Source organism: Amblyomma mixtum, chromosome 7, assembly GCF_055824585.1.
Source record: "Amblyomma mixtum isolate Tamu chromosome 7, ASM5582458v1, whole genome shotgun sequence".
Lineage (NCBI taxonomy): Eukaryota > Metazoa > Arthropoda > Arachnida > Ixodida > Ixodidae > Amblyomma > Amblyomma mixtum.
In genome coordinates this window covers 94,338,848-94,483,026 of record NC_143018.1, presented here as the reverse complement: position 1 = coordinate 94,483,026, position 144,179 = coordinate 94,338,848, and the positions used below count along the sequence as shown (strand labels likewise).

Below are 144,179 nucleotides of genomic sequence, written 5' to 3'. Positions count from 1 at the left end.
ACATGGAAATCATAAAGTTTGTTCATTTCGGGAAAGTATTGTTTGTTGTTGTCCTTTTGCGTTTTAAATAACTACCACTTTATTTATTGTGTTTTCAAGAAGTGAAACCCATTCTTCTACGCTTTCTGCGCTTGTCCAGAACAATGCCTACCTACTTTCACATTGTTAGGTGCCGGAAAGCGCGAGGACGAAACGACTACGTGCCATATGGCGATGGAATGCTTTATTAGCGGCGGGCGCAGCGCGAGCCCTCCATGTGCAGTGTTTTAGAACACTGTACACGGAGAGCTCGCGCTGGGCCCGCAGTGTTCGAGAACACTGTACCTCTGTGCCACGCCACTGCTCACTTCATCTTCTAATACGTGGCACTACCCGGTGCTAAAGATCGATCATGCATCCCTACGAAGGCTACAAGAAGTTTCAGCTGTCCTCTAGCTCCAAAGACTCTACGATGCTAACGGTACGGTTCCCCAAGAAGCTGTGGAAGATCTTGAATGAATGCAAGTCCGGAGCTATTTCTTGGTCCGCCGACGGCAAGGATGTAGTGATAGAGTACGGCAAGTTCCAGACACAGTACCTGAACAGACGGCAAGACATATTCAAGACGAACAGTATCAAAAGCTTCATAAGGCAACTCAATCTGTACGGGTTCCGCAAGGTCAGCCCTCCGTGCAACATCATTTGTGCCAACCAGCATGACGGTGCCGACGTGCACGTGTTCCGGAACGAATCCTTCCTACGAGGCCGGCCTGACCTGCTGTCACGAGTGACTCGCAAGGGCGGAGTGGCCAGGCCGAGAGCCCTGCTGCACGCAGACGGCGGTTGCTCGGCAAAGCTGAGGCCGCACCACAACGGCCACCTGGTCCGCGGTCTCTGTGCTCAGGGTCGCAACCTGCCGCGTCACGGCCATAGTGATGGGTGCAACCGTGCAGTGAGGCTGCCAGTTGCTACGGTCAATCCCCGGACTGTTCTACCACCGGAGCTCATAGGCTGCCGGTACAACAATGTCCACTGCGATGGAGCGGCGTGCTGCTCAGTGGGGACAGAGAGCGAAGCAACCACCACCACCACCATCGAGGAAGAGGTTGCAGCTTTGCAGCGCATCATGCGTGGAGCTAGAAACGAAGTGTACGCACCTATTGGAGACATGAAGACACTGCTTGACCCTAATCAGGAACCCACGGTGGTGCTGCGCCATCAGTACGAGTGGGTCCTGACACCACCACTCGAGGAATCTTTAACACTAAGTTCGATGAATGCCTACCTGACTGATGGAAGCACACCCGACCAACTCAACGGCGTCCTAATGACTGATGACTGTCTCTCTGAACAGGCAGAAGTCATGCATTTAGCCGTGCAGCACCCAGCTGTCCAGAAGGTGGCCTTCCCGCGTGCAGGTGTCCAGGAGGCAGCCGACTGTCGCCCAGCTGTCCAGCAGGGGGAAAACTGAAACCCTTCACCTCCACCTAATGTTACGTCACGGCAATCCTGATGAAGAGAGAACTGTATGAGAATATGTTCGAATACAATTAAAATAGTTTTAAGGCAGATGCCTTTAATGCCTCATCGTTCTAAGCAGGAGTTGTCGACAGAAATATCACGCTTTTCAGTTGGTCGTAATGGTCGTGACGTCACAGTGCGCGAATTTGAAACTAAGGCAAATGTACTTTGCCTAGTATCCATGCAGCCAATCCAAGGGATGACATATTGATGCTCCAAGTAAGTGCGAATGAGTTTAATTAGTCAATTACCCTAATTAACCTTTATTTTCCGACCAGAGAAAGAAAACAAGTAAGAAATTGGTCAAGTTGGAGAACCGAACCAGGGTCTCCGGAGTGCGAGACGATCACGCTAATCACTCCGCCATGCCAGCTCGATGGTTTGGGAAGAACAAAGGCGCGTCTAGCTAATACGGCGTCTTCGTTTACTCCCATCTTCCTCCCTTCCCTTATGGCGAGGTTCGGGTGTCCACCGAGATATGCGAGCGAGATACATTTCCTTTCATCAAAAACCAATTTATCGTTCAGCAAGGTGTACGAAACGGGTGATGGCGTTCTGTGGATTCCCTGGCAGAGCTGCAAGACGCTGTCGCTTTCCACTCTTAGAAGCCAAGCTTAACATCTTAACCACACACCAGTGACACAAGCAGCAACACTGCGTTTAAGGCTTTCGCCTCACCGCACTTTACGTGAACAGAGTGCCACCCTGAATTTTTTAAATTGCACTTTACCGAAAAAGCAACCCAATATCTCTCCTAATTTTAACACGACAAATTGGCGGTAACTACCACTCCAGTCCTTAAAGCGGAAAACGTCGCGTGTTGTGCCATAATATAATGCGATCATAATTTTTCACCATAAGTTTCCAGCCCTCCAGGTGCAAATAAGGGTGTCAGTAGTTATAGCGGGCTTTTATGGGAAGCATATTAAAATAGCCCAACCCAGCTCCTCGAGCGCGGCGGTGTCGTAACCATTGACCTTTCGTGACCTCCATCTCATACCACGTGATGCGTGACGTCACAGCAGATGAAAAACGGGTGTCCAACTCGCGCCGTCACGCGAGGCGTCGTGACCAAGGATGACCACGTGGTGCGTGACGTCACCGCAGATGAGAAACGGGGGCCCAGCTCGCGCCGTCGCGCGAGGCGTCGCGACCAATGTGTTTCCTGCTTCTGCCGCTAGGTGCGCTGTAGTGAACACGTGATGCTGGACCGTCGCGCGAGGCGTCGCGACCGATGTGTTTCCTGCTTCTGCCGCTAGGTGCGCTGTAGTGAACACGTGATGCTGGAGCGGCGGTATACAAGGCGGTGCGCCTGCCTCTGCTAGGCGTACACGGGATACAGATGCCTCCCGGAGACAGGGCTGCTCGTTGGAATGAGAAGCAAAAGTTGCGGCGTGCTTCAGAGCCTGATGAAGAGCGTGAAGAATGTCTAGCCAAGCGGCGTGCTCGATATGCAACACGGCGACAATATGCTTCGCATCTGACTAGGCTTAACCTAAGCTAAGCTAAGCCTCAGCCATTTTTTCTGTCCTTTTTGTGCATGTTAGCTTTATATGCGAAGCATACTACTTTAGCTACCACTTCAGCCCTTCACCGTGTTTATGCGCCTCCAAATCACGTGATACATGACGTCACACCACGTGACACGATGACGTCACGACAGTGGAGAAACGGGGACGCACCTCGCGCCGTTGCTGTGGTTGTGCGCCTCCAAATTACGCGACACGATGATGCCACACCACGTGACACGATGACGTCACGACAGATCGCCGTCACGCGCTGGGAGAGGGAGAACGATGCCATTGCACAGACGCCGGAATGTCCTCGAGCGGCATTCCCGCGCATTTCGAACGCGCGTTCACACTCGGTGTAGGTGAAACGCTCGCTCCACCGGGCAGGCGGACGCGGCTTCCGTGGTACTCCAGGCGCTCACCCAACGCGCGTCTCTGGGTTACTCGGCGTTCCGCTGTAGCCATGCCGTTGTCTTCCCCCACGACGAAGGCTTCTAGTGGTTGTATTAAAATGACCAAGTATTCAACCAAGGAAAGCCATGTATTACCAAGCCTAGCCATCAATATGCTTCGCATCTGACTAGGCTTAACCTTAGCTAAGCCTCAGCCATTTTTTCCAGCCTGTTGCGCACGAACATTACGCAATGTGATCAAAATACCGCACGTGGAATTCGTGTATAACGTAAGACAGCTGGCGTTATCCTGGCTGTTGGGTCTTTGTCGTGACAGAACGCTTGGCTTGTCATGCTTCCTTTTCAGCTTGCTGGTAGTTTTTGCAGTTTTGCATCACGAGCATTCATTATGGCTGCTCGTAATGCAAAACCGCAAAAACTACCAGCAGGCTACTCGCCGCGGTGGCTCAGTGGTAAGGAGCTCGTCTACCGAGCCGGAGTACCCGGGTTGTAACCCGACCGCGGCGGCCGCGTTTCGATGGAGGCGAAACGCAAGAGGCCCGTGTGCTGTTCGGTGTCTGTGCACATTAATGATCCCCAGGTGGTCGACATTATTCTGGCGACCTCCACTACCGCACCTTTTTCACTCCTACCTTCCCCCCTTCCCTCAGGGCGTGGTTCAGGTGTCCGCCGAGATATGTGAGACAGATACTGCGCCATTTCCTTTCCTCAAAAACCAATTTACCAATTTTACCAGCAGGTTTGACAGCACAACTGTTTGTACTCGTGTACTGGATATCCGTGAGACAACTATCGGACTAAACATGTGTGAAAGTTAAAATTTTGGAACTTGCGCGCCATATACGGCGCGGACAGTGCAGTACTTTTTCTTTCAATATCGTCTATAATAGCATCAAATGCACAACGCCATTCTTTGCACTGGTTGCTGACTACGTTTCAGGTGCGGCATACGTACCGGGTTCGGCCTGTGTACCGGGTGCGATTATGTACCGGTGACGGTTAATCTACCGGGTGCGGCATATGCAAAGGGTGCGGTATGTAGTCGATGCGTACTATAAAGCGGATGCCGACAGTCTGGCTCAAAAGACATCAAAACTAATTGTCAGCCCCCCCCTCCCCCGGATTGCCAGCAGCTGGCATAAAAATCAGAGGTCGAGCTGATAATGAAGGGAAAATAGTATTCATGGAGGGAGGGCAGATATCACTCAAAGCACAGAACCTTGGCGTTTAAGCTTTCCAGCGTTCTGGATTATCTTTGACTAACTGGATCACCAGGTGGCAATTGAAGCAGGCACAAAAAAGGCCGTGTGAGGAAGGGGCAAACTAAGCCCGAACACAACCATGATAGAGAAGGGTACTGCCCTGATGTACAGGGGTGATGGAAAGAAACGCGAACAGAGCGGGGCCTAAGCGCTTACCTGTTCGCATTTCTTCTCACCCTGCTTTCACTTCGGGGGTAGCAAAAAGCCGCTAGAGTCGTCCGTCAAGCGTTCTAGGACGGCTGTAATGTCATTTCTTTACCGCCCTGGCAAAATCGCCGTGAAAAGAAATTCCAACAGCGGAGCGCGTAGCCGCCGAGTTGTTCGCGTTTCTTTCCATCGCGATAGTATCATATCCCTTAAAAGTGGGAGAATTGGACATAGCTTGTTGTTTATCATGATAAGCATGAGAGCCCTTAGCTTGAGCGACACTGGTAAACTACACGTCAGAGCACACTCATAGGTTGTACAGTGGTGAAGTCTGTGCAGAGTTTTCTGGTTCTCAAGAGCCGCGCATATGAGGTGCTGAGGAATCAGTATATATTCAACTTTCGTCGAATTTTTGTATTTTCTTACACCAAGCCTGCTTCAGCGTCGCTTAGAGGCTAATGGTATTTGCTAATAAATAAATAAACAATCAACAGATTAACAATCTGACCGAAATCAACGTCTGCTTATTCCTCGTCGAATTTGAAATAAAGCTGGAGTAGTAAATGCAAAAATATCACATTTGGCTTCGAATCCCTTCACTGGAAAAGGAAAAGTACATTTAGCAGATGCGGGATCTGTTTCCGTGCATTTTCTTTTTTCCGTATCACAAACGAAATAGCGTTGCTTTGATACGGTAATTTTATTGATTTATCTTTTCTTTTCAACCTTTTCCCCATTCGCAACGCTGATGAACTCCAAAGCGGGTGAGTTATTCTCTTGTTGCTTTTAGTTATTACAACGCAGCTCTTAGGCGTTTGTTCCTGGCTTCCGCGTCGTAGTCGTCGGCATAGTCGGCCTAACTGGTTGTCCAAGTAGCGACGCAAAGTGTCGCCTGGAAGGTGGCTGCCACGGGAAGCTCCCGGCTCGGGTGGCTAGCAGCGTAACATGCCACTTGCCTGCCGTGAAGAGCTACGCTCAAATTTCGCATTACCGGTTGTCAATTTTGAAGTCGGGTCTCTTGCTGTCTCCTAGGCAATCTGACGAAGTCTGTTTGAAGCTGCTCGGAATAAACTTGAAAAGTGAAGTCTAGGGTCGTGATAAGATGCTTCTACTTTAGTTGAGTCATCAGGAGCTCTTGAGAGAGCATTTGCGGCTGATAGTTTTTTTTATGTTATACTCAGATTTCATAGGCGTTTATTCGCCAGGATCATTTTATCTCACACTGCTAAGCCACGAGCGATGCTGCTTCTGTATTGGCGGATGTATTATGCTGACAGCAATTTACTCGTGTAAAATGAAAAAAGCAGGAAGCTGGCAACAGCGCGTAAAATCCCTTGTGTTACGTATTCTATCACGCTATCATGTCCGAATACTTCGCCAGAGTGTGGTATGATACTGCCGCGTCTACAACAATAGTAAGTAAATTGTCTTTTTTGAGGAAAGGAAATGGCGCAGTATCTCTCTCGCATATCTCGGCGGACACCTGAACCTCGTCGTAAGAGACGGGAGGAAGGTAGAGAGAGAGAGAGAGAGAGAGAGAGAGAGAGAGAGAGAGAGAAAACTTTATTGTCGGAAAAGAAGGGTTCCTGGACGCTTAGCAGAAGGGCCAGGTGGCCGTTAGCTGATAGCTGGTGGTGGTGGTGGTGGAAAACATTTATGTACAGGTATAATACAGGAGGGTATGGATGAGCTGACCCAGAGGGGGCCAGCCCTTACAAATACTAGGTGGAGGTCCCTAGTTCGGGACCCCAGTGGCATCGGCCGCCGCCCAGGCTCGCGCGACCAAGGCCCGTTGGGCCTGCAGGTCAGAGCAGCCGAGCAGGGTCGCCTCCCAGTCCTCCCGGGTTGGGTTGGGGTGAGGGGGGATAGCAGGGTTGGAGGGGCAGGCCCACACCATGTGGTAGATGTCCGAAGACTTCTCCGCACAGTGCGGACAGCTGCCCGAGAAAGAAGGGTCGAAGTGTTTCAGAGCTGCCGGGCACAGCAAAGTATTAGTATACAGGCGGAGCAGAAGCCGCGGCGACCTCTTCGGCGCGCTCGATGGCTCCTGCCTGGACGGCGGGGTCCGAGCTGCGCAGCACTTCTTCCCAGGCGTCAGGTGAGGGAGCTTCTATAAGAGCTTCCGGAGGAGGAACCTCCGGGCAGTCCTATAGCATATGATCGAGGGTGGCAGTGGGAGTGAAAGAAGAAAAGAAGTAAGAGGTGCCGTAGTGAAGGTCTCCAGGATAATTTCGACCACCTGGGGATCTTTAACGTGCACTGACATCGCACAGCACACTGTCGCCTCTTGCGTTTCGCCTCCATCGAGGGAAACGCCACTAGGCGCGACGAGAGCGGACGCGCCTTACTTCGGCTCCCGCGATCTTCACCGGGACCGCAGAAAATTTTGGCGGAACCTTGGATTATTCAGCTCCACCGTGTGCCGCAAGCCATCACGACCAAGTAGACACCAAGTTTGCTCAGGTGGGATCATGTTTCGGCATTTTATGCCGATTATTGATTTCCCCCCGAGCAGCTGTTGCACGTAGCCTAACGCGTCGCCGTTGCAACGGGAATCCCCGAGCCGCCGCCCAGCATGGCGACCTCCGCTTGTCGGGGATATGACCCGTTAACTGCGTCGTGGACTGAAATCATCCCTACAGAACCTCAAGAAAACGACCCGCCTGCAGAAAAAATTAGTGATGAGCATCTTGCAGCGTATATCACACCTCACAAAGGTGGCCACCGCTGCAAGCAAGACGCCGCCTCGAACGCTAACGTGACGGCAAGACAACAGCTGCAGACCGGCGGCGTCCGGTGATCACCTCCAGCCAAACTTTCCTGGCGACCCAGTCGAACACTCGAATTCGATAAAGAAGACATCATTATTGTGGTCAAGCCACGCACATCCGTCGACCTACAGGCAGCATTCCCACCGGGCGAACTTGGCCACGCCTTGACCGCCTATGTTGGCATCGACGCGGCTCAGCAGGCCTCGTTCGTGAACTGGCCCCTGTGGAACCAAAACCTCTTCATTTGCGCAACCCAAGACACCACCATCGCAAACAAATTGGCCAGGGAATTCATCCTTTCTTCCAGCAAAGGACAGGTTCCCGTGCAAGGACACGTAAAATTGAACGGTGAAGTGTGCCGTGGCATTATTACCGTCAACGAGCGGGAGACCACGGCAACGCTCAAAGGCAAGATGGTGTGGAGGGACGGGGACATTGCCTTCGTCCGAAAACTGGGCAAATCATCGATAGCGCTCATCACCTTCGTGGGTAGAAGAGTGCCGCGCTTCGTCCGCTATAACACGACTATCACACCGGTGCGAGAATACAAGCGCACTATTCCCGCCTGCTACCGGTGTGGTACCATTGGCCATCGTGCGAACATCTGCCCCAGGCCAGTTGAAGAAAGATGCGGCCATTGTGGACAGAATGTGGGGACAACGGTCGAGGGTATGAAACCTCATGAGTGCAAGCCATTGTGCCTCGTGTGCGGGGAAGCCCACCTTACGGGCTCCCAGGCATGCAAGGGCAAGTTCCGGCGTCTCCAGGCGGCGCAGCGACCCCCCGTAGTACGCCCGCCCAAGGACACTCTGGTGCAACGTCCAAAGTCATCGCCGGGCACAGTGCCAGGAGGTGCTTCCGGCAGCCCAGCTGCGGGATCGCGGCGAGAAGGCGGCGACGCCCGGCCCCCGCCAGCCAACCCGAAGACGCCACAGCAGCCGCCGAAGACGCCGCCGCAGCAAAACCGACAAACGTCAGATCAGGGCGCTCCGGCCTTCCAGACTGAGGACTTCCCGGATCTCGGATGCGCTACCCAGCAGAAGGCCTCCAAGAAATCACAGGGCAAGGTTGGTGGTCGACCTAGGGTCGTTTCTCAGTCCCCTCCTCCCACTCCTCATCCCTCTCCCGAACTCATCGAGATGCGCCGCGAAATGGCGGCGCTACGCGAGCAAGTTAAACAGCTCGCGGCTGAAAACGAAATTCTCCGCATGGGAAAATCCACATCGTCGCCACTGGCACGCGAAGGTGCGCCCGCGTCCGAGAACCCGGAGCCCATGAGCGAAGGGTCTGTTCCCCAATCCAATGCGAGTCGTCTAGACGCTCTAGAAAACAGCGTAGCTGAAATTTATATTCAGCTTAGCGGTCTCGGCCAGCTAATTTCCGAAATTATCAACAAAACTATTGCCGAAACCACCCAGAAGATGACCCTCGCGGTCACAAGTAACATTAAAACCTGGATGAACGATTCCAACCGCCTGGGGCGTCGCCCAAGCCACACTAAGGAGCGTCCATCAAAATTAAACCGCCACATTGACCTCAGCGAAATTAACGAGGACCCCATCGAACCTTCTTTGGCTCAGGGCGCCGGACAGGCTGCGATGGCGGCTGGCCCAGCTCCCCCCGAAATTCATCATGGCACAGGGCACTAAGCGACCCCGCCGCCCCCAAAACAGCAGGCTTTTTCAGTTATTCAATGGAATTGCAGAGGTCTCAAAGACCGAAAAAAACGAGCTCATCTTCGCCTCTATCTCGAGAGGTTTAATCACCCAACTGCGGTAGTCACCCTACAGGAATCTGGGGCGGCAGTGAAGCTGTCGGGATATAATACGTACCAGCGTGACCCCTCCACCTATCTGCTTGTCCACAAAAGCTACACAGCGCAAGAGGTCGATCTCGAATTAAATCTGCCCTACTAGTATGTAATGGTCTCCGTCCTCCCCCTGAAAAGGACTGACCCCCTCGTACACATTCTTAATATTTACTGTCGCCCTAAACGTAAGAAAATAATTTTTTCCGACATCTTCAGTAAGGCACTGAAGGTGGCAGGGCGCGACCCCCTTCTGATTGTGGGCGATTTCAACGCCCCCAGTCGGATGTGGGGTTATCGCAAGGAGGAAACGCGTGGCAGAAAGCTGATGGAGCTTATCTCCACGCTGGGCATCACCCTCCAAACCGACCCTGCAGTCCCAACCAGAGTGGGTAACTCCGTCAATCGGGACACGTGCCCTAATCTTACCCTCACTCGGAACATTCAACACGCAGAATGGATCAACACCGAGGACACCCTCGGCAGCGACCACTGCCTCATCAACATCATTCTCTACACCCGTCCCCTCAAGCGACCCCTAAACCAGGCACTACTCCCAGACTGGACGGCTTTCCGGCAGTCCTTGCCCCCGTACAGTCTGGTACAAAACGGCTATTCCTCTTGGGCCCACACCCTTATACAAAATATTCGGAAACACGACAAGCAAATTCAGCTTACAGGTAGGGTGACGGATGTGGATAACCATCTCCTTCATCTCTGGGAGGCGCGTCGCAGTATCACAAAGAGATGGCGTCGCCAGAAACAATCGGAAGCACAAACTTCGAATTCTCGATATCACCCAGCAGGCGGCGGACTACGCTGCCCAGCTTGCCGACTCCAACTGGGTGGATAGCAGCAATCTCGCCGCTAGGCAAATGTCTAGTCGCAACACATGGAGACTTTTCCGTAGTCTGACCGATCCCACCCGTCTGTTTGCAGATGACTGCGCATTGTATAGGGTCGTTGATAGTCCGAATGGCTGTGTGCAGTTACAGAATGATTTGAACAGGGTGTCTGATTGGTGTAAGAAATGGGGTATGTTTATTAACTTGCAAAAATCTGTGTATATGCGAGTCACAAAAAGAAAAAGCCCTATGAATTCTCTTATACAATTAATGGGACTCAACTTTCCTCAGTATCAGAATACAAATATCTCGGCGTATTCATAACCTCCAACCTAAGCTGGAGACGACATGTCGACTATGTAACAGGAAAGGCGTGTCACGTTCTTGGTTTTTAGGGCGTAACACCAAGCAATTCCCTTTAGAAACAAAAGAGTTACTTTTCATTACAAACGTTCGCTCGGTTCTCGAATATGCCTGCGCAGTATGGGACCCTTGGCATAAAACGGATATAGATAAACTTGAGAGGGTACAAAACTTGGGTATCCGATATGTCTTTAACAACTATACCAGGAGCTTTAGCGTTTCACGTGCAAAAAACTCGCTGGGATGGAAGACGCTTGAAAAACGTAGATATTGTTTGAGGTTAAGATTTTTTCATAGTATTTACTATTCCAATACTGGCATAAACCGTGACCTGTACATCCATTCACCAAACTATATTTCGCTACGTCGTGACCATCAATTAAATGTTAAGGAAATTAACTGTAAATCAGAGATGTACAAATATGCTTTTTTCCCTAGGTCTATAAGAGATTGGAACCGGCTCTCTGAAGAGGTGGTATTAATTACATCAGGTGATTTATTCCCTTCATCTTTGTGAATGCTGTTTTTAGGCTGAATTATTGTTGCATCATGGTTGCATTGTATGTGCTGCACTTTGTTACCTTTTTTTTCGTTTGTATGATGTGTTATTCCCCCCCACTGTAATGCCACTTGTGGCGCTGTGGGTATTACAATAAACAAATAAACAAATAAACACCGAAACCCAAAAACACCTTCAAAGAGCTATTCAGAACTTTAAGGGCAATACGGACCAGCTGGCACAGACATTGCGGGATCGATATCTGTGCTAGACACAAGACCCCCGGGGGTCGGAGTATCTCTATGCAGGCAGAGAAAATCCTGATCTCGATCGGCGATTTCAACTCCATGACCTACGGGCGGCTCTTGCCAAAATCAAACGAGGCACGGCTCCGGGTCGGGACAAGGTAACGGTCAAACATTTGGCCAATCTACCGGATCCGGCGTACGAAGCACTCTTGGAATACATAAATTCCGTCTGGGAAGGGTACCATCCTCTATCCATAGAGTGGAAAACTGCGCTAGTCACCTTCATCCCGAAGGCCGGCAAACCAATCAATACAGACAACCTCCGACCCATTTCCTTAACATCTTGTGTGGGCAAACTCATGGAAACTATGGTTAGAGATCGACTCTCAGAATACTTAGAAAATCGCAACACCTTCGCGGATACCATGTTCGGTTTTAGGCCGCATATGTCATCTCAAGACATACTCCTCCAACTAAAACATGAAGTGCTTACTCCTGTCGAGTGCCCCCATAACGACAAGACAGTTCTGGCCTTGGACCTTAAAGGAGCGTTTGACAATGTTAAGCACAGCGTCATTATCGCCCACCTGAGCGAGACTGACTGCGGCACTAACACCTTCAATTATATTAAACACTTTCTCACGGATCGGCAGGCCTTCGTCCGCATCCAGGACGAAGAGCACGGCCCGTACAGTATGGGCAGCAGGGGTACACCACAAGGCGCTGTACTGTCCCCTCTGCTCTTTAACTTAGCAATGCTTCACCTACCCTCTAAATTGGCCGATGTCGAAGGCATCCAGCATGCGCTGTATGCCGACGAAATCACTATTTGGGCCACCCAAGGTAACGTGGATCACATGGAGGAATGCCTGCAAGCAGCCGCTGACATAGTAGACAACTATGCGGCGTACTGCGGCCTCCAGTGCTCCCCACACAAATCAGAATTCGTGCATATTCGGCCATCGCCAAAGTGTGGAATCCCCATTTCCCTCTCCCTCGCCAGCGGCCCCATCCGTGAGGCATCGGAGACCAGAGTTCTCGGACTCTTTATTAGTAGAACACGTCGCGCAGATACAATACTAGCCAAGCTGCGTAAGGTTGGAGACCAGGTGGGCCGCATGGTCCGTCGGGTCTCCAACAAACGCGGAGGTCTACGAAGCACACATGCGTTGCGACTCGCACATGCTTTCGTTACGAGTCGAATACTATATTCGACCCCCTACCTTCACTTACGCAAGCAGGACGAAGATGTCTTGGAGGTTACCCTCCGTAAGATCATCAAAAGGGCGCTCGACCTTCCGATCTCCACCTACAACGCGAGGCTCCTCGCGCTGTGAGTGGTGAACACATATCGGGAGCTGCGAGAAGCGCACCTCACCAACCAATACAAGCGTCTTGCCCAGACCGTGTCCGGTCGTCGCCTTTTGGACCGACTACACGTTCAACACAACCATCACACCGAGGAAAGGGTACGAGTGCCCAAAATGTGGAGATGCGCCATCCAGGTTCGACCCCTTCATACGATAATGTACAAAGCAGACCGTAATGGCCGGCGGAAGGCGCGGGCGGATGCCCTCCACCGCCATTATGGCAATAAATACGGTGTATTTTATACGGACGTGGCCGGCCCGCACCGCTCTAGGGGGGGGGGGGGGGGGGGTGGTACAGGACCGCGGTCATACACCAACAAATACAGGTGGACGGGCTCACTTTCAAAGCTCCCAGCGCCACTCACGCTAAGGAGGTAGCCATCGCCTTGGCAGCCTCTCACCCTCAGGCGCAATATATCCTCTAAGAATCGCAAGGAGCTTGTCGAAATTACGAGCTGGGTTGGGTCTCCCTCACAGCTTATCGAATACTTCGGAACGCGGCACGGGACCGAGATCCTACGCTCCGCTACTTAGTCTGGACTCCGGGCCACCAAGGCCTACCAGGTAACGAGGCTGCAGACGCAGCCGCCCGCGCACTCACTTCCCGGGTCCCTGGCGATGACCTTACCGATTCGGCTCTGGACAACGAACCCCTTTTAAAATTTAAAGATATAGTCAATCACTATCAAGACTCTCACCGCAAGTACCCGACCCCCCTTAAGGGGCTGGGAAAAGCAGGTGAGCGTCTTCTGATAAGACTTTTTACGAATACATTGCCGTGCCCGGCAGTCATGAAACACTTCAACCCCTCCTTTTCTGGCCTCTGCCCATACTGTACGCAGGTGGCTGACACCTACCATATGATGTGGGCATGCCAGAAAAATCCTTCCCTCACCCCTCACCCCTCACCCCAACCCAACCCGAGAGGACTGGGAGGCGGCCCTGCTCGGCTGCCACGACCTTCCGGCCCAACAGGCCATGGTCCGGCGTACCCGAGCGGCGGTAGAGTCAAATGGGCTCGCGGAATAGGGACCCCACCTAGTATTGTGACACGTCGTGGGTGGCGCACTAGGGGCCACCTCCCAAACTACCTCTCTATGTGTAGTAACCTCTAATAAATGCTTTTCACCACCACCACCTCCATCGAAACGCGGCTGCCGCTCGGCGGCTGTTCGGCACGCAGCTCGTGCGCCACGCTGTTCGCTTCTGAAGAAGAAACTGCACGCTCCACCCTGGCCGTCTCCGTGTGCTGTCGCATCTTCTCAGTGTTGGCGTTCCTCTGCCGTCTAGACGCGGAGCTACAAGTACCAACTGATAGGTGAAAATATATTAAGCAATGATGAACTTGATAAGGCAAGATATGAAGAAGTTTAGGCATGATCAAATCATTTCAGTCCACAGAGTGGGCCAACGTGCGCAATACGTGGAAATAATAAATTTTGTTCATTTTGGGAAAGTATTGTTTGTTGCTTTCCTTTTGCTTCTAAAATAACAACCCATTTATTTATTGTGTTTTTAAGAAATGAAATTCATTCTTCCACGCTTTCTGTGCTTGTCGAGAACAATGCCTACCTACTGTCATAATTGCTACGTGACGGAAAACCCGACGACGAAAGGACTACGTGATATATGGGTTTGGAATGATTCATTAGCGGCGGGCCCAGCGCGAGCCCTCCGCGTGCAGTGTTCTAGAACAATGTACCTCCGTGCCACGCCACTGCTCACTTCGTCTTTTTACACGTGGCACTACCCGGTGCAAAAGATCGATTATGCATCCCTACGAAGGCTACAAGAAGTTTCAGCTGTCCTCTAGCTCCAAAGACTCTACGATGCTAACGGTACGGTTCCCCAAGAAGCTGTGGAAGATCTTGAATGAATGCAAGTCCGGAGCTATTTCTTGGTCCGCCGACGGCAAGGATGTAGTGATAGAGTACGGAAAGTTCCAGACACAGTACCTGAACAGACGGCAAGACATCTTCAAGACGAACAATATCAAAAGCTTCATAAGGCAACTCAATCTGTACGGGTTCCGCAAGGTCAGCCCTCAATGCAACGCCATTTGTGCCAACCAGCATGACGGTGCCGACGTGCATGTGTTCCGGCACGACTCCTTCCTACGAGGCCGGCCTGACCTGCTGTCGCGGGTGACTCGCAAGGGCGGAGTGACCAGGCCGAGAGCCCTGCTGCACGCAGACGGCTGTTGCTCGGAGAAGCACCACAACGGCCAACTGGTACGCGGTCTCTGTGCTCAGGGTCGCAACCTGCCACGTCACGGCCATAGTGATGGGTGCAACCGTGCAGTGAGGCCGCCAGTTGCTACGGTAAATCCCCTGACTGTTCTACCACCGGAGCTCATAGGCTGCCGGTACAACAATGTCCACTGGGATAGAGTGGTGTGCTGCTCAGCGGGGACCGACAGCGAGGGAACCAGCGCCACCAACGAGGAAGACGTTGCAGCTGTGCAGCGCATCATGCGTGCTGCTAGAAACGAAGTGTACGCACCTAATGGAGACATGAAGACACTGCTTGACCCTAATCAGGCACCGACGGTGGTGCTGCGCCACCAGGACGAACGTGCCCAGACACCACCACTCGAGGAATCTTTAACACTACGTTCGATTAAGGCCTACCTGACGGATGAGAGCACACCCGGCCAACTCAACGGCGTCCTAATGACTGACGATTGTCTCTCTGAAGAGGCAGAAGTCTTGCATCCAGCCGTGCAGCACCCAGCTGTCCAGAAAGTGGCCTTCCCGCGTGCAGGTGTCCAGGAGGCCGCCGTCTGTCGCCCAGCTGTCCAGCAGGCAACCAACTGGCACCCCTTTGTCCAGCATGCGGAGAACTGAAAGCCGTTACCTCCACCAAATATTACGTCATGGCAATCCCGATGAAGACAGGACATTATGAGAATATGTTCGAATGCAATTAAATATGGTTTTAAGGCGGAAGCCTTCAATGCCTCATCGTTGTAAGCTGGAGTTGTCGACAGAAATGTCACGCTTTTCAGTTGGTCGAAATGGTTGTGACGTCACAGTGCGCGAATTTGAAACTGAGCCAATTGTACTTTGCCTAGTATCCATGCAACCAATTCAAGGGATGGCATAGTGAAGCTCCAAGTCAGTGGGAATGAGTTTAGTTAATTTGTTAATTAACCGATTGCCCTAGTTAACCTTTCTAGTCCGACGAGACAAAGAAACCGAGTAGGCAATTGGTTGAGTTGGGAAATCGAACCAGGGTCTCCGACGTGCGAGGCAAGCCCGCTAACCACTCCGCCATGCGAGCTCGATGGTTTGGAATGAAGAAAGGCACGTCTGGTGAATGCGTTGTCTTCGTTCACTCCCATCTTTCTCCCTTCCCTTACGACGAGTTTCAGGTGTCCACCGAGATATGCGAGACAGATACATTTTCTTTCCTGAAAAACCAATTAACCGACGAGCAAGGCGTAGAGCCGAACGGGCGATGGCGTTCTGTGGACTCCCTGGCAGCGATGCACAACACTGTCGCGTTCCACTCATAGAGGCGAAGCTTAACATCTTAACCACACATCACTGACATAAGCAGCAACATCGCGCTTTAGGCTTTCGCTTCACCGGGGGGATGGTACACGGTCGCGGTACTCCACAACAGGAACACGGTTAACGGCCTCACCTTCAGAACCCGTAGTGCAACAAAAGCAGAAGAGGTCGCGATTGCTCTCGCGGCCTCACATTCCGGTTCAAAATACAGAATCACCGGCTCGCGAGGGGCCTGTCGGAACGTCGAACAAGGCTACACTCCCTTCCTAGCCTTTCGAATCTATCAAAATTGCATAAGGGATACGGACCCCGCACACCGTTACCTTATATGTGCCCCTGCTCATGAGGGGTTGGCAGGAAACGAGGCAGCAGACGCAGCCGCCCGCGCGCTCTCTCACCGGGCTGTTTTCTCCTCCCCCGACGATCAGGAACCCGATCCTAATCCGATCTATACCTTCAAAGATATTACAACATATTATCAAGACAGTCATCGCCTTTACCCTCGCCCATGCAAAGGCCTCAAGAAGGCGGATGAGCAGCTCGTTCTCCGCCTTCTCAGCAATACATTTCTGTGTCCGGCAGCACTAAAACTTTTTGACCGCTCCTTTAGCGGCAGCTGGCCGCACTGTAGTGCGGTGTCTTCTGACACCTATCACATAGTGTGGGCCTGCACCTCCAACCCGGCTATTTCCCCGTCCCCAACCCGACCCGGGAGGACTGGGAGGCGACCCTGCTCGGCTGCCACGACTTACAGGCCCAACAAGCCTTAGTCGGGCGCGCCCGGTCGGTGGCCATCGCCACTAGGGTCCCACACTGGGGACCTCCACCTATCATTTGTAAGAATTGGTACCTTACGGGCTGATCCAAACATACCCCCTGTCCCTTCTAAATAAATGTTTTCACCACCACCACCACCACCATGCTCGTGGCGTCTGTCCATGCTCGCGGGGTCCGCCCTTGCGCTATAATCGTGCCAAGTGTGGGCTCTCCTCCGCGCAGCGGCGCAACCTCCTCTGTAGTTTCCTTGCCTAATATTCATTTTCTTCACTACGGGCCCTCTTTCTGTTCCTTATTTCACTCCCACTTCCTCCCTTCCTCTGCATACGGATGACGGGTGTCCACCGAGAGATGCGAGACAGTTAGTGCATAATTTCCTTTCCTCAAATAGAATTTTCATTTTATTCACTACGGCCCGTCTTTCTCCCTCCCACTGCCTCCCTTCCTGTGCGGTGCGGTTCGGGTGTCCATCGCGACGGCTGCTAGGCAATGGCTCTTGCAGCGCAACAACAACACAAAAGTGCGATTCAGGCGTCCACTAACCATGAGCGCTTCCTCCCCTTAAAATGATCGGAGTGTGAAACGTCAACGCCAACGCCAATGAACACAATGAACGCCGAACTGGCAACGGCGACGGCGACACCGCGAAACGGGCGTCAAGGAGCTGCGCTCTGAAACACTGCAATCAAAACAGACACCGCAGTCACCAAAGCCAATAAAATCCGCACATGCGGGAAGCCCGCCACGAGCCAAGCGGTTCGGGGAAACAGCGGTGGGTTGACCACAAGGCTTTGGCCAAGCACACTTTATATTTTCCAAAGTGTCTTCGGTAATTTTTTTTCCGTATCACAAACGAAGTAGCGTTGTTTAATATGGTAATTTCATTGATTTACATTTTCTTTTCAACCTTTTTCTCATTGGCTACGCTAATGAAACCGAAAGCGGGTGATTTATTCTCTTGTTGTTTTTAGTTATTACAGCGCAGCTCTTAGGCGCCTGTTCCTGCCTTCCGCGTCGTAGTCGTCGGCGTAGTAGGTTGTCCACGTAGCGGCGGAAAGTGTCGCCTGGAAGGTGGCTGCCACGGGAAGCTCCCGGCGCGGGTGGCTAGCAGCGTAACATGCCACTCTTCTGCCGTGAAGAGGTACGCTCAAATTTCGCATTACCGGTTGTCAAATTCGAAGGCGGGTCTCTAACTGTCTGCCCGGCAATCTCACCAAGTCTGTTTGAAGCTGCTCGGAATAAACTTGAAACGTGAAGACTAGGGTCGTGATCAGATGTTTCTACTTTAGTTGAGTCACCGGGAGCTCTTGAGAGAGCATTTGCTGCTGATAGTTGTTTTTTTTTATCTGATACTCAGATTTCATAGCCGTTTATTCGCACCACGAGCGGTGGTGCTTCTGTATTCGCGGATGTATTACGCTGACCGCAATTTCCTCGTGTAACATGAAAAAAGCAGGAAGCTGGCAACAGCGCGCAAATTCCCTTGTGTTACGTATTCCATCACAATTTCATGTCCGAAACCTTCGCTAGAGTGTGGTATGATACTGCCGCGTCTACAACAATAGTAAGTAAAATAGTTTTTTGAGGAAAGGAAATGGCGCAGTATCTTTCTCGCATATCTCGGTGGACACCTGAACCACGCCGTAAGAGAAGGGAGGAAGGTACGAGTGAAAGAAGAAAGAGAGAAAGAAGTGCCGTAGTGGAGGTCTCCGGATTAATTTCGAACACCTGGGGATCCTTAACGTGCTAACATCGCACAACACACGGGCGCCTCTTGCGTTTCGCCTCCGTCGAACGCTCGGCGGCTGTTCAGCACGCAGATCGTGCGCCACGCTGTTCGCTTCTGAAGAAGAAACTGGTGGTGGTGGTGAAAACTTTATTTGAAACTGGGGAGTTTGGGACACGTATGTCCTTGGGCCCCCGCACGGCCCCACAGCACTCAAATGTTCATGTCCCGGAGGCTGATGACGCTGGCAGCCCGGCCGACGGCGATGGCTTGCTTGGCCGGGTCCTCGGAGCGCAGTAGGGTCTCCCATACCTCCCAAGTGGTAAGGTGCTCCAGGCCCCGCGGGGTAGGGTCCGCCGGGCAGAGGAAAAGGATACTTGACGTTCCACCCTGGCCGTCTCTGTGTGCTGTCGCATCTTCTCAGTGTTGGCGTTCCTTTGACATCTAGACTCGGCGCTACCAATACCTACTGGTTGGTTGGTTTGGTTTATGGGGTTTAACGTCCCAAAGCGACTAAGGCTATGAGAGACGCCGTAGTGGAGGGCTCCGAAAATTTCGACCACCTGGGGTTCTTTAACGTGCACTGACATCGCACAGTACATGTGCCTCTAGAATTTCTCCTCCAAAGAAATTCAACCGCTGCGGCCGGGATCGAACCCGCGTCTTTCGGGTCAGGAGCCGAGTACCAACTGCTACGTGACAATATATTGAGCAATGATGAACTTGATAAGGCAAGATATGAAGAAGATTAGGCATGATCAAATAATTTAGTTCATAGAGTTGGCCAACGTGCGCAATACGTGGAAATCATAAATTTTGTTCCTTTCAGGAAAGTATTGTTTGTTGGGGTACTGTTGCGTCTAAAATAACTACCCATTTAATTAGTGTGTTTTTAAGAAATGAAGCGCATTCTTCAACGCTTTCTGCGCTTGTCGGGAACAATTCCTGCCTACTGTCATATTGTTACGTAACGGAAAGCCCGACGACGAAAGTACTACGTGACATATGGCGATAGAATGATTTATTAGCGGCGGGCCCAGCGCGAGCCCCACGTGTAGTGTTCTAGAACACTGTACACGGAGAGCTCGCGCTGGGCATACAGTGTTCTAGAACACTGTACCTCTGTGCCACGCCACTGCTCACTTCTTCTTTTAATACGTGGCACTACCCGGTGCTAAACATCGATCATGCATCCCTACGAAGGCTACAAGAAGTTTCAGCTGTCCTCTAGCTCCAAAGACTCTACGATGCTAACGGTACGGTTCCCCAAGAAGCTGTGGAAGATCTTGAATGAATGCAAGTCCGGAGCTATTTCTTGGTCCGCCGACGGCAAGGATGTAGTGATAGAGTACGGCAAGTTCCAGACACAGTACCTGAACAGACGGCAAGACATATTTAAGACCAACAACATCAAGAGCTTCATAAGGCAACTCAATCTGTACGGTTTCCGCAAGGTCAGCCCTCCGTGCAACGTCATTTGTGCCAACCAGCATCACGGTGCCGACGTGCATGTGTTCCGGAACGACTCCTTCCTACGAGGTCGTCCTGACCTCCTGTCACGGGTGACTCGCAAGGGCGGAGTGACCAGGCCGAGAGCCCTGCTGCACGTACACGGCGGTTGCTCGGCAAAGCTGCTGCCGCACCACAACGGCCACCTGGTCCGCAGTCTCTGTGCTCAGGGTCGCAACCTGCCACGTCACGGCCATAGTGATGGGTGCAACCGTGCAGTGAGGCCGCCAGTTGCTACGGTCAATCCCCTGACTGTTCTACCACCGGAGCTCATAGGCTGCCGGTACAACAATGTCCCCTGCGATGGAGTGGCGTGCTGCTCAGCGGGGACAGACAGCGAGGCAACGAGCGGCGCAAACGAGGAAGAGGTAGCAGCTGTGCAGCGCATCATGCGTGGAGCTAGAAACGAAGTGTGCGCACCTATTGGAGACATGAAGACATTGCTTGACCCTAATCAGGCACCCACGGTGGTGCTGCGCCACCAGTACGAGTGGGTCCTGACACCACCACTCGAGGAATCTTTAACACTAAGTTCGATGAATGCGTACCTGACTGATGGAAGCACACCCGACCAACTCAACGGCGTCCTAATGACTGATGACTGTCTCTCTGAACCGGCAGAAGTCATGCATCTAGCCGTGCAGCACCCAGCTGTCCAGAAGGTGGCCCTCCCGCGTGCAGGTGTTCAGGAGGCAGCCGACTGTCGCCCAGCTGTCCTGCAGGGGGACAACTGAAAGCCTTCACCTCCACCTAATGTTACGTCACGCAATCCTGATGAAGACAGAACTGTATGAGAATATGCTCGAGTACAATTAAATATAGTTTTACGACGGAAGCCTTTAATGCCTCATCGTTGTAAGCAGGAGCTCTCGACAGAAATGTCACGCTTTCCTGTTGGTAGAAATGGTCGTGCCATCACAGTCCTCGAATTTGCAACTGAGCCAATTGTACTTTGCCGAGTATCCATGCAACCAATTCAAAGGGATTCCATAGTGATGCTCCAAGTAAGTGGGAATGACTTTAGTTCATTAGTTAATTAACCAATTACCCTAGTTAACCTTTCTAGTCTGACCAGAGAAAAAAAACTGAGTGGGGAATTGGTCGAGTTGGGGAATCGAACCAGGGTCTCCGGAGTGCGAGACAAGCCCGCTAACCTCTGCGCCATGCCAGCTCGATGGTTTGGAATGAACAAAGGCACGTCTGGTGAATGCGTTGTCTTCGTTCACTGCCATCTTCCTCCCTTCCCTTACGTCGAGTTTCAGGTGTCAACCGAGATATGCGAGACAGATATATTTTCTTTCCTCAAAAACCAATTTACCGACGAGCAAGGCGTAGAGCCGAACGGGCGATGGCGTTCTGTGGACTCCCTGGCAGCGTTGCTGAACACTGTCGCGTTAAACTCATAGAGGCGAAGCTTAACATCTTAACCGCACATCACTGACCTAAGCAGCAACATCGCGCTTTAGGCTTTCGCCTTACCGGGGGGATGGTACACGGTCACGGTAGTTCACAACAGCAACACAGTTAACGACCTCACCTTCAGAGCCCGTAGTGCAACATGAGCACGCGGCCTCACATTCCGATTCAAAATACATAACCACTGACTCGCGAGGGGCCTGTCGGAACGTCGAACAAGGCTGCTCTCCCTTCCTAGCCTTTCGAATCTATCAAAATTGCATACCGGATACGGACACCGCACGCCGTTACCTTATATGTGCCCCTGCTCATGAGGGGTTGGCAGGAAACGAGGCAGCAGACGCAGCCGCTCGCGCGCTCTCTCACCGGGCTGTTTTCTCCTCCCCACCCGATCAGGAACCCGATCCTAATCCGATCTATACCTTCAAAGATATTACAACATATTATCAAGACAGTCATGGCCTTTACCCTCGCACATGTAAAGGCCTGAAGAAGGCGGATGAGCGGCTCCTTCTGCGCCTTCTCACCAATACATTTCTGTGCCCGGCAGCACTAAAACATTTTGACCCCTCCTTTAACGGCAGCTGCCCGCACTGTAGGGTGGTGTCTTCTGTCACCTATCACATGGTGTGGGCCTGCACCTCCAACCCGGCTATTTCCCCCATCCCCAACCCAACCCGGGAGGACAGGGAGGCGACCCTGCTCGGCTGGCACGACTTACAGGCCCAACAAGCCTTAGTCGAGCGCGCCCGGGCGGCGGCCACCGCCACTGGGGTCCCATACTAGGGACCTCCACCTAGTGTTTGTAAGGATCAGTCCCTTAAGGGCTGATCCAAACATACCTCCTGTCTCTTTTCAATAAATGTTTTCACCACCACCACCACCGCACTTTAGGTCAACAAAGCGCGCCCCTGAATTTTCACATCTTACCCTGCACTTCCCTTGGTTTTGATCGTTGGAGCCCGTGTGCCTTGGTACTCACGAATGCGGAAGCACACATTCGCAAACAGACGCACGCGCACACATCGCACTAACTGCGGTGTGCTGCGATCGCTGGGCAGTAGCCCCGCTATGATAGGATAGCTCAGGAGGAACCGCAAAGCCACCGTATTTAGACCAAACAAAAGTTATGCGTGGCTGATAAATTACGATGTGCAGAACCCGCAGAGTACACCTGCTGCGGGATCAAGAGAAAAAACATTTAAAGCACATTTTTTTTTTTTGCGCCGCAAACGTCCTTCACTACTCTCTAGTCGCTAATTAGCAGTCATTGGTTAATTCCAACTCCCTCAACATTTCGGCTGCTTGGAATTATGACATGTGCAACAAATATATAGTGTGATAATTCGAGCTGCCTGGACGCTTTTAGCACATGTGTATGCGTGTTTATTGTCTTTCTTCTGAATGCCCTTTCGACTTTTTGTCCATCTGCCCATTTCCATTGGTCGGTTACCACCTCTCGAAGGCTACCAAGTTGCATTACCGACCGTTGCGAAGCCACAAGGCGGAGAGGTGGCGACAGCGTCTCGTGACGAACTTTATTATTCTCGGCGACTCGCGCAATGCCCTAAGGTCTCCTAGGGCTCTTTCGTGGCAAAATTTATGGACCATGAAACTGTGACACGGATGTTGAATTTAAAAATAGATTATAAGTTATATGGCTCACAACCCAGGCTTCGTGGAGTACGACCATTAAGGAAGAATTATTCCCCATTTGTTCGCTTGTGATTCTGCGGATCACATAGACGTCAACAATATGGAGTAGATGAGTTTACAGACCGTCTTCATCGGAGGCAGGGGTTAAGAAAGACGCCAGAAAAACACTTGTTACTAATTAGGCGAATGGACGAACTGCCACACCCAAGTATTATGGTGGGCTAGTTGGTACGCATTCATGGTTAATCAGCGCAAAAAGACGAAGAGAAGAAGACGACAACGCGACACAAGCGCTTGTGTCGTGTTGCCGTCTTCTTCTCTTCGTCTTTTTGAGCTCTTTAACCATGAATGTATTACGGTGGCCATAGCATCACTTTTTACCCTTTTTATATGGGAATAAACGAAGCCGGGATTTGCCGCCGTTACAGTGAAGCCTTCACTTCGGAGGTAATATTCTACGATAATAATGGCCTCTTAACTTGTGAATGCTTGTACTAGTAGCCGTTAAACCAATTAGAAATGTAGACTACATATACTCACATGCGGACTGTCTTCCCAGTTTGTTTCAAGACCACTGCAAGACAAGCCATTGCAAAGTTAATTGCTGCAATTGCTGGAATGTAAAACTTCCCAGAGGCACACTTCGCTATACACCTATTTCGGAAATTAAAGTGCGGACCCAACGTTCCCGTATCGGCCTACCAAAGACAAACAGCAAATTACTCGTACAAACAGAACATTTACATCCATGCCTACAGTCGACTCAGAAGGTCCGCATAGAGCAGAGTAGCCGGTCAGCAGGGCAGATCAAGTGCGGCCTTTATCGCCGTTGAGCTTTTCTGAAAAGGAGAGCGCAGCTGTCGACTGCCCGGACTCATTAATTTTCGAATCTCTGGGCGTCAGTCTATCGCCTAGCTGCCTATTTCGTTATCCTCCAGGGGCCTGAATCCGAAACCACGTGTGAGCTTAGCACACCCATCCACGCTCTCAAGGAAGCGTCACTCGACACGGCACATGTCACAGGACTTTTTACTACCTCCAGCTGCTGTCCACTCTTGCAGGCATAAAAACTTGGGCTGCTCTAATACACGGTTACGCCACTTTTTCTCTGCTGTTCGTCGTAAGGGGCCAACAGCCATTCCATTCTATCAATGCTTTCTTCTTTGCCACAATTTCTTTTTCTGTAACTTATAACCAGGCGCTCTTGGGTAAAATGGATAAGTTCACTACCAGCTTACGCTTCATATAGCAGCTGCTGCGCCGAAGGAGTCCCGTGACCTTTCTCTCCTCGTCTTAACGCGCCAAGGCTACTCCCGCTTCAGCTGCGCTGCCGCGTCACGTGTCCCTCTCCGTCTCAGCCAATCAGCGAGCGCGCACTCCTCTCCTCACCGCTCAGTACCTGTTTCTTAAGATGGTTCAATCCGAAGGGAGGCCTTTTTCGCTAGTGGCCATTTAGCGGTATCGCACCAAAAGAAACAACACGCCGTTGGTGGTATTCGAACCCACGGCTTTCGAATTTCGCATGTGGTGCTCTACCAACTCAGCTACGGTGGCAGCTGTCCAATTGGCTACTTTCTGGGGAATTTATGCTGCGTGTAAGCTAACCTTGAGACTGTTCAGTTGCGCCAACCTCGCCCGAAGCGGCGGACGTAGTACACCCTGCATTACCGCGACTACTACGCGCACCATGGCAGTCGGTGTAGTATAGTGAGTTGGCTTTAACTCAGTTATATTCGGAAGAGGTGTGTGCACTCTTAGTTTCTACATAATGTCGTTAATTTTCTCTTAAGTGTAAAATGGATATCACTGTTAGAATTTTATGTACTGCTTGTCTATTTGGTTGGTTGGTAACAACTTTATTTATAGTCCTGCAGAGCTTTCGCCGACGGGGCCTTAGGTCTGCCATGTGAGGACGTCGAGGCGCTGCCTCGCCGTCGCCTCGCGGGCCTGCTGGACGGCCCAGAGTTGGTTCCCGAGGCTGGGGCTGCGCAAGGCAGCGGCCAACCGCGGCGGGAGGGTTCCGGAATTAGCACCGTGCAGGTTTTTATTACAGTCCCAGAGCATGTGAGTTAAAGTGGCTGTATTGGCGTGGCAGACCTTGCATATATTCGTCGGGTATGTACCGGGGTAGAGCCTGTGGTATAGTTCCGGGTTGGGGTACGTGAGCGTCTGCAGTTGTCTGAGGGCCACCGCGTGCGCCCTGTCCAGCTTGTCGCTGAGCGGAGGGAAGGTTCGGCGGGCCAGGCAGAGGGCCTTGGTAATTTCGTTGTAGGTGGTCAAGCAGTCTTTGGTGCTATTCCATGGACGACGGTCGCCGGCGCGGCCCGCGAGCTCGCGCGCCTGGGCGTGTGCGGTATCGTTTCGGTTGCGATACGTCTTCGATACTTCTCCCATGTGCGCGGGGAACCACTGAATTCTGGTTTGGAATTCTACCTCCTGCTGGACTTGTCGGTTGCTCAGGACTCGGGCCGCTCTCTGTGAGATCCACCCTTTGGCGAAGTTTCTGACCGCCTGACGCGAGTCGCAGAGAACCGTGGTGCTTCTCATATTAATTAAACACGCAGCGTCTTAACTTTATGTACCCAAAACTCCAGCAGCAAGTCTCTAATATGAAGCAAAAAGGCATGCCAGTGCGATAATGAGCGAGGAATGAAGCCGATAATCGTGATTTTTTGGTCCTGTATTCACTGTAAAATACCTCTAGTACACAGAATCGTGCGGCATTCATCGCAAAATTACCTCGAATAATAGATTACCGTATTGCATGACCACATTTACTTGTCAGTTATCTTAAGCTGGACCATGAATTTTGTTGTGTTAGCGATTTCGCGGAGCCCCGAAGAGCCCAAACTGCGCATGCGCGAGGCGCGAGTGTGAGACAGTTATGGCATAATTTCCTTTCCTAAAATACAATTTTCATTTTCTTCATTACGGCCCCTCTTTCTTTCTATTCTTGCACTCCCACTTCCTCCCTGCTTCTACAAACGGATGACGGGTGTCCACCCAGATATGTGAGACAGTTACTGCGTAATTTCCTTTCCTCAAATACATTTTTTTGATTTTCTTCATTATGGCCCCTCTTTCTCTTTCTTCTTTCACTCCCACTTCCTCCCTTCCTGTACGGTGCGGTTCAGGTGTCCACCGAGATGACAGAGAATTACTGCGCCATTTATTTTCCTCTAAGGACAACACATCGCGCCGAACGATGGATTCCCTGGCAGCGCTACAACACGCTGTCGCGTTCCGCTCCTAAAGGCGAAGCTTAAGCTTAATTAATAAGCAGTTAATTAGTATTCAGCAGTGAATAAGTAATTAGCCATTAATTAGCATTCAGTCATCAATAGGTAATTATCCACTGATTAGTAATTTTTCATTGGTTAGTAATTACTACTTAATTATGTGTGACGCCATCCAGTGGTGACGTCACCAGTGCCACAGAGGCAGTCAAATGGATTGTAAAACATTTATTGCGTCGAGAGCAGGTTGCGAAGGCACGTACTAGATGGCCGCTAGCCCATGGCTAGCGGCGACCTCGTTGGCCCGCTCGATTGCCCGCTCTTGGATCTTGGGGTCCGAGCTGACCAGCACGGCCTCCGACCGCTCGGGAAAAGGGAGCTGTATCAACTCCGCCGGAGGCGGATCATCTGCGCAATTCCACAGAATGTGGTCGTAGGTGGCCCTTTCACCACATCGTACTGGCCAGGGTACATGAAGGCAAGCAGTGCCGGATTGAGAAGGGAGCGTGTTTGAAACGGCGCCAGGTGACTTCCTGCGCTTTTGATAACGATTTGTGGGGAGGGGGATATGCGCGCATCTCCAGCCTAAAGTGATGGGTGATGTCATGAAATTCGGGTCGGAGGGCGCGCTCACTGCCCGGTCGACAAAACCTCGGGCTTGCGCGTGAGCCACCTCGTTCCCCGGATTAGACGAGTGGGGCGGGACCCAGATCAATTGAACTTCTCTAATCGGAAGGCGGGCGTTTTGAAGGATGCGGAGTGAGGTAGATGTGATACGGCCCCTCGCGAAATTGCGAATGGCTGTTTTGGAGTCGCTGAATACAATATCAGCAGGCGTGTTCGCTATAGCTAAGGCTATTGCGCTTCCTCCGCCGTCTCGGAGGAGGTGGTTTCTATCGACGCGGCCGCCAACGGGGCGCCGTTCCCGTTCACCGCGACCACTGCAAACGCTTTTCTCGTGGTTTGTCGGTATTCCGCTGCGTCCACGCACGCTACGTTGTCGTGTCGGCTGTATTTGGTGTGTAGTGCGCGAGCCCTCGCTGTGCGTCGGCCTTCGTGGTGCGTGGGGTGCATGTTCTTGGGTAGGGGTTTGATCAAAAGAGCTTTCTTGATGTGCGTGGGTAACTGCGTTTTCGAGTCTCTCTGGGAGCTATTCGCACATCTTTAGTCTCTATAGGAGGGCCCTTCCCGCGCTCGTACGGGTGAGTCGTCCGAGCTGTGAGACGAGGTGCGCCTCGCACAGCTCCGAGAGAGTGTTGTGAACCCCAAGGGCCAGCAACCTCTCCGTGGACGTACTGTGAGGGAGCTCAAGGGCCGCCTTGTAGGCCTGCCGGATTGTAGCTTCGACCTTGTTTCTTTCCGCCACCTGCAGCTGCAGGTAGGGGAGGGAGTAGACGATCCTGCTCAGCACGAAAGCCTGCACAAGTCGACATAGATCTTTCCCTTTCATGCCTCGTTTTTTTGCTGGCGATCCGTCTGATTAGCCGCACAGTCGTGGCAGTGAGTCTGTTGATTGTTTCGGTGTTTTTGCGATTGTTCTGTATGTACATGCCGAGTATGCGTATAGTTTAGACCTCCTTGACCGGAAGTCCTTGCACATATACGTTCAGAGGGGTCGGTGGGGTCAGGTTTGCGTTTCTACCTCGTGGTTTGGTTCTAAGAACCAGCAGTTCGGATTTCGAGTGCGAGCATTCAAGGCCCGCTCCCGACTTGTAAGTTTCAATTATGTCAACTGCCTCCTGCAGGGTATCCTCTATTTGGCCGTAATTCCCAGTTGTTACCCACAGGGTGATGTCATCCGCGTATAGGGTGTGCTGCAGCCCCGGCAAGGCGGCAAGTTTGGGGGGTAGTGTAAGAAGTGCAAGGTTGACGAGGGAGGAAAGGCGAGAGCACCGAGCCTTGTGGCGTGCCTCGACTGCCAAGAGGAATGGGCTCCGATTTGAGGCCACCGAATGCAAGCTCTGCGGTCCGCTCGGATAGGAATGATCGGACGTAATTGAATGTCCGTTCTCCCGGGTCTGTTTTAGAGAGGTTCGTGAGGATGGCCTCATGCGAAACGTTATCGAAGGCCTTGTTCAGGTCTAGCCCGAGCACTGCCTTCGTCCCAGTTCCGCGTGGAGGGTCGAAAACCTCCTTCTTAAGCTGGAGCATCACATCCTGCGTGGATAATCTAGCCCTAAAGCCAATCATTGTGGGAGGAAGTAGGTCGCGGTCTTCCGCGTAATTTTGCAGCCGGTTAAGGATGACATGCTCCATAAGTTTTGCGATGCAAGACGTGAGGGAGGTGGGCCGCAGATTCTCGATCGAGAGTTTCTTTCCCGGTTTGGGGATGAAGGTCACCCTTGCATGCCTCCATTCCTGGGGGACCTCGCCTTCCCTCCAGTAGGTGTTCATTAGGTCTGTCAGAGCCGCGACAGACTTGGGGTCCAGGTTTCTGAGCGTCTTGTTCGACACTCCGTCCGGTCCCGCTGCGGAGGTGGTACGGAGCTGACCCATAGCAAACCAGACTTCGGCATCCACTATATCTGCGTCCAGGGTCTCATTGGGGAGGCCCTCGTATGCGGGTAGGGGATCCGTATGCGACGTGTTCAGGTGGCGTTTTTGCAGTTCGGCGAGTAGCTCTTTGTCTGTACCCTGTTACTGGTGAATAAGTTTCGTGAGTTGGTCTCGTTGTGTGGATTTTGTGTGTGTTGGGTCGAGCAGGTGGCTGAGCAAGAGCCATATCTTTTTTGCATACCATCTTCCCATTCATAATATCACAAATTTGGCCCCATTGTTGTTCTTGTAGTTCTAGTGTGTATTTTTCGATTTGTCGCTCGAGTTGCGGAATACGCTTGCGTAAGTTTCTGTTGTGTCTCTGTTTCTTCCAGCGATTCAGCAGGCTGGCGTGCGCTTCCCACATGTGAAGGAGTTTAGAGTCGGTCGTTTGATGCGGCTCCTCAACAGGCGTCTCGACCGTGGTGGTCTTGACGTTGTCGTTGAGTGCAGCGATTCACTCCCTTAGGTTATTGATCTGGCCGGGGGCAATCTGCTCCCGTAAGCGCCTGAACCTATCCCAGTCGGTAATGCGAGTGCGCATGAGGTGCAGTTTGTGCAGTTTCGTGTCAAATGTCGTGGCTATTATATAATGGTCGCTTCCCAGCGTGGGTTTTGTGTTCGACCAGCGGGCGTCGCGAATGTTTGTTGGACAGTGTGAGATCCGGTGCGGTATCTACGCTAACGCTATTTCCGACCCGCGTGTTTTCTTCGGGATCGTTAACAATTGTGAAGCCCAGGTTTTGGATCGTTTGCCACAGCTTGGTGCCCTTGGGGTTGTTTTTGCGATAGCCCCAAGCCGAATGTTGGGCGTTAAAGTCGCCTACCACAAGGAGTTGTGTCCTGGCGGCCAGGCGCGTGGCAGTCAAAGTGGTGCGGAAAACGCTTTCGCCTTGACGCACATCAGACAGTCAAAGTGCCCCCTGAGATGCCACCGCCGCGATTCTACTCGGGATGGCCTTTGGTCAAGCCACAGGCAATTTTTTTTTAAATACTTTTTGTTTGAGGTTTCTTCCAACCTATTAATTTGTCGCACTATGCGGAACAAAAATGGCTTCCAGGCAGTCGCCTTCCTCTTTGAGAAGGGAATAACACGGGAGACCTGTTCCTGTTTGCCAGGACCGTGGCGTCAAGGCGCTTGGTCTTCGAGGCCGATTAGAACTGGCACATGTCTCTTCCAATTTAACGCATACCTATTTTTTGTTATCTGTAGCCGCCACGGCAGCTCAGCGGTTATAGCCCTTACAAAAATGCTTCTTGAGACAGTGTTGAAGTTCTCATGAGCAGACTCAACACGCCATGTTGAATTTTTTTTGTGACCAGGATGGGCTAGTGTTGGTGAATTGTTGAGGCCGAGTTGAAACTCATTGGAAAAGTGGCCACTGTGCTAGAGTTGAGCATTCTCAATGAAATTTCTGCTTTGCGTTCATGTTGAATTCATGTTGTAATTACGGGAGTGAATCAACACGCCATTCTGAATCTTGGCTGGGGTAAAAAAGCAAAACAATCCTGGGAATACATTCGTATTGCGCCAGATGGACCGACTACCAATGCAATTTTCGGCGGTATATTGATATTTATTGCTGCAATTTCTCGTTAACGTGAAGCCGTCATCCCCTGTGACGTAGTGCTCCACACATACGCACAAACAGGTATGTATATCAATATATATATATACATACATACACCTTAGCCCTACACATCCATCAGATAAAGAGCATGGGACAGTACTGCACACGAGGCTATAGAAAGAACTGAGAGAGTTCATCTTACGATCTTAAGGGCAACCTCGGCTTCGCCCTTATATAGTCCTACTCAGGGGTGTCCGGACCTGCGCAAGTTGTAGACTGCCGATCAGCAAAGTTATGTCAGTTACTACTATTCATATTTATTTATTTTATGTGTAGTAGAAGTAATGAAGTTCATATGCAACGGTCTATTATTTGACAACCTTGATTCATTCATAAACAACTTAAATAAAGCATAAATAAGCGCCCTTTTTTATGAGAGCGCATACGAATCATCCAAAGTAGGTATGCCTGAATGAGCATACTGCACTTTTTTCTATGCAAGAAAATGACTTTGAGTGGTTTATAAGAGTTTTAACGGGTGCTGAGTGCGTTCTTAATATGTGTAATGTGATCAGGTTCTGTTTACACGATGCATGTCGAAATGATTTCATTTAGTTAGGCTTAGAAACGGCTGCCTTGAGATGATTCAACTTAAGTTCAACAGAAATTGCTCAACAGTAAATCTCTTGACTACGCTCAACAAAAATTCCGTGTAGCAGGTGTTGAGTAGGCTCAACATACATTGAGTTCATGTGGGCTTCCAGTTGATTCAACAGGAGCTCAACAAGGCGTCAACTGAAGCTCAAAAGTCATTTTTGTAAGGGAGTGCTCGGCTGCTGACCCGAAAGACGCGGGTTCGATCCCGGCCGCGGCGGTTGAATTTCTTTGGAGGAGAAATTCTAGAGGCCCGTGTACTGTGCGATGTCAGTGCACGTTAAAGAACCCCAGGTGGTAGGATAGGATAACTTTATTTGGCTCTAGCACAAGTGTTTTTTATGCGGTCAGATGAGTCCATCCGCAACGGTCGGTTGACCCTATTCCAGGGCTCCGCTGGATGCTGCCGTCAGCTGAGCTCGCCGCAGTCGCTGGAGAGCAGACCCTCCCATTGCTCCACACTTGGGTTTTGTATAACTGGGACGAAGTCGACTTTTTGACATGCCCATGTTATGTGATACAGTGTAGGTTTTTCATGGTACCACGGATAATTGTGTGCGTAAAGTGTGGGGTGAATTTAACTTAGTGTGTTTAGATTTGGATATGACCCCGTTTGAAGTTGTCTCCATGTGACAGCCTCTTCTTTGTTTAAAGATTTGTGCGGTGGTGGGTACCGCATCCTGCTGCCTTTGTAGTTGTTGATTATGGCTGAGTATTCCTGAGGTACTGGCAGGGATTCCTCAAGGTCGTTGACGTTGGATGCTCGGTAGTTAGTAAATCCTCGAGCTATCCTGTCCGCCTCTTGGTTTCCTGCCACCCCCGTGTGCCCCGCTACCCAGATGATCTTATGTTTGATCGGCTTGCGTGGTTTTGCGTGTGTTTGTTGCGTCTTGCAGTCTACAGAGCGGAGTATGTGGAGCGCTCTGTGACCGACTCTGCCATAAAGATAGTTGCGGCAGGCTGCTTGTGAATCAGTAAGAATTGGCAGTGATCGCCCAGTCCGATAGCCCTCCGCTGCCGCTGGAGCGACGGCCGCTTCTTCAGCCTCAGCTATCGTGCAGTCTTGCAGTGAGGCGCTGGTAATCTCGTGTAAATCCGAGTTGACTACAGTTGCCACTGCGTTGTTGGTGCCTTGTCCCCTTGTCATGGCGTATGTGGCAGCGTCCACATACATTGTTGTATCCTGGGATGCGTGTGTATTCTGTAAGCGCTCGGCCCTAGCCTCTCTGCGGTCTTTGTGGAGGTTAGGGTCCATGTTTCGTGGTATTGGTTCCACCCTGAGCGTGCTGTGGTACTCATCGAGGATCGTTTCCGTTCTCAATATTTCTCGAATTTGTTCGGTGTAGCCCAGTTTCTTTAAAAGAACTCTGCTTGTGGGGGTCTGCTGTAGTCTGCGCATTTGGGCAACATGCTGCGCTTCCCGTAATATCTCGAACGTGTTGTGCAGTCCCAAGGTTAAGAGCTCTTCAGTTGAGGTGTTATGGGGTAGTCGAAGTGCGGTTTTATACGCTTTGCGTAAAATCGCGTCCGCCTGTTGTATTTCACTTTTGATATGATTGTAGTACGGGAGACAGTATGTCGCCCGGCTGACCACTAGGCTCCTGACCAGCTTGAGTGTGTCTTCTCGCATGCCATGACGTCTGTGTGAGATGCGCGTAGTCATGCGGGCCACTTGGAGTGTAGATGCCTTTAATAGCACAAGGGTATGAGTACAGCGTTGATTTGACTGTATCCACATCCCTAGTACTCGTATGAGTGTCTTCTCTGGTAATGGTTCTCCTTCGAGGTAAACTTGTAGTCGAAGTTCTTTACTGGTAGGGACAGTTCGACTCTGTTTTTCTCTCCAAACCCGTAAGAGGTCAGATTTTTCGGTCGAGCATGCTAGCCCTCTTGCTTTGACGTAGTTTTCAACGCAGCTGGCCGCTTCTTGTAGCCTATCCTCTTTCTCGCCGAGTGAGCTAGTGTTAGTACATATTGTGATGTCGTCGGCATAGGTGGTCGAAATTTCCGGAGCCCTTCACTACGGCGTCTCTCATAGCCTGAGTTACTTTGGGACGTTAACCCCCAAAACCAAACAGAACATTGTTTTATTTCTACTTTACAACTTTTATTCTATGTAATTTGTGATTAAAAGAAAAATGGTTGATTGGTGTAGGGGGGTTTAATGTCCCAAATCAGCTCGGGCCATTGGAATGCACTAGTAGAGGACTCAGTATAATTTCGGCCAGCAAAAACTCTTCAACGCGCACTGACATCGCACAGCACACGGGCTTCTAGAATTTCGGCTCCAATGTCCGGCATCGAAACCACGTGTTTCAGGTTAGCAGCCGTGCACCAAACCGTCTGAGCCACCGCGGCGGCTTAGCAAAGAGACAAAAATGCGCCTCGATCAGGAAATTTTCACTTTCTAAGGTGATGCCTAAGATTTTATCCGCGTTCACCGGAGCGTGCGATGCGCCGCGCTGTTAGAACGAAATGCAAGCCGAAGCATTTGCTTCAGAGTAGACAGAGCAAGCGAGAGTACGTGAGTTGTCGCCGTAAGAAAATGACTGGGACAAACCAGCTATACAGCAACGGATGTGAATAAGGAGTGGTTACCTCTTCTAAGCAGACCGAGATGATTCAATGTCATTGCGATCAGCTTGCGGCACTCACGTTTCCGCTGCGTATTGTCACAACTAATAATTCTTGCCAGGGATGTCATTACCACTGCGGGCTCAAAAAAAGAAGTCACGAGTACGCATTCGTGACCACCACTCCTTTCAGCTTTGCAAGAGCCGCGTGAGCGTGCCCCTAAAAATATTAATCAGAAAGCACGCGTCAGCTTTTACCGAGAATAGCAAGTCCTGGTACTGGAAATCTACTCAGACAAGATCTTCTCGCAGATCTTCTCGCACAAGTGAATTCCTTTCACATCCGACGCTACCTCTCTGTCCACCAAATAAATGGATTTGGCCGGTGCGTAAGGGTAGATAAGCTTCGCACATCTTTTAGAGCGCAGCTCTTTGGCGCCCCTTTTTGCATTTCGCGGCGTCGCCGTCGCCGTTGTCCGTTGTAACCGGCAGTTGACACCTTAGTCGCGCTTTAAGCTGCGAAATCAATTGAACGGGAGCTTGGAAAGCAGAGGGAAGGCGCATAACTGGCCTCTTGGAACAGTGGACACCTCAATCGTGCTTTTAGATACGTGGTGGTAGTGACAGATGTGCGCTGCATGCATGCGTTGGCATTGCCAACGTTGTGCCATTTTAAGGAAAGGAAGTGCGCATAACTGGCTCCCTGGGTCAGTGGACGCCTGAATCGCGCTTATAGGTACGTGGGGTGATGAGAGAGATGTGGGCTTCATGCATTTGCGGTTACAACAGTGAGCGAACTGTTGCCGTGGTGATGAAAATATTTTATTGAAATAGTTTAGGAGGTTGTAGCGGATTTCGAGCTCTCAGTCCGGAACCCTATTGGCGTAGGCTGCTGTCCAGGCGCTTTCGATGAGTTGCTTTTGACTCGTTTCATCCGAGCTGGTCAGAGCTGCCTCCCACCCCTCCTGCGTTGGCTGATTATTAACAGTGATCGCCCGATTTCGTTGGCAGGCCATACCATATGGTACAGGTCCGCCTTCTCCCCGCAGAATTTGCATTGTGAGTCAAATGACTCCGGGTCTACTGCGTGTAGTCTTCGTGGGTTGTTGTAAGTGTTGGTCTGTAGCTTTAGGTGGTGCTGTTCCTCCCCTTTTTCTAGTGTCTTAGGTGGCAGAGGGTAGACCAGACGGGATAAACTTAAGTGCTAAAAGTATGTCGCTGTAAGTTAGTAGTGGGGTAGGAGGTTCCACGGCATCCGTACTGGGTGCCTGGGGGAAAAATGCTCGGGCTGAGGCATGTGTGCTCTCGTTCCCTGGGATGCCCTGATGACCTGGCACCCATATTCAGTGTTTTTGTGTGGGTTGGTAGCCACGGGTGTAGCTGTCTTGAAGGATTTTAGCTGCTAGTGGTGCGACCCTGCCCCTGAGGTAATTGCGATACGTTTTCTGTGAATCTGTGAGAAGGTATTCTTAGCTAGTGTGTGTTGAAACTAGAGCAATCGCCACTTCTTCCGCGGCCAGTACGTCCTGGCTAGCCAGTACTAGTCCATCCATTGTTTTATTTTGGTGCGCTACCGCGACGGCCGTCATTACCTGCTCGGGACCCGCAGCATCGACATAGAAAACGCCCTCGCGCCCGCCGTAGTGCCTTTTCATGGCTTCAGCTCGTGCTTGTCGTCTTGACTGATGAAAATCAGGGTGCATATTCCTGGGTAGTGGAGCTGCCTTGAGTTGTCCTCTCCATGAGGCTGGGATGTCAGTTTTGGTGTCTAGCTGTCAGGGGCTAATGATGTTTAAATCACTCAGGACTTGTCGGCCAATCCGATTAGTGGAGAGTCGTACCACCTGCGCCGTCAGGTGTGCCTCTATCAGCTCATCTATCGTGTTGAGCACTCCCAGTCGCAAGAGCCGCTCCGTCGATGTCGCAATAGGGAGTCCCAGGGCCTTCTTGTAGGCTGTTCTGATTATGATGTCTTGCGATCAAGCATTAACTGCCACGTGCCAGGGTGGCAGGGTGGGTGGGGGCTTTAATGTATAGTACATATAAAGATAAACAGGAATTTCTTACTACTTATGCGGGAGAACATCCCGTTCCTCTCACTCGTAACGCCTCGCAAGGCCTCCCACACTTGCACAGACCTCGTCTTTGAGAACCAGGCATTGGTGCTGAAAGTCAAGCTTATATTTATCTATTTCTCCGACCACAACGCTTCCTTCATGACAATCAAGAACTGTTAGTGGAGTGTTTCTTGAAGAAGGAAAATGTGTGAAAAATGACAAGTTGTATGTAATTGTACATACATGTCTTGATCGAATTCTTTGCCTCAATTTATCGAAAAGTTGGCAGAGGTGATGAGCTGCGGTCAAATTTCGCATTAGGAAGTAAGGTAATCGTCGGCAGTTTCTTGGTATAAAATTTCCGGTGCCCCCACCTATCTAATGCCAGCATACAAATATTTGGGTGTCGCGCTGTCTTCCAGTGAGACACCCCTTCCAGGTACATGTACAACATATCAGGTACAACAAATATTAAGTTTTATAAAGCGTCATTTGCGGAGTGCTTCGCACCATGTGAGACAACTCGCTTACACGGCATTGGTGCGTCCCAAATGAGAATATCTGCAATTCTGATTCTTCATCAATTATATCTTGCTAACGCCCTTGCGAGGGTTTAAAATAAAGCCATACTTCATGCCACCCACGCTACGTCATCCCTAAAAAAACAGCAGGATGTACAGGATTTTTCGCTTCGCCGCCGCATTGCCAGTCTCTGTCTTTATCACAAGTTTTACTATTCTGCACTTCATCCGGATATCTGCGCACACCCTTCAGGTTTCAAGACTACGTGCCCGGACTACCAACTTTTCAACATCTATCTTTCCAAGAACAGTAGCCGAATGGAACGACTTTCCCCACCACATCGCTGCTATTACGCGTCCCTCGATGTTCCGTGAAAGTGTTTCGGAGCATCATGTGGGAAGAGAACATTTATTTTATTTTCGCCCATCCCTTATGTAATACTACTAACGGGGTCTTTAAGGTAATGAAATGAAACGAAACGAAATGAAAATACCGAGTTTCTTAATGGGAACACGGAGGCATTCTCCTCATTGGTTTCTTCAAACGACTTCATGTGTATCTGCTTCGAAGAAAACAAGCCAATATTGATCGTCGATGTCTGCCTTTTGGAAGAGATCCAAGTGGCTTCCAGTTTCTTTGTATCCTTCTTCGGAGTTCGGAGGGGTTTCCAGATGCAACGACACCCCTGGGGGGGAACACGGTGAAGGCAGCTGATGGCTTGTCTGCGTTGAACTAAGGAACGGTTTCGACTGCCAACAGAAAACAGTGCGCAATGGAGGATGGTCTCGCAGCCGTAATGACCGTGGAGGCGTACACCAAGGTAAATGACTGCTCGCACGTGTATCAAATACACTATGATCAGTACGCCCTTGCAGTTACCGACAAACTCGTGTAAGGTGGTCTTGCACTCCGATGTTTAAATAGCGTAAAGGGAAGGGCGGAGCCGTGTGGAAGTGATCAGTTATGGAGGATTATTTACAAGGAAGGTGTGCCTGCCGTCGTTGTCATGACGAAAGTACGAATAATATGCAGGGTTAGGGGATGTTTTGAACAGGTGCGGATAGTTGCGATCGGTATTTAGACATCTTAACTATGTCTATCACATCTTAACACACATCTTAACAAGGTATGACCGCCGTAAAGACAACCAGAAGCTAAAAAAAAACACCGGCCTATATTTTGGACATGATATTAAACAGTATTGTTGGTTGTGAACATTGATGAAATGTTTAGGGAAAATCCCCAGGTTGAATAGATTTATAATAAGACAGCAATTACTCATATGCATTCACCCAAACACAGGCATAGGGCTACAAAGTAAAAAAGAAATATTTTAAGTTGGTTCTAACTCAGGTCATCTGGGATAAATATTTATCAACTGCAGGCCTGCTGTGTTAAGAGAAAAGCTTCACTAATAGTTTAATAGAGCACCGATGCAAACAAGACCTTAGATTCTAGCTTTTACTGCAAACAGTGTCTCCTTCCTTCCCGACAAAGTGCTCGGTGTTGTAAATATGCGGGGTACGACAGTTGAAAACACGTCGCGCATGACAGCGGTGCCAGATGCATAGTGAAATCTTATGCCCTTTCGCAAAGCGAACTCAACATCTCCAAGGCGTTGTTGCCATCAATGTGTGCAAGCGGCCACAATACTGTCTGTGATTTGAATACAGCTATTTGTAGTACTTCATTTCCGCGAGAAATCGTTATGTAGTTTGTTCACTTGACTTTGAGGAAATATATTATATACTCGAGTTTCCTTTAAGAGAATTTTGCTCAAAGCTTTCATATGTAGCACACATCACTGTGGTAATGGTTAAAATTTTTTTCACACTTTTATTTTTTCTTTAGCTCCTTGTATTTACTGCCGCGGGAGGTCCTGTGCAACGAGTTACCGAGAAAATTTCATGGGAATTTTCATTCTTCCAGCCAAATCAAAATGCAGGTAAATTAAAAATTGGCAGGAAATATATCGTTCTGTTGCTCGCGTTTCCGAATGCACTTCGGCTTTACCGCAAAGTCGTAATATTTAGGCAAAATAAAAATAAGCCCTGGTATTTGGGCAAGTACTCAGTATAGAAACGCAGAAATGCCTTCTGAAATCAAGTCAGCAAGTTTAATCCCTGTAACCTTTGTTTCCGCGTAGAAATAACCTGTTAAGTCGGACAGTATTTATGCTCTATAAGGCTCTATGTATCCACTGCACTTAATAGCAGGCAAGATGGGTAAGTATTGCTCACATGAAAGAATTCAGTGTCGCGACGGATCATGGCTCGTGCGCTATACGGATATAAAGCTACCTGTCTCGTTCTCAGCAACTAGCCGAACAGTCTTGAGAAGTTTAAATACGTGTTTTTACCAATTATTTTTACGCACATACATGCCCTGTAGCTTTGCGTAATTATTGCATTGGCTAGAAGAATTAATTCTTGTCAGCGCACCGGAAACATAAAAAATGTCTATTTGCTGTGTTTAGTTTTAAAATATGATTTAAGCTGTATACGGGGAATGCCTTGGACACACGATGTGTGTAACTTAGACAGAATAGAACTATTTAAACGATAAAACGCTGTTCTAAACTTGATGTACATCTACGTCTCATTTTCTTTTTGCTAGAAGCTTGTAATATGATATTGTTTTAGTTTTATAACAGCGTTCTCTGTTCATCGATGCCTTCTGAAACGATGTTGAAATTTAAGAAATAAGGTGATTTGCGCAAAAAATGACGAAACACGAATGTGTAATATTTTTTTCTATTACATTCAAGAAAACTGGCAAAATGAAACTAGGACGAGAACTGCCGAACATGCTTGAATGCCTGTATGTAAATATCATTATCAGACGAGCAAAATGCATTTCTTTAGGGAATGTGCCTGCAAGCAGATTATGGTAAAATGTGAACGATAGGTGGGCAGATTAGATCAAGAACGTACTTTATCGGGATCAACTGCATGCCATTTGAATCCCTAGCGGTAGTACTGCTTTTTTACAGCCTTCACTGCAGAAAACATTTCTGGGCAATTCGGCGGAGGAACGAAAACTGGCTGACGTGACTAACTTATGTAATAATCCGATAGATACCGGTCAAAACTACCCACACCATTAATAGTGAGATCTCTAAAAGATTTTTTTCTTCAATAAAAGTTACGTTAGAGGTGTCCACCAGTGTAGTAGCATGAAGCCGCAATGCTTCATGCTGCATATTTTCACGAATTTTTTCCAGAACATTGAGAGAGCAAAGACTTCAGTTTTCGCCAGGCGACGGGTTATTTGCAGAGTAGCGTCGATCCAGAAAATAATAGGGAAGTATGAATTTTTGTTATTGTTATGATCGATGTATTGCTATTTATATATTTCTTAAGAATAGATAATACTTAGGGCCTTTTGGTCTTTATAAAGCATTCGTATGTCAAACCACGTCAACGTAAGCCAAGACTTATGCGCCTTGGTTGGTCCTTTTAGACGGCAGAACGGAAAGTGTATTGCGAGTGGATTTGAAAACGCTGATGAAATTAGAGTACGCAACATTTCTAGTATTTGATTCATAAATGACATTTATGTTTTGTTGGCTAATCGCATGACGGAGACATTCAATGACGCAATTGGAGTGACCTCCTGATTAAAACTTTTGCCTTTTGTTATTTTTCTTATGAACGGGTGACTGTAGTCGGTTAAGGTAATTATTCCTAAATGGTCACTGATGCCAGCGCATACTGCGTTTTCGATTATTCTCTCAGCATTAATGTTCGCAATGGGCACATCTAGTAAACATGTGCTTTTGAAGGACGTGTTTGAGTTTAGCTATTACACTGCTCAAACACTGCGACTAGGTTAAAAGGTGAAGCTCTTTATTGAATTGTATTGAGGACTGTATTATTAAGATGAACGTCCCGAGATCGATCCTGACTGTTAATTAAAGTGCGCTACAGAAGATATTAGACGCAAGCTCTGGCGAATTGTTCGTGATGTCGGTTGTTAATGAAATCTCTATTGTTAGCGCCTCGTGAAGTCTAAATTGTATGCGCCAAACGACACACCTCAGAACAGTTTAGTTTTTTTTCGCAAAATAATTTCAAGCATAACCTCCCATTCTCCTTACCCGCGTTGTCAAACACGTGATTTTTGCGGCCAGTCCTCTGAATGATGACGTTACGCTTAGAAAAGTGTGAAACGGAGCAGACGGTCTGCGGACGGCTGCAGACCGCTATAGCATGTAACTATAGTGGTCGATTTCATCGCACATAAGTTCTGTAGCCGGGAGATTGAGACCGAATCAGCACCTAGCTCCCGCGTTGACGTAGATGATTAAGTGCTGTCCCTTTAGCTAGGGTGTTAAGGTGCGGATCTTCCTGAAAGTAGCATAGAAGATATGCGAAGAGTTGCGCTCACAGAAAACGCTTTCTGGGCTCACTGATGTCCAGATGTTGAAGAAGTTTCGGCGGGTAGTGGACGTGGGCACGTGGGTTTCCCGGCAATATGAAAAATCTGCCTGCGTCATAAAGAACCTTCATCGGGTGCCATGACCTCGGGTAGTGAGTGGGCCGGTAGGTCACAACAGCCACGTTTACAAGAAACTAGGGGCAGCGATGGTTCCTTAATTCCCCCGGCCGTTGTTGTCATCCAAAGCAGTCTATGATTATCATTGGGCCGGTGATTACCTCGCGCTTTATGGCTGCATTTCTCCTAGTCCCGCATTTAGAGAGAAGGTGAACCCCGTTTAAGGACGCCACTAGACATGCACTGAGAAAAACAGCGAATGCGTTACTGTCTGAGACATACCTTTAGTGTTTGCGGTACGAAAAGGATTGATTGGAAAACCTCCGTGCTTCGAAGAGAAGAATAAAAGCGTCCGTACTATTTACCCGACTTTTACTGAGCATTACGTGCGCACTGAATAGCGTTTGTGATGATAAGAAATTGGACGCACTTGCAGGTATTCAGCTTATAAACTGCCTACCGTGCACGTACTGTTTTTTCCATAGGCGGATATGGAGACTCGGAGCACTGATTATGGAAAAACGGTGGGTTCACTTGCCCTCCGAAGACAGTGCGTGACCAGGAAAGAAAGCGAAGGTCCAAGGTAAAGGAATGACAGACGGGCAGCCTCGAAGAGCGGATGTCACTCGGCTCGTCGTCGGCGACGCGACATTTCAGTTGCCTTAGGACAGCTCCTTTGCGACTCGCCGAGTACCGAATCCCGCAGCGTCTCCTTCCTCGTTGATTCAGTGCTTCATGTGCGGTTTGCGCGAGTGCGCATTTGAAAGTGTATCGACGGTAAATTTTTGCATAGCGGCAATGAATTCCTCGCTCCCTCATTGATTTCGGGGCAGTCGTGTGTAGCTGACAAAAACGTTATTTTGCTGGCTGTTTTTACTTTAGCCAGCTTGTCTTCTACCTCTGGTATAAAACCGCTTTTCGTAATGCGCTCACTACTCGCGAAAAGAAGATGTTTGTTCAGCTTCCATTCAAAAACGGAGTCCGTGCTCGTGGCGGTGTACCTGATGATTGTGGTCGTCTTCGGGCAGCAGTCTGCAGTGGACAATGCTACATTGACCGGCTTCGAATATGGGGACTCTCCGGAACTCGTGCGGGCTGCGAGGGCAGCGGACTCGGCGGATGATTGGGATACCGCTGGCTACGCGCAAGCCCTGCGGGATGTCGCGGCCTGCGGCATGGCCAGCATACCGACGTCGATACGGAAGAAGCTGCTCGGCGCGGAGATCCGCCTCGAGTGCAGCGTCGCGCTTCTCCAAACCATGCGCGCTGTCCAGAACTTCGAGTTGTGGCCGCTGAGGCGTGAGTGGAGAATTTGTTCTTTTTTCGTCCTTTTTTCTTGTCTTTCTATTGTCCAATGTGTAGGCGCCAACCAGGTGGTAGAGAAAAGTGGGGCGAAAGTGTCCTGAACAGATCATGCATTTTTATTGCGTTACAATTAGAGGGATCAGTACAAGCGGAAATGGCGACCGATACTATCTATGCGAACTTAATGTACTACCTCAGGTACAACGAACTTTAGCATGCTGACTCGAATATAACGAACCTAATTATGCCTCTTCAGAAGTAAGAACTTTCAAACAGTCCCAAAAAGTAGCGAACTCAGTGTATTGACCACGGAAATAACGAACCTAAGTATACCACGTTGGATATAAGAAAGTTTAGTGTGTCAACCTCGGATATAACGAATGTTCGGCTGCTAACGCATTTAAATGATGAATCAAGAGTGCCCTAACCGTTGATTGCGAAAGCACTCCTTCAGAAGTAATCCTGAAAAAGCCGACGTTTGTGTGTAGCCTCTCAGATACCTGCAGAAATGAATTAATATTGCCGCAACCACGTTTCGAACCCACGGCCGCGCGAACTGATAAGCTTCGCTGGCCCTGCACGAGGGCACTATGCTATTGTTGCTTTTTTTTCTTTATTGCCGGGCTTTGACCTTATAAAACCAAGAACAAAATATGTAGAAAAGAATACGCAGGTTGCCAAGTACTTGATGACAGGGCTTGGCCTCGTCAGATTAAAATTCTCTGAGCGTTACCAAGGATTTTTTTTTTTTAGATAGATAGAACTTTTATTCACGTCAATTGCCAGACAACATAAATCAGGCCTACCAAAGCCTCAAAGGGCTTGAGTGGCAGCGCCTGGCAGACAGCTAACATTGGCAAAACAAAGGAAAATAGAGACGTTGCAATGAACTTTGCAAAAAAAGAAAATGGTCACCAAACAGAATGAAACAAATATATAACTATTACAACATCAAGAAAGATTACAGTGATTTGAAATTAATACAGTAAATAACTGAAATAACTACGGGGCAGGAAGCAACACGGAGACATACCGCAAAGTTTTTTTCAGGGTGTATTTAGTTTTCATGCGGAGTACAGTAGGAGGCAAGCTATTGAAACAGGCAGGTACATAGTAATGACGTGTGCGCTTACCGTACCGGGTTGAGGAGCGAGGAATGCAGTAGCGGTATTTTGGTCTTAAATCCCGAGCAGGGACATATGGAACGGTGAACTGACTGTACCAGAAGTGTTTTAGCACAATAGTTTCTGTTAATAAAGAGTTAAAACTTGGAAGCTTTAGTCTTCTAAAAATATCAATGTCATTACCAATGGACAGGTTGTAAGCAATATTCTTTAGAAGCAAACGCAAAAGCGAATTCACCCTATGTTGCCAGCGAACCGTGCAGTGACCATAAACAGTAATTCCGTACCTAAGTACACTATAGGCTAGAGCATGTACAACACATTTACGGACAGAAAAAGGCATAAAATATCTAATGTTATACAGGACACACGATACAGCACGAAGCCTTTGGCAAACAAAAGAAAGGTGCGATTTCCAAGAGAGATCACTGTCGAAGGTCAGGCCAAGATATTTGACCGAATGCGCATATTCAACTGGTACACAGTTGCAATTAAGACAAGAGGAAGTATGCAAATAAACAAGGTCAGTTAATTCAACTTGTTTTAATGGGTTATGAAAACAGATCAGTTTTGTTTTAGAAGTATTAACATTAATAAGATTAAACTTAAACCAGTCCATGGCTTTAATAGCAGCTATCTGTAATGCTGTAACAGCATCAGTGTATTTCTTTGCACATGCAGCAATAACAGTGTCATCAGCATACTGAAACAGCAAAGATGGCACACTGTTAGCAAGGTCGTTAACGTATAGATTGAATAATAAAGGACTTAATATAGAACCTTGCGGGACTCCAGAGGCAATTGCAGTGAAATCGCTATGGAATCTTGAAATCGACACATATTGGCGCCTATCTTGTAAAAAGTTAGTAAGCAGTTCCAAAAACGAACCTCGAAATCCCAGCGCAGAAAGTTTATCAAGCAAAAGAACGTGGCAGATGCTATCAAAAGCCTTGCTAACGTCCAGAAAAAGAGAACATGCGACTTGATTCTTATCAAAAGCTGAATTTAGCACGTCAGAGAATTCTTCAAGAAGAACCGTTGTTCCTTTTCCTGCTATAAAGCCGTACTGACAAGGTGATAGAACACTGTGCGTATTCAAAAAATTCGTCATGGTGAGTAATAGATGCTTCTCAAAAATTTGGCCAATGCATGGTAGAATAGAGATAGGTCGGTAATTACTCATAATGTTTCTGGAGCCACCCTTGTACAAAGGTATAACTTTAGCAGTTTTCATTGAAGCAGGTATTATACCAGTAGAAATGATAGTGTTAAGGATAACTAGTAGAACACCTTTAATTACTTCAAAATTTCTGCACAATTCAGAAATCGTGAGGCCGTCATGACCAGGAGATTTGCTACGTTTAAGACTGAAAAGTATACACCTTAAATCACTTTCAGTAATATCAGGAAGGAAAGCAGATTCCATCACACTGAGAGGCATAGGACAGTCGGTAGGAGGGGTTCGAGATGCACCAGAGACCAGAGAAAAAAAATTGTTGAAGTCACTCGCAATGCTCTGTCCATCTTTATGAAAATGCGAGATGAAATATGTATCATTGTAGATAGCAGCGCTCCCTCCTTTCAGACTATTCACCAATGACCATGTTTTCTTGCTGTTAAAACGTGCGTCATTAAACTGAGACCTAAAGTGGTTGCGCTTGGCCAGACGGATCATGGCGTTGACACGGTTTCGTTCATGTTTAAACTGCAGTCGTAGCTGAGAACAGTTTGGGGCACGTCTTGATCGAGCCCAGAGCAGATCCTTCTCTTTAATGGCTGCCAATATTGCGGGAGACATCCACTTATTGTCTAAATTTCGTTGTTTAACATTCACCATGCGGGAAGATTCTGCTTTGTGTGAACGAAAAACATCGACGAACCGATCATATAGGTCCGCAGGGGACACACTGTGTATAAAAGAATCCCAATCATGCTTTGCTATTCTTTCGTCAAGACGCTTATAATCAAGTACTGAGACCTTTTGCTGGCTGTGCATAGATGCAGGATGGCTGGAACTATCTGTTAACGAGCAACAAATGAAATAGTGGTCTGCAAGCTTGACCTCAACCACAGCAGACCGCACCGACAGGTTTTGAGAACGCACAACCTTGAACTATGCTACTGCCGCAGCCGATCACGCCTCATGTTAAACTGCTACACACTCTCGCTTTGGGCATTGCACCTCGTCCTCTTCATGAACTTCAACCTGTGAGAAAAAATCACGAAAGGAAAGGAAACGCGCTCCCTGGGTTAGAGGACACCTCATTCGCGGTTTCAGGTATGTAGAGGTGGCGTCCATCTGCAAAAAAAAAAAAAAAACAGGTTTCGCACAATATTCCGTGCTTAGCGATGCTAAACCACCTGAAAATTTTTAATGCGATAGCGGTAAGGCTCCCGTTCTGCGATAAATCCGGAGTCGTCGCGTTGTCGTCGTCGGCGTTGTGAGCGAAAAATACCCTGAGAAGCAACCCATGTTAGCCACCTAGGTCACGTGACCTTGTGGCTTTGTCCCAACCAGCCCACAGGATTGTGAACAAACTGACCACCGTAGCAGGTGGCAGTTAAATTAATGACTGGTCGCGGGAAGATCAACTTGGGGAGCGCAAGCCCCGCCGGTGGCAGCCCCTGCCATCGCAGAGCAGTGACGCATCGCTTAAACAGGGCGCAAGGAGCGGTGTGAGGACTCACACGGATCGATGAATTTGAAGTAGAGAATTACCAATGCCTCCACTTCATCTATTCTAGATACTCGCCGTACGACAGCGTCACGGCTATACGCAAACAAGCAAACATCTCGACTCTCGTATCAGGATGGCGTGTCGCTTCCATGAAGTTTCTTTTCTTTCTTTATCACGATCGTATAAGCATAGATAAAACAAAGTATATCAAACAGCCCTTCCAACATAAAGAACGAACAAATCACTCTAAGTATATGAGGCATTTCCCTGCGTGTTGTAATACGTTTAAATAAAACTCTAGTTTGGGCGAGTTGGTTCATGTTGAAAGAAAAACTGGTAATGGCGCAAGAAACGGGAACACAGAAAGGCACACAAAGACAGGTCTTTTGTGTGCCTTTCTGTGTTCCCGTTTCTTGCGCCATTACCAGTTTTTCTTTCAACACGTTTAAATACTCATTTTTTCCTTTTGCAATTCAAGAGTTGAATAGTCTGCCAGAGGATGTTGTGCATGTTGACTGCATAGAACTGTTTGGAAACAAAATTCGCGAACTTTTCTGCGAATAGACCTGCCTATGAATGTGCAGTGCTTGTGGCAGTGCTGCTTTTAGTGACTTCACTTTAGCTGTTAACCAGCACGTCTACAGTGTTCGTAATGGCTCGCCCTTGCCTGCATTATCAACTTTGCAATGCTTGCTTCTGCTGTATTTTGTGCTTTTTGCTTCGTTTTTCTTTCTTGCTCCCGAATTATCAAACTGTGCTATGCTTTTTACTGTGGTTTGGACCGTTGTGTTTTTGTGTTTTTATTTTCGGGGGTCCACTGCTTTTAGTTGCAATACGGCCAACTTGGGGGCGTCGCAACTGCTCTCTTTCAATTTGCAAGCATCGATTTTAAAATAATACAAACAGAATTACACCTGCGGAAGCCAGCTCGAAGGTTTACTGTTTTTTCGATGTGTAGATGCCGTTTTGAGCTCCCTGCGAGAAACAGATAATCCCTGCGATGCCGGTTCGATTGTCTTTATTTTTTTCTCGCATACAACTTTTTCCGTAAGGTACGCATAAACAGTACCTATACATTAGTTATATTGGACGTGATACTCGTGTATGAAGTACTTTCGATCTTTATCTTGATTGCTGGGCATTAGCCAAAGTCAACACTTCATCAGGCTTTAGTTTGGATATCAGCTTTTTCTGGACAGGTTCATTCCGCTTTATAAAGACCTGAGATCCGGCCTTCCTCCAAGAATTCAATATCGAAACTGTCTCAATAAAGAAATTAGAAAACGTGAGGCTTATTGCCTAGAAGACTAGTTCAGTGCAGTTAAAGAAAACTGCAAGCTTACCTGGAGAAGACTTAAAGGAGTCCTTAGTCGGTCATCAACACCAGTTTTTTTGAAGAACTTATCATAGATGTTGAAATAGTGCATGGTACAATTTTTTCATACTAATTGAATTACCATTTTACAAATCTCCCAGTGACTTCTCTGCAACATAGCAGTGACCATTCAATTAATGTGCAGTATTCTAAGAGTTATTTCTTTCTCCTGCTTCCACCAATGAAATATATAAATAATTATGCAGCTTAAAAATTCTAGTGCGTGTGGTCTAGGCGGTCCGGATAAAACGGGATGAGTTTGTTCTGGACCTTGTCTATTCGATTCTGGCTTACATATTTAACTTAAGTGTCCGCTCTGGTACTTTTACCAAAAATAATAATTATCGCCCCGTTTCACTCTTACGCGCATTTTTCAAAGGAACTTGAAAAGCTAATTTTCGCGTGTTTTCAATCCTACTTTGACAAACACAACTTAATTAATGATACACAGTATGGATTCCACGAATCTCGCTCCACACAACTCACTCTATTGGACCAGAAGGAGTACATTCAAACAAATATGGAAATGAAAAATTTTGTACTGGGTATCGTTATAGACGTTACCAAGACCTTTGACTATTCAAACCAAAATATGCTTTTTGAAAAATTAACAACTTACGGTATTCGTGGTGAATCACTATATCTCATCAAATCATACCTCTCACAACGCTTTCAGTATGTTGATGTGAATGGTTTTTCTTGATATAAAGCACAGGCACAGTTTGGGGTTCCCCAAGGGAGCATTGCTGGACGTTTCTTCTTCAACATACATTTTGATGACATTGTTACTATTAATGCTAAGGCTAAGTTCTTGATCTGCGCTGGCGACACAAGTATTTTTTGCATTCCCGATACCTGCGAGGAACTCTTTAATGTAGCAAATTCACTGTTGTCTAAACTTAGTGCTTGGGCTGACCAAAATTGTTTGTTAATTAACCACTCCAAAACAAAAGCGATTATCTTTCATTCTAAAGGAAAGCACATTACACCAGCTCCTGAACTTAGACAGAACGTCAACAACATAGAAATCGTCACAGAATTTAGAGCTTCAGGAGCTCTATTTTCAGCAAATATTTCCTGGGACAAGCATGTAGATTATATATCGTCGAAACTTGCGTCAGTGCTAGGAATTCTTTACGAACACGAAGATTTTCTCCCAAGAAACATAATGCTGCTGCTGTACAATCCTATCTTCTTATCCTACTTAATCTACTGCGTTTTGGTCTGGGCAACGACTACAAATTACAATATACAAAAACTAGCCAGTCTACAACGCAAAATTATTAGAGTCATACATACTCTAGCCAGTGATGCTCGAAATTAGAAGGCACTGCAAGCTCATACCCAGAAATCAAGCTGCTGTACAAAGAAAACAGAAGAATCTCCCCTCCCCCGATTAAGGATATACCCAAAAATTCTGGGAAAAAGCGCTTTTAAATGAGAACAAGTTTATAAACGCCACTTTTTCATATATTGTAAGATTTCACTATAACAATCAGTATATCCGCAAATCTCCCGTCAGCAGGGCAGCATTTTTTTTTTGCTGTTAGCTTTATTGCTGTCATCAAAAGTGTTCATCTTTGGTTTCCTATTCCAGTCTTGACTGCTCGAAGCGAGCTGTGGAAGCAATTTCGAAGGAAGGTTTTGCTACAAATCACAAGAATCGACCGGTGCTTTCAATATTACCATGAGAGTACTTTACCTTTTCCAATGTTCCAAATTTTGGTCCAAGAATGTTGGACACGGCTAAGTAGAATACAGGTTGCTGTGCTGAAGAGGCTTCAAACCTCCTCGATCTTAAGCCCTCCTAGGCTTTCCCTAATCACTAGAAGGGCTTCAGTCCCATATGTCCAAATTGAAGCGAGGTTGCTACACAAAATATTATTATTTGGGGATGTCCGGCAAAGCTCCCCCAAAACTCATGCTAGCTCCGGATCCAGATTCCTGGGAACGCCTACTCCAAGACAATAAAACACAGCAAGAACTGGTGGAATGGATGATGGATGTCGTCTCAGAAACTGGACTACCCAGTGCGCCAGTTGAGGCTTAGTAGAGAAGACAACCTCTTTTCTCTGAAATAAAATTTTTACATCTATCTATCTAGCGGATTTTTTGGTCTTCATTTCGGGCAATGTCTTCGTTTTCATGCGCTGAGTCCAATTGGAGGTGGTGTTATCTCCCCGGTAGTTTCATTCGTAGTTTTATGGCTTATGGGGTTTAACGTGCCCAATCGACTGAGGCTATGAGAGGCCGTAGTGAAGGGCTCCGGAAATTTCGACCACCTGGGATTCTTTAACGGGCACTGACATCGCACAGTACACGGGCCTCTAGAATTTCGCCTCCATAAAAATTCGGCCGCCGCGGCCGGAATTGAACCCGCGTCTTTCGGGTTAGCAGAGGAGCGCCATAACCACTGAACCACCGCGACGTCTCTCATTCGTAGTTTTACGAACGATGTTCGTTGTTGGCTGGGTTCTAACTAATATTATTTCCTCTTACAATTTTTCTCTTCTATTAAATACCGCAAACAGCGCTGATATTTTCTCTCTGTTTTGGTTGCGTGAGAATCTTGATCGCGACGCCTCATTCGGGTACATCTGTAGGTCTTAGACTCAGTAACAGGTGGATAAAGAAAAGTAATCCCTGAAAATGTTGTTGGGTTTCTTGAACCACACAGACTGTCACGTGGTTGTAAAGGCGCTATGGAAAACAGGCAAACATGCTAGTGCAGCACTGGAATGAACTATTTATTAGGCGAACTTATGCCAACAAAAATTAACTCTGGCGACGACGGTGGCAAAGACGTTGAGTGGTACTATTAGATCAGAATGGCCACATCTCTCAATGCACACAAATTCTAGACGACTCGAAACATTCGAGGTACAAGACTTTAAACACCGAGCATAAGTTAGCGCATCATTGATGATGCGGCATGTGATGATGACAATTAAAGAGCACTCTGTAAATAAACGGTTGAGGTTGCATGTAGGTGGCAATACACAAAGATCACAAACAAAAAAACATAGAGAAACAATATTTTGCAGTGCCAATCAGGATTTTGGTCGCTATTTTTGGCTAAATTCTTCCTTGACACTGCAGCTGTGACGGAAAAAGAGGATATTTTAAAACTCCCTCTCTTTGAAGCATTCCTAAGAGCTGTAGGACAGCTTCTTTTTCCTTTAGATAAGGGGCGCGAACTCGCAGTGACGCTTGATAATCTGTGCGCATCTATGACGGAGGAAATACTGCATGGTGGTATTTCTAGAAAACTCTTCTTGACAGCTCATCACGAAAAGTGAAGTGCTTTAAGTGCATTCTACCACTACCATCAGTTTACGTATGCCTTTGTTCTCAAAGGGAAGTTCTCTTCATTACATTGACAGTCTGCATGACTTAACACGGAGTTCTGGATGCAGGTAATAGGTGCCGACGAAACAGAAAAAGAAAATGTCCTTGCACAATTCAAAGGAACAGAGAATGAAGTGCTTATTCTTTTTAAGTTGCACGTAAAAAATGTTCACTATCTCGACCCTCGCGTGGATGCAAAAATCATTATATGCTGCGACTGAGTTATCTTTTTTTTTTATTTCACACCTTCGTACCTGCTGTGCTTGCAGTGCTGGATGCGACGGGGAAGTATCCGACGGGGCTGCTGCAAGGGTCCCGCTCGGATCCGGGAGCATTCGACGAGTGCATTGGGACCGTCGTCCGGGACAGCTACGGCAACGAAATGTCACGTGGCCAGTACTGTAACATGGTAATCTACATCAAGAACGCTACGGCCATTGAGGGAATTATGGAGTCCGCCCTGGACATCATGCACCCCGCGGTGAGACTGCGTGCTGTCATACAACGATAAGCAGCGGACTTGGATAAGTGAGACCAGTTTGCAGCCACACAATTTGCAAGACTCTAAAATGAAGTGGTTGCTGAGGTTTCAGGGAGATTCGGCTGTGCAGGAGGCTGAAACCGCTTGCGGCGTAGAAGAGTTGTATTTTTAATACCAGGGCAGAGAAGAGAGAGCGTTCTAAACCGTATAAAAGACGGTTCCTTCCACTAAAGTTTTGGAACAGGTCCGGGAAGTGAAACAAGGACTTGTCGGGGAGACGTTTCCGCTCACCAGTCTACAAAACTTGCACCTACAATGGCTTTCAAAGGTACCGTAGTGCAAGGCTCAGGATAAATTTCTAGCCTGATGAGAGTTTTTAATACGTACTGATATCGCACACCTCCTGGTCGTTTTCGCACTTCTCATCCATAGAAATGCAGCCACCGCGACCCGCATTAGCTCGAGAGTCGTTAGGCTAAGTGGCCGAATGCCATAGCCCCTAAGCCACCACTTAAGGTGCCCATTTATACCGAAGAATTTCCTGCCGCTTTCGAAGCTCCGAAATACCTACAGCTAATATGCATAGAATAAACAGAAAGCGCCGCTCATAACTACAGAAGCACGCTCAAGCACAGAGTAGGTTATATGTTCCGAGGTTCATATATTAAGACGAAAACCACTAGTTGCTTTAGAACCTTACAAAAATTTCTTTAGACATGCTATAGAACGTTTATTCACTTTCGTGAAAAAGTCTATAGTCAATCTAAAGGCAGTACATTTATGACCTTACACTTTTAGTACCCTTTTGTCTGTAGGGTGTCTATAGAATATTAATAGACAAAAATAAATATCTGTAGGAAGGCAATAGAGTCAATACGAAATTTATAGAAAGGCTATAGACCATTTTGTATGGGGAAAAACGGAGCTTGTCGCAGCCGCAGTTGCAAACGTTCGCTGAGGGTTCCTTCCTGGTTCTTAGCACGTGAACTTTCCCGACTGCGGTCAGGAATTCCGCTGACTGCCGTCAGGAGTCACTCCCGGCCGAGGCGGCCGAATTTTGTTGGAGGCGAAATTCTAGAGGCCCGTGTGCTGTGTGATGTCAGTGCACTTTAAAGAGCCCCAGGCGGTCGAAATTTCCGGAGCCCTCTACTACCGTGTCCTTCACAGCCTGAGTCGTTTTGGGATGTTAAACCCCATAGACCAGACCACATTGAGGGTTTATGGAAAATAAATAAAAGCAAGAATTTGCGTAACGAGCTGAAGGTGGAAACGGGCCTCTGCGCATACGCCTGCGTACATAGAGGTAAGCCGTTGTACAGTCAAGGTATTTGCTTCAAAGTCGTGTAGCAGGGCTTCTAACATATTTGGCAGTCCTAAGCTTGGGAGAGTTGAGGATGCGAGCTTCCTACGCTTTCCAGAAATTATGTTCGCTCAGGATACAAAAGAAGCCACTTTACATTGCTCGGAAACAGACCCCTGGCGCTGTATACTTTTGACTAAGGCGGTACATACAGCACATAAGAGCGGTACATTTAAACTGACCTATAAGTTTTAAAAGAAGCGGTTACTGTAAAGTAAAGCAAAGTGTTATTTTCTCGCCAGGCGAACTGTCGTAGAACTTTGGACTACGACTAAAGTAATGATATACGCTCTGAGTCATGGTGTATCATTTTAATTGGTATTATAAATTTATGTATTATATTAATCACATATCTAGAAACATCGACTAAAGTATTATCCTGCCAGTACTCACCTATGGCGACAAACCTTGGAAGCTAATGAATAATATATAAAATAAATTCAGAGCACAAAGCGTTATCAGCAGGAAATTTATAGAGATAACCTTGACACAGATACACTTGACTTGGCAGGGATACGCAATCTGGCGAACAGATAACTGGCCGTTCGTTATGGCTACAAAGTGTTCTCCACGCAAAAAACATTCCGGCGGATGGTCGAAAGTCTAGTGGACAGATAAGGTTGGTGGGTTGGTTTATGGGGTTTAACGTCCCAAAGCGACTAAGGCTATGAGAGACGCCGTAGTGGAGGGCTCCGGAAATTTCGGCCACCTGGGGTTCATTAACGTGCACTGACATCGCACAGTACACGGGCCTCTAGAATTTCTCCTCCAAAGAAATTCAACCGCCGCGGCCGGGATCGAACCTGCGTCTTTCGGGTCAGCAGCCGAGCACCATAACCACTGAGCCACCGCGGCGCCACAGATAAGATTAAGGAGCTTAGCTGGGGTTGGGTGGCAGTCACATTTTCCCTCCGGTAACGGCATGAGACCGTAATCACATCCACTAGCGCCACGAGCCTTGCAAAACGTCAGCCAAAGCTTTGCATCAGACGCCAAGATGTCATCGAAGTAGAAGTTGTAATTTTGCTACATCAGGCCGCCGAACAGAATGCCCATGACCCTCTGAAATCTACCGCAGCAGAGGAAAACTCGAATGGCATATTCTTGAATTCGGCAATTCCTCCATATGCGTTGGAATTGGGCTTTTTTGGGTCTCTCTTATAGATTTGTGAATGCCAATTTCAAATTTTGATATCTATTGAAGAATGTTTTGGTCATAAAGAGTCGTATGTCGGTGATATGTCTTCACGTCATAAGGACATAAAGAGGAGGCAGTTCCGGGCGTTGTTTCGATGAAAGATTTACTTTTAGTGCAGCAGCAAGATGCAAGGCGGAGCTATGTGAAACCCCGGGTCGCTTGTTTTGAACAACAGCGCTTATGACGCTTTCAAAAAAGAAACATTTTTTGTCATGCCCACCCAGTGGCTACCGTAAAACATATTTTTACGGTATACGCTCGCAAGATGACGAGCATGGTGCTTGTTTTTGTGTTCAAAGTGACTACGACGCGGTGTCAAGTGCTCGTGTGAGCCGCCTGCCCTGTCCCTCTCAGTGGCCTGACACAGCTTGCGCTGCAGTTAACTGTACGTATTAATATATCTGTCCTTTATGTTCAAGATGAAAAATAGCGCAAAGGGAACATGATTGACGGGGTGGACGATGCAGACAAACGCACCAATGTAAAACAACTCGCCCACCTTTCGGTTTTGCTTAATCCGTCCTGTGCACTTTTAGATACGGGTTTAAAATACTCTTGACACCAGAATTGTCATCCGTGGGGAGGAAAAATTTTAAGAGTCTATAAATTGGACACCGGTCTCACAGCTAAGAAATTTTCCGAAAACGAGTTAGCCTACGCTAATAGTTTGAAATGTACTATAGTAGGATACAACTTAAAAAAACAGCAGTTGCTAACACTGGGCCCCGGTCCGCGGCGTCCTGTATTACTCCGCTGGCCAACCGCAACTGTAAACGAAACCAGCCTTTTAATGCTTGACTATATCAAACAATCCACGTGTCAAAATCCTAGAGCTCATAATTTTTTTCTTGTGATAAGCTTCTTGTTTACGTAACAAGAAACATTTAACTAGCGGACTACTTTTTCGTCGTGGAGGAATTCTGTGCGTGGAGGCTGAATGTGGGCGGAGCTTCACTGCAAGACTTAAGTTGTATCCGACCATAGAAAGGCCCACTGTATAATAGCGCACTGTGGGCAGATCAAGGCTGCTCCACCCAGGTGTACGAGTTGACCAAATACTCCCAAATGCCTCCCTCGCTTAATTTAAAGCATTTTTTTTTCAATATTAGCTGTAGTGGGGCCAGCAAGGTCACTGCGATACCTAATAGACAGAAGGAGGCCCTTAACATGTCTGGATTTTGAAAGAATGTCATTGAACACAGAACATGTCTGTCAGTAGGTCTTGAATGAGTTAGGTTAACTTCTACTCCTTGAGCAGCCATTAGACCACAGCAGAAAGTCGCGAGCCATAGCGAGTTGTAGAGGGCGGGGAAGATCAACATGGTGAAAAACTAAAATTGCGCACGGGTATTCCATTGCAGAAGCATTCCTAACTGCAGAAAACCGGGACTATGATGCTCAATGGGTAAAGAAATGACAGATAATATTCATTAATTATTTAATGTTACCAATGCGGTGGCGTGTAAAGTAATTAGGATATTAAAAAAATTTTGACCCGGCGATTAACACTGTGTAACGGAGATTCAGCAAAAGCTGTTAGGGTAATGGTATTCTACGGCATGCTGAGGTAGAGAATGGGAGATCGACTTCATGCCTGTACAATTCTAGAGTGGTCTTGATTTTCCACACAGACTCATTTTTCGACTACCTCTCCCCTCTAGTCCAGCGTTCTAATCACGCGGTGCCTTTAGCGTTAACTGCCTTCCACGTTAAACTTACCTGCGGATGGTCCTCGTGGTAACCACCTTCAGGTTAGGCATTCCTACGCGTTCGCCGTACCCTCCTCCTTAAAAGGTAGCCCTCCTCCTCCTCCCAGGGTAGCTACCTTCCGTGTGGTTCCCGTGCGACCACCCTTCGCTGGCGTCTTAAAGGTGCAGTGAAGAGTAATCTGAACTCGTGTTTTTGCCGCGGGAACTCGATCTACACGTTCCGAGCATTCTTAGAAACTTAGATTTATTGCACTGTGTGGCCAATTTCCCTAATTAAATAAAATTAACGTCCGGCTCCCGCCTTTATTTTTTTAATTCTCCCCGTACGGTGGGCGGAGTCGACCAACGCGTGGAGTGCCTTTCACCCAGTCCCGTGGCGGCTTGCCGCTCTGCCATTGGCGGAGTAATACGTAGTAACCCGTAGAAGCAAATAGTCCGCGCGTATTTTTATTTCTGCGGGCTTATTTTGCGACTGTATCATCTGTGAATGAAACTATTTATTCACGGAAATCTAAAAAAACAAAATATAGCGAAAGCAAAGCCTCCACGGAGCTGGCTGAAAAGCACTCCACGCGTTGGTCGGCTCCGCCCGCCGTACGGGGAGAATTCAAAAAATAAAGGCGGGAGCCGGACGTTAATTCGATTTAATTAAGGAAATCGGCCACACAGGGCAATAAGTCGAAGTTTCTAAGAATGCTCGGAACGTGTAAATCGAGTTCCCGTGGCAAAAAGACGAGTTCAGATTCCTCTTCAGTGCACCTTTAAGCTCTTGTGATAGCCTCCTCATTCACGATAACCACCCTTATCGTAAGTTGACTGCGGAACCGCAGCGGCAGCCTAACACTCAGAGCTACCACCTCGTATGCGGTAGGTGCGGAGTGCTATCCATAGTGCCGCCGGATCCCTTCTTGTTTACAGTAGTAGAGGCTTTCCCCTGGCCTCGTTCTTGCGTTCTCTGGGGTAAAATGTCCAGCAAATGTGTCTTTTACCCCACCTTCTGTAGGCTCAAACACCTCATACATTGGCGCTCTCTGGCAAAGGCAGCCTCCCCGCTATTAGAAATCGTCTTCACGATCAGTTCATGGTGCAGAAGCCGCACACTAAAGAAACGCTTTATTAAATTTTCAGCTCCTCCCGCACAGCTGGCTGCAACAACCACACAGTGAAAAAGAATGCATAAAGGTCTCAGCAACGCATAGAACATATAGGCGACACAGTGTGGGAACTCTTACTTGGTTTCGGTGATGACAACGAAATAATTATATATGCTTAACTGAAATAATCACTCAATCGGAATTCTCAAGGTGCATACTTTGGGGAATCATGCTGCTCTGCCCTGGAGCATAAAGATGCAGTTTTCCGTAAAATGGAGATATGTGAAGGCATTCAGAACATGAAGCGTTGTCAAGTATATTAAGAGAATGTTTAAATACGCGTTTAAGCGCCGGTAGAATCAGGGCGGCTTGTATCTAGTGATCAAGTTCATCGTTTCAGGATTGTCACTTCTAGCGAAGATCGCATCTTAAGAAACTTTAGAACTGCGTGCAGAGTGACATTTTTCGCCTCTTCTTTTTTTTTATTGCCTGATTCGCATCGGCTGCTTTTGGTTTTATAGATGCGTTACTTCAAAAAGCACTTCACGTACATGGAAATTCCCATTCTCCGGCTGGGACTCTGCTTTCTAGAAGACTGCAGCCAACAAGACCTGCAAAACATGGTTGATTCAGGTATGCCTTGCTTATCATTCTGAACGCATGATATGGTAGGCACTGAATGTGAAACGGCACACCGTATTTGAAGATTGTCAATCGATATTCCAAACGTAGAAGTTAAAAATATTATATTTATACAGCTGTAAGCCTCATGCTAGACAGAAAAACGCTCTTCAAAACTTCAAGGCGCAGTAATTGTGTTACTTGGGCGACTGCAATGTTGTGACCTCGGGAGTGTTTTTTTTTCGCACAAACTATTTTTCCATCGTCATGAGCCAATTTGCCCAACAACGTATCCCGCTGGTTGTTAATCCTGGTCATATTCTACACCACCTTCTTTCAAAAAGGCTGCTCTAACAACCAATTATGATAAGCGTCAGAATTTGCTGGCGCACATCTGATGGCGAGCTTTAGGGCCAAGCCCCATCACGAGCAGCGTTTGATCGAAGATGACTTAGTATTTTGCCGGCTCCTCTGGGGGCGCCGAAGTAGCGACGCTCTCACACGCTAATATTGCACTTTGCAGGCTTTCTTTAAGAGCCGTGAAAAAAAGGTATACGTAAGGGACACCTTACGAACTCTCTACCCGGCGGTTCTTCAGGGTCTATAGCATTCTAAGAGATTCACTGTTCACGAAGCCAAAACATCTGATTTTACCCAATTAGTTTGAGCCATTAAATACCAAAAATAACAAAATAATTTACACTATGCAAAGCGGCTCTTTGTGTAACTTGTCCAGTTTCATTGGACGCACTGCCTTCTTTATAAGCTTTGTTTACTTTAGCTGCGACGCCCTATATCCTACATACATGCATCACAAACGCCTTCAGAATGCATTGCGCTCAATTAAACATCGCTAGGAGAGCAGGATGCACAACAGCAGCAGAGGCTATACCAAGAAACGGACATCATGACTGGCCCCAGATTCGGCCCTGAAATTCTAAGCAATGTATATGTCGCTTCACTTGCAACCAACCTAATGAATTTTGCCACTAAAAGTCAACTTATTTCGTCTTGCAGTGAAACCTTCAATAATAGACGTTCAGATCTCAGACTGCGTCACGGCGGAGCTTGTACCATGGACTACAACGCAGAAAGGAATTGTGTAAGTTTTTCTATGCAAATATTGAGAAGCAAGAAGACGTTTATATTTTACACCAGCTGTAAATGACTGTCTATTGATTACCGTTTTTCTTTTTTGGGGCTTAATTTATTTTAATTTCTTCTACCTGGCTTTATTTGTGCACTTCCGTGAAACTATGTGCAGTTATGTAGACGTGATGATTGGAAGAAATAGGACATGAATTAGTGATTTTTCGCACCTTGAATCAAACATCACGTTTGAAGCCTCTTTGGAATGCATTCTTTGTAGTAGTAATGACATGTGGTGCCGAAATGCTGTCTTATACACCCGGAGGCTGTTACCCTATATTCAACGGCCAAGCCTAAACTAAAACTACAGCCTACACCTGCCGTTTCTTCCTTCAGTAAGTCGCGAGCAAGATGAACCTGAAAAAATACGGTATGTTAGCAGCTAAAAAAACAAAAAACCGAAGCCATTCCATTTTCACAGCAGTTATTTAGTGTCGGAAATCAAGCTGCACGGTAAATGATAGCACTTATTCTCAAGCCCTTGCGAAAGAGCGTTAATTAGAAATTGCACCGCTTATGCGATATTTTCTCCGACCGTGTGCGACTAAAACAAAATGAAACTATTTGGACATATACAGGAGGTGGAGATATCCCCGTCCAATTCAACTGTTCGGGTAGTCTACATCAAGCGTATTTACTGTGCATTAGCACTTCACGCCCTTTTTTCCTGCTCTTGTGCGAGTGAAATGCGAGGTTCGTGCCTGGGTAGCTTTTCCTCAAGCAAAAAGTACCAAACGACTGACTCTACTGCTTCAGAATAACAACAAGGCAGCTCACTGTTACTAAGCGTTCATAAAGGTATCATGAAGCCTTGATTTTGAGCTATTACACACAAACTACCTACATGAAACAGTTTGGTCCTTTTCATGTTAGACTACATAGTTGCATCGAAGGTATTACGCAGACCTTGTTAGCGATCTCTTAAATCAGAATATGATTTGTAGAAGAAATGCGCATAAATCAGGAACAAAAAGAACTTTTTCTTTCCGAAGGGACATTGCAGCTTTCTTACTGATATTTCATGGTTCAACGTCCAGGATATTTTTAGGCCTCCTAGCTCTTGCCGTCGCAGCTGCCACCGGTATCGACCTCTTCCTGCCTATGCAACCAAAAGGTGGATCGGAACGAAGTAAGTGGATCAGCTTTTCGCTTCAATTTTACTTCGAAACAGTGATTAAATTAAGCGAAAGTGTTCTCTTTGTTCGTCTGACACCAGCTGTCTGAAACCCTGACGTCTGTTAAATCGAGTTATCAATACAGTGATACCCAAAAATGCAGCGTAACAACGCAACACCCCATTAGTTGGTAAAGATGCCTTCCAAAACATGTCCAGCACAACATGGACAAACCAGCGCAGGACAAATGCCGCCACTACGAGAAAAGTGTTCACAATAAAAAGAAATGATATATGCGAGAACACCGATATAAAATGCTGAGGCGCCAAATTAAACTGTTGTGTAAAGAGAACATAGGCACGCTGCAAAGAACGGGAAAAGGTAAATTTTTTGCGGGCATATCATCATCAAGTGTAGTTGCACGTGAATGGCCAATGCGTCGAGTCCATTTCCTTTATTAGAGATCAGAGCTCCCGTAATTTAATGGTGTCTTTGTATCTCGGAGCCTTGAGTGATTGAGCGTTTCGTTAGTCGACAGGAGAACTCGGTAAGTACGAGTACATAGTATGATATGACCACCAGACTTACACAAGACCTCTCCTCTGGGCTCTGTAGAACTTTTCTTCAGTCATGGACAAGATGACCAACGCAGGCGCAACCACAGGACACGACAGTGTATTTATGGCTACTGAGAGATTTCAATCCTTTTCTTAACAGTCTTGTCCACTCTTTGCATACCTGCGAAAATGTCAAATATTGTACAACACAAAAGAAAACTGTTTTCACATACTCACTCTGAATTTTTATCAGTGAAAGAAAATTTTGATTTGTGGAATTCCTTGCTGCTTGAAGCTGAAAAAGAGCCATACAAACAAACGATTAAAAATGATAAATAATAATAAATAAAAGTTACTTAACGCTTTTTGCTCGGGCTAGCGGGGGGGGCAAGAATATCAACGGTCTCTTGATCGAAAAGCTTTCAACGGCTCATCCACGCCACCGACACTGTTCACTCTTTACTTCACTTAGTACTTCTGAAATCGGAATATCACGCAGAACTAAATCAGGATGAAAAGCATCCACGAGGGAACACTCTCACACAGCATCCTAAACTGCTGATGCAGCTGTAGAGCCATAGCTGTCAGCCTCAGTTTAGAACACTGTCTGGTAATTTTTAGTAGAATTACACACCTCCCTGATTCTATGGGAAACAAATATAGATTTTATTTTCCGCTAATTTCGTACGTTCAGTCGCCAGTAAGAGGGCCACTCGATAAAGAATGCACAAGGTAACCAAAGAATCCGCCTGCTGTCCGTGCAGCATATAATTTCAATAGAAACAACAAAGTATCACAATGAACAACAGCCGTATTTTGCCAAGACGTGTTCGAAAAAACATACTTACCTGTCAGGTTCTTGTCACATCGTCTTAACTCTGTAAACAACAAGGCTTGTCTTTCCTACTATGGATAACAATAATGTGTCTTCAGTTGTGCGTCTTCTGTATTTCTTATTTCTCGAACATGAACTGGTGGGCGAGTTGGTCCGACATATCTAGCGAAGCAGCGCTACGGCACAGGGCCAAAGAGAAGAAAGGGACGAACACAGCGCTGATTCGTCCCTTTCTTCCCTTTGGCCCTGTGCCGTAGCGCTCCTTCACTAGATATCTTATTTCTCGTCCGTTGTCCGCCAGCGCTGTGCTTCAAAACAACGTGGCAAGGTTGTTAATGGCCAACTTCGGTTTATCTTGTATGAGTGGCATCAGCATCGCCCATAAGTTTTGCTAAAAAAATTTTGTGCTTATTTTCTAGGTACGTTGGTTCAGCTTGTGAAGGCATTCTCGGTGGCGTCAAACACATGGTACCTCCTCAGGGTTGCCAGCCCAGCCGATCCCGACCGCTACGCCCTGCAGTTTATCCACGGCCTGAGAATCTTCAGCCTGGGCCATGTCGTTCTGGGCCACTCCTTTATGACAGTGTCGTTAAGCGTGTGTAAGCATGTGCCACATTCTTTTTTCTCTTATTAGCATGCCCGTTCTCTATTCTCAGAGCTTTATATATTTTTACGCTACGGTAAGCTGCTGAAGACAGGACTACATGACAAATGGCGAAGGAATGATTTAATGTCGGCTAGCCTAGCGCGAGCGCTCCGTGCCGCGCCACCGCCCACATTGTCGTCTTCTAGTCCGCTGCAATTTCATCATCAGCGGCATGATTACGCGAACTGCAGGGAAAATGCCTCTCCCGTATGACTGCAATTAACCTTGTCCTTTTATTCTCTTGCTCCGCATATGCTCGGGCTGAAACTACATTATTTTAGCGTTGTGAACGTAGGTAAGCTTCGAGAAAGCATAGCACTCCACACCATTCACTAAAAATGTACGCAGCAGGCAGGTCGCGAAATGACATCCACTATCCAGGTTATTCTCGCCAAAAGTGCAACTTCCTACACACAAAACTGTGAAAGAATCGAAGACAAATAATCAACTTGGTTGAAGTTTCCGAATCCATTGCGTGACGGCTTGGTGACAGCGAGAATTTGATCCATTTTGTGCAACCAGTGGGACTTATAACAGAAACAAACTCTAAAGCATTTTTCGCGGTGAATGTCGTACAAATAGTCGTTCTTATTGAGACAGCGAAGCGAACTGCATTTGTAGCAACCTAATTCAATCTGGTCATAGCACTGCAGCAGTATTCTGCTGTCAGCAAGCAGTGGTACCTTGTCCGCGCAGTGCGTTCTTGTTTATTCGGCCAATTTTTTTAATACTGTTGCAAACTACAAATTCAGAACGTGGTTGGCTTTCCAAATATCTCCCCTTCATCACTGGTACTGTGTTCACTAAATCATCACTTTTGCCCCTCCGCTGTGGCTCAGTGGTTACGGCGCTCGGCTGCTGACCCGAAAGACGTTGGTTCGATCCCGGCCGCGGCGGCTGAATTTTTATGAAGGCGAAATTCCAGAGGCCCGTGTACTGTGCGATGTCAGTGCACGTTAAAGAACCCCAGGTGGTCGAAATTTCCGGAGCCCTTCACTACAGCGTTCCTCATAGCCTCAGTTGCTTTTGGACGTTAAACCCCAATAAACCAATAAACCAAACCAAATCATCACTTTCGAAAACGGACATGGAGCCTAGGTCATCATTTTCCCGGTCACTCGTGCAGCATCTCACGCTGGTAAAAGAAAACGAAGATATTTCTCGAAGCACAAACATCAACACAAAGAACTGCAGTGGAAGCGTCAAACCGATGGCCTATTTTTTGACAAAGCACTTATCTACATCTCAGTAACTGAGGCCATCTTTGGCAGGGATGATACGGCCCCTGCATACGAGGATAAAAAGCCAAACTGGAATAAAGTAAAGGAGAGGGGGGGAGAGTGGTGGATGGTGTCGTACCTGGCCGGGAAAAGCTTTTTATACGTAACAGGCGACGTATTGGTCAGCGGACTGAGGTTTCCTCGGCCTCCTTTTGTTGAAGCTCGGGCTTCGTGCCGTAATTGTTGCAATGTTTTCTGACAAACCCCGCGTGCTTTAGCGCGACCCCTAGTAGCATGCACTGCATATGAGTGCCTGCAACAACGCCGAAGTTCTCCAGCGGATTGAATTTTAATGTATTTTCTTTGATAATCAAAACGTAGCGAAAATGCCGGATGTCGCAAATTCACGATAAACCGGAAGCAAAAGCGTGTTCTCCAAAGAGAAGCTTACCACAGCTAAACCTGCAAAAGCCAACCATGACAGTGTTGTGTGTCGAACTTCCATTCTATTGTGCTACGCGGGCTGTTGGGCATGACACTAATTTCTTCTGCGTTGACTAGCGAGTTGTGGCGAGCGGCCAAAGCGTGCCGCGAGGATCGCTGCACGACTCCGGTGAAGCCGTTACACTAAGCTATTGTTGGCCGTATGAATATGTCGGACGCCGAGGATGTTGGCAATAGTGCTGGTCAGTTCCAGTTGAAACTGGCCACTGCGGTCGGTGGTGATGGGAGAAGGGTAGCTGAAACTGGAGACCCAGCCGATTATGAAGGCTGCAGCAGCTGTTTCTGCCGTGGTGTGAGTACTGGGTAACGCTTCGGGTAAACGTCTGAAGCGGCCCAAGCACGTGAACAGGTAACAGGGTCCTCGTGATGAGGGTAACAGATAAAGAACACATATGTGGACATGGGAGAACCACGGTTCTGGGGCTGAAAACGAGATGAAGGCTTGAAGACGTGTTTGTGACCAGAGGCGGACGTCTGCATTCAAGCGATGACTAGCTTCTGCGTCTCACAAATACTAGGGTGGCTCATGCGGTGCATTGATAAAAAATTGCGCCACGGATAGCCGAAGGCACAAAGATGCGCAGAACACCATTGCACGTCTTGCGCGTTATCAGTACGGTAGAAAACGGAAGCGCGGCATCCGCGAGGACCGTGACGTAGATGAGAAACGAAGATGGGACAGCTATAGTTTATTGGGCTTAGTGGCTGTGAGTTACTCCATGTGCACTGGTGGTTCGGAGTTCGAGAAGCGACGCGGGAGAGTCCATCAGCAGCCGCGTTTTTCGAGCAGTGAACGTAAGAGAGATCAAGAATAAACTTCGATATAAAACAGAGGTGGCGGACCTCTTGCGCAGGGTAGGTGCTGGGATAATGATGGAAAGCAAACATCAAGGGCTTATGGTCTGCCTCCAGGAAGTAACAAAATCGGTTGATGGCGAGGAACAGAGCTAGGAGCTCTCAACTGAATATGCTGTATTTAGCTTCAGGTGTTTTGAGCTTCTGTGAGAAGAAACCCCGAGGTGACAGACATGCTGCTCAAGAAGTGAGCCTGCTGGAATTCTGGATGCATCCGTGAAGAGCCGAAGTAGAGCGTCAGATTTCGATGCATAAGCATGGCGGCATCATCGAGCGTTTTCTTTCCAGCAGTGAATACATATGCAGCGTTTTCAGTCAAGCGGCGCAGTTGGTTCCTTTTGGTAGGCAGAGGGATCCCTCTAAAGTCTCAGGAACTCGGCGCTCTTTGGAGGAATGCGACGAGTAAAGTTCAGAAGGCCTAAGAATTCCCTGAGCGTTTTACTGATGGCGAAGGTGGAGAATGTAGAATTGTCTTGACTTTGCTGTCAACTGGCCTGATGCTTTGTAGGGTGACAAGATGGCTAAGGAACTCGGCTGTAATGACACTGATAAGGTATTCGTTCGGGTTACCTGTGAGGCCGTAATTACCAAGCTGGTGGAAGAGGGCGAGCAGATGAGCGTCTTGCTTAGCTCCGGTCCGGAGAACTTGCGGCGTGGAGGTCGCTTAGGAAGGCGAGCAGAAAGTCAAGATTCTTTGTGACCTCGTTGGTATTTTGCTAAAAAGTGTGTGCAGCATCGCGCGACCCATAAGGCATCCTCACATTCTCGAAGAGGCCGAAGGGTATCCTAATGGCTATTTTCGAAATGTAAGTTGACTCTTCAGGAATGAAGTCAATCTTAGTGAAGATTGGGCACCCAGCCAGATTTCAAGTGAAGTCGTGTATATTAGGAAGTTAATAGCCATTTGGTAAGGTGTGGGCGCTGGTGGAGCGGTCATCACCACATGATGATTACTGCAGGATTTTTCTTTGGCCCCATTTGAAGTGGCGATGCCCAGCTACTCAAGGAAGGGCGCAAGGTGTCGAGTTCAAGCATGCGCTCGAATTTGCGGCGACCAATAGCGAGGCGTTATCCAAGCAGCAATGAACGTGTGTCCAGTGCGGTGCCGAATGCATCGGCACCGCAAATTACGTACGGGAATGAGGGTTCGACGCCAGCTCGGGAAAGAAGAAATATGTACGAGAGATCCCAGTAAAGCATGTTAAATAACATATTTATTAGCTTCTGAAAACCATGACTGGCATACTATAATGTATGTATGTATGTATGTATGTATGTATGTATGTATGTATGTATGTATGTATGTATGTATGTATGTATGTATGTATGTATGTATGTATGTATGTATGTACGTACGTACGTACGTACGTATGTATGTATGTATGTATGTATGTATGTATGTATGTATGTATGTATGTATGTATGTATGTATGTATGTATGTATGTATGTATGTATGTATGTATGTATGTATGTATGTATGTATGTATGTATGTACGTATGTATGTATGTATGTATGTATGTATGTATGTATGTATGTCCATTGTTACTCAAAAATATAGGCTATGCTACTTAAAAAGCTGAAAATGTAAATGCAGGCATTTCCTGCGACTATTTTCTTGAGGTTAAGAGAGGAGTCGCTTATAATCTGGAGAGTCAAATGTTTCTTTCACCCAGCAACTCTTCTTTCTTAACAGTATCCATGTTTTTAGCTGCCTTGAGACGTACATCTTAGCTTCCTGAAAATGGTGTTGAAGAAAGCCAATCTACTACCTTTGTAGCGGTTTGTGTGGTTTAATTAATTATAAACATGTGTGCTTGTCTAGAACAACTTGATGTCGTGGACGGCAAAATGCTTTGCGTGTCAGTACATTTTACGGCTTTTCTGCCTTATTACATGCATACGCACTTGGGTACACACGAAGAATAAAAGTTACGCTACAAATGCACTTTTGTTCTCACAGCCCGATTACTGAATTTCCTCATGGACTCCACCCACTGGTCATCCTTGGTCATAACAGCGGCGTTCAACAGCGTCGACACGTTCTTTTTTATCAGGCAAGTAACTTACGTGAAAACGTGAATGGGAGCAGAGCATTTTAGACCGATATCAAATGTCAGAGTAACTTTGGCTTTGAAGAATAATAATGGAACCGTGACAAAGGCACAATTAAACAAGAGTTGTGGAGTAATTGCGTCTGAATATGGCTATCATTCTTTATTCTGTGTACGTTAGAAGATACTTGATGACATTAACTGCTTAAAGAAGAGAGCCTAAATGGTAGCCGTCGCCACCAAACAGCGGCTGACACCATGCAATGCCATGCTCGTCAGACTAGCTTACCTAAAAATCGACATTTGGCTTTTACGGCATTTTTAACTTTGGAGGACAGCGGGACACATGTCCCATTTACTATATGTGCTGACAGACGGACAACGATCCATTTACATCACATATTTTTGCGTGCTAATAATAGGGAGCTACCAAACCATTCAGCTGTTTTTGTTTTTCGTTAAGAAGCCTTCTTGATGCTCTTTGTGGTTTTTCAAGTGCGGATGTACAGCTCGACAAGGCCGCAAAGCTGCAAAAAAAAAAGAGAACAATTTTCGAGCTTTTCCATCATTGAACTGCCTCATAATACTTCTTGAAGCCATTTGAGTTGTAATGCAAGTTTTATCATAAGTGAAACAGACTGGGGTACTGATGCATAGCATATTTGAGGTCTTTTTACGAAGGCGAAGGCCCCTGTTTTTTGTACAAAACTAGTGGCCAAAACGGTTGGAAAGTAATGTCATTCATCTTCTATACTTATTCCGGGTGCAGTTTTGCCATTTGTGTGTATGCGAAACATCCATATAGCTTGATCCTTATAAGGGTAAAAAGTCCATTAATCCGACCTGAGTTACAGGCCGGATTAGCCTTGTGTTATTGTACCAACCACCGGCAGCTCCACCACAGTAGTGGCGCTTAAGTAGTAACAGAGACAGGAGTTCGTGGCACATTTCTGCCGCCTACCACATCTCTGTCATCTTGCACATGAGCGCTTAAACGAGTCGCCAGCTGTAACTGCCATGATATGCTGAATAGTTCAGTGCCGTGAAGTACTTTGAAGAGAAGGTGGACGCCTCCATCCCAATTTCCCGCTTTCTGTGCGCACAACCAGTGTCTTGCAGAGTTTAGCGCATTCATTGCGCTGTAACGAATGAACGTTTTCAAGGACCATATAGCAACAGGAGAGCTCTGAACAGCCTTGAAATTTGGTAGACTTGTCGCAACCTGCCCCAAGCGGCTCCATTCCTTTTATGTTTCTGCTGCATTACCGAGAAACTATTAGCAATTTTTATTAAAATATACATTCCACCGAGTATGTAGTTAACAACAATATGCGCCATAAAACCTTGTCTTATATTTCTGAAGCGCTAGACCCAAGGCACAAGGCTGAACGAATAGTTTTATCTTCAGAGGAAGATGCGCAAGTAACCTCCCATCGTGTACATCAGGATTCTTAAACGGCGTCCGCTTCGCTCCTAGAGTACATGATTGTGATGATGATATTGTCCTGAGGCTTAATGACACATAGCCAAGGCGGGGGAGGAGATTGGCCAGGGTGCATAGCGGATACAAACGCACTCATATACAAGGAGTACATGAGTGCACATGAGGAGTACATTCCGTCTCTAGGCATCTTCTTTTTTGTTCTCTTCTAGCTTCAGGCACCAATTTTAAATCAGACCTACGATTCCGAAATGTTTTGTGCGCATTCATGGGCACGCTCAGACTTCAGAATTGCATTTTCATTGAGACATTGAAACCGAACCTATTCCACGGTGTCAGAAGCATATACATGTCAACGAGAATTAAAGGTAGCTATAGCTCTTCACTCGATAAACGAACTCATGATATAATATGATGTGTCGGCCGCCTTTTGTTCCGCCTCCTATTTTCAAGTGTCGACGCGTGCAGCATTTGTCGAAAATATATATAGAAAATAGTGTTCGCTCCTAAGCCGCGAAACGGGGCTTTGACTGCACCCTCGGTAGTCGTAAGTTTTCGAGGGTTGAAGAAATCTCACTTTCGAGACGTTTGGAAAGTTGGCGATGCAAAACGTGCCACACTCAATGCAACATGAGCAAATAAAGTTGGCTGCATATTTTTAACAATAAATGCTCATTCAGGGCTAGCGTGATCAATTCTCAGCTGTCCTCGTGCCATTTTGCAGCGGATTCTTGCTTTGCTTCATCCTAATGAAGCAGAGGAAAAACGGCCCCATCCTCTTCGTGATCGGCGTGGTACGAAGGTTGATTAGGTAAGAATGACTGTTATTTCGTTGGATCTGCCATTTGTAGTTGATTACGAGCACAGTGGAGACACACGCACTTGTAGAGGATCGAGTCAGACCGGAGATGGCTAGAGGAGGGTGATGGACCTCACGCAAAGCTTTCTTTTTTTTAGTTAGGCCTAACAATTACCGAAAGAATTCAGTAACAAGAATAAATTTAGTAAAGCTGTATGGACGTCTTGTGCGTGAATACTTCGTGGTGGACGCCTTTCAGAGGCCGGTTTCCGAGGTAAAGAAGCTGCACCCGCACGATTAAGAGCTCACACACTCCCTGGTCTTTATTCTACGGGTATCCCCTTTGTTTGCACCTCACGTATCCGAATTGTAAAGGCTGCAGTCTCAGCTGTTTGATAAACAAAACTCAACCAGATATGCTCCCATGTACCCATTATTACGATCCCGGCCGCGGCGGCTGAATTTCTTTGGAGGAGAAATTCGAGGCCCGTGTACTGTGCGATGTCAGTGCACGTTAAAGAACCCCAGGTGGTCGAAATTTCCGGAGCCCTCCACTACGGCGTCTCTCATAGCCGTAGTCGATTTGGGACGTTAAACCCCATAAAACAAACAAACATTATTACGAGGTGATCTGTTCTAAATAATAAAAGGATATATGATACGTGTAGAATACGTTCAAGGGTTCAAAGCGCCTCGGGTACAAGGCGCGGTTTCCTGTGTGCTATGGGCACTAATTGAATATCATAGCCAAAAATGCCAACATATGCAGCGGGGATTAATTTCTTTCCTTGATCATACTGATTTCCTGGGAAGGATTTTTTTCGATAATAATATATTTTGTGCAGGTGGTGGTTAAGGCCACATCCACCATCAGGAAGTGTTACGCTTGGTGTTGGTTGGTTTGGTTTGTTGGTTTATGGGGTTTAACGTCCCAAAGCGACTAAGGCTATGAGAGACGCCGTAGTGGAGGGCTCCGGAAATTTCGACCACCTGGGGTTCTTTAACGTGCACTGACATCGCACAGTACACGGGCCTCGAATTTCTCCTCCAAAGAAATTCAGCCGCCGCGGCCGGGATCGAACCCGCGTCTTTCGGGCCAGCAGCCGAGCACCATAGCCACTGAGCCACCGCGGCGGCTGTTACGCTTGGTGTGTCGTCGTGTTCTTCGTTCAGATTCTACCGCTTTCTTATAGACCACCCGGTCAAATAGTGGGTCCAAGGAGTAAAAATTAAGTTTAATACCCGCAAAGAACATTTCTAAAGCTATACTCTGCGCTGGAAGCTCAGACTAGAGCTTTATATTTTTTGTAACCTCCTGCATTATATTGTCGCAGAACCTGCGTTCCGCTGTTCTTCATCATCATGTGCTTCTACATCGTCCCGCTGTTCATCAACGGGCCAGAAACAAAGACGTTCTTCCTAGGATTCCACGAAGAAGTGGCCTACCACTGGTGGCACTGGCTAGTTCACATCCAAAACTTCTACGAGAAAGGCCCGCGGGTAAGCGCCCGACGCAATCTTCACTATATGCATACAGGTCATTGCAGAAGGGAACACCCTGTTCTCTCGCCGTCGACAGCAACAACCCCCAACGAGGAAAAAGCAGGCTTGTTGTTGATTCCTCATATAATTTGTTGTTCTTTAGACAAAAATGACTTAAATTATTTTCAAGAAAACATTTATTCATTTAAGAGAGTTAACTGCTGAGCTAGTTGGTTTTAAGGCGAAAGCCTTTAATGCCTCATGCTGTCGTCAGCAATCCGTGTCGGCAGCTGTGTCTGCGTCCGGGTCGGCAACCGTGTCTGCGTCCGTGTCGGCAGCCGTGTCGACAGATTTGGTCTCGTTTTGATGGGTGTCCACCGAGATATGTGAGACAGTTACTGCGTAATTTCCTTTTCTCAAATACAATTTTCAGTTTCTTCATTACGGCCCCTCTTTCGTCTTTCACTACCACTTCCTCCCTTCCTGTACGGTGCCGTTAAGGTGTCCACCGATATGACTGAGAATTACAGCGCCATTTCCTTTCCTCAAAAAGCGTTGCGTTCAAAGGGCAAGGCATCGCGCCGAACGGATGGTGGCATTCCGTGGACTCCCTGGCAGCGCTACAACATGCCGTCGCGTTCCACTCCTAAAGGCGGAGCTTAAGCATCATTAATTAGCAGTTAATCAGTAGTTAGTCATTAATCAGCAATCAGCCACTAATTAGTAATTTGTCATTAATTCGTAATTAGTCATCAATTATGTCTGACGTCATCCAGTGGTAACGTCGCCAGTGTCACATAGGCAAAGTGGTGCGGAAAACGCTTTCGCCTCTACGCACTTTAGACAGTCAAAGTGCACCCTGATTTTTTCTGACATATTACCGGAATTTTCAGCTCAACGAAGATGTACACAAGAAAAAGGACATGGGCGCTTACTACATCTGTTTCAAGGGCTGAGTTATTTTGCCGTGTTTTTGAGTGTGTGCATGTGTATTTTCTTATCTTTCTCCATGTTGTTCTTGAGCGGCTGTGTCTTTCTTAATGTGGACAATTTTGATAATGTTGATGATGTTAATGCTTAACATGAACCCTGCACCTTGTATTTCTTGCTGATGTTACCGACCACTGTATGATGTAACGACTTATCTCCCCCCCCCCCCACCCTCGCTATGTAATACCGTAAGCCAAGGGCCTTTACGGGTAAATAAATGATGATCAATGATGATGAATCAGGTGAAAGCAGTCGACATATATAGCCCCTTCCTGCTGAATCGCGCGTGTACAAGGCACCAAGAAACAAACCAGCCCCAATCTTATCGGAGTAGATATGAAAGAAATTTCCGCTCAGCCTCATAGAGAAAAATTCAAGTCTCACTGACACAGCTGTGCCAGTGAAACTTCCTTGACTGTGAGCGAAGAGTTCTCTTTCATACAGACGTAATTTCAATGCGCAGAATGTCGGGCCGATCAAAGCCGTTCTCTCTAGAGGGCCATCGGCCAAGATGAGCGGAGAAGTTCCAAAATCGGGGCAATATAAATAACTTTCGATATACCATCATGTTTGCGTCAGGTACGACGCAAACAGACGTAATTTAATTGCACAGAATGTCGGGCCGATCAAAGCCGTTCTCTCAAGAGGGCCATTGGCCAGGATCCGGGAGAAGTTCCAAAATCGGGGCAATATAAATAACTTTTGATACACCATCATGTTTGCGTCAGGTACGACGCAAACAGACGTAATTTAAATGCACAGAATGTCGGGCCGATCAAAGCCGTTCTCTCAAGAGGGCCATTGGCCAGGATCCGGGAGAAGTTCCAAAATCGGGGCAATATAAATAACTTTTGATATACCATCATGTTTGCGTCAGGTAGGACGCGCAACGATTCTCTCCTTCGCCGGAGCATACGCCGGAGGAAGCACTCTTCAGTGGGTGCACTTACGGGCATCCACCGGTGAAAATGAATCCCTTAACTACAAACTCCATTCAAAGCACATCCACCTTCATCCTCCAGGCCTTTTCTCCCCTGAAGTCCACGCTGCAGTAGAACAAAGAGGCGAAGGTAAAATCAAATTCTAAGACGGAGTAGGAATCGATAATAGTAAAAGCTGAAATGAAATTAAGTGTAAAGTAAAACCAGTACAGCTTACACGGATTTCTCGCATCACATCCTATGATCACCCGTCCACACTTTTTCTTGTTTTGAAGTTAATCCAAATAGAAGCGGCGGTTGCACCTCCACTCCAGTTTCGTTATTAGACGTTTTTAGCATAATGGAGGCCTAATACCGAAGAGGTATACAGGTCTACCGGACGCGTTCCGCGCACGCGCAGTGCCATGCATGCGGCCAGGCGGAGCCACTGCGCGTTCGCAGGAGGCGTTCGGTAAGCCCGTATATGTCTCGGGTAGTAAGTCTCCGGTATGGTGAATTGGAATATATCTCCGGTATGCTAAAAACGTCCATTCTACTCTCTAGGCGCTTGGATGCAGGACGAGCCTTTACGGCAGTGGATTCGTTCCCTCTATGCGGACATCTGGCTGACGCTCAGAGACGAACAAAACATTCGCTTAATTTGCATTCTGTCGTTTCATCATAGCGCACTGGAGCCTATTCGGTGTTGCACTTTTCTCGACCTTTAAATGCACTGAATGACTAGGTCAGGATCTCTTGAGTTCTTGCTCTCCAATCGAAGCCGCTTTCCTCGACGGCAGTCCTCTCCCACATACTTTTCGGTTCCTGTCCCCTCTGTATCTCCCAGCTTCAGTGCCATCATCAGCAAACGGCCCTCGATTTCCAGGAACGGGCGTTTATCATCTGCCCTGTAATGAATCGCTCTGAACGGTTCCCGCCTTCACTGTCATCTTTCAGAGACAGCTCGGACAGCACGACCTGCTCAAGGTTCGTACATACGTTCCTCGGCCTAGATATCGACGAGACGTTTAGTTGGATCTTGGGATCTGCGGGATCTTTTCGGGCAGCTCGTTTCAGCTAGAGCCCTAAGCACGTTCGTCGTCTATTCCACCTTCCACCCGTTTACGAGCTCTCTCTGACTTCATGTACCGAGCACGAACCCATCCCGGATTCATCTGAGGCCGCCTATCGCTTACATTTCGCTCGTCCTCACACTCACCGAAATGCTGCGGCGAGTCTCAGCGCTAGTTGGGTGTTCAGAAGACGCGCGTCTTATCTACCTCTATAGGCGCTCTAGTCTTCCGAGCAGTGCGGTGCCGGCCAGTTCAAATCATACCGCTCATTAAGGCAAGACGCTTCTCTCGGAACACCTTTGGCGCCGGCAGGCCGCTTTATACGACAAAGTATACGTTTTGCGTCGGATGTACCACCTCGTTACCCTTTCGCCTCCCGTTGGCCGTCAGTGCGCATGTTCAAATAGCCTAAAGGGCGCCATGTGCCGATTGGCTGAGGGCGCACTTGCGAAAAAAGAAACCATGCGCACAAAAAAGAACCGGAAGTTGGCAAAGATCACATGATGAAGTTCGTGATTTCCGGTTTAGCTTTTATTTTGAGGGCATATGATCTACTGCATGAGCGATGGAGTAGTGTTAAGTACACTCTTTTTTTTTCTTTTCCAATGACAGATCCTGCTTGGCCACATATGGTTTCTCTCGGCGGACTTTCAGCTCTTCGTCGTCGCCCTTCCCACTTTGCTGTTACTCAAAAGGTGAATTTTTATGTGGTAATATCGTGTAATTAAGGATACAAAATCATATATACCGGAATATTCGTGTGCCGCTCATGCCTGTTGATAATCTAAACGAGCTGAGCAAGTGACTCCAGAATTCCCGGTCAGGTATTCTGGCTTTGCACAAACGTTATGAATCAAGCAATATATAAGTAACTAAAAAGAGTACTGTGATGTTACTATCTGGGTAAGTGAATTGCTGTGACGTTTAGCTTCGAAGCTGAGGTGGTCGGATCGCATCCCAGACGCTGCGGACGCATTCACTGCCTCTTCGGGTGTGCAGTGACATTTGCACCGCGGTTGGTCCTAGGGTCTCAAAAATAATCCGCAGTCCTCCACTACGCCGTCTTCATCGCAGCGCGTAGGGATTTAGAAAGTTCACCTGTGTAAATAATCGTACCAGTATTGCATTCTGGGCAAACGAATTGATTGATATTGTTTTACTCGCCATTGATTTGCGGTCTTCGTAGCTTAGAAACCGCATTTAAAGAAGGGTCTTTCAAAATTGTTGCTTTTTTGGCGCAATCTCTCAGGCACCTTTTGCTGAGTACCTGTAGGCTGTTCTCTGTTTAATTTAATTTTTGCAACAATGTTTTCACCTACGTTTGAGGTCTAACCCTAATATCGGACACTCTGGTTGCATGAGATTAGAAACGAGACACTGTAGTCGCTTGAACGATAGCAGATAATGCCAAATACAATAGCTGCGTTTGTAATGGTTTTGTGCGTATTCATTTCGGTACGATTAGCAAAGAAAGCATTTTTGAACAAAAAGTAAATTAGAACGTCACCTTATCGAACATCGCGATCGCAAAGGCTACCCGTACACATTGTAAAAAACTTCAGCGGCGCCTGAAGGAATAGCCAAGCAAAAGATAAACAGCCAGTGAAGCAATTTTTCATTGATACCTGAAAACCTTTCAATATCATTTAGAAGTCTAAGAGGAGAGAAAAAATTAGTCATGCAGTATAAAGAATTTCTGAGTGCCCTAAACAAGTATGTAATCTAAAAATCAGTTGCAATCATCCGGGACTAAATAATGCACGAACCGTCGGAGCACATCGAGAACACTTCACAAAGCGCCTGGTTTCTATCCCGATCTGCAGCTACGCTGTCTCTCAGCGGTGCTCCCGGTACGGTCAGCACCGCCCCACCCGCTTTGTGATGCCACTATCCAGATTAAACTGGCTTTTGTTGCTTTTGTGTACGGCTCAGGGCAAAGAGAACGTCATAAACCCCTTTAAGCACGTGAAATACGGGGCGTACTGACAGGCTTAAAATTTTCCGGCTGGACACACACACCTGTGTGATTATATTGCATATTAGATGAGACATTTCGACTGGCATACACCATTTTTTTACAAAATGATATAAGTGGCACTACTTTTATGAAGTGCGGCTTTTTGGAAACAAGAAGGTGCGGGTTGAGAGCCGTTAAAAGCTCCCCAATTTAAAAAAAAAGGGAGCGCGTCCCTGCACAAGAAGTATCGTCACTGTGCACAAATTGCGTCTTCCTGTGACTACGATGAAAAGTGCAAATCGGGTTGAAGAACCGGCGATCACCCCGTTTATTGCTTTGCTCACCATCTTGAAATGTCTGAGGAGAAATGTAACGAAACAGGTTCGCGGTCCCGTGCTCGGAGAAGGAGACAAGAGATGGGGAAGCGGAAGAGACATTAAAACAACGCACTTTCTGAACTGTAACACTTATTAGCACTGTATTGCCATTAGCCCCAATACGGGTAAATATACTGCGACATGGAAAGCCACTGATTCTTTAGCAGTAGTACCGCTAGTGGCAGTGTTCTAGAAAAGGAAATTAAATGTCCGCTGTAATAACGAGGGTCTGATGTCAATCCTGCAGCGACTGGGTCTAAGAGCTCTCTCCACTTTCTTAAGAGCCACGCATTACTTCTGCTCAGCCGGAGAATGCTGGCCTTGGGCGCCTGCGTCCTGCTGGGACTGCTCAGCTTTGCGGGCGCTGCGTGGACGCTGGCCAGTCGTCCTGAGATCCAGCCATTCGTGATCATTCCCGGGGCCACACCAGAGTGAGTGTCTTTTCCACTCTCCATCGGTCGGGGCCCGTTGCGTATGGTGGGTGGTCGGGCATCTAGTGAGCGGGACCGCACCATTGGGCAATCTCGATGCTCTCCCTACCGTGGCCAGGCAGGCCAGAAATGGAGTCGAGACAGTTGAAGGATCAGATAAAACAACTCGCTGTCCCCTTTCCCACCCTAAATCCCATAACCCATTTCCTGACAACCATTCATCCCATCCATTCTGCCCATCCTTTCTACTACTTTCCAGGGGAGATCAGGGGATGCTCCCCGGGCCCGCTCCCCCGGCTGTGGGTCACTACAGTAGCTTCCCCACCCCCCCCATTTTTTTCTTTTTCCCCGCCTACGGGTGGTAAATTACCTTTTTCCACGGGCCTTTTCTTTAATCTTCAAATTATATTAAGCCTGTTGTACGTATGTGGTGCAGGCAGGGGCTTAGTATTTCTATTTCTTTTAGGTTGCCCTAACCTAATGCATGATAATCACTACCACTGACATTGAATGGAAAGATACAGGTAATGTATCACAAACGTAACACGGAAAAGAAACGTTGTAGCATAACGCAAACGCATTGTGGAACGAAGATCTAGAAATGCAAAGGCAAAGATTGCGAGCAATGAGAAAGAGATATGGTTGGTTTATGGAGTTTAACGTCCCAAAGCGACTCAGGCTATGAGAGACGCCGTAGTGGAGAGCTCCGGAAATTTCGACCACCTGAGGTTCTTTAACGTGCACTGACATCGCACAGTACACGGGCCTCTAGAATTTCTCCTCCAAAGAAATTCAACCGCCGCGGCCGGGATCGAACCTGCGTCTTTCGGGTCAGCAGCCGAGCACCATAAACACTGAGCCACCGCGGCGGCAGAAAGAGATATGCATGTCCGGCATTATGGCACAAAAATTTTCAAAAGTGGAAAATTGTAAGATGACGCAAATAATGTGGGTAATGGTCCATTCCTCTGATATGTAGGAAAATCATTTTTTTTTTTTGAAGTGTTCCCATCGATCTCATCGAACAGTTAAGACTTGCATAGAAAATCAATGGCGAGTGCTTTTTTGACGGTAGGAAAAACCTTAATTGAAATCTCTCATTACACGAAAAACGTTGCGTTCCTATCCGGTTTTCTGCTCAAAAACGCATCTGCCCAGAATTGTTGGGTATGAAAAAGGCAATGGTAAAATACAAACTGCATTGTAAGAAACACACAAGCTTCAACAACATGATAACAGAGACAAAAAAAAAGAAATTGGGACAAATTTGTTGTAACGTGACAAAGAACTATTTTACGTTACCCGACAAATTGGCACGTTTAAAGCTTAGGACACTACAGATAATCGGAAGCAGGGTCAGAAACAACGGAGAACAAACAGTGGCTTTAGACGGACAATACACTACATGCCTGACTCCTTTTTTATCTAACGGAAACGTTGGAAGAAGTTACAGTAAGAAAACAGAGAGAAGGCCGAGATGTAATAGAAGAGGAAGAAACGAGGGAACGGGTGAAGACATGAGCATAGAATGACCGACACCCTGGGAAGCTGAGGGCAACGACATACCCTTCACCGAGGGAAAGGTGGACGAGTTGGGGAAACGTACGAGAACTGAAGTGACGCCTGGTCCTGATAATATTTGTACGAAATTGCTACAAGCGCTGTATACCGCACACAAGTCTTTCTTTATCACAATATTCAGTACACGGCCGCCGCGGTGGCTAAGCGGTTATGGAGGTCGGCTGCTGACCAGAAAGACGCGGATGCGACCCCGGCCGCGGCGGTCGAATTTCGATAGAGGCGAAATTCGACAGACCCGTGTATTGTGCGATGTGACTGTATGTTAAGAAACCCTAGGTGGTAGAAATTTCCGGAGCCATTCACTACGACGTCCCTCAGCCTGAGTCGATTTGGGACATTAAATCCCTATAAAACTAAACTAATATTCAGAGCTTGCCTTAGATTGGGATATTTTTGTAAATACTGAAGAAAATCAAGAATAATATTCATATCCAAAGCAAACGCTAAAGACAAAGTAGGCATCGAAAAATATAGACCTATAGGAATCAATTTCATCCTAGGCAAGATTTAAAAGCTAATTAAGAATTGAATTCACTATTACCCCTGAAAGGAAGATGCACAATCGGAGACAAAAGTGGTTATACTACACGCGGCGGGAGCCGGAGCAACGGAAAACTGCGGCATTTTGGCGAGCTAAAGCACGAAACATTGAAACGAGCCAAGGGACATGCCTGCTGATAATAAAGGTCACGTACTGGCTGTCTCGATCTCAGATACCGCCTGTAGATGGTGATGCAACGCATTTTTCTGTTGCTCCGGCTCCCGCCGCGTCGAATATACCACTTTTGTTATCCATAGTACAACCAGTGGGCTTGGGTACCCCCCTGCTCTTTTACCCAGCAACTACGAACGCACTCAAAGGGGCCTCATATATGCTATATACTTATCAGAGCGTACAGGGCGAGAATTGCCTTTATTGTTTTGAGGTATCGAGAAACGAAGCTGCTCGACTGGCAATGGCGTTGGCTGGAATTCCGTTGTGGAAGGTTGTTTTTTTCCTGAAATGCTTTCGAACTATATTGCCAACGGTGGCCTGTTGGTTACAGCGTCAACATAATCGCTATTTCGGAATGATGTTCGGCTCAGTTCGCTTGGAACGAGAAAGAATGACCCACCTGTCACTATCAGTGTTTCAAATTCCTCAAGAATCAGCATCGTGTTGGCCACGAAATCTTGAAGGTCTTCTGTCACTGTGGGGGATAGGGTAACGGTGGCAGCAGCCTTCTTCATACCCGACAAAGTAATGCGCTCTGAACGCGGCGCCCTGGGAACAACAGGCGATAGAGCACTGGAAATGCGGTTTGTGGAACATCTCTTTCATGAATATATAGCACTACTATTTTGAAATAATATGATTGGTCTATTGTTAATAGTATTTGTGGTGGGCCAATAAGATCCCAGCGTCGCTCAAACAACTAGATCTCTTACGTGGTAAAAGTTAAGTTATTTATTTCCACATCAATAAATCAATAAAATAACTAACTTGTAGCATGTAGAGCGCTCGTTGATCGAGCGACATTGGGATCATAGTCTGGCCAATCCAGCGGAAATTCAATGCACAGGCACGCAAGACATAAAAAAGTCGTACAGCGGAACTAGATGGATTGCAGGCTACACCAAAACTGTCTGTTTTTGTTTAAGTCACGGAAATGCACATAATGTTTTTTTTTCTGTTTTGCAGAGGAACATTAAATACCATCAATAAATATTACCAATGGCCCTTCTGTCACGGCATGTGCTACTTCAGCGGATGCATCGCTTGCCTCATCATGGAGAACTTCAGGGAGCGCAAGTTGTCCAAGGTGGGTTGCGGCCAAACGATGAGGCCGTCTTTTAGAAAATTGTACTTCTTTTTATACAAGTGTTCATTTTATACGTGGCATTTTATCTCTAACACTGGTGATTTCTTAAGGTACATGATACGTAATTCCACTGGTCTCCCCAGTTATGCACAGAAGCTGCCTAATGCTTATGCGAGCTGGATGGAACGTGTTTGTGTGAACTGAATAATTACTATTATCATTCATACTACCAATAATAATGATGTGAATGACTACTCCGGGGCATAACCAGTAACCTGTGGTACCTGCTAACTCTTTAGTGCTTGCAGAAGCACTGTATTATGAAATGTGAGTAAAATGACCGCTTTAATCTTTTATGAATTTGTAGACACTAATTTTTCCTTCTGCAATCTTGTCCTCTTGATGAAAACCTAAGCCGTCAGCTCGATTTTTTTAAAGCACAAAAATTTGCAGTATTCGTCTTAAGTATTCACGTCTGCAACTGAATTTTTGGGCCAGCAATATATAGAAATTGTTCTTTTTCATTTAATTACATCCTTATACACTGCCGTGCTTTATGTCCGATTCCTGAGGTCACAGTCACGCGCCGTCGCTTGAAACAATGAAAAGACGTACCGATATGTTGCGATAATATTTCAATAGTCTTTTCTCCACTAGTGTGATCCCGTCATCTTGAAAAATATCTGTAGAGCAATTCACAGAGTGCGAATTCACCTCGATGCTTCTAGTATCCTACGTCATTCGAAAACCAAAACTGAAAGGTTGATTATCGAACACTTCAAGATCACGACCGCCGGAACAAAAAATTGTGACAGTACTGTGTCAGTTGCTCTCGAAGATGGCGGAAATGAATGGTTGGGTTCATAAGGTGGCTTCAAGGAGGAGTGATGGAGTGCTCTTTTGTTTGCGGAATTTGCTTGGTTTGCATTCAACCTCAAATCACATCATTAAGCGTTTGTGTATAAAAAGAGCCATTCGACGAGTAATAAAAGCGGTGGAAAGTAGGCGCATCCTTTGTATGCCGCTCCTTGTACGCGTTTTTGTGTTCTAAGTGTCAGCCTGGCGTGCTTTTGTATAATGAACTACCATCTAGACCGAGTTATTCCTCTGTAAGTACCCTTTCACAACGCCGTGACATAGATTCATCAAAAATTTTCATTCCTATGTTGATAAGTTTTGTGACTAGCTGAAAGTAAATACGAATTTTTTGCTACGCCTTCATAGAAAAAGCAGCAGTAATGAACTTAGCACCTACCTCATTATCTATGCCCTATCGTGTTCAAATACAGTTGCTTCCCAGTTCTCTCGACCCATATAACGGCGTCCAAGTGGGATTCGCTCGCTTACATGACATCAGTTATTGTTGAAAATTGGGAAACAAAACAATGCGTAGACATTTTACCCTATATCTGCGCACTCTGCACAACAATAGCTCTCTTGTATTTCTTTTGTTCAACACGCTTGCTCCTATACGCCTAATGTGATGATGATGATAGCGAATTTTTATGGAGCAAGGGCATCTTCGGGCAAAGAGCGCCATGGCACAAGGTATTCTGGCTTGCTCAAGATGGGGTCAAAGACCCAATTCACAAGAATTTCACCCTGAATAAGCCAAGGCCACCGCTGCGCTCATATACGCTCAATGTGTTTTTATCTTTTTCATAGTATTGTCGCTGGCAACTGAGCGTTTAGTTGTTTTTTCGTTATTTGACCTTGGATCACTGTATTAATTTTTTTTTGCTCTCGTAGTCTTACTTGCAGTCCTGCTTGCAAGCAGGACTCCACTTTTGGCAGTCTTGCTTTGATGCACTCTGCGCCCTATCTACTTTTATTCCTTGTCGTTTTGTGCTTCTTATTGTTCCCACTCCAGCTATAGCCGCAGATGGGACATATACGCACAGTGGCGTCCTCCGCCTTATCTGTATGAAAAGAAATATTACCTTATTGGCTGCAAAATAGCATACAGTTATCAACATCTCACCTTACGTTAGTGTACCCTCTCCTGTAGTGGTTTTCTTTGCCTGAAAGAGCTGCCGTGAAAAATTTTCTTGTCTAGACTACAATGCTAGCTAGTAGCTGAGCCACTCTTGCACATTTTAGCATATCTGCATTCTACCCAACACGGCTTCGACAGGTGGCGATAGTCGCCTATGGAAAGCACTAAAACTAATTCGGCGTTTTGGAGTTCACGAGCCAATACTAATCGCATATTGTTCACTTGCTATACGACGTTGAGTCCTGGTAATTGTCATTTGCGGTGTTCCTTTCTCTTTACCAGGTCGTACAGATAGTGGGCTGGTGCGCGACGGCGGGCGGCATGTTGTGCTGCGTCTTCATGAAGTTAGCCTGGTACACGAGTCCACAACCCACCACCGTGGCCGGAAATGTGCTGGCTGCATTTTGCAGCCAGTTTCTATGGTCCGTCTCCCTCGTGTGGATCACGCTGACCTGCGCCACGGGCCGAGGGGGTGAGATTGCTTGAACATGCGGCATTGAAGCCGATAGTTAGGTTAATAAAAGCTTAAAGGGGCACTGAAGAGGAATCTGAACTTGTCTTTTTGCCGCAGGAACTCGATATACACGTTCCGAGCTTTCTTAGGAACGTCGATTTATTGCCCTGTGTGGCCGATTTCCCTAATTAAATCGAATTAACGTCCGGCTCCTGCCTTTATTTTTTTTTAATTCTCCCCCGTACGATGGGCGGAGTCGACCAACGCGTGGAGTGCCTTTCACCCAGTCCCGTGGCGGCTTGCCGCTCTGCCATCGGCGGAGTAATACGTTAGTAGTCCGTAGTAGCAAATAGTCCGCGCGTATTTTATTTCTGCGGGCTTATTTTGCGGCTATATTATCTGCGAATGAAACTATTTAATCATGGAGACCAAAAGGAAAATAAAGCGAAAGCAAAGCCTCCACGGAGCTGGCTTAAAGGCACTTCACGCGTTGGTCGACTCCGCCCACCGTACGGGGGAGAATTCAAAAAGTAAAGGTTGGAACCGGGCGTTAATTCGATTTAATTAGGGAAATTGGCCACACAGGGCAATAAGTCACAGTTTCTAAGAATGCTAGGAACGTGTCGATCGAATTCCAACGGCAAAAAGACAAGTTGGGAATCTTCTTCAATGCACCTTTAATTGACAAACTATAAAGGATAAAAGCAGCTAATAACAGCATTTTGCAACCAGTACTAGGCCTATTACTATATTTTTCGACAGTCTGAAGGGCAGTTGGCACGTGTGTGTTTTATTTTACAGGCTTTGTCGCTAGGTTCCTCTCCATCGACGTGTTCGTGCCGTTGAGCAAGCTGTCGTTCGGTATCTACATCGTCCACCTACCATTCATCGAGCTCCTGCTGTTCGCCTCCAGGGAGCGAGTGTTCTGGTCGCACTTCAATCAGGTAAATTCTAGAGCTTTTCATTGCCAGTGTTCTAGTGAGGCCACCTGTGAACTGCGTGAGGGAGAGAGTAGTCTTTAAATGAATGTGCACATGTTGAAGCATTCAACGCTGGCCCTTCAACAGACGACAAAAGCATAATAAGAGTTTGAGCCTAGACATTTGGTGCTTCACTGGTGGAGAGAACACAAAGAAAGCACTGGAATTTACACATGGATACCGAGCGTTCACAACATTCCCAACACGTTTCCCCCGCTGAAGCCTCTCACCTCACTACTCACGGGACATGGCAGATTTCCATCGTAGTACTTCCATCGGTTCGGCTTGGCATCATCGTCGCGTCTCCCTGCGGTCACCGCAGCGGTGACGTTTCTCATTATTTATCATTGTCATGTCCCATTACAAATAACATTGTCACCCGTTTACCATTTCATAGCACAGATGCGAGTATCACTGTGGCATGGTGGTCATGGTTGGCTGACCGCCACAGCGTCGCTTTTTTCGCTGGGCATTGTCTCTGTGGTCAGTCAGTCGCTCCCAAATTACACGCGTCGTCCTTCTACGCCATGATCTACCGCATAACGCTGTTCAAGGCGTTTTCGTGAAAGAGAAGTTTAGCACGCCGAAACTGCGGGGTGCCAGTACTGAAGCAGCTACTATCACTAACGGGGTAGTAAAGATTTTCCTTGCATTCTCAGCATTAACGTGGCTGACATGCCACCTGAAATCAGGCTACAGTATACGTATTAAACCTTCATATTCCTTCAGGCTGCGACATCTGGAAGATGCGGTGGCGCTGATTTCAGCAGAGACTTTCACATGGTAGGTTAAAAAGCTTCCTCCAAACAGTACTTACCGCCCCCTGCCGCTGCTACCAGCGGCAATGAGCGGCTGTATAGCGGGCGCGTGCTGCAGAAGAGGTGCGGCAGAGGTGCGCAGAGGTGCGCACGCACCTCGGCACGCACAACGGTAGAGGTGCGCAGATCGCACCTCTACCGTTAACCACACCGCGCGCTGTCACAGCGCCATCTAGTGCCCTAGGGGGCGCGAGGTCCTAGCCAGAAGCGCAGACGCCTGTCGCGACGGAATCAAACAACGTATGCGCACTGAAGGCTTGCGACACGCGTTAAGCGGTAGTTATTTGTATACCCTATGCTAAAAGGGCTGTTTTCCTGATACCATCTGGCGCCATCAGAACAATCTGCGCATGCGTAGAGATGGCGCGCGGGAGCGGCCGCGGGAGCAGTTCGTGCTATGCTAATTGTCTCTGCTAACCAGCTGCGTCACTGTAGGATGTGCGTAGTAGGATAAAAAGAATAAGGGAGCCTACGTAGCTTTGCCTCAGACGAATTCCGCAGTTTGTTATGGGCCGTGGAAGCAAAGTGCAAAGGATGTCTCTGGCCGTTGTGATTGGCTGTGTGCGGCAAATATTTCATAGTTCGAAAGCTGTTACGTTTAGCATTCGCCTATACATAAGCATCGTGGTATGATTAAAATTGCGCGAGAAAAATAAAGGCCTCGCGGCGCACGTTGTTATCGACGGGAGCCGTTTAATTGTTCACAGGGCACTAGCAGGTGAATTCGCGACCAAGGAATTCATTGCTTTGTTGATATCATCGCAGGTTTTTACGTGTCTGAAAGTTATACGAAGATATCGTACAACTTTATGGCTACAGCTGGGCGTTTTCTATAATGCTATTGCGGGGTCGTCGGATCGTGCAGGTATGTTCGCCAGCAGATCATGTAAATTGTGGCTATGTGGACATTTTTGATAATTTTTTACAAAATACAATTCTTTGCAAAAGACAAGAATGCTGAGAGCATAGTTAACTATACTGACTCATATATAAACGGTCGTCCGCAACGCGCACGCCCCCATATTTGGACCAAAGAGCCTTCGCTTACATTCCGACATCGGTTGAGCAGTGTAATGCGCACACGCTGTGTCATAATGCCCACCGTGTAGAGAACATGCTTAACTTCGCCCAACTGGGGTTTTTTAACATGCAGACAAACGTCAAGGGCGTTTCCGCATTCCGCCCGATAGACTGCCTCCGCAGCCAGAAATAGAACCCGTGCTCGTGTGGTGTGTTGCGGAACGCCTCCAGCGTTATACGAATGACCGCAGAGACCGAAAGGAAACCAAGTGTGCATTTACGGCGTTTTAATGGCTAGTGCAGTGCACGTTTAGCTACGCGACGCTAAAATATTCAGTTTAAATTTCCCTGGTATTACTCCTGCCAATCTCATCTTTTGCACCGACACCGACGATGCTGAGCTGTGTTGTCTCCCTCAAGAAAAGACCGGCGTGCACGCGCAGAGGTAAAATATTTTGCGACCCTAAACTTTGATTGGCGGGTGTCAGTTGAGAATAATTCCAGCCACTTCTGGACACGGAAAAAAAACCAGTCACACAAGACGACGGACAAGAAGAGTGTACACACCACAACGACTGGACTAACAACTGAAGTTTATTGGAAAATACATGGTCCGAGCAAGGCCAGCAGAGCATGCGCAACAGCATCATCACTAATCACTGCGCAAAAGAGACAAAGACAAGAAATCTAAACTATCGTGGACGACCTAAAAAAGCAAATTCTTTTTCAAGTAGGCGCATCGAAGTTGTGCTTATACAATCAGAGCCTAACAAACCGATATGATATGCCTCCAGTATTTCCCGCTCCTGTTTTCCCTTGCCTCTACCAAGAATGGTGGCATTGCTGAATAAAGGATAGCAGCCACATTCATTGCAATGGCGAGGCAAGTTTGCACCGCCACCGGGCCCCAGGGAGGAGTGATGCTCACGAAGCTGGTCATTAATACACCGGCCAGTTTGGCCGATGTAAACTCTCTCGCATGTGAGGGGGAACTTGTACACCACCTGTGCGACACATGTCGTGAAGCGATTCTCATGCTGCGTTGTGCAAACGTGGTTCCTTTCCCTGCCTCGAGAAATGCGCGAACACAGTCCCGACAGCTTGCAAGGAGCAGAGAACACCATGCTCACTCCCTGCTTGGCCGCCACTTGGCCACGGCATGTCACATCTAGTGTGCCTCTGTACATGCATATTTAAAAAGGTGATTCCTCCACATAGAAACAGAGAGGCCAGATTGCCGTTTGTAGCTTGAATTATTTCATTCGCTTACCCCGTGACCTCCAGAATTTTAAGCCCGAGGATACCTTATTGTCCAGGAAGCTCAACTACTGAGCCGGAGAACTAGTGTTCAATGCCGGCTGCGGCGGCCGCGAAACAACGCAAAAGGTACCCGTATGCTCTGTGATGTGAAGGATTCGATGTGGCCTAAATTTGGAGCCCTCCAATGCGGCATCCATTGATACCCATGTTTAGCTTCCGGAACTTAAACGACACAATTGGCATTTTTTGTTCAATTGAGGCCTGAATAGCCATTCTGTGGAACAAACAAATTTATTACTACAAACATGCCCTTTCTGAGAGATATGAATGCGTATTTTTCCTAGATTATGCACAAAACACAATTAATCACAACTTGCGGGGCTACTTTTGTGTAGTCTAGAGGCAAGACCGTGACAACAATCTTGATCACTGCAACCGTGTATTAGGAGGATGCACTGAGTAATGGAACCTCCACCATCTAGGTTGAACACAGCTTGGCCTGTCTCGTCTTTTCTTGAGACTGCTTCGTCACTATTGCATTTGTTTGATTAGAATGCTGCCTCATGCGGATGCTGACATAATAGTGGAGATGATGTGCGATTACTTCATGCTTGTGATCAGTACATAGGAACGTCACCGTGTATGTACCAATCACCGCGTCTATAGTGTCCCAGTACACCGTGTGGTATTATGCATATTCAACAAAAAGCCGTTCTGTTTGCTTCAGAAGATAAAATATGTTCAAGTTATGATGAGTAAGACATCCTCTGGTCTTCACATATGTGAGAGCTGCTTCAGCAAACGAGTTATTTTTTTACGCTGAAGGCCGATAAACAAGTAGAGCAACTGGTTACGTTTCGCATTTTATTACACAAAAAACCGGAGGCGTAGTAAAGAATGCAGCCGTAGCTTGCCCTCCGTCCGATTTGGAACAGAAAACACTGAAAAACACAGACTCAAACGGCACCGAAAGCCGGGCACGCCGCTCAGCCGCGTCCGCCGCTGCGCAAGCCAATGGTCCCTGCTCCAAAGCGCCCCCTCGCCGCTGTGGTCGGCGCATGTACTAGAGGACGAACATAATATGTCCGTGCTCTCCGCCGCGGCGGACCGTCAGTCACACCTAAATTATTCTTAAACCGTGCCCGAAGCGAAGACTCCTGCCGCGACGGAATCAAGCAACGTATGCGCACTGAAGATTTGCGATGCGTGTTAAGCGGTGTCGCTATCTCTACACCCTATGCTAAAAGGGCGCCATTTTGGAGCCATCTGGCGCCATCAGGAGGTTCTTCGCATGCGCAGGGGCGGCGCGCGGTACACAGTAAGCGGCCGCGGGCGCAGTACGTGCGATGCTAAATGTCTCTGTTAACCAGCTACGTCATTGTAGGATGTCCGTAGTAGGATAAAAAGAATGAGGGAGCCTTTGTAGGTTTGTCGCAGATGAATCCCGCAGTATGCTATGGGCGGTGAAAGTAAAGTGCAAAGGATGGGTCTGGACGTTGTGATTGGCTGTATGTGGCAAATATTTCATAGTTCGGAAGCTGTTACGGTCATTCGCCTATACATAAGCATCGTGGTATGATTAAAATTGCGCCAGAAAAAAAAAGGCCTCGCTGCTCAGGTTATTATCGACAGGAGCCGTTTAATTGTTCACAGGGCGCTACCAGGCCCATTCACGACCAAGGAGTGCATTACTTTGCTGATAGCATAGCAGGTTTTTAGGTGTCGTGTCTGAAAGTTATACGAAGATATCGCATAACTTTATGGCTATAACTGGGCGTTTTCTATATTGCTATTGCGGCGTCGTCGGATCGTGCAGGTATGTTCGTCGGCAGATCATGTAAACTGTTGCTATCTGGACACTTTTCGTAACTATTTGCTAAAGATAATTTTCATGGGGCTCCCCGCAGGAGCATATTTGTGTTTTGTTGGTAGTTATTGATTGGATCGCTCTGTTTCGGATTCATACGCTCTGTGGTGAACTCGGTCTCTCCGTTGAGTGCTTGGTCGCTGCGGCCCATATTCGGCAGGCGTCTAAAAATCAATAAGAGGGAAGCCAACCGCCATCGAAACCAAAGAGCATAGGGGACGTCGTTTATTTTTAATTTGAAGTTTTTCATCAATGGGAGATTTATAAAAGCCGGAGAAAAAGCAATCACACGACGCAGGTGGGATCCGAACCCACGTCCGGCGAAATTCGCGTCCTGAGCTCTACCAGCTGACCTACGGCGACAGCTTTCCAGTCTGCTGCTTTCGGGAGTATTTATGTGTAGTGTAAGCGAACCTTGAGAGTGTTCACCAGCGCCACCCTCGTCCACAGCGGCGGAGGTAGTACTCCTTGTATTACCGCTAGTGCTCCGTATGAACCTGGTCGAACGGTGAAGGCGGAAGCTGTGCGAGAACCCTCTTATGCTACTTAAGGCATCAAGGCTGCCAGATTCGAGGCCATCGTCAAACTATTAAGCATCTAAGTCAAGGGAAAAAAGATGCTCTTATGGCGTACATGACGGAACCCAACAGCCAATAAAACCAAGGAGCATAGGGGATAACTTTTTTTAATTTGTAGTTTTTCATCAATGTGCGATTAATTAAGGAGAAGAAAAAACAACCACATGCCACCGGTGAAATCAGAACCCACGACCTCCACATAAGAGGGTTCTTGCACAGCTTCCGCTCTCACCATCCGACCACATTCGTACGTGGCACTCGCGGTTGTACAGGACGTACTATGTCCGCCGCTAAGGATGACGGTGGCGGTGGTGAACACTGTAAATGTCCGGTTACACTACGCATAAATATACTCGAAAGCAGCAGATTATGCAGCCGTCGCCGTAGCGCAGTTGGTACGGCACCGGACGCGAAACTCGGCGGCATGCAGTTTTTTTCTTCACATAAAAAAAAAGAGACACCTCCTATGCTCCTTCATTTCGTTGGCTGTTGGCTGCGTCATGTAAGCTGTAAAGAGTACCTCTTTTCCTTTGTCTTGTGTGCTTAGAAAGCAACGAGTGGAATTCGTTATAACTCCGCCTCCTTAGTGACCATCTTTTCCCCAGTAAGCATAAAGAGGAAATAAGGGATGGTGTCAGTTGCATGACCGAAGTGGCTTCCTTACAGAACAAAGCATTGCATTACCCCACTCGTTACCCAGAGGTAGGAAGCCCATCGGTATGTCGCACCACTCAGGTAAAGCAGATGATCAGGCGTAGACTGCACCGCTTGCATTTGCTGCGCAAACAAGGTCCTCCTCTGGAACAAACATCAAAATATGCATGTTTTTTTTTTCGCTATGACAGCGATTTGTTTTCGGCTTGTTTAAATACAAAAGTGATTTTATGTGCGTCTACAGAATGAATTTTATCCTCTGGATACAGCATGCTTTTACTACCAACTCTACTGCTGTCTTAGGTTTACTGCGATTGTTACTTCGTTCATGATCGAAACCCAGGTTCAGCTATATGACGGCAGGTTTTGCATTGCTGGACTAGTTCTTTTTTTTTGTTCGTAATGTTTTTGCGCAATCATTGACATTCAAAGAGCAATCCTTCCTTTATTTGTCTTTCGCTTGTAAATTATGACCTCATTTTCTTATTTTTTAATTGCCTGACTTCTGGTACGTTTTCTCTGAAAATGTTTCCTGTGATTTCTGCCTTGAACATACATAGGATAATTATTGTTTATTTTTCTGTGGATGGTTCACTGTTTTCGCACTGATGTGTTCACTTTGTGTTTTCTTTAGGTGGCGAGGGAGCGCGTCTTGGCTTTTAGTGCTGGCCTTCCGTATTATATCTGAGATAGAAAATATAGTTAATATTGCATGTGGAAGCTCAGTGCCGAGTGTACACTTTCTAGTGGCGATTTCGGATAGACAGCATCGAATAAATGGATCCTGGAGACAAAGCGCAGCATGAAGAACACCGCCACTAGATGGCATTGATGCCCAGACCTCTTTCTAAAACCTTCTTTCTAATGGACAGTTGCTTCACTCGCTTAAACATAAGACGCTGAGTCACTTTCGTGTGTACTGCTGCATCCTTCAGCAGTAACCTTGCCTGTCACAAAGCCAGTAACGGCGGGATGAAAATGGCTATCTCAATCTTAGTAAACGCTGCGTTAAAACCAGAACGCTACTCTGCAGTCAGCCAGGCAAAGAGCATATGTATGGAGATGCTGTAGCCGACGGTAGCGGGAAGTTCGCGGAAAATGTGAGGACGAGAGCAATGAAGCTCCAGAACACAACCAGTAATAAATACGATTTCTGCCGGGTAAGAAACGAAGCACTGATGTTTAATCGTTGGGGGCGCTGTAACAATGAGTAATCGACAGAACTGAGACTGAAACGAATTTTATATCGTCCATGACATACATCTGCGACAGAGGACGTATGAAGAGGAGGCTCCAGCTGGTAAACATTTTGTAAATCAGCCGTGCTCAGGATTTTCGCATGATAACCGTAGCCTATCCTTCAGTATGAGATGTACAGTGGTGGTCGAAAGTTCTCATGTCACAAGGTGTGCTTTTCAGCGACATAGCCTGCCACTTATGATAGCAATAAAAGTATCAAGGTTCTCAGAGGTGAGATTAATACTTTACCTATCTTCTATAGAAATTTTAGGCTTCGGGGGTGTCGTAACTGCCCAACTATAGCACTCGAAAGAAGACGCAGTGGATTGAGAACTGTTGACTGACCCAGCACATTCCCCTGGAGCTGGGCGTCCGTCCTCAAGTATCTATGCAGCACCTTTTATAGCGACATCTGTAGATGATACGCTACGTTCAGCGAAATCATGTCATCGACGGCAGGTGTATCACTGGCTCTGTCTACACTCTCTCATCTGCCTCCATTCATCTTCTTCCTTCCCCCTCCCCGTTTTCTTTCTCTGCCTCTCCTTCTTGTCCCGTTTCCGTTGCTCCACATCTTACGCCAGACGCCTGCCTTTAATGCATGGATGAGGGACCGTGTGGTACCTTGCGTGGCACTAATTTGGCTTTCGGTTTAAAGACCCCTCCCCCCCCTCTTATCTTAGCACTTTACTACAGTGCATGACTTTAAATGGAAAGTCCATGCCACAAGAACACACTGCCCAGAAAACCAATGCACTAGCCATCGGCGAGTTTCTTACTAAATCCCACATTCCACTCGCCCCGCACAAACACTGCCAAACTCTCCTCTGTACTTGACACCGTATCCAAAGAAAACATTCCACCTCCCGGTCCACACGTCCTATCAACCTTGGTCCCTTTGGGACGCTGAGTACCATAAACCAACCAAACCAACTTTCTATCAGAGGCTTTACCCTGCAGGGATTTCCTGTTTCTCCTCAGCCTGAACTGTCTTCACAGCACCTCCGGGTCGCTCACTACGCGGCCACTTAGACACTAACAAGGGTGGCAAATACTTGAAAAACTAAAACTGGCACGCAAGTAATCGACCTCCCTCTCCACATATCTGCGTCTTTTCCTGTATTTTAATTACAATAGTTCTCATCTGTAGGCGCATAACAACTGGCATCGATGAACAAACACCCGTAAGCATACACCGCATCTCATAAGCAACCCCCTCCCCCCCCCCCCCTCCTCCCTAACTTCATCGAAGTTGAGATCATCCCCACCGCACACGCCATGCAAACCTTTACACAGCTCCTCAAGATAAACTGTACACCTACGCACATGCTTATGCAGCACTGCATTCGGTACAGAAACGCACCAGCCGGCTTGACTTCTGTCCAGATGTCGATGACTTTCCCGTCACACTTTATCCTTCCCTAGTCGTCTTAGGTGGGTCCCTGGATAAAAAAGGGACTGTAGGAAATGACCTGATTTACTAGATAGCAGGACGAACCTCACAACGGGGCTCAGGTGACCAACTGGGTCAACCCATCCATAAGCGTCTATGTGAGGCATGGTCATTTACAAGATCCAGCACTGAACGTCACCTCCCATTTCCTACTCAACATATCTCAACTATCAACAGTTTACAATAACTTTAACGTTCCCCGATCACGTATACTCTAAAATTCAACCGAATAACGTTATTAGCCTTGGGAATCCATACACCTGCGGTTTCTGCGGGGACGACTCCCGCTGCAACTGCCCATCCTTGCTTGCGAGCCTCTAACATTTCCTGTACCTTCGTTGCAAGACGTTACTAACCTCTCTTTCTAAATCCAGACGTGACTAGCTGGCGCCACCCAAGCGGTAAGTAATGGACGCCGTGGAACCCTAATATGCAACGGAATTAGTATTATTTCTGCTTCCTTTAAAGCGGACGCTTTCAGCTGACTGGTGGAATTTAGTCGGGAGTGGAAGTGGAAAAAAAATTCTCGTCCTACAGGCTATTTATCTGGGCTTTTTTGCAGCAAGATCTTAGTCTTTTGTAGCAGATATGGCAAGAAGGACTTTTAAGAAAAGTTCTTCTAGAATAGTATTAGCAGCCACGTTTCCTCATAACGACGTCTTGTGCATCTCTTTGCAGGTCTCCCTGTTCTTCTCGGTGTTTATTTGGAGCGTGATACTTTCGTACTTCTCGTTCGTGGCCTGCGAAGCGCCGACCAGTGGACTCGACAGGATTGCCTTTAGCAAGCTTCGAGGGAGTGGAAGAGAGCCGAAGGACCAGCACACCCTGCAGAATGGTGTTGACGTTCAGTCGTACAAGAAGAAAGATGACATCACATTCTCCCGTTGCTAATTATAAGGAAGACTCATGTTTACCCGCCTGCCTGTTCAGGGACATCTGAGGTTCATAGTGTTGCTGAGGGATGCCAGAGCTACTGTGTTGGCCTCAAATCCGCTAAAGTGTACCACTGTGGAGAAATTCATGGCCTGCACTCAGGAAAGCTGTGCCTTTTGGTATTTTTTTACGGGACGTACAGTCGTTTGATGGACGCAAACGTTTGGGGTCACGCTCGTTGATGAGAAAGCTTGAGAAAAAATTTGTGACGATTTTTGTTGAAAAGCAAGCAGTAATGCACAGGTCGTTTCGAACTTCATTCGTCTTTACCACGTCTCGTCTCGTCTTTCAGAGTTGACGCTGAAAAGTTTGGCGTTGGCTAGTTTAAAAATGCTATAATAAATTTGATACAGGAGCCACACAGTCATCACCGTCAGCGCATTTACCCTCGGTAACGGGGATGTTGCAAAAAAATTGCTAAAAAAGGGAAGCGGAGTTGTTTTCTTGCTGTTACGAGCATCGTGCTGTGAGTTTTCATTTACAGTTTGAACATTGAGTGCTCTGTATGGCGCACTTGTGACAATGATTTTGCTTCAGTTAACTCAGGAAATCGCCTGCGATTGTGCGACGCCAAAGAATAGTGCTGCAAAGTTGATAGTAACCATGTGCTTTTAAATGAAAGCCGCAGGAAATGACTGGAATCTGTGATGGCAGAATTGGTGGAATAGTAATAAAGGTCTGTGAAATAAACGGCTTTTGTCTGTGCTTTTTTCGGTGCTTTCTGTTTTGTTTTCATAAACATAGGTGAGCTGTAAAAAAATTGTCAGCATATAAGGTACATTTTCGTAGGTCGAATGCTGCAGCTTGTTGAGAAAACCCCGATAAGATGGCGAATAGAGAACATACAATCTGTAGAAGACGGATTACTGCCCCTCTTGTATCCTCTTGTATCCATCTATATGTAGGAATAAAATCACATAAAAATTTCAGCGTCCAGATCTGAGGTTAGGAAAGAAAGAATTGGGCTGGACTTCGAAGCAGGGCAAACTTATCAGCATATGAAATTTACCATAAAAGAATCATGTAGGTGATGCATTAGAAAGGCATGCAGAACTAGGCATATGAATATCCCTAACTGTTCACAGTGGAGAGCAAGTGGTTCAAGAAATCAAACATTCCCTCCTCAGATCCAAACCTAAACATGAACTCTGAACTGTCCATTTGTCCCGGTTCTCCCATGTAGGGCAGCATACTGGGCGTCGCCAGTTAATCTTCCTTCCTTTCCGTTCATCTTTCTCCACTTCTATGGGAATTACGCGCAAGGCCAAGATTTAACTGCAGGGTTCACGGTGATGCTTCAAATTGTTTTTTTTTGCGATTCCGCGTATTCCGTCTGATATATATGAAGACGAACAACTTCAAATGAAAATATGACAAAACTTTAACACATAAAGGATACAATACACGCATTTGAGCTATTCACAAACTCCCTTCTCAAGTTATTTAGAGCATCACACTGCCTATTCGCAAGTCACGAAGACATCTACTAAATTTAGCTGGCTTCTCCCGTAAAAAAAAGAAAACTGCGTAAGACCACTATGAAAACTTCACCTCGCCTTTGGTTAGTACGCGGCTGGTAGATAAGGTATATGTCAGTGCAATTCAAGGAAAGTACGCATATGGAACGCAAATGCATGCATACTAACATCCTGCCTGCAATATCATGCGACACCCCTGCGATTGCTGCTGACTGTGACACTAAGGCAGGAATCGTGAGAGGGGGTATATTTTGAGCAGAAAAACTTCTTAAAACAGTATTTCCGCACAAGGTTGTATTCAACGAAACGTGGGATATAATTAAACCTTATTTTTTAAATTAAAATTAACGCTTCTTCTAAAATTACCTCTGCTTAAACTGCAAGAATGTTTGTATTCGAGGCATGCAATGAAGTTAGTAGGCCTGGTGCAGGAGCGGAAGTGAGACAGCGACAGTAATCTTGCTTGCTAAGGATGAATAGGCCTCTAGATATCGAGAGCATAAGATAATAACGGATGTAGAAGAGCATATACACCTGAGACATTTTTCGCCTTTCTGGAGCAATGACTATTGTTTGACCCCTGATATGCAGTGTGAGCAGCGTAAAGACATATGCGGACGATGCAGACGTGTGCAGACTTCAAGAACCAAGTTTTAAGCGTAATGGTGGCATAATAGCGCAACGGCACAAGGCGAGAAAAGATATCAAGCTCCTGCTTTTAAGTTTCAAGCCCTCGGTAGCACGAGATCAACGCTGGGACGAACAATATCAATTTCTGTTCACATTCTCTTGCCTCTCCTCCTCCGTTGTAAGCCGCCAACTTTAATGGGACGTTTTGGCTTACGAAGCTTATGAAAATGTATCTTTTTGTACAATAAGACAAGGTTGACCGTGACGAGGAACACCTTCGCCACCCGTGGAGACATAAAGACTCCTGCTCCAAACAAACTTTGTTGTATCCGATTGATCGGCAGGTGGTAATGCGGTGATATGGGCTGCGACACTTTTCGAAGTGGGTGTGAGTGTGAGTCAAGCAGTGCGTGTAAAAGGTGTGAGAAATTTAATTTCTCTGATATAAGCCCTAGGGTTTTATATTATCTGGCAGGGGAGCGGTGGTTTAAAGTGGCCAACGGCTAGTCGTCGTCACGGCACCGTCCGCTCGACGGTGTCTGGCGCATTAGGTGAGTAATTAAATCGCAGTGCTCGGCCGAAAGACTAGAAGACACGCCCGAGGCGGCGGCGAGAGAAGAAGACTGCGCTAACACGGCGACAGGCGGAATCGAGGTTTATAATGTTGCCTCGATCCCGGCAGAGCCGGTCGGGAAGCATTGCGCGTCAAAAACACAAGGCTCGATCACATTCCGTGTGTGAGGAATGCCGTTGTTAAAACGTCGTCTATGTTTTAAGGCTTAAAAAAGCCTGCTGCTGAAGCATACCATAATAAAACAGCCACACACTGCACGAATACACTTAACTCTTTCGAGCTTGATATGTAATCAACGTATTCTGTAGGCTGTAACAGTTTTAGTGTTTGAATATTTTGTGAGTTCGTAAAAATGGACAATTGAGATGATGCCCTATACTATAAGGCTTTTGCCTACAAAGGAAAGTTCTAAGTTTCCATGTTATCTTTTAGAGCTCATAATCTGTTTAGCCTGTGGAAGAGCCACATGAATGATCGCCATGCAGAGCCGTCCAAAAAGCCTCGCAATCCAGCCATATTGTTGAACTTCTGGAAGCTTTCAAATTCCTATTACTTGAGTTAGACTCAGCTCCTTTTTCTTACTCCAGACACTTTATATGTTCGAGGGGAGACATACTCGTTTTGATCGTGCGGGACAGGCTCATATGTGCAGCTATTCTAACTGAAAACGACGAGATGGGTCCTCTTGACAGAAAAGTGCGGGGGTCTTTCGAGAGTTCATACGTTGAGCTCCAAGCGGACGGAGCTTCATCCGCTTGTTGAAAAGCGGAAATCTCTACCACAATGTAGCTTTCTGACATAGTAGTCATGCTCCGTCAGCTGAAGCTAGCTGCGTAACTGTGGCTTCTTCATCGGAATTGCGTTGTCTTAATGGAAGTTACGTAACTGTGGCTGGCCTAAGCCACGCAGTGCTCTCATGGTAATTTGGTGTCCGCTTGCGGCAACTCCACCCAATAGCTGTTAACTGTGCGTATAACGTAAAGGCGCGGGAAACACTTTTCTCTCAAACTGGTACTCCAGGAATGGGGACTCCACGAAGAGTGAGTTTAATGGCTTGTGGGGGTTACGCAATGTAATCTGGTTTTGCGGAATACAAGAAATTCAGATTTGGCCGGAGAGCGCCGCAGCCCACTGGGGTCTACATAGTTCCCTAAGATATCGATGGCACGCTGGAGTCTCTCCTCGATTTCGGCATCACTGCCCTCGGCTGTCCACAAGGTGATATCGTTCGCATAGAGGCTGTGGTGGAGTTGAAGGATCGTCGCTAACTGGTGCGGAAGTTCCAGCATCGCGACCGCTAGGAGGAAGGGTGAGAGGGTTGTTTTCTGTGGGCTGGTCTTGTTGCAAAGAGGGAAGTCATCTGAGTGGAGATCTCCTACTTGAAAATGGGTTTTCCACCCGAGAGAAAGTCGGGGGTATAGTTGAAGATGCGGGCTCCCCAAAATTAAAATCTTGGGTCTAATGCAACAGGAACAAGGCTTCAGTGGTGACGCAATACAAACGATTCAAGAAACCTCGCAGCAAATTATGCGACTCATCCGCCGCATTAGTAACCGCCACTCGGGAAGGAGGGAAAACATTACTCTCCGTTTAGTACTACCCTTTCGTGTCAGGCGCATAGCTTACACATGCCCTTACATACATATCAAGTCAGCTGAAAAAGAGAAAGTGTAGGCCATAACCCGAAAATGCGACAAACAAGCAGATGGCATACTCATCCACGCGGAGACTCAGAAAGTGTTATGCCTCGGTCTTCAGAGCACCCTAAGTGAGATTATTGAAGCGGTGATCATCTTGCAATACGAACGGCTATCGGTCACACCAACTGGCAGACACATTCTGTCCACACTAGGTGTAATATACGAACGATAAGTTGGACCAACAACTGACCTTCCCAAACATACACCACGGCTACTGGTCATCCCATCGATACCTCGGAACATGCATCCAGATTTCCACGCTAAACGTCGTGCAGAGAGAGCAAAATCGTTAGGCAAACGCTTTCTTAATGATACTTCGGTAGTATACATGTATTTAGATGCAGCAGATTCTTCGGCTGACAAGATGATAGCTGTGGTCACCACGGAACGTGGTACACTCATAACTGGGGGCACTATACGCACTCAGCACACACATGTTGGAGAAGAAACAGCCCTAGCCATTGCGGGATCCTCGGCAGAAACCATTGTCAGCGACTCAAAATTGGCGATACATAACTACACGTTACGAAGAATCTCCCCACCAGCAGCACAGATTCTGCAAAATTACCAGCCCACACAGCGCATTCGCCTAATCTGGTCGCCTGCTCATGCCTCCCTTGCTGGTAATGAGGCGGCTCATAAGGTAGCTCGAGAGCTTTCTCCCCAGCTGGGTCGTACAGCCCGCCCGCCCTACGCGTCGGCAAAGACAGGTTGTTTTCTTGCAGAGAAATTCTGCAGCACTAATGGCTTGCAATACTCAGATTCCCCACAGAAGATAAAACGCTCTCCAAACGACAGGCCAAAGAATCGAGTAACCTTAAAACTAATACCTATCCAAATCCACAATTGTGTCGCTTCTATTCTGAGGGACTCTACTCAGACTAATGCAAAAATTGTGATAGGACACAGAGCTAAATTATATATCTCGCCAAAATTGGGAATCACTCTGAAACAGGCTGGACAACAGCATGAGCCTGCCCCAGACCTGGAACCTATTCCGCCACTTCATTGATTCGACTCAGTCCAAGATACCTGGAACACGACCTCATCGAGTTCATACGCACATCCGAGGCCTCACCGCAGGAGCTCCTTGAGGAGCTTCGTGATATCTACTTTCCCGCATATCCCTCCGCAGACCACCCTGACTACAAAGACTCCCCAACGACGCCCTCGACCGACCGATCACCGAGGCGGAAGTTCACGGCAGAACTTTAGCGCCTGAACACTTCCTCAGCTCCTGGCCCCGACGGAGTGCACAAGACACTCCGCAACCTTAATTCCCCCTCCGCCAAAGCCCTAACCGACTACTTCACTGAATGCTGGATGCGTGCGGCCTCCCAGCTCTGTGGAAAGACGCCAAAGTAGTCATTATTCCCAAATCAGGCAAACCACTTCTCCCCGCTAACCTACGTCTAATCAACCTTACGTCGTGTGTGGGCAAGCTCATGGAGAAAATTCTCCACACACGGCTCAGCCGATATCTGGAGAAGAACAACCTCATGCCTTCGTGCATGTTTGGTTTCCGCCAAGGCTTATTCACCCAGGACGTCTTTCTGCACACCACATTCTTGACTCCTCCGCGGGCGACACCAAGGCTATCCTTGGTGTCGACCTGACAAAAGCTTTCGACAACTTTACCCACGCAGCCATCCTAGAAGGACTCCACGCCCTAGGCGTAGGCCCGCAGATGTACTATTATAATCCGCGACTTCCTCTCCGAACCCACAGCCACAATCACCTTGGGCGATTACCAGCTCCCCGGTGTCTGACTGGGAGCACGGGGAACGCCTCCGTATGCTGTGTGGTCTCCTACCCTCTTCAACATAGTCCTTCTCCAACTCCGCCACCAACTCTCCCTAGTTCCCGACATACATTTCAGCTTCTATGCTGACGAAATCACTGACTGGGCCAATCAAGGCAGTGATGGCGACATGGAACACAACCTACAGTCAGCCCTCAACTTCATCGTCCATACGTTCGCCCGTGTGGCCTAGCCTGCTTCCCTTTCAAACACGAACGCTTCCTTTACCACCCCAGGCCGCACGCCCCCCCCCCCCCCCTCCTCCCATCTTATTTACGCTAGAGAACCACGCCACTCCCCTAGTCTAAAAAATTCGCACCCTGGGCGTAGTCCTTCTCTCCCACGGCGACACCATCCAAGCTCTCCAGTCTCCAGACTAAGACCGAGCAAGTCACACATCTAATCCGGCGAGTGGCGAAACGGCGCACAGGTCTGCGAGAGCGGAACACTCTCCGCCTCACCCAAGCTTACATCATGATCCGCACGGCGTACTCATTCCCCACCTCCCCCTAAAGCAGAAGGAACGGGACCGCATCAACGCGCTCCTCAGGAGCTGCACGAAGGTCGCCCTCCGCCAACCCCCCAGCACCTATACTGCCCGGCTCCCCTCAATCTCGGTACTCTAAACACCTTTGAGGAGCTGGCAGAAGCCACCCTCACAGCACAGCTGGCTCGCCTGTCTGGTATCGCGACAGGACGCACTCTACTCTGTCAGCTAGGCGTCGCCCCGATCACCAATCCTACCTAAGAGGCCCCCCTATCTCCCGACAGCTTTCGCACTTGTCTCCCGAGGATTGGTCTGCGACACTGTACCAGTGTATCAGTTTCATTCTGCGATCACTGTATGGTGGTTGCTCGCCTTGGAGGCAGTGACTGTTCAGAATTTAGGCCGGAATGGGCGTTTTGGAAGCTTAAGTCACCAGTAATAATGATGAAGAATTTGTCGTTCGTGTCCGCTCGTTACTGGAATCCTGTTTCTCGAGCAAGATGCCATTATTTGCCGCTTGGAAAATCTTTAAGAAGGACGTGCGTGCTACAGCTACAGAAATCGGTTCCGTGAGGTCGTTGTACAGGAAATATCAGGAGCAGACACTGAGAAAAAATTTCTACAACCTGTATGAATTGAAATGCGGAGCACCTGGCTTATGTACGGATGAATTGGCTAGTCTCAAAAGTTACAAAAATTTGGTGCAGAACGCTACAAGAGTGCCCGTGCTCAATCTCGTACAAGGCGTGATTTGCAATGTGACCACCCGACAAAACAGGCTTTGCTTGATGAGCGCCGTCGTGCAACAGCAAAGTTTATTTCGGGGATGATGTCCAATGGCAAACAAGTACAAATGAGGTCATGTCCGTATTTGTGGATTATTACGCACACTTCATTAAAGCTACTCCTGATGCGCATAATTCGGAAATTTTGCCGCATTTCAGCACCTTAGTGAGGCCATTATCGGAAGACGATTGTTTTGTTATTAGCGGCTCTGTCACGCAGGAATAGGTCGAACATGCAATTTATCAGTTACCTGTCTCAAAAACGCCTGGTCTTGACGGAATTTCAGGCGGATTTTAAAAGGCTTTTAAAACTATTCTCGCTCGTGTGCTGCTGCGGGCCTTCACAGTGGGGATCGATATAGGAGCCCTTCCTCGGTATTTTACAAAAACCACACAGTGCTCGTTCCGAAAACTGCTGATGAAGGAAACTGCGCTTTATAGAAGGTATATATATATATTATATAGATATATTATATAGATATATACATTGTGTTTTTTTACCATAATAGCACTGCTCTCGCTCAAGCACGCATAGCAAAAGTTACTGGACCACTTTTTTTTTCAGATAAAGCCCAGATGACTAATTCTAAAACTTAATTTTTACAGATAACATAGCAGCTTCCTGCAGAGTTCAGAAATTGCGATATTCTATTTGGGATCCTTATTAGGATCTCTAATATTTGTGTATTATTACTAGGGCCCGGAAATTCACACACTAAAGAACCCCGAATAGGCAGGCATCTGGGCTCTAGAAAATATGGAAATAGGAGGTATCAAGCAAAAATAGGTGTTTTGAGTAATACTCGTTATATATTAGTACAAGATTTGTCAGTCAAGCACCGAGAGTACGCAGTCCTTAATCGAAGCACGCCACAATAAACAACATCCTCAGGTTTTCCAACTTGATGCCCCTTCGGTTTTCCCTAAGCATAGCTTTGTACTTTGAAAAGCATCTTGCGATATCACATTAAGTTAGTGGCGCGAACCTAAACATGAGAGTTCATAGGGGCTCAGGCTTTCAGGTGATATGGACGTATCACCTTCGCGTAGAAGGTCTCTGATTTGGGAAATTGTTTCTAGGCCTTTATTTTTTTCTACCAATCGTTGCATCTTCGTAGAAGCAGGAGCGCGCTTTCCTTCCAGTCCCCGCAGTGCTGCTTATACTTCTTCGACTGCCTTCAAATATTCATCTATTGAGAGTCCAGCCTTTTCCAACTTTGTCATCCTTTCCGTCAATGTCGAGAAGTTTACACTGATGTATGTCAGGTCTCTTTCCAAACTCGTCTCTTCGAAGTTAGCTCTTACTTTGGTCAAGCACGCAGCGTCATCCTTTATTTTCTCAAAGACAGATTTAAAGCCTTCAATGTGCCATGCATAATATACTGTTGCCTTTATCCATATTCCCCATGATTCAAAACAGCAGGCTTTGGCGGCAGAGGCTTGTCAGGTGCTGTGGTGCGGAAAAGAGCCATTCTTGGAGATTTAAGAAACACCTGTTTTGTGCTAGATACTAGCGCGTCCACTTGGGGGAAAGAGAGCCGTGCACATTCGGCAACACGATACATTGCATGAACAACGCATGTCAGGTGAACCATCTTTTTGTATAAGAGCGTCAGTCCCTTTCCTGCCTTGCACATGTAGGATGCCCCATGCGTGACGAACAAAAGTGCCTTCTCACACTGAATATTTCCGGCTCATAGAAGCTCCAGAGATGAAGGGAAGAAACGCACTCTCGTCGAATGGCTCACCTTTTCAAGAACATCTGCGTTGAGCAGGATTGACCGTCCGGCTTTCTCTGGGCTCAATGTTCCGACGATGAAGTTGGCCACATGCCGCCCGCTAGGCTCCGTGGTTTCGTCGACTTACACCCAAATGTAGTTTTCCCCAATTTCACCTTTGATTTTGGCGAGAGTATCCTCGTTGCACTCTTTCACGTATCTCTTACGAAGCGTTGATTCATCTGGAACATGCTACTTGGTGTACTTTTCCAGAAAGCTCCGAAGATCACTGTTGGTTAGTTTCCACAACGGGATATTTGCCGCCAAAAATGCTTGACAGAACTCTTTGCCAAATGACGATTCGTTCGCTGTCGAACTACCGCTGAAAGCCTCTGCCAGTAGGAGCTGCGATGTTCCCTCTTTATTTCGCTTCAGGTTTGCAATATGCTTGTTGGTAGCGACGTGTTGCGCTACATGGCATCGCTTCTCACTCGATACTGAGGTTTCTCACGTTTTGCAGAAAAGCACAGTTCCATCAGTTGAAAAGACATCTCCAAACTGCGAAACTCACTGCCTGCTACGAGCGCCTCTAGATGCCTTTTCTTTCGGCGCATCAATACGAAATGAAATGCACAGCGCTGACGAAGCAAAGGTTGTGAGGCCGCTCAAGTCAGTGTTGCGTGTTCTGTAAGCGGCAGGAAAAGAAGTTGGTATTTTTTGCAGAAGGCTAGGCGGCCAAGAGTCGACCGAGCGACGAGCGAGCAGTGAGCGCACGAGTGTACGAGTCTTGCGCGCGTTGAGGCGACGGTCCCCGGCTGGATGCAGCGCGTTGAGGTGATGGTCCCCGGCTGGACGGCGCCGGTTCGGGTGTCGGGTTACACTCATGGAGGTTATAAAACCTCTTGGGACGCGCCACTGCACTTCCAGAAAAACGTTTGGCGAAACCCTCGCCTTTTGTGCGTGCATTGGCGCGCGCCTATCACCATACTTAGACAAATGTCTCAAAAATGAAAAATGCCACCGAGGACCGAAATGCTGGATTTAGGCATTTATAGGCAACATGTGCGGTTAAATAGGTAGTAGTCCTAGAAAATGATAAAAAGGCAGGCAAGTGCAAAAATCCCCCATGTAGGCATTTATAGGCATGTTTAGGCAAATGCCTTAAGTTCCGGGCCATAATTATTACCCTACCTAATTTCGACCACCTGGGGATATTAAACGTGCACTAACATCGCACGTGCGCCTTCGCGTTTCGCCTCCAACATAACACGGTCAATTGGTTTTGGGGGAAAGGAAATGGCGCAGTATCTGCCTCACATATCTCGGTGGACACCTAAACCGCGACATTTCCAACGAGCCATGCACGATTTCCCTGGAAATACGACGCAACTGACACACAAACTTCGGGTCCAGTGTCTGTGTACAGCTCGAAACCCCCGTGGATGTACCTACTCTTATGCAGGAAAAGAGAATACGGAGCTCGAGCAACCTTTCCAACTCCATGATCTGCGGACGGCTCTCGCCAAAATGAAACGGGGCACTGCGCTAGGAAGGGATAAGGTAACCGTCAAGTTGTAGCGACCCTGCCAGACTTGGCATATCAGCCCCTCCTCGACTACATCAATGGAATTTCGCGCGGTGACGCCCCCCTGCCAATCCACTGGAAAAGGTCTCTGGTCAATTTTATTCCTAAAGCAGGCAAACCAGTTGACACAGATAACCTCTGCCCCATCACTCTCACCTCTTGTGTGGGCAGACTAATATAGACGATGGTGCGGGATCGGTTATCTGCATATCTTGAACACAAACATACCTTTGCGAGCACCATGTTCGGATTCCGCCCACACAGATCCGCACAGGATGTCCTCCTGCAACTTAATCGGGAAGTCCTTGACCCCATCGAGTGCCCCCATAATGACCGGGTAATACTCGCCTTGGATCTTAAAAGGGCATTTGACAATGTAACACACGAGATCATACTCACTAACCTAAGCCAGACCGACTGCGGCCTCAACAAATTTCGATACATATGCCAATTTCTAATGGATCGTCAATCTTACATCCGCATCCAAGATAGAGAGCATGGTTCCTACCTACTCGGCACGCGAGGAACCCCCCCAGGCGCGGTACGCTTTCTGCGCTGCTCTTCAATCTAGCTATGATGCACCTGCCGACCCAGCTGAGTGGTTTCGCAGGCGTACAGCACGCCCTGTACACCGATGACATCGCTCTGTGGGCCACGCAGGGAAGTTCAGGGGACATTGAAACCAGCCTGCAAACCGCGGCGACGATAGTAGACCGCTACGCCCACCGCTTCGGTCTTCTACGTTTGCCGCAAAAATCTGAATTTGTGCACCTCCGCCCCTCACAGAAATGCACAACTAAAATATCTCTTTCTCTTGATAGTGGTTCCATACGCGAAAGTGATGAGATACGGGTACTCGGACTCTACATCCCCAAACACAGACGGCCAGATACTACATTGGTCAAACTCCGTAAGGTGGGGGACCAGGTGGGCCGCATGGCCCGCCGGGTTTCCAACAAACGCGGGGGGCTACGAAGTAAGGATGCCTTGCGGCTGGCAAACGCCTTCGTAACTAGTTGAATTCTGTATTCGATTCTTTATCTCCACCTACGGGAACAAGAGGACGATGCCCTTGAGGTAATCCTTCGCAAAATCGTTAAACGTGCTCTTGACTTCCCCATCACCACTTCAAACAGCCGGCTTATGGCTCTTGGGGTGGTGAATACTTTCCGGGAGCTCCGGGAGGCCCACCTTACAAACCAGTACACGCGCTTGTCGCTAGCGGAGTAGGGTCGCCGCCTTTTTGCTCGACTCCATATCCAACACACCACTTCCATGGAAGACAGGTTTCACTTCCAAAAACTTTGGAGACGTGCGGCCTCCTCCAGCCAACATGCCACACGAAGACCACAATGGTCGGCGCTTGGCATGAGCGCAAGCCCTAGCCCGACATTATGTCAACAAAACAGAAGTATACTACGTGGACGCCTCCGACCCTCGCCAAGGGGGATGGTACACGGTCGCGGTAGTTCACAACAGCAACACAGTTAACGGCTCATCTTCCTAGCCCACAGTGCAACACAAGCAGAAGAGGTCGCGACTGCCCTCGCGGCCTCACATACCGGTTCAAAATACATAATCTCCGACTCGCGAGGGGCCTTTCGGAACGTCGAAAAGGCTGCATTCCCATCCTACCCTATCGAATCTATCAAAATGCATACGGGATACGGACCCCGCACATCGTTACCTTATATGGGCCCCTGCTCATCAGGGGTTGGCAGGAAACGAGGCAGCAGACGCAGCCCTCCGCGCGCTCTCTCACCCGGCTGTTTTATCCTCCCCACCCGATCAGGAACCCGATTTTAATTCGGTCTGTACGTTCAAAGATATCACAACCTACTATCAAGATAGCCATCGCCTTTACCCTAGCTCATGTAGAGGCCTCAAGAAAGCGGATGAGAAGCTCCTTCTCCGCCTTCTCACCAATACATTGCTGCGCCCGGTAGCACTAAAACATTTTGAGCCCTCCTTTAGTAGCAGCTGCCCGCACTGTAGTGCGGTGTCTTCGGACACCTATTTATTTTTTATTATTAGTACCTCAAATGCCCCTTGGTGTGGGGTATTACATGAGGGATGGGCATAATGTTCAAGTGAAGAGTGGTTCGATGGCAGTCTTGAAGGAATGTGGGTCGGAGTGGCGCACAGCGTCGACAGGCAGTTTGTTCCAGTCCCGAGCGGTCTGAACAAAAAACGAACGAAGATGTGCTGTGGTCTGTGCTGGGGGCGGATAGACGGCTTTAGGATGGCTGGTGCGGCTTGACTGTCGATGAAGTGGTAAGATTGCTGAAACATTAAGTGGCGTATGGTAGAATTTGTGAAAAAGGCACAGCCTGAAGATGCAGCGTCGCTTTTCAAGATTAGTAAGATTAGCCCGTGATTTGAGTGCAGTGACACTGGAATGATAGGAGTAGTCTGAGAAAATAAACCTTGCAGCGCGATTTTGTAGAGCTATCACATGGTGTGGGCCTGCCCCTCCAACCCGGCCATTCCCCCATCCCCAAACTAACCCGGGAGGACTGGGAGGCGGCCCTGCTCGACTGCCACGACTTACAGGCCCAACAAGCCTTAGTCAGGCGCGCCCGGGGCGTGGGCCACCGCCACTAGGCTCCCAAACTAGGGACATCTACCTAGTGTTTTAAGGATCGGTCCCTTACGGGCTGATCCAAAAATACCTCCTGTCCCTTCTAAATAAATGTTTTCACCCCCACCACCACCGAAGGGAAGGGAGGAAGGTGGGAGTGAAAGATGAAAGAGTGGTGGTAGCGGAGGTCTCCGAAATTATTTCGACCACCTGGTGATCTTTAACGTTCACTGACATCGCACAGCACACGGGCGCCATTTGCGTTCCGCCTCTATCGAAACTCATCCGCCTTGGTCTGGTTCGAACCCATGATACATTTATTTCCGACGCGTAGGTGGTGGTGAAAATATTTTAAGGAAATAGTTTAGGAGGTTGTTGCGGCGGGTGGAGCTCTTTAGAGGCCCATTGGCGTAGGCCTCTGTCGCGCTCTTTCGATGTTCTTTTTGACTCATTTCGTCCGAGCTGGTCACAGCTGCACCCACCCCTTCTGCGTTGGCTGGTTATTGACAGTGACCGCCTGATTTCGTTGGCAGGCTTATACCATATGGTACAGGGCCGCCTTCTCCACGCAGAATTTGCAGTGTGAGTCAAATGACTCCCGGTCTATTGCCTGTAGTCTTCGTGGGTTGTTGTAAGTGTTGGTCTGTAGCTTTTGGAGGTGTATTTTTTTTCCTTTTGTCCAGTGTCTTAGCCGGCGGAGGGTGGGCCCGACGGGATAACCTTCAGTGCTGAAGTATGTCGTTATAAGTTAGTAGCGGGGTAGGAGGTTCCACGGCATCCGCAATAGGTGCCCGTGGGAGAAATGCTCGGACTGAGGCATGTGCACTCTCGTTCCCTGGGATGCCCTGCTGAGCTGGTACCCATATTAAGTGTTGCTGTGTGGGTTGGTAGCCACGGGCGCAGCTGTCTTGCAGGATTTTAGCTCCTAGTGTTGCGATCCTGCCCCTGAGGTCATTGCGATACGCTGTCTGTGAATCTGTAAGCATGTATTCCGTGCTGGTGTGTGTTGCAGCTAGAGCAATCGACACTTCTTTCGCGGCCAGTACGTCCTGGGTAGCCAGTACTAGTCCGTCCATTGTTTTATTTTGGTGCACTACCGCGACGGCCGTCATTCCCTGCTCGGGACCCGCAGCATCGACATTGAAAACGCCCTCGCGTCCACCGTAGTTTCTTTTCATGGCTTCAGCTCGTGCTTTTCGTCTTGACTGGTGAAAATCAGGGTGCATATTCTTGGGTAGTGGAGCTGCCTTGAGTTGTCCTCTCTATGAGGCTGGGATGTCGGTTTTGGTGTCTAGCTGTCGGGGGCAAATGATGTTTAAATCACTCAGGACGTGTCGGCCAGTCCGAGTTGTGGAGAGCCGTACCACCTGCGCCGTGAGGTGTGCCTCTATCAGCTCATCTATCGTGTTTTGCACACCCAGTCACAAGAGCCGGTCCGCCGATGTCGCAAGAGGCAGTCCCAGGGCCTTCTTGTAGGCTGTTCTGATTATGATGTCTCGCGATCAACCATTAACTGCCACCTGCCAGGGTGGCAGGGTGGGTGGGGAGTTTAATGTATAGTACATATAAAGATAAACAGGAATTTCTTACAACTTATGCGGGAGAACATCCCGTTCCTCTCGCTCGTAACGCCTCCCTCGGCCTCCCATGTCTTTGAGAACCAGGCATTGGTGGAGAAAGTCGAGCATATATTTATCTATTTCTCCGACCACAACGCTTCCTTCATGACAATCAAGAACTGTTTGTGGAATATTTCTTGAAGAAGGCATATGTGGGAAAAATAACAAGTTGTATGTAATTGTACATAGATATGTTGCTCGATTTCTTTGCTTCAATGTATCGAAAAGCTGGAACAGGTGATGAGCGGCGGTCAAATTTCGCATTACTAAGTAACGTAATCGTCGGCAGTTTTTTGGTATAAAATTTCCGGTGCCCCGACCTATCTAATGCCAACATACAAATATTTGGGTGTCTCGCTGTCTTCCAATTTAACTTTCGAGGTACATGTACAACAAGTCAGGTACAACAGATATTAAAGCGTCATTTCCGGAGTGCTTCGCACCATGTGAGACGACTCGCGTACACCACATTGGAGCGTCCCAAGTGAGAATATCTGCAGTTTGAAGTCCCCACCAATTATACATTGCTAACGCCCTTAAGAGGGTTGAAAATAAAGCTACTAGATTCATACTTTCATGCCACTCACGCGACGTCATCCCTAAAATACAGTCGGATGTACAGCCTTTTTCGTTTCGCAGCCCATTGCCGGTCTCTGTCTTTATAAGAAGTTTTATTGTTCTACACTTCATCAGGATATCGCGGACAGCCTTCAGGTTTCAAGAGGTTGTTTCAAGAGGTTTCAAGAGGTTTCAGGAGGTTGTTGCCGTTGTTATTTATGTACAGACCTAGTATCTTGAGGGTGTGAACTTCCTTGATGGGCGAGTTGTCAACGCGGATGTTGATGGTGTCCTGATTATTGCGTTGACGGAAGACTATGAGTTCAGAGTTTTTGGGAGAGCAGGTTAGTCCACACGCCAGTGCATAATTTTGAACCGTTGTTGCCGCTGGCACCCCATATTGGCTCCACACACGCGCGACGGAATTCGCCAATCGCCCCCATCATTGGCCCAGATTTCACCACCCACTGATCTGTGAAGGTGAGCGCCGCACGCCATCAATTTTTGGCCCGACTACGCCGATTTTCGGGCTCCCACGGCCCCCCTTTCTTCCTTCTATGACCGCTTCGCCTGAGCTAGGCCTCCCTCCGTTGGGAGCTAGGCCTACTTCGACGGACGCTTCCGCCACCAACGCCAGCATGGAGGTGCAGGTGCAGGGAGAAGTTCTCAACCCCCGCGACTATGACCCAAGGGATTGGACTCATATCCTTGGGTGGCTGCCCGCTCCAAGGACGTTCGTTCAGCAACCAGAATCCAGGATGCCGCAACCTCTGCTACCGGTGCCCCCAAGCTTGCATGCCTTGACAAGTCTGCGCACCTGAAAGCAACGCGCTCAGCTGCGCAGCGTTCCCGGCAGCAGCCGCCGCTTCCTGCCGCGGACTACAAGGTCGTTTTTAGATCCCGAGGTGGGATGCTGCTGCACCTGCTTCCACCCCGACTACTACGGGAAGCCGTCCTCCAAGCGGCGTGCCAGCTTCACGAACCATCGCGTTCGCAAATCAGGGTATACCCGATCAACAATACCTGCACCGTAAGCATGCCCCTAAAAGATGACGCGCTCGCTCTGGTTCGAGTAACCACCATCAAACACCAAGGCAAGGACTACGCCGTCGCACCTTACATAGCCCTGCCGGACGGAGCGGTACGCGGAGTCATCTCCAATGCGTACTGGAAGGAGACCACGACAGAGCTCCTGCAAGACCTGATCACCGGCTACCCAGACGCCCTCATCGTGGACGCCCGTCGAATGGGCTCCAGGCGTTCTATTTTAATTACGTCCCGTGGTGGACCTGTCCCACGCGCCGTTCTTGATGCAGGAACCCTCCACAGATGCACACCGTACCGAGGGCATATAGACGCCTGCACGAACTGCCGCGTCCCAGGCCACCGGGCGGATGTGTGTGTCCACCCAAGATCAAATAAGTGCCCCCGCTGCGGGTAGTCCCATTCCAAGGAAGATGTAACCTCATGCACCCCGAGCTGTATTCTCTGCGGAGGCTCTCATATGACCCGAACCGGGAGCTGCAAGGCACAGGGCCGTAAACTAGCGTCCCCGAGGAACGCTCTGTCTCCCCCGTCTACATCCCGGCTTTCCCGCTGCGATCAACCCAGCACCGCCAACGGACGCAGCTCGACAGCTTCCCGGTCACCTTCCAGAAGCCGACAGAATGGCAGCAAGAACTCGCGTCTCACCTGGGCAGACCGCGATTCCGGGAACGCCACTCGTCATCCCCCACCACCCCAGTCCACCCAGGCAGATCCGAGAGACCAGAACTCAAGGCCTTGCGTAACGAGGTAAGTCGCCTTTCCTCCCTCCTAAGCACCCCCGCCTCCTCCATGCCCCCTCAACCCGAACCCCCTTTCATTAACCCGACCTCATCATCCACAGACACTTCGAGTACCCCTCCTGCAAAAAAGCAGCTCACCTCAGACGCCACACCCCTCCCGTGCCCCCAGAAATAGACGCTAAACTAGCAGCCCTCGAAGCCAAATTTCAGGGCAAACTAAAAGCGCTAGACGCCCGCCTCGAGGCCAAATTAAATCACCTTGCCGCCACCCTCACAGAAAAACTTGAGCACCGCATGGACGCTATACTTACCAAGATGATGGAACTCTTGGAACATAATCTTACCCATTGCTTCACCCAACTTCAAACTCCCTCTACTGCCCCCATCCTACCGCCACAAGCGCAAACCACCTTTCATGAACAACACATACCAATTGACACCCATCTTACTACCCTCCTAAATCTTCCCACTATCCAATATCGCGGGGGGAGCACTAATTATCTCCCCATTTTAACTTGGAACTGCCGCGGCTTCCGGGCCAAGGGCGCACCTCTGCAACTTCTCCTTCCCACCATAACACCCCCGCCCCACATACTTCTTCTCCAGGAGACTGCACACCGGGCAGCCCTCCCCAGCTACACATCTACACACTCAGATACCACTAACACACCCAGGGCGTCCACACTCATCTACCGCAGCCTCACCTACAAAACTCATCACATCATGTCTGAGGCGCCCTGCGTGATCACTGAACTTAAACATCACAAACATTCCATTCACTTCCTTCTCTATTTATAGCAAACATATACCACCCCCCATCCCAGCCGATGGCCTCGCTAGAATCACTTCTGCGAAACATACACCATCTAGCAGGGAAACATCCCCTACTCATCGGTGGGAACTTCAACAGTCAGCATACTGACTGGGGATACACAGCCACGACACATCGAGGTCGCAGGCTCTGGCTGCTCCTGCAGAACCTCCAACTCACTGCACACAACACGTTTCAGTCGCCCACGCGGATCGGCAACAGTGTCAGCATGGACACCAGAACGGACCTGACGCTGAGCTGCTATATCCGCGGTGTTACCTGGAACAGAACACAACATACACTGGGCAGTGATCATTACATTATACAAATCACTGTTCCATACAAATCACCCCGTCACCCAAATACAACACACAAACTCATTAACTGGGATGCCTTTCGCGCTGCACGCACCGCCCTCCCAGACACACCCATTGGAGACATCGACACATGGGTGCAGTCACTCAAGTATGACGTTCACCACAACACGCGACACATTGAAACTACAACCGAAACCACTACCCTCGAAACACGCATATAGCCGACCTCTGGGAGGCTCATTACAGCCTCCTGGAACTCTGGAAAGGCAACAAACACAACAGAACGCTTAAAAAGCGGCTGGCCGCGCTGCAGGCACAAATCGAACAGCACTCTGAGGAGCTCTGCGATCCAACTGGGGACAGATATGTGACTGCATCGCCGAAAACCTGTCCAGCAAACGGGCATGGCAACTCCTCCGACACCCTATTAACCCCACACGCACCAAATCAGCAACACAGCACCACGTGACACGCCTCACACACGAACACATTGACGATCCCGACACCCTCCTAGACACACTTCAAACCATGTACACCTCTCCAGGCGCCCCTACACCTCTACCTCACTACACAGGACAAGCGAATCCCATACTCGACACCGACATCACGGAGACGGAAGTCAGAGCGGCTCTCCTGATTCTCCGCGCCAACTCCGCACCTGGTGCAGACCAAATCCCAAACTCCATGCTCCGTAATCTGGACTTCCAATCGATCACCCACATTACGGAATACTTCAACCAGTGCTGGAGGGATGGTAACCTCCCGCAGTCCTGACGCCACGCGAAGGTAATATTCATACCCAAACCCCACAAACCACTTACAATCCAAAACCTTCGCCCGATTTCGCTAACCTCATGCCTCGGGAAGCTCCTCGAGCATGTTGTGTTAGCGAGGCTCACAAGTCACATTGCGGACAACAATCTTTACCCGCATAGCATATTGGGATTACGCCCCCATCTATCCGCATAGGACGCCATGCTGCAACTCACGCACGACCTTTTCGACCCGCTTCTTCCAGGTGACACCAAGGCAGTCTTAGTTTTGAATCTTACCAAAGCTTTTGATCGCATTGAACATCAGGCGATCATGACTGCCCTTTCCCCATGGAATGTGGGTGTGCGCACGTACGCCTGCGTTCAAGCATTTCTCGCTGACCGCACGGCTGAGATACACTTCGACCCTCTTTCTCCCCCCTCCTACACGCTTCAGAGTATCGGCACCCCTCAAGGATACGTCCTTTCCCCCTTTCTCTTTTACAATACCCTCATCCCCCTCGGTCGAAAATTGGCAACTATTTCCCACCTGAAGCACACTCTTTATGCCGACGATATCACCCTGTGGACCGCCCACGGCAGTGATGGCGGTCAAGAGAACACCTTACAGGAAGCAGCCACCTTCACCCAAAATTACGCACGGACCATCGGGCTGTCTTGTTCCCCAGAGGAGTCCGAACTTTTCCTCATCCGGCCTAAGAACCACCGCTGCCCGCGCTCCCCCACTGCCATTGAACTGAATGGTGACCGGGAACCTGAGGTTGGCACACTCCGTGTATTGGGCCTGCACATCCAGAATGATGGCAAAAACACCACCCTACTCAAGAAACTCAAGCATGTTGTAGGCGCGATATCGCACCTCATCCACAGAGTTTCGGGACATCATAGAGGCATGAAGGAGCGCGACCTATGTCGCCTCACTCATGCCTTTGTCCTCAGCCGTGTGCTGTACACTACCCCATACTTACAACTATCCAAACATGACATAAACACTTTGGATGAGGCATTCAAAGTAGCACTTCCTCTTCCCCTCAAGACACCCACCGTCAGATTACTAGGCCTGGGCCTCCACAACACGATCGGGGAACTGGTGGTGGCCCACCGACAGGCCCAATACACCAGGCTCACACAAACCTCCACAGGTCGGTATATCCTGGACTCCCTCGGAATCAGAATACCGACCAACGACTCAACCCTCCTCTCCATCCCACGACCCCTTTACCGGGAGCTCCTCATTAGGCCGCTCCCGAGGAATATGCACCCGTCCCACCATGAGCAGCGCCGCAGAGCCCGTGCGAAGGCACTCCATCGAGCGTACGGCTCCGAGCCGGACGCCGTATGGGTGGACGCTGCCTGCACGGGTGATGAAGCGACAGCAGCTGTGGTGGACTCCTCTTTATCCGCGCTCCTCACACTACCTCTCCCTCCAGACACGTCCCCAGAGGCTGCCGAGGAAGCCGCCATTGCACTAGCTATCACTCGCACGGAAGCCCGGTATATATTAAGTGACTCCAAATCTGAGATTCTAAATTTTGCTCGAGGCCGAGTCCTTTGTCCCTGCTTTTGGCATACTGGACTCACCCGATGCACACCCACCCCGCCAATTGGAGCTGATATGGGTGCCTGCGCATTCCGGGAATCCCGGAAATGAGACCGCCAACCTTTTAGCCCGAGGTTCTTTAAACCGGGCTCAAGTGGCCTCGGATCGGGAATTCGCGAAGGAGCGCATGCACTCATTCAGGAAGCTGACGCAGGCCTTCAGAGCCTCACGCCAGCTCTACCCCCCCCCCACTCCTCCCTAGATAACAAACAAGCAACACTCTGGCGCAGACTACAGACACACTCTCTTCCCTCCCCCTTTACATTAGCCCACTACCATCCATCCTTCCACACTCCGGCATGCCTTCGCTTCTTCCCTCCAGATCCTTTCCCTCTGCCCGGCGGACCCTCCCCCGCGGGACCTAAAAAACCTCAAGACCTGGGAGGACTGGGAGACCCTGCTGCGCTCGGAGGACCCGGCCGTGCTGACCATCGCCACCGGCCGGGCTGCCAGTGTTATGGACCTTAGGAACATAAACACTTGAGTGCAGTGGTGTCGTGCGGGGACCCTGGGGCGTGCCCCGAATTCCTCTTGAAATAAAGTTTCTCTCTCTCTTGCCGCTATTTGGAGGTGTTGCTCCATCATTCCCCTACCTCCCGTGGTGGTCCAGATGGTTATATCATCAGCGTACAGGTTGTGGCCTATGACAACATCAAGCAGTCCACGATCCGACGCGTAGTGCCGACAACTACTGCCACTACTACGACGCCGACGGCTTTTCGTCCGAACGAGCTGGACACGCTGTCGCGTAATATGGCTGCGCCAAGAAGGCTGTATTTGAAAACTGTCTGTAGGGGCAGTTGGGACCTTCTTTCCTGTTTCTCACCTTGACTTCAAAATTGCATCGTATCTCGGCCGGGTATTTTTCATTGATTTGGCTTCACGTGCATCCGTGGTAACCTGCCGATTCATAACTTCGCATTTGGCCGCAAATACAGTTAAGGGTGGTTTCGAAGTACCAAGATTGTTTTAGGAACAGTTGTAGAAAACTTTTAGGGCAAATTTCAGAAACTTCAATTTGGGTTTCGGGATCGTGGTTTGCGGTGGCAGTTGATATTGTGAGAGTGCTCAAAAACTAAAAGATCGAAAATGATGGCCTTTCGTGCAATTTTTATTGATCATCGCTTCTTCCTTGATCAACATAGGGCACTCAAGAGTTTCGAAGAAACCACGAAAACAATTCAGTGCTCTCTTGTAACTTGCCTTCTTTCGGATCAAGAAAAAAGGAGATTATCTAGAAACCAAACAATCTTTCCTAAGAGGGCCTACGACCATCCGCGTAGTATACGGTTATGGCAATAACAGCGTTTTAGACTTAAATAACTAAGGTCCATAGTTTATTACCAAGCAGTGCCCTACCTCAAGGTCAAAGACATCAGCTCTTGAAGGGATCAGGCGGGATGCACGATAGGCTGATGAAGTGCAACAACCACCACGAGAGCACACTGCTGCTATGACAAAGACGCACAAAGAGAGCGTCTGAAGTCGGTAAGGAAGGACAGGGTTGATGTAGAAGAAATGTATCCCAGGGGGGGGGGGGGGGGGGGGGGGGCTTTATTAGGCTAGTTAGCCAAAGTTTTCAACAACCAGAGAACCAGCGAAAAATGCAAGTCGCACAAGAACAGAAAGCAGCAAAGAAATAGTGGGATACCAACTGCGAGAAAAGCAAGAGTCATACCTAACATTTCTGGACAAGACCGTTTTTAGCGGGAGACCGTTTATAAACACAATTTTTCAGATAATGGAAGCTTTCACAGCAACAATCAATATATCAAAAGGTCTCCCGACGGCAGTCCTGTATTTTTTTATATTCATTTTTTACTATCGTCAAAAGTGCTTCCCATTTGTTTTCTATGGCATTCTTAACTGTTCGATGCGATCGATGAAAACACCTTAAAAAAGAAATTTTGCTACATAATAGAAGAACAGACCATTGCCTTCAATATTTACATAAAAGTGTCTTATAGCTTTTCAGTTTTGAAATATTTTTCAGAGAATTTTGGACGTGACTATAGCGCTGCAGTAAATGAAAAAACGCTGGAGACGCGGGACTAGGCACGACGACACAGGTGCGGACGAATACCATTTATTGACATGAGTGGGGTTATTTATAAGCTGTGTAGTGAAAAGACTGAGCACGAGTCGAGCTGCCGTCATTAATCATAAAATGAAGAAACGCGAATGTATGAAATACCATACCTGCGAAAACAAATGCAAAACAAAATCGAAAGCAAGGGGAGCTTGGAAACGCATGAGTGTAGCAAAGAAGTCAGGCATAAAATACATCAAGCATGTTTTATTTTTTACCTGGCATTTAAAACTTGTTGGGTTTCCTCCCTGGTATAGTTTTTCAGTTTCAGTTTCAGTTTATTTCCAGAAAAAAATATCTGGTGGGACACCTGGGCTAAAAGCTGCTTTTGTCAGCTTGACGAGGCCCAGGGCCCAGCATACAAGGCAGGGCAAGCCATACAGACATTGAAAAACAGCCAAATAAAGGAACATAAAAATATCAATACTTACACATACAGCACAGAAAGACGTGTAAAATGCGGTAACAAGTAGAAACGTGTCTACAGTTTCGAAGTAATGTAAAAATTGGAAAAAACATACATATGGATGATTTAAACACATTCAAAATCAAAATAAATAACATCAGTCGTATAGTCACGTTTGTCCAGGTTTTGCTCTGTTTTCCTTTTCCTACGATTAGTATTCAAATTCTCATCAAAGCTTCTTTTACTGAGGGAATAATTCTCGCAATTATTTATCCTTTTCTCTAGGTTTTCTTATATGCTTAGGGAATTCTTCCGAACATACTTCCTAAAGAAAAAATTCAGGGGGGTACATTGTTGACCAAAAGTGAGGTGAGGCGAAAGCCTTAAATGCTGTGTTGCTGCTTGTGGCACTGATGTGTGGTTAAGATCTTAAGCTTCGCCTCAAAGAGTGAAACGCGTCAACGCCTTGCAACGCTGCTAGGTGGTGGTGGTGCTGGTGAAAAAATTTAATACTCAAAGTGAGTTTGAGGGTCAGAAAACCCTGCTGCATGGTCGGTATCCTTAGTCCAGGACACCGCACGACGAGGCCCCGTCTCGCGCCCGCTTTACTAGAGCTCTTTGGAACTCCAGTGTGGAGCAGTTGAGGAGGGCAGTCTCCCACGCCTCTCGGGTGGGGGGGGGGGGAAGGGGGAAGGTGAGGATTCTGAGTAAATGCCCTCACCATGAGAAAGAAGTGGCAGATCTCTCCACAGTGCGGGCCAGGGAGTCCACAGAACACCATCGCACGTTCGGCTCTACGTATTGCTTGTCGGTAAATTAGTTTTTGAGGAAAGGAAATCTATCTGTTTCGCATATCTCGGGGGACACCTGAACCTCGTTTTAAGGGAAGGGAGGAAGATAGCAGTGAACGAACACACTGTATTCAGTAGACGCGCCTTTGTTCATTCCAAACCATCGAGCTGGCATGGCGGGGTGGTTAACGTGCTCGTCTCGCACTCTGGTGACCCTGGTTCGATTCTCGAACTCGACCAAATGCCTTCTCGGTTTTATTTACTTATCTGGTCTGACTAGCAAGCTTAATTAGGCTAATTGGTTAATTAAGCAATGACCTAAAGTCAGTCCCACTTAGTTTGGAGCATCACTATACGATCCCTTTAATTGGTTGCATGGTTACTAGCCAAAGTACTATTGGCCCCATTTGAAATTCGCGCACTGTGACGTCACGACCATTTACACCAATTGAAAAGCGCGACATTTCTGTCGACAACTCCTTACAACGATGAGGCATTAAAGGCTCCCGCCTTAATAAGCATTTTATGGTTTGTTAAACCCATAAACCCATAAACGTTAAACCCCATAAACCATATTTCAAACCGGAAATGAACAGAAATGAAGGACTTTGTGTTCAGTATTTCATTTTAACATATTAAAATAGCAAAATCGACCATAGCTTCCCGGAACAAATAGACATGAAAGAGCATGAGTTCAGTTTCAAAAAAGAGATTCAACTGGCTGTTCCTCTCATGAGCAATATATCGCACGCACGCACATACGCACACAGCGGCCACACACAATACTTAGAGAGCGTGTGTCAGTTTGTAATGGCATACAACATGAAATTGACAAATGTTATAAATAATGTCCATATATGTGACAAACGTGACTGCATTTATGCATTTTGTGTATGAAATATTTAGGTGCCCCGTATTTGTAATTATTTATTGATTTAATGTCTTCATAATTTTATAGGAATGTTTATGATCTGTGGGGTTTAACGCCCCAAAGTGAGTCAGGCTATGAGGGACGCCGTAGTGAAGGGCTCTGTAAATTTCGACCAGGTGGGGTTTTTTAATGATTGAGGTGTCCACCATGATAAGTGAGACAGCTACTGAGCCATTTCCCCTCCTCAAAAACCAATTTACCAATTTACCAATACTGACATCGCACAGCACACGGGCCTCTAGAATTTCGCCTCCATCGAAATTCGACAGCCGGGGTCGGGATCAAACCCACGTCTTTTGGCTCAGCATCAGAGCACCATAACCACGGAGCCACCGCAGCGGCTTGGATACATGATTGAAATGTAGTTTATGTGCACTACGTTAAGCGAGTTTGATATACAGCAGACGCTTTTGTAGCGTGACCTACACTGGCAGAGGCTGAACAGTTTCGCGTGGCTCCTGGAGAGCCGTGCTGCGCATGCGCGAGGAGCAAGTGACGTCATTACGCACAGCTGGCATGCCTCACCGCGTGCGCTCGCCTTCCTTTCCTTGAAATGATCGGAGTGCAAAAGGTTCACAACGCCAACGCTAATGAACACAATGAACGCCGATGGCCTATGGTTTCAGCGCCGCGTCTCTGGCACAACCTTGGTCAATGCCTGCAGCCCACATTTCTCTCTCATCACCCCACGTACCTATAAGCATGACTGTGGCGTCCACTCACCCAGGGAGCCATTGCGCGCACTTCCGTGCCTTAAAATGATCGGAGTGTAAAACGTTCTCGACGCCAACGCCAATGAACACAATTAACGCCGACGGCCCACGGCTTCAGCGCCGCGTTTCCGGCAGAACGTTGTTAATGCCAACGCATGTAGCGCACACCTGTCACTGCCGCCACTTAGCTTAAAGCATGGTTGAGGTGTCCACTGTTCCAAGAGGGCAGCTGGCGCCTTCCCTCTGGTTGCGGTGTCAACCGAGATGTGGACACCTCGCCTTCACCTCACGCTACTTATATTAAGGCGAAAGCCTTTATTGCCTCATACTGTCGTTAGCAGACGCGTCGGCAGCCGTGTCGACAGACGCGTCGGCAGATTCGTCCGCCTTTCGGCGTCACTGCTTAAAAGGCTCAAGGTTCCAGCATGAATAAAGGCGCATGTAGTGAATGCATGGGCTTCATAAATAAAATACAAGGAGTAAAGTCAAGAAAATGAAAATAAAAAATAAAATTGAGAAAATAAACAAAAATAAAAGAAAATAAAATAAGATGTGAAAATAAAATTAAAAAATAATAAAATTAAGAAAAGGAGCAAAAAAATATGAAAAATAAAAAAGTGAATAAAAGCAAACAGTGGCCAGGAAACGCTTTCGCCTTGCAGCACTTCAGAGAGCCAAAGTGCCCCCTGAATTTTTTTCTGGCATAGCAGAGCTAAGCCACTACAAATATTTATTGCGAAAGCAATACTACGCCAGGGGCCCGATTCTCGATATTCGCCAATCCGCCATGAGCGGGGCGTACCCATGACGTGTCAATCGGGGCGGTGCGAAAATGCGCTACAGCAGAATAGAATGACGACATTGAAGAATAAAGAAAAAAGTATGACAAAAAAATAAACAGTGTCGTCTGCTACTTGGCGCCAAGTACAAAAAACACCGCCGAGTTGCGGCGCGAAGGTAAGTTAGCAAAGTAGCGCCGTAGAGATGGACGGTTAAATGCGTTGCGGCGGCGGCCTTGGCGTACTCGCCGCACACATTAGCTGAGTGATGGTGCTGAATGCGACGCTAAAGACCCTGTGGCCGGTCGTCACGGAAATAAGAGTTTAGCGGTACTGCATGAAGCGACCGCTTATTGCCCGAAGCCATCGCGCAGCGTGTCGCGTCTCCGTACTTGTGAGATGCGATCAGCATCACAGGGAGGGGAATTGGCGGAGAAACGGCTGGCTCTCGTTCGTAACCTCAACGCGTCAGCGGCGCTGGAAAGCTTTACCTCACCGTGTCACTTCTTCAGGTGCATAGAATTTAACGCTACCCTTGGTTACGTTTGCAAGCGGCCGCGCACGAAACGCGACTGCGAATCGCGTCAAGTGCAACGCTATGAGCGCGTACGTCTTATTATCAAAAGCGTCAAATGCGAAAGCAAAATAGGGAGATATTGTTTCCCGCCAGTACTTAAAGAAAAACAGACACAGCTAAAAGTCCACTGTCAACAGAAGCATGTATTTCACAGTGTTGGCGTTTCACTTCTGAATAGGACATGGAACTCATCTTTTGCTTTGTGAACATTAACTTAGTCTGCCTGCAAGCAGACTTCACGGACTTTATATAAAAACACCTCACGAATGCATGGCGTAGAGTGGAAGGTACATTATTTCATTCAAATAAAAAAAGGCGCTCAATAATGCTATTTAATTTCAATGTTTGAAAAGGCCCTCAATCTCGTTAATTCTGTCTAACAATGAGCACACAACACTTACCAAGGGCATATAAGCAGCTACACCACTCGTGTGATCCAAGTACGCACCAAAATGTGAGAGATGAAACAAAATTTGTCATGCCCATCCCTATAATTCCTTTGCTGTAGGACAACAGTAATGCATCTACAGCAGCACCAGGCAGCTCCTTTCAATGCAGCAACATTCCTTGTAAGAGGGCAACGTGTGATGTCAAGAGAGGTGAAGTCGGCTGGAGAAAAATGTCTTCACATATGCTACTCAACATTGGGGAACGGGACGAATATAGACGGGGATTGTGAAGGTGGAGGGTGATGCCACATTACAAACAGCTAATCCAATGTGCAAGACACTTGCTTTATTTGCTTCATGCAAGTTATTGGTTTGGTTTATTGGGGTTTAACGTCCCAAAGCGACTCAGGCTATGAGGGACGCCGTAGTGAAGGGCTCCAGAAATTTCGACCGCCTGGGGTTCTTTTACGTGCATGCAAGTTATTATCATAGCATGCACATACACGTGTATTATCTAGTGCACATGTCATATCAAGCCTGAGCATGTCTCAGGGTGAGGTCAAGGAGCTGAAGGAGAATAAAAACAACGGTGAATTAAGAAACTCAAGTAACACTTGTTGCTGGGCTAGTTGGTGCATTATTCTTCGTACAAAAGTTAGCGCAAAACACGACACTCACAAGAAAGGTGGACAGGACAAAGCGCTACTGACATCTGATCCTTTATTGGAAAGAAACACGTAATATATAGGCACACCGTCACACCACCTATCAGCTGCAGCAAACGTCAGAATGATGTAAATGGTCATAAAAGCGATAAAAGACAAAGACTGAAAACACGACGTAGCTAAAAACGATAAAAAGCGGCGAATCAGGTTTTTCTTGCTTCACGTGTTTTCCTTTACTGCATTTGTTACGTTTTTTATACATGTCGTTTTGTTATCATCCTGTTTGATTCCATTCAGTCATGTTTCTTTGGCCTTATACACCACGTGTCATGTTTTTAATGTTCTTTCGCCGCTTTTTATCGTTTTTAGCTCCCTCGTGTTTTCAGTCTTTGTGTCTTTTATCGCTTTTATGACCCTTTACATCATTCTGACGTTTGCTGCAGCTGATAGGTGGTGTGACGGTGTGCCTATACATTACGTGTTTCTTTCCAATAAAGAATCAGTTGTCAGTAGCGCTTTGTCTTGTCCACCTTTCTTGTGAGTGTCGTGTTTTGCGCTAACTTTTTTACGAAGTGAATTAAGAAGGAAGAACAGCAACACAACAAGAAAAGCACAAGCATGCACAGCAGCAAGATAACACACAAAGGGGGCAAGAAATGCAAGGCTAACATGGCCCACAGTATTTGAGGGAGGCAGCATCACAGACAAGCAGTGGTATTCTGGCAAAAGGTTCATTAATGGAGCATGATAACACTGGATGATGTGGATTGGTTTTGGCAAGCCCTGTGCACTCCACGAGCAATCTACAAGAGGCCTCAGTCATGTTTCTATCCTGATGTGCAAGTGCATGACTTTCCCTCTGTGCACACTCCTGACCACATACACATCAGGGCCATTGTTGGTTCTCTTTGAGCAGTGGATCACAATGCCGTTAGGCAACATTTACACCATACACTGATGCAATAAAGACCCTGCAATGCCACTATTGTGCACTGAAGGAGAGTAATGCTCAATGAAATGCGTTCACTCCCAAAGAATTTTCCTTTACTGTGAACTAAAATAGACAACCCTCTATGTACACTCAAAATATGACATCTACAGTTCAGTGAAGGGCACCATACTAGATGTAGGTGCTGAAATGTCGGCAGATGTCTGAAAGGACACTGAGGACCAATCGAAGTTGCTCTCCAACAGTAGATTAGTACCACATTCCAATAACAAAGGGCCTACCTGTACTGAGAACAAAGCTTGCATACAGCTCAGAGATTATTTGTTCAAAGAAGCAGTTCAAAATTACCGTGGTGAAGTGCGTTGGCAGGAAGGCTATTACAGCCCTTGGTTTGTAATAACTTTATTAGTACCACTTCAGTGGATCAGGTGAGGGTGGGTAAAGGGGTGTTGAACAGGTCGGTGACGGCCCTCAGGCCACTCTAGGTGACCAGGCACTGTTTGGCTGCGGTCACCTTCAAGGCCCAGGCCATGATGCAGAGCTGTAGCTCTGCCTGTGAGCTGCGCAGAGCAGCCTACCATCGCTCCTGTGATTCCATCCCTTGGAAAGGAGGTTTCGGTTTGTTTGGGCAAGCCTGATAGGTGCCTTTAAAATCCGCTCTGGTGCTGGAGCATAAGTGATAGGTTGGAGATTTCTCCCCCCTATGTATGTATTACACTCCACTGCATGAAAAGAAATAGAACACTTAAAATGCCTAGTGGTGTGTGCACATGGACGGTAAATTGGTTTTTTGAGCATGATTAAGACAGCTTGAAAAATGGTAAGCAAGTCTGATTCAGAGTTTCCACGAGGAGAGTGTTAAATTATTGAACAGAAGCTATTCATCACCAATATAATGATAGAACAGGTTGCAAAATGTTGATGAAATTGGAGTCATTGCAAGTGCCTGTACATAAAATTTAAGCCCCCTGAAAAGTTATATTGGGTGCCATGTGCAACCAGAAAAGAAAGGTACGGAAAGCCTGCACACACCACTGTCACGGAGAGAGGCTGCGATTCAGCAGAAAACCCAGTGTTATCCAGCCGGCATTGTGTCAAAAAACAAGCTTCACACGTGGATGTCCGCTGTGAAAGTCACTGAAAAGAGGATTTGTAATCTGAATCAAACGTCGGCACATGTCTGAAACTACTTCACGTTATAAAATAATACACTTTACGTACAGGAAATTAATAAATTTCTCTCTACCTTGAAACCCATGACCCCTGGATCGCCAGCCAGGCACGCTACCAACTAGGCCGTGTAGGCACGTTGACTTTGCTGAGGTACAAAGGTGGGGAGAGTGATGTGTGGGTGCTGTTGGCTTAATTTGAAGCCTAGCAATGTAATTACTGCAGTGAACTTTAGATGTGCCAATTAGTGAGAAACTAATTACAGTAACATTATGTAGGTGAACTGCAGTGTGCAAGAGTTCAAAGACAAGAATTGGGAACCTGTGTTGAGGCAACTGTGATAAATGTGTGAACACGAATGAAGAACAGTGACTGTGTGTGTGAAGAGAAACCGCTGCAAGGAGCCATAAACACTTTCGTGTCATACCCATGAATGCTGAGCTTAAGTGTGCCCCTACATTTTTGGGGAGCAAGACAAGTTGCATTGACTCTTAGATGTTGCAATTTGCTTAAAAATGTGAAGTGTCTTTTACATGCACAGTGAAAAGTTTGTGGAAGCCATTATTGGCAAAATAATTTATTTTCATCACTGAACTTCATGCATCCTAGAATTCATTATGCAGCCTAACTGCGAATCATTACCTAGTGCAACAATACATATTTACGAATATGTCTCATCTACAAAGATAACAGTTTTTTCTGGACAGACCCATCTGTCATAAACGTTTGACAGTGGTGTACATGCACATTAGTGTTGCCTAGTTTGCAAACTGAAGTAGCCAGCTGAAGTAGCCACCTTTGCTAAATGGCAGTACCGACACTGATATGGTCCAGTCACACTAAGGGTGCAAAGGGTAAACAGGTTGTCTAGGATTTGTCTTAAAATGACCAAACAGCAACCCCAACTTATATGAATCAAAGTGCAAGGGGACGAGTCAATGAAAATGGGATCTAACACAGTTTCACTGGGAGGACAGGTGCGCAGTGACCTGCCATTCAAGGTTGCATTCAAGGTTGATAGCTCAGCACAGAAAAAGATCCCGGAGCTCAAATCCTGGAAAGAGAAAAAGATCCCGGACCTGGGAACACCGCTTGCGTAACCCAGAAAGATCAATAGCGTTTACTACTACTACTACTATTATGATCCATTTCCAGCTGACTTATTGAACCGGATCATGCCCTTCCAGCTACAAAATGCCATTTGGAGTTCCAGAAGAGGGCAAATACGGGCTGGTTGGTACATGTTTTACGAATTGGAAAAACAGCGCAGTGAAAGACAACACAAAAGAAGGACAAAACACCAGCGCTTGGAGCTTTATTATTTGGAGCTTTATTATTGAAACACAAATTATGTCCAGCTGCATAACTTATACTTCCAGTTACCTTCAACTGAATTAATGTACAATTTGTAGGTTTTCGTCAGGGGTACAAATTTCGGCTAGAAGATGGGAATGGGTACACGTGTCAGAACGCTGGCCAGGCCTTGCATTTTCATCTGGGAAATTGACCGTGAAACAATTGCGTGACTTTTCCTTCAGGAAAAATAGTTCACTGCTGTATAACTACGTGCAGCACGTGAAAAAAGCAATCGAAAGCAAGCAGACAGAGGCAACCAAATGCCATGAGGCAAAGCATGTTGTGATCTTATCACACAAACAGTGCCACACAAGACGTGTTGCACCCTGAAGAAGAGATGTTGTAAATAACTAGAGACACAGCGACCATGCTGTATGTTGAGCATGTTCTGGACTGCTGGCTCTCAACAAACACCAAAGCAAACAGAAATGCATTGGTGAAAGCATGTCCAGTGAACACCCTGGTGCTGGAAGGAAAACATTTTGGTGCCTTGCTGTCCTTCACTGAACTTAAGCACCAAATAAAATGTGCGTTGTGTACAAGCAGAACACATAGGGAGGCACCACACGAAGGGACGGCACTTCTTCACAATCACCAAAGCATGTGTTGAAGCACGCACTCAGCAAGTTGCCAGACGGTAGGCTGAAAACACTTGGGGCATTTCCTGACTCACACAAAACTGCAGCACCAGACAAAAATGATTTCTACTGTCATGGATACCACCAATATGGTCCTATTCAAAGAACAGCACCAAAATGATGAAGACTTCACCAGCTTCCTAGCAGTATGCTATCAAACTTGAAGCAGAGCAAATGTACGCTGATTACTTGTGGCATAGCTACACGTGACAACCACGGCAGTGAGTGCAATTCTCGCAAGCAGCCGCTGATCATGCACTTCCTGTCTGTCAGGTAGAATCCAAATGGTGCTGTGTCCTCCTCATTGTCGTAGGTGTTGGTGCTCCTGCTATTACCACCACTTGCCAGTGGTGTCATGGTCTTGCAGCTGAGTGTGGATGAATATGTTGTGTTGCACAGCGCAAGCTCCGCCGATCTTCGCAGAGAACTCTTGACCATGGCGTACCATGACCATGACAACTTTGCAGACACCTCATGTAATCGTTCAGTAACCCGGTATGGCCACCCAGCTAGGCAGCCAGTCCAGCCGAGGGGTGAGCGAAGATGAATCTGGCATCCCGGTACCCGAGCACACGAGACACCACGGTGAGAATGGTCCACCACATCTGCATAATATGCAAACTATCACCTGCACGTTAATCAACGCTGTGCACTGAAATCTCCCAAATGAGCTAGACATTGCGTTTCCAAATATGCGAAATTGTTGAAGCCGCAAGTTCAACTATATTCTAGTTTTACGTACAAATGTAAAATACGCTGACCGCAAAATCAATCATTAGTATCAAAACGAAGTGTTGCCATATAGCTAGAGGTACTTGATGGCACATTTCCGAAACTGATGACGGATGATTTCTCACTGCGAGTGAAGGGTTTGCAACGGGAGAGCAGTTAGCGCCCCTATGCGGCTGTACGCTTAAGCCTTCACTATTAACGCTCTCAAGGGTTGCTTATTTCAGATGTGCTCTCATAACGCCATACCATTACATTGTGCAATCAAAACAAGACTTTTGTAAGCTTAGTTTTGTCTTGAAATAAATACCCGTTAAAGTGCGGCTACCTAACGCCGTATAAATCAGCATTTCACTAACTCATTGGCATGATTCGGGTACCTTTCGCCGGGCGAAATGATGGCGGCGAATGTCAGCCATTTTTTGCAATGGCGGCACAACGTAAACGTGAATAAACGTCATTCTGAGATCACTCCAACATGTGTGCATATCACGTGATTTACGTGATATTGTTCCAACCAATCAGATTTTAGGAAGTTGCCAGTTCCGGTGTGCAGCTATTTTCTCCAAATTGGCAAGTCGAGCGCAAGTGCTCTCGCGCGGACCACTTGTAGCTTCTTTTCCCTTCACAATCACATATATGTACCAGCCGGGAACCAAGAATAGCGCTACGAAAATGCATTTTCAATGCCACGTCCAATCGACGTCAGCGCAAAAAGTGTTCTTGTAACCGACCCTGACTGACACGCCCATTGACGGCGATTGACACTTCTGACATCCAATCAGAGAGGCAATATGGCGCCGACAGGCGAATGCGAATATCGAGAATCGGGCCCCAGGTGTCGCCTCTTCGCGGTACCGCAGCCTACCTTTCACGGTCGGTGGTCGGTCATGTGACTAGTGACATCGTACCAGAGCGAGAGATTGGGCACCAAGTCGGCTCTTCAACGCGCTGCAGCTCGACTTCGCCGCCGAACGACAGGTGGTGGTCAGTCATGTGACCACTGACGTCATACCAGAGCGAGAGATCGGGCACCAAGTCGGCTCTTCAGCGCGCTCTTCAGAATTTCGCTGCCTGTCGACCACCTGCGAACGGCGGCAAGCGATTGACGTCATACAAGTTGCAAGAGCTTGCAAGCCTTGCTGCGGTGATCGCTATCGGGTGTAGACAAAAGTAGCGCCTGCTCGCTGGTTCTTCGGTATAGCTATGGAAGACTTCGTACGCTGGGGCACCAAGTCGGCTCTTCAGCGCGCCGCAGCTAGACTTCGCGGCTGAACGACAGTTGGCGGACGGTCATGTGACTACTGACGTCACACCTCTTGAGAATGATGGGCTACAGAAAGAAGAATGTGACAATGAATTGAAGTTTGGAAACGTCTAAATATGGCCTTTCATTTCGTGGGTACACACGGACGTTGGCAATGTGCACTACCCATAAGCGAAACACAGCGTAGCCAAGGGGATATTGCTTTCGCAATTATCTAGGCTTAACCAAAGCTAAGCCCCAGGAATTTTTTTTGATGATCTTAAGACTTTCTTGTTTTACATAATAGGTAGAGAAACAAGAACGGAAAGGAGGGGAGGTTAACTAGGCGACTCTCAGAATGGTACTACACGTGGGAAGGAGAACAGAGAGCAAGGAAGATAAAATTGAAAATCAGTCTTGCACGTGCCCACAGTATATTAGTATGAGGATTCACAGGGCCCACATTGAAAGTTATTGGTCTTGAACTGAACCCTGAGACCATTAGGAATTTCAATAGCACCTTCACAGCTTTCCTTCGAGGGCAAAGTTTATTCCAAGGCCCCAGAATCTTTGGACTTCTGTAAATAGACGAGGATCCAAGTGACGAGCCCGGCACCCAGGAAGATAGTCTCAGGCTCAAATCGAGAGCAGCCACAAAGTAGGCGGCCAACTGTCTCAACGCATCCGCAGTTTTCCCACGCTGGAAAACCTGCCATTGTGATCCTCCTTTATCTCATCCTTCATTGCGCGGTTCAGGTGTCCACCGAGATGTTAGAGAGTTACTGCGTGATTTATTTTCCTCAAGGAAGGCAAAACTTCATTTTCACTAATGCTTATTCCTGCGGTTTGGGGGCATCTTCAGAGACGTCTTGGTTCTACCCCCAGGAGCCTTCTCTGTCGCAGTCGTCCGCCTCTAATCAATGGTCGGTTGCCCTCAGTCCAGGGCTCCGCTGGACTAATTTCATTGTCATTGAAAAATCATTTTCATTGAAAAACTATTTTTTATTGTCATGTGACGCGGCGGTCGCATTTGGATGGAGGCGGAACGCAAAATCTTTCTTCTTTTACTCTCACCTTCCTCCCTTCCCTTACGGAGCGGTTCAGGTGTCCACCGAGATATGCGAGACAGATACTGTGCCGTTTCCTTTCCTCAGAAACTAATTTTATTTTACTTTTTAACGCAAAATGATGTGGCCCAACTCGGCTGAGCCAGGTATATGGAGCGGAAAACAACCGAACCAGTGGCCGAAGTCGACGCGGAGAGGTTGACAGCATCCGCTGCCCTTTTCCCCTAACGATACGGTTGTTGCCTGTGCCGCTGCTTCTCCAGACGCACCTATTGTTCTTCATTGGCTTCATCAATTAGACCAGCCCGATTTCGCGACCTATCTCTAGCCAACGCGGTTTCGTGACGCGCTCTGTCGTAGGGGTCGCTAGAAGCAGCCCGGCGCCTACAATGCTCAGTCGAATAACTCGTCCCAGTGGCCGGCTCTGGCTTCATAAGTTTCCAGTGTCTAGACGGCGAGTTAGTCACGTGACACAACTAACAAGAGCAAGAGGTCGGAGCGGTGGTCGGCGCTGCCGCAGAATAAGCGGTAACAGCTGCGACGAGTTCCGTGGTCTGACGTCACAGCCCCACTTCCGGCACGCCTCCAGTTAGAGGTCAAATCCAGGTCTGATTTGACCTTCAGTTTTGCACGCGAGATGTGGAGCATTTATTCCCCCTACTGCTTGGTTTCGGTGTCTGTGGGCACCGCATGTCATAACGAGAACCTCATTCCTTTTCCTTGTCTGCTAAATCGCTTAACGAGGGCCTCGGTTCTGGCAGTCTTGATGCCGTAGGATGCCGCGCACAGTTTCAACCCTCACGGTTCGATGACGTTCCACGTCACACTCACGGTAAAGCAGGACGTTTTACGCCCGCCACTATAGACGAAAGTGTAGCTTGTGAACACTCTCAATGTTAGGTTACAACAGAAATACGCCCGATTAGGAGAAGTGTGGACAGCGATTGCCTTAGCGCTGTTGGTAGAGCCCTGTTCGCGAAATACGGATGTCGTGGGTTCGGATTTCACCGACAGCATGTGTTTGGTTTTCCTTTCTTTTTAATCAGTTATCTTCTGAAATGAAAAAAAAATCGGAACATTCTCCTATGCTCCTTCGTTTCGGTGGCAGTTCACTTTCTTAACAGGCAGATTATTTTTTGTTTTCGATACCCGTAAGGTACTGTGTAGTTTTGCCATCCCACTGATGATAATTCATTGTTTCCTGTGGTAGAGGGCTGTCAGAGAAAACATATAAGAAAGCTAATGTTTCAAAGCATGATCAAGTTTTATAGCACGGCATGATTTGTTGGAGATGTGGTATGTATAAAGCTGTTATATATTGTCTCTTCCCGGAACATCATCAGTCACTTTTCAAGCATTTCTCTACAAGTTATCTGTATATTTTCCTCTGACACTTTTTATACTCTAGATCAGACAAGAGCAAGCGTGTGATCCGAGCTGCAGCAGATTTATCTGCACCGCTAAATGAGCGGAGCTCAGCTGTAATTCATTTTTTGTGGCAGTCATATTTAGATAGATTGCTCGAGTTACGATTGCTCTTACTCATTGAGGGGTGCTTTGTTATGCGTATCTCGAAGTGTCGGCTTTTTCACCAACACGTCCTCTACTGCGCCAGTGTTCCCGTTTAGCTGTTCGGTGCGTTTACAGCTGATATATGCCGGGGCGGCCAGAGAGGCATATGCAAAGAGTCATTAAAAATCTTTTTTTTTGGAGAGCCGCAGTATAAAGGGTGGCGTGACAATTATTTTATTTCTTGCAAGAAAGATGGCGGTTATAGTGAATCCCGCTCGTGCAGCAATTCTTCACTCTGCCTCTGCACAGCGATGCCCCATTCATGAAACAAGCGCCTCTTCTAGGCAAGCTGTCTTTAAAGGCAGAAATGAGAGGGAGGGGAGTACAGATACCAGAGAGTCGCGAGCCACACGTGGACCCACGAGGAGCCGCAGTTTGGCCACCCTTAATATACTGCTTTAAATGGCCCAGCGTATTTGCAGCCCTGGCACCTTTTTACTAAGCGACCTTTGGTTGGAGAGACTCGGCATTTTAAGCCAGCGGTTTCCTTCGCTCCTTCTGGCAGCTGTACGAAGCAACCTTGCAGCTGAGCAAGCGGATTATCTAATGGCTGGCGATCGGTGCAGCAGTATGCGAGAGTTTTTCCTCCTTTGCATTCCCGCAGAACTTTGGCCTTCCCTTGGCCTCTGCTTTGTGAGCATGGCTTTTCCGAGTCACCAACCATTTATACAGTTGCGATAGTTAAGTTACCCTGACAATCATTGTGGACGTCCTTAGTTCCTATTGCGGCGTCACTATTAGCTCTCTTAGCATTACCGCGATGGCAGTGTTCACAGAGGTGATGAAAGCCCCATGCCTTGTTCAGAAAAAAGAATTGCTGAAAAATGATTACATGGCAGGCTGTTCTACTGAAAGTCGTGGCAGCAGCAGTTAGGCACAGAGAAGTTAAAGGTGTACTAAAGAGGATTCCGAGGTCGTCTTTTTACAGCTTGAACTCTATCTACACGCTCCAAGCATTCTTAAAAACTTGTAATTATTGCCCTGTGCAGTCGATTTTCCAACTGAATCGAATTAAACCTCCCGGCTCCTGCCGTTTTTTTCTTAACTCACCTCCGAAAGTAGTAGGAGTCAACGCGTGGAGTCTCTTTCAGCCAGTTGCGTGGTGGCTTGCCGCTCTAACACCGGCGAAGTGACACGTAATGCAAAGAGTCCCCGTCCATTTTTATTTCTGTGTGCCTAATTTGCGGCTATGTTCTGCGACTGAAGCTATTTATTCAAGAAAAGCTAAAACGCAAGATGAAAGCGAAAACGACTTGCTGAAAGGCAATTCGCGGCTGTGTTGACTTCTCCTGCTTTCGCAGGTAAGGTAAAAAGAAAAGGCAGGAGCTAGGCATTTAATTCAGTTTAATAATAAAATCAGCCGCACAAGACAATAATTCGAAAAGAATGCTAGCAGCCTGCGGATCTACTTCCGGCCGCAAGAAGACGGGCTCAGAACACTCTTTAACTGTTTAGGAGGTCCCTTCATAGGTGGCACTCTTTACTAGAAAGGTATCGTTTTTAAGGCGAAAGCTTGTAATGTCTCATAGTTGTCGACAGAACGTTGTCAGCAGAATGTTGTCAGCAGAGGTGTCACGCTTTTCGGTTGGTCGAAATGGTTATGACGTCATAGTGCACGGATTCGCAGTAATGAGGTCTCCCACGGATGCCTGATGCCCCCTTTTGGAGCAGAAGACAACTAATAAAATTGTTGTCCGCTCCGACAGGGGGCGTAAGGCGTCCGTTGGTGACCACATTACATACCTCATTAATGCGAACAGAGGCATGAATACAACCGAACTCAACGAAGCAGAGAGAAAGAGTCGTGCTAAAGAAGCAAAGTCGGCAGTCAAAGTGTGTAGTTGTAATATGTAGACAAAGTGTGCAGTCAAATAAAGCACTAGTAAAGCACAAACAGTCTCGCAGCCAATGCCAAATAGTGCTCCAGGAAAGGCTTTTGCTTTGCAGCACTTTAGAGAGCCAAAGTGCCCCTTGAATGTTTTGGCACCCTGTTCTGGGATTAATTAATGAAGTCCGGAGCTGTAGCTAGCCTGCTCATGACACGGTGTACTACAGTGCGTGGCCTGGCGTGTAAGTATGATGGATTGTTGCCGTGATGTAGCCACATGCTCTGAGGAAGTTTTTCCCTGAATGTGTGCTTACCCATGTGAGAAAAGTGTGTAGTGCGCATGTGAGGCCAGTAAAGTTTCGACGGCCAGTGCGCGACTTCAAGTAGTGTTTTTTCAGCAGATTGTGTTGATCCTTGGTCATATTAATTGCGGTAATTGTAAGTGTTGGTTTGATCCAGCATGCCCAATTTTCTTTTATACCAAGCTAATGTGTTTCCGCGTAGTTTCTGAATGCAGGGTTACCAGTTCTTCCTTGAATTGAACGCATAGCTGCAAGGTCTGTGGCAAACTCTTCTCCACTTTTGCTGACACTTCAGCATAGATGAGCGCCATACCATAACTGTCTTGTGTGTGGAAATTTTTTCAGCATAGCTCACATACATTCTTACTTCACGGCTTACTACAGGTGCATACCCGTTGTTCTAATACAGTCCACTTTCCACACATGCCATGTACTCAAAAGAGTTCTATGGAAGTTCCATCTGCGATACAGCAAAACGAATTTGAAGTCAGTTTATGTAATGCATTACAGAGAGGCTTAGGTTTATGCAAGGGCGTCCGCAGAATTTTTTTCAGGGGGGGGCCCATTGGTTGTTGGCGCCGGAGGGGGGGGTTATATTCGTAGCGAAAAGGCACTATTTGCGGAGTAAATTTATTTATTTATATATAAATAAAAAATAAGTAAAATACACACATGAAAGAAAATTACAAGCAGCAAATTAAAGCGCGGATTGTAGAGATACATTGGAGTTTATCAACAAAGAAACAATTAAAATTAATAAAAATGCAAAAAGATACTATCAATACTCGAAGTGCTCAGTCTTACTGCATACGGGTTCTCGACTCACCCGAATTGATGACCAGCACACAGCGCAATATGTTCACAAACACGCAACTACAGTCACTCAGTCAGTCTTCCTTGAACAGCAACTGTAGGCGCCTCGGATTTTTCTGGGTGAATTGCGTAGTTACACAGGTGATAAATTCATTTCTGTGCTTCATTACACGCTCTCAGTGCACAGTCATCATATATATTGATTGGAAAAATGGTTGAACGAGTACGTTGAAAACAAAAGATGACTATATACAACGAAAACTTATTTACAAGATAAATGCACGCTCGCAGCTTCATACACCTCGCTCCATCTTGCTCGCGCATCCGCACAGTCGAGCAACCGCACACACACTGCTCGCCGCTCGTCGTTTTCTCGTCCGCTGTCTTGGTTGTTCTCACCTTCGTTGACAACCCGCCACTAAAAACACCGAAGCACAAACACAGAGGCGCGCACACGTGCAAGGGCTTACTTGCCACAATATCCACGAATGCGCACTTTTGGGGTGTAAGGAACGCCGCGCGACTTCCGAGGGGAAGGGACACCCGCAACTAATTCGGCCGGAAAATTTGTTTTTGTGCTTTTATGGGGTTCAGAGCCCCAAAACGACTCAGGCTATGAGGGACGGAGTAGTACAGAGTTTCGGATAATGTCGACCACCTGGGTCTCTTTACCATGCACTGACACGCACAGTACATGGGCGCTGTTGTGATTTGAGGCCCAGCCAGAGGTGACAGGCGAGCCAGGCAGGCCAACTCCCTCAGTTTTACTGTTTTTTTACTTTTTATGGCTAGGGTTCAAGGCTGTCGCCGCACGCTCCCTCCGCAGTTTTTTTTTTTTTGTTCCTTCATGCGGGTTTGTAGGCATGAGCCAGAACAGAAGGCGCTGCGGAAAGCGTTGTGCAGACGACGCGACGCCAAGGCTACGCCCAACCTTCTCCCGTCAGTCAGAACGATGCACCAATGGAGTGCCTTTAGCGAAAGTAGCCCCCCTTGACGTCAGCGGGGTGCAGAGTAGTGGGCCGGGCCCGTTTTTGAAGGAAGGAAAGAACGAACGGGCTTTGATTTGAATTTTCGCAGCTTTTCGGGGCGCGCATGGCTCTAGTATTTTGCAGAGGTTATCTTCGATGCCTCATCTATGCAGTGGGCTTGTTTTTCAAAAATGTCCGGACCCTGGTCAGTGGCCCTTTAAGATATTAGATAGCAATTGCCGCGGCCGGCAACACTCTTTTGCTTCACTTTTTATTTATTTTTTTTTTAAATAAACCACTACCACCACCACCACCTGTGCCCTGTGCACTGTCTGCCTCCGTGTCGCTATCTCTCTAGAGATCAAAGAAACAGACACCCATCTCGAAACACATGCTCGCCGGTGCCGCTGCATGTCTGCAACAGGTCGTCCTTCAGCAGAGCTGGCGGTGGCGTGGTTTGAAAACGGCGGAACGACGCGCGCCCGGACGCGGCATTTCGCAGATGTGACCAAGCGTCGAAGCGGGGCTGCTTTTACCCTTTTGGCTGAGCGCACCACCGCCCCTGGCGTGCGGCCATCACTCACGGTTCGAGTGAGTGATTTTCCAGGGGGGTGCAGCCGCCCCCCCTTGCCCCCCCCTCCGGACGCCCATGGGTTTATGTCCAGTTTACCTTTAGGCTGACTAGAAATAGACTTAATTAAATGCACTTTTCTCTGCATACAAGCAAAGTGCGTATAATGGTGCCCTTATTTCATTATATTTGCATGCTCTTAGTACCAATGCACAGGTCATATCGAGAGAAGTAGTTTTAGTGCACCTTTGTTCGGAATTTCACTAGACATGAGCTGCTGTACCTCGAGTTAATATAGCTTCTGAAGCATTCAATGCAGCCTTGAAACTTTAAACAATACCTGCGTCTTGTAATGTTTCAGAAAAAGCATTATATAGCTTAATATAATGCTTTATTTCTATAATAATATAATATAATAAGCTTTCTTTTAACATCTCGCAAATTGTAATAGAACCCACACGTGTGCAAGGAACCAGCTCTAACGTTTTAGATTTAGTTTTCCTGAGTAGTCACTTCTCCTGTCGAGAAACAAAGGTTGAAATTTTAAATGGCCTGTCTGATCACAAACTTGTAATGTGTTCTGTCCCGCATCACTATACTGCCCCTTGTTTTCCATGTACAATAACGTACCCAGACTACAACCGAGCTGACGACACTACCATACTTGATACTTTATCACACGAACTAACACCATTTCAGCAACTCTCAGATGACGTAAATACTGACATAGAAACATTGTGGCAGAGATTCAAAAACGTTGTGTCATATTGCGTTACTAATTATGTGCCTACCAAGACTAAGAGAATACGCAAACGTAATCCATGGATAACTCCAACCGTAATTCATGCCAAGCGAAAAGTTCGACGGCTGAAAAAAGTGCAGAAATGCCATCCATCACCAAAAACAATTGAAAAATTAAACTCCGCCATCACTGATTTAAACACCAAAATAAAAACAGCTGAAACATTTTACTTTACTAATACGCTGACTAGTTTCTTAAAAGATGCTCCCCAAAAGTTCTGGCGTCACCTGAACCCTAAATCACGAAAAGAAAACTAAGCTTCTCCAGAGGAAAACAGAAATATTGCAACCACGCTGAATAACTACTTTACTTCTATTTTCACTACAGACAACGGAATTAAGCCTCGTATTAGTTTTATGCGAAGCATATTACTAGAGGTACACTACAGCCCTTCGCCGTGGTTACGCGCCGTGCACACCGCGTGGTACAGTGACGTCACACCACGTGACATACCACGTGACACATGACGTCACGACAGAGGAAGACGGAGGTACACTACAGCCCTTCGCCGTGGTTATGCGCCGTGCGCACCACGTGGTACAGTGACGTCACACCACGTGACATACCACGTGACACATGACGTCACGACAGAGGGAGACGGAGGTACAGTGAACTAGAATATTTTCCAGTGAAGCGAGCGGAGGGGGCAGCGCCTTGCTACGCGCGTCACCGAGAGTGTCTCCTGAAGCGACGGCGCTGTTGTCGCCCACCCTTGAAGGCGGCCGGCGGCGGCGGTTCAGAGCACGCCCGACGGCGCTTCAGTTGTGCGCTGGCTTTTCGTTCAGTGTGGTTGCATTGCACGAGAAACCGCATCCTGTTGACAGCAGCCGTTTCTTATATTTTTTTTTCTGATTTCCCACACCTTGTCAAAAATATTCGAAACAGGCTTATTGTCACAACTTTTGACACCCCCGATGGAACGGTTTCAAAGCAATTTGCTCGAAAAGCTTTCGAACTGGACAGAAATGCTGTAACAATGAAAGCAATGCCTGGCATAACTACCGTGCACATCAGCCCCAACAATTTCGAAAAAATGCGGGCAAGTTATGCATTCCAATTGTTCGGGCATGGTCCTTTGCGAGCCTTTTTTCTTTACCGCACTCAGCTAGAGCATAGCTGCGGTAAACGTAAAGCTACAGAAAAGTTTTTCATAAGAATGAAGTCCTTGATTCTGTGATGACTGGGAGGTATACAGCTGAAGCCCTCAGGCCTGCTTCTGATGGTGTGAAGTTAATAAAGGAAACCCTAGGTTTCCTGGACACCTGGGAGCGCCACGCTGATAAAAAAAAAATTTCTGAGCGAATCTACCGCGCAAGGCCTAAGAGTCACGCTAACAAGTGCTCTTGAGCTCCTTCAGTACTTGCACGACCAAGTTGGCTACAGCTACCTGTTGACATCACGACTGAGCCAGGACAAAGTGGAGAACTTCTTTGGATTGGTAAGGCTTTCATCTGGCTGCAACTCCCATCCAACACCACAACAGTTTGTTATCACTGTTCACTGCCTCTCTTATTACAACTTGGCACACAGCGTTGCAGGTGGAAATGCAGAGAGCGACATATTAAGTTCTCTTCTTGACGCGGGGGACAAAGAGGAAACTGCAAAGCAGCAACTGATGGAGAAAGTGAAGGTTTGCTCCGATAAAGAGGGACCGTCGGCTTCATGTGGCAGTGCAGCTGTGCAACATGACTATAACATCCAAAGAAGTGACTCAAGGTTGATCTATCACATCTCTGGGTACGTGGCAAAAAAGTGCGTGCTACCGACAAAATGTCCTGCATGTATCGATTGCCTCTTAATGCCAGCAGAGCAAGGGCGCCGCATGCATGCTGCAGAATTTGTTAAACATATTGACGAAGGAGGCTTACTCTACCCTTCGGTTGAACTGTTCCGTTTCATTACAAGACTGGAGGACATTTTTACGAACTGCTTTAGTGCGCACAAAGTTCATTCCGAAAGTGTCATGGACATATTACACATGATTCATTGTGCTGCTCCTTTAAATGTGGGATGCAATGCACATGCTGAGAGTATCACTCCTCGCATAGTGAGTTTTTATATCACTACGCGGCTTCATTTTTTTATCAAGGGACTGAACAAGTCAAACATGCTGTCGAAGCGAAAGGCAGCGCAGCACCTCAAGCTGCAGATTAAATTAGCTATATTTGTAGACTGTTTGCTTCATGCATTGAAGCTTTCAAGTTGATCTCAGTGAAAATTTCGAACACCTGCATTAAAATCGTATTAAGCAGTTTTTCGACTGTTTTTTGTGTCAAACGCTTTTATGGTGTATACCATATGTGTTGACTGAAGTGCATTCTCGTATCAGCATGGAATCATTAGTTATACACACCTAATATTTGGTGAATTTGTGTCTTGGTTCATAATGAAAACGGTGTGTATATATATATATATATATATATATATATATATATATATATATATATATATATATATATATATATATATATATAATTTTAATCGCGTGTATCCCGTGAGAAATGGTCCCACGAATAACTGTTACTTTGCGAAATTTAGTGTCTCGAAATACAGTCTAGCCCGGTTATAACGAAGTCGGCGGGAATCGGAAATCACTTCGCTATATCCGCTATTTCGTTATATGTGGACTACGAAAAAAAATGCAAACATCGGCATACCGATTTATTGCCGCTGAAAGAAGTCGTCCAGCGTCCCCTGAACACGTTTCGCGAGTGCGGACTTCAGGATTGCGGCTTCCATACCATCCAACTGCGAACCAAAGATCTGGTTGAACTCCGCGATAACGCGATAACGATAAAAATAAGCCACGCTTCCAACATGCACAATGCTGCCGCGCTTGTCGGAACTGCGACAGTTTGTAATACTTAGCTCAAAAAAAAAGTAATTTAGGGGGCACTTTGGCTCTCTAAAGTGCTGCAAGGCGAAAGCGTTTCCTGGCCACTGTTTGTTTTCATTTACTTTTTTATTTTCATATTTTGTTATTTATTTATTTTTTTGCTCCTTTTCTTAATTTTATTGTTTTTATTTTTATTTTTGCATCTTTTTATTTTGTCTTTATTTTTGTTTATTTTCTATTTTCCTCTTCTTGACTTTACTCCTTTTATTTTATTTATGAAGCCCATGCATTCACTAGATGCGCCTTTATTTATGCTGGAACCTTGAGCCTTTTAAGCAGTGACGCCGAAAAGCGGACGAATCTGCCGACGCGCCTGTCGACACTTCTGCCGACGCGTCTGTCGACACTCCTGCCGACGCGTCTGCTAACGACAGTATGAGGCATTAAAGGCTTTCGCCTTAAAAAAACGTTTACAGTGCGCTCAATAGCCTTCGTCTGTTATTGCTTGCTATGGCGGGATCGACATTGTACACTCCATTCAGTAAACATCCGCACATGCCAAATATCTTCAAATATTAAAGACATATAGCAAGCGCAAAACAAAACAACGTTAAACGCGCAGCTAAATAACGAAGCAGGCTTTCCAGTCTCATGTGCTGGCAGCGCACGCTGCGGAGGCGAGCCGAGCGTTCAAGGGTGGTCGATCGCAGCGCCGCCGCTGCAGGGGACACGGCGTGCGTCAGGCTGAGAGGCGCGGTCGCGCCACTGGAAAATATTCTAGTTCACTGTAACGGAGGTACACTACAGCCCTTCGCCGTGGTTACACGCCGTGCACACCACGTGGTACAGTGACGTCACGCCACGTGACATACCACGTGACACATGACGTCACGACAGAGGAAAACGGAGGTACACTACAGCCCTTCGCCGTGGTTACACGCCGTGCACACCACGTGGTACAGTGACGTCACACCACGTGACATACCACGTGACACATGACGTCACGACAGAGGAAGATGAGGGTCCACCTCGCGCCGCAATCAATATGCTTCGCATCTGACCAGGGTTAACCAAGTTAAGCCTCAGCCATTTTTTGCTCAGGAAATAATTTAGAACCCCTTACTGTAACAGAAGTAGGAGTCTTAATCTCTTATTAAACTTGGACACAAAGAAAGGATCAGGACCTGATAGAATCTAACATTTTCTTGCGTAGATATGCCGAATGGGTAGCAAAATATTTAGTAATACTTTTTAACAAGTTATTGTCATCGCACACCATTCCTAAAGATGGAAAATAGCTAAAGTGACACCTATACACAAAACAGGAAGCAAATCAGATCCCTCAAATTTCAGACCGATTTCACTATCTAGCACTGTATGCAAGTTACTAGAGCACATAACAACCTACTTAGAGGAAAATCAAATTTTAACACCTTTTCAGCACGGCTTTCAGAAAGGAGTTTCTACAGTCATACAACTAATCGAACCTACACATGACATATCCTTCGCTATTGATCAGCAGAAACAAATCGATCTCATTTTCTTAGACTTTTCGAAAGCTTTCGACCGCGTATCACATTCCAAACTTATTATGAAACTTAATGCAACCCTTGGAGCTGGCCCTATAGTAGATTGGATCGTTGATTATTTGACTGACCGTACTCAATTCGTCGAAATTAACAATGCCAAGTCCGAAACAGCTAATGTTAAATCCGGTGTGCCACAAGGAAGTGTTCTTGGCCCAGTATTATTTTTAATTTTTATAAACTACTTAGCTACTAGTATTTCTCACAATATTAAACTCTTTGCCGATGACTGTGTACTTTACCAGGAAATTAACTGCGTCAATGACCATATAGCTTTAAATAACGCATTAAACGCAGTGACCAAGCGGTGTGAAGAATGGCAGATGACTATTAATGTTAAAAAATCAGTTTCTATATCCGTAACCAGAAATATACACCAATCAAATTTCCAGTACACATTAAACAACATTCCTCTTGATTCGGTGTCCGAATTTAAGTATTTAGGCATAACACTGACCTCTGACCTCACATGGGATTCTCATGTTAACAATGTCACATCAACCGCCTTAAACAGCTATTTTCATTAACAGACGCCTCAAACTAGCACCATCAGAAAAAAGCTCCTTGCGTGTAGCACATATGTCAGACCAATTCTAGAATATGCTAATGTTGTTTGGTTTCCTTTCACTAACAAGCTTACTAAACAAATAGAAGCAGTGCAGAGCAAGGCGGTCAGATACATATTTAATAAACACAGGTTGACAGACTCACCAAAGAACTACTCAAACGCGCAGGACTACTAACCCTTCAAAACAGAGCAAAACTAGCTCGCCTTAAAACCATGTACCAACTCGTACACATTGAGTTATAAGTCGACACTTCAATATACATATCAAAATCACAAACGCGACAAACACGTAATAATCACATACACACTCTAAACGAGTTTTCATTCCGTACTGACACTTTATAATACTCATACTTCCCTCGTGCTATACGCGAATGGAACACCTTGAGCACATCCATTGTTAGTAATCCAGCACTAAATTCCTTCAGCACACGTGTGGAAAATCACCTACTTATATCTTAGTATTTATTGAGTTCATATATGTCGTTACGAAGTTATTCTTTCCGTTTGAGTTTTCACTTGAGGTATTATTTGTCCGCCAAAATCTTGTCACATGCTCCTCATTCTGGTTTATTTGTTATACGTATCTTCTAATGTATAATCTCGTGTCATATTTTTTATGTACTTCGATTAATTACCATTGCTATTTTTTGTGCCTCTGTACTTTTGAATGCCCTCCCTGTTACAATCCCTGATGGGATTGACAGTATCGAATAAATAAATAACCCGCTGCAATGTTGTAACAGTGCTTATAAAAGGTGATAACTGTGTAAAATGATGGCTATAATTTTTCTTTTCGCCACAACACCTCAGCCCGTGTTATTGTTTATCCGCCTGTCCTCTTCTTTCATATTGGTGCCTCACCACGAATATTTCATTTACATTCATAATGTTCTTCACGGAAAAAATATATATATGTGTAAAACTAAGAACATATGCATTTCTGTAAGGTTTTTAACTAGTTAAAAAATTAGCCGAGGTTTAGCTCTGGTTAAACCGGGCACGTTGCGTAAGCAGCGTGGAGCCTGGTGGAGCGCGGCTGAAACGGTTGCTATGGCAACGGCGCTCCATCTGTTTGACCTCGCTGCGGCTGAAGGTCGACCGTGGCCACCGCCGGGAGCTACGCGACGGCTCGAAACCTGGCGCAGTACTGCTTACGCAATAAAAGCGTACTAGACGGTAGCTAAGGTACAGCTAAATTCTTCAGTGTTAGCTCAAGCGGCACACGACATTTGGTGAACGGGAGGCATGGCTTCCTTGTTTATTAATTGCCAGTAATATCTGGGTGGTGACAATGAAAACTGCAGAAATTGTGACTGTGTTGGCGCTAACTATTCTACGGCAATAAAATACTTCTGTTTGTTTTTCGGCAATACCTTCTCTTGGGGTGCTACTATGAATACGGTCCGAAGAAGTTAAGAGCGGTCTCGGCTTTAGTATGAAGATCGAGGTCTGCCTGTAGTATCTATGTTCAAAAAGTGATTTGCAAAGCACTGGGAGAATTCATAGTCAGCTATGGAATTTCAGTTTATGGGTGGGCGTCATATTAATGTACTGAATACAGTCCTAAGGAACGTCACTAAAAACAGGATATGGAGCAAATAATAACGAAGATATGACCAGAATAATGAATAAATATTCGATATATAATGTGCAACAAAAGCTTGTGTCGATTCATCCAAAATTTTTTAATTGCGAAAGCGTTAAAAAAAAAACAATGTTGAGACCAGAAAACTGCGGAAAACGGAACCCTTTCCCAGGCCTATAATTTTCACAGGATGCGGAAAATGAACCAGTCCAAATTACATTACATTTATTTCATAAGGTTCTATTAGATTCAACAACTGTACATGTAAGAAAAGCTAATAAACAAGTATATGAATGGATACTGGACAACGTGGAGTTAATAACTTTTTTAGGCTACGAGTTTTGCGCGATATGTCACTACTTTCGTTGTTCTAAGAAAATGTTATTTCATTCAGATGGCTTGTTGAATCTACGAGCAGTAGTTCTTATATTGCTTATTCTACTGTAGAGTTGTTCACATGTCCATGGAGATTTAGTACATCATTGAGAGTCGATGTGAAATGGAACATGCTGAAGTGAAGTTGGAAGTTTGTTACGGAATCCAAACAAAGTTACAAGCGTATAAAGCGAGAGGTTCCATGGTACAAGACCGTGGGCGGGACCTCCCATGAAAATAAGTTTCGATAAGCAACAATGTAGGAAATACACAACACATTAATTAATGACGCAGAGAATAAATATCTAGATACAAAGTGTGATATCAGTTACCGAAATATATAAATACAAACAATATAATGCAGGAGAATGTACAATAAAACACTCAGAGATGCCGCGATACGTGGGATGAATAACAAACAAAAAAATCACACATTTAGAAGGAAAAGCTTTAAAGTGACCTTGAACAGAGAAAGCGTATCAGTTTTTGTGATGATTAAGTTGAAAGAATTCCAAAATGATGGCAATGAAAAATGAAGGCGTTGTTTCCCGTAGTTCTGAAGAAAAACGGGTAAACTGACTGTTGGTGCTGCCTGTGCTTATGGTGAAAAACGCGTATGAGAGGTGTAAAGCGATCGTGATTTGAGAGATGCTGTGGTGAAGACTGTGTCATGTTTCCAACAACGATCTATAAAATCAATGTTTTGTGTGTGCTCTTTCGTTGCGAATATAAGTGCGAGAGCTCAGTAGAGGACAATGACATATGTTGGTGCATACAGTGCGAAATGTTTTTGGTTTTGAGTGTAATCCAGCTGCAGGGACCCCCATAAAAGCAACATTGCTTTTGCGGGAAAGGTTTTCAAACTGGTAACGTAATGTCCGCAATAAAATTCTACAATCTCTTGCATTCTGCAATGTTTGCTTGGGGTGCTTGTAGGATATTATTGTGCTTCGAAAAACACAAAATACACACCTTGTACTGTAAAAAAAAATGTTCTATCTTGATTATGTGCATCCAGGCTATGCAGACCTTTTCCTCCTTGCCTTAGATGTTCATTTTTCTCATCAGAAATGTTGGACCCAGGTCAGAACAACCATTATTCTGTGTCTTGGACAGAAAGCCAGACATTTGATTTATTGTGGTTTAACGTCCCAAAGCGACTCAGGCTATGAGAGATGCCGTAGTGAAGGAGTACGGAAATTTCGACCATCTGGGTCGGTTCTCTTGGGTTCTTTAACGTGCACTGACATCGCACAGTACACGGGCCTCTAGAATTTCGTCTCCATCGAAATTCGGCCGCCGCGGCCGGGATCGAACCCGCGTCTTTCGGGCCAGCAGCCGAGCGCCGTAACCACTAAGCCACCTAGGCGGGTGGCAGAGAGCAAAAGAAATTGTCAGTAAGCTTGAGGTTGTGAATTACGAGAACGTATTGTGCGAAGGCAAGATAACCGCTGGTTCTTAAAGGTAACGGAATACATCGCAAGAGAAGACAAGCGTAGCAGGGCCGGCAGAAACTTTGGTGGGCGGGTGAGATTAAGACACTTGCGGGAAAACGGGGGCCGCAGCTGAAATGACAGGTTAATTGGAGAGACTTGGGAGAGGCCTATGCCCTGCAGTCGGCCTAGTCAGGATGATGATAATGATGATGATTCCTCCTTGTTCAGATCAAATATTCCTAGTAGGACTTTTTTATGTAATGATGACACATTTCATGTTCAATAAATAAAAGCTTGAAGAGAAAAACTACTTGCTAGTATTTGATGTTGATCCGAAGCCATCATCATGGCCATAAACATGGAGAGTTTGGCAAGTTGCCCCTGTTCAATTAAAGTAAAAGCACAATCACAACAAATGTGGTCATATGAAGTTTTGCTTATATCAATTGGTGTATTGTGGACACAGTGGAGCTCTTTTCCAAACACACACCCTTTGGCAGATTTGTCATTAATCCTAAATGGGTAGTCGAGGTCAGTTGTCAAGACACATCCTTTCTGCTTGGCGCACAAAAGCATTCATGGTCTTTTTGAAATTTAAACTCTACAGTAAAAGTCCTTTTGAGTGCGCTTTATGCACACATGCATAAAAACGTTATGGACCACTGTCATAAACTTCACCTCAATGTAGCATGCCTAACAGAAAATTTTATAGGCGTAGCTTGACAGTGTATTTTTTAAAGCGGAACAGGTTAAAGGGTTGCCTCCGAAACGACAGGTGCATTTGTCAAGTGCTGGCATATCCTTTAAAAAACAACCGGCCGCCGCTGCGCGACGACTGAAAACGTCTTGGAACGCAGTGCTCCGCGTCTACAGGTCACGCGTGGCTACCGGCCGCCGCTGCGCGACGACTCAAAGCGTATTCGGTAATATTTTTATATTTTGTTTTCGTTGTTGTTGCGACTGAGAGAAAGAAAACATAATCTACAGCTGGTATGACGTCACAGCGACAGTAGCGAAACAGGTGCGCAGCGCGGCAAACACACACCGTAACTGCAGCCGGGCTCTTGAAGGAGCGAGTTGATCGCCCATAATCTAGCGCTGGTATGTAGATAGCGCTATTAATTCCAGTTGTTTAACATAAACGTGCTATTTTTTGCACAGCTCATTTCAGTGCCTGAGACGACCCATCTATTTTATTTTTATTTAGTCATACTGCCGGCCAGCGCAGGCTCATACAGGAGTTGGATGATAACACAAGACGAGGTACAAGCATTGAAATGCAACAAATGAAAGAACATTTACACAATGCAAAAGAAAAACAAC

The 144,179-nt window shown here is 47.2% G+C and overlaps 1 protein-coding gene across 1 annotated transcript; it reads left to right on the top strand.

Annotated features, from left to right (window-relative positions):
- Positions 1–40,794: 40,794 nt before the first annotated feature.
- On the top strand, positions 40,795–92,953 carry LOC149336886 (nose resistant to fluoxetine protein 6-like). Its single transcript, XM_089553182.1, has 15 exons — positions 40,795–42,279; positions 51,080–51,291; positions 57,174–57,285; positions 58,291–58,375; positions 59,460–59,551; positions 61,349–61,528; positions 66,117–66,210; positions 68,373–68,459; positions 69,782–69,947; positions 73,525–73,607; positions 75,552–75,677; positions 78,940–79,060; positions 81,339–81,528; positions 82,312–82,454; positions 92,058–92,953. The coding sequence occupies exons 1-15, from the start codon at positions 41,904–41,906 to the stop codon at positions 92,268–92,270; spliced, it is 2,280 nt and encodes a 759-aa protein (XP_089409308.1). The 5' UTR covers positions 40,795–41,903; the 3' UTR covers positions 92,271–92,953.
- Positions 92,954–144,179: the final 51,226 nt, after the last annotated feature.

Excerpts from the sequence above, each read along its gene's own strand:
- LOC149336886 (XM_089553182.1), top strand. The coding sequence starts at position 41,904 with ATGCGCTCACTACTCGCGAAAAGAAGATGTTTGTTCAGCTTCCATTCA. Across the intron at positions 51,292-57,173 it reads TGGACATCATGCACCCCGCG|ATGCGTTACTTCAAAAAGCA; the intron begins GTGAGACTGCGT and ends TTGGTTTTATAG. Across the intron at positions 58,376-59,459 it reads ACAACGCAGAAAGGAATTGT|GATATTTTTAGGCCTCCTAG; the intron begins GTAAGTTTTTCT and ends TTCAACGTCCAG.